The sequence below is a fragment of the Saimiri boliviensis genome, chromosome 3, assembly GCF_048565385.1.
Source record: "Saimiri boliviensis isolate mSaiBol1 chromosome 3, mSaiBol1.pri, whole genome shotgun sequence".
NCBI lineage: Eukaryota > Metazoa > Chordata > Mammalia > Primates > Cebidae > Saimiri > Saimiri boliviensis.
The window spans coordinates 102,730,589-102,874,767 of record NC_133451.1 but is presented as its reverse complement, the minus strand read 5'-3'; the positions used below and the strand labels follow the sequence as shown (position 1 = coordinate 102,874,767).

The 144,179-nt window shown below is 38.4% G+C and overlaps 1 protein-coding gene across 1 annotated transcript; it reads right to left on the bottom strand.

The window, feature by feature from the left end:
* Positions 1-25,366: 25,366 nt before the first annotated feature.
* Positions 25,367-116,673, bottom strand: ENPEP (glutamyl aminopeptidase). The gene is made up of 20 exons (XM_003929456.4): positions 115,732-116,673; positions 101,553-101,694; positions 99,418-99,549; positions 82,668-82,788; positions 79,462-79,616; positions 78,923-79,036; positions 75,772-75,906; positions 73,903-73,968; positions 69,419-69,484; positions 69,126-69,277; positions 57,151-57,230; positions 44,904-45,040; positions 44,718-44,773; positions 39,453-39,603; positions 38,373-38,446; positions 38,162-38,266; positions 37,908-38,078; positions 34,332-34,472; positions 30,702-30,780; positions 25,367-29,005 (listed from the first exon to the last, which is right to left on the bottom strand). Exons 1-20 carry the CDS (start codon positions 116,373-116,375, stop codon positions 28,853-28,855), a joined length of 2,874 nt encoding a protein of 957 aa, XP_003929505.1. The 5' UTR covers positions 116,376-116,673; the 3' UTR covers positions 25,367-28,852.
* Positions 116,674-144,179: the final 27,506 nt, after the last annotated feature.

Below are 144,179 nucleotides of genomic sequence, written 5' to 3'. Positions count from 1 at the left end.
GAGTAGCTGGGATTACAGGCACACGCCACTATGCCCAGCTAATCTTTTGTATTTTTAGTAGAGACGGGGTTTCACCATGTTGACCATGGTTGGTCTCGATCTCTCGACCTCGTGATCCACCCGCCTCGGCCTCCCAAAGTGCTGGGATTACAGGCTTGAGCCACCGCGCCCGGCCAGCATTTTTTTAAATTATACTTTAAGTTCTAGGGTACATGTGCAAAATGTGCAGGTTTGTTACATATGTATACATGTGTCATGGTGGTTTGTGGCATCCATCACCCTGTCGTCTGCATTAGATATTTCTCCTAATGCTATCCTTCCCATATCTCCCCACCCTCTGCTATCCCTTCCCTAGACCCCACACCCCAACAGACCCTGGTGTGTGATGTTCCCCTCCTTGTGTCCACGTGTTCTCACTGTTCAATACCCACTTATGAAGGAGAACATGTGGTGTTTGGTTCTCTGTTCTTGTGTCACTTTGCCAAGAATAATGGTTTCCAGCTTTATCCACATCCCTGCAAAGGACATGAACTCATCCTTTTTTACGGTTACATAGTATTCCGTGGTGTATATGTGCCACATTTTCTTTATCCAGTCTGTCACTGATGGGCATTTAGGTTGGTTCCAAGTCTTTGCTATTGTGAACAGTGCCGTAATAAACATATGTGTTCGTGTGCCTTTATAATAGAATTATTTACAATCCTTTGGGTATATACTCAGTAATGGGATTGCTGGGTCAAATGATATTTCTATTTCTAGATCCTTGAGAAATCACAATGCAAATAAAACCACATTGAGATACCATCTCATGCCAGTTAGAGTAGTGATCATTAAAAAATGAGGAGATAACAGATGCTAGAGAGGATGTAGAGAAATAGGAATGCTTTTACACTGTTGGTGGGAGTGTAAATTAGTTTAACCATTGTGGAAGACAGTGAATGAATTATTTCTAAAATAAAATATCATTTTTGAAAATTTAGAATCCTTAATATTTTTAGATTTTGCATTAATTCAGTAACTCAAATTTTACTTTATTTTCAAAGACCAAATCTATATCATTAAACATTAACATTTAACATGAAATCAAAACAATATAGTCATACTTGTAGCAATATTATTAATAGTATTAATTCCATATTAATTTTTGCTTAAAAACATTTTCCTGGCTAAAACTCAGAATATGAAACCTATCAAATAGGATGCAAATCTAAGTGAATTGTTGAGTTTGTCGTAAATAGCTAGGAATAGAAATGTATAACAGAAATGTGATTAGGCCTGAACATCTGTCACTTATGTAGTTAACTAGAGTAAGTATCTTTATTCATTTGGGTCTGGAGTTTATTTGCATTTATAACCAAATACTTGGAAACTAGCTATTATTGCTGCTATTGTTGTTGAACTTTTAATGAATCACATGCTGCGCCAATTTTAGTGGACAGTAATTTCTTCTCTAAAAGTACAAATGTGTGAAAATTAAAACAAAATGAAAATGCTGGCAGATGTTCAGCTGAAGTAACACTACCTTGGACCTATTCCATATTGTGTTTGTAAGCCCTGCTTTTCTCCTCAGATAGTTTAAGAAAACCTCTAAACAACTCGAAATGACAGTACGTCTTGACTGAGATCTCTCATGAATCCTGCACATTTTAATTCTCAAATTATGTTAAATGCCTAGATTCACTCTAGGATTACTAAACAGATAAAGCCAAGTAATACAATTTACTAAAAAGAATTGCTCCCTCTAGTGAAGCCATAATATTATTTCATTTCCTGGCACTCCTGTACTGAGTAATTTAATAAATGATATAAATGATGATGACTATTATGTTGATGATAGTGGTCTGGCCTACTTTTGTGATATTAAATTTTAATGTTTTCTGTGCTTGAAAACAGGAAAGTTAATAATGATTGATTATAGCTGCTTACTGGATATTTTAGAACATTACATTTAAAAACCCTGTGTTGAAAAAATAATATATTTCTAAAACTCTTGAGATTATTTCTGAACCACATTTGGTACCATGTGATTTTGAGGGCTATGACAAAGTTGACATTAGCAAAGTAAAGAGGAGAATTAATGTAATTGTCCTAATAATTAAGTGTTCTGGGGGAATTAAGTTTAACTGGAAATCTGATTTTAGCCATAAAGCCTATCTTTGCTCTGGTTACCACATACCTAAGAAAAATTAGACATTATCAATCTTCTTCCTCTCTACTCGTCTGAAAATATCATACAGATGTAAAATATTTGAAATTATTTGGACTTGTATTTTAATTTCCATTACATCACATTTTACAGATGTAAAATATTTGAAATTATTTGGACTTGTATTTTAATTTCCATTACATCACATTTTACAGATGTAAAATATTTGAAATTATTTGGACTTGTATTTTAATTTCCATTACATCACATTTTACAGATGTAAAATATTTGAAATTATTTGGACTTGTATTTAAATTTCCATTACATCACCTGAATATATCAAAATAGTGGGGCTCTTGTAAAAGTATTATTTAATTCTCAATTTGTTAATGCAGATCTGGTCTTAATTCATTTTAAATCACAGGCAAGAGAAATTAAAATGGAAAAGTTATCCAGGTGATTACATTTATACAAGTGATTAACTTAAATGTGACAATAATAATAGAGAAGAATAGAACAAAATCAGTGAGGGGTTTCACTTTTCCTTCCAAGTAGGATTGCATTTTCTATGGGAATTTGAATTACCTGGATAATTATTTCTGTACTCCACCATTCTGCCTGAATAGTCAAAGCTTTTTTACAATAATAATTTCATTCAATATAGCAGATGGCCCAGGTTGCCATTCCCATCAAGTTACTGTTTTTCTGTATCAATAATAATAGAGTAATTCCACCAAATTTTATGTAGTTTTCACCTTCCAAGTGCTTAGCAAATATTAATTCATCATTGTAGCATTCCTATGAGGAGGTAAGACCCTTTAATAAATAAAATATAATCTAGATTAATTTACTTGAAAGCACATGTGTAAGAGAAGCAGAGAAACTCTAAAAAAATTAAATGATTATATTAATGATATGAAAGAAGGCAATATTATTTTATGGTTCATTCTCCCTCCAAGTAATTCGAAGAAGAGCTCTTGGGAGTAAGAGGCCCGTCAAGGTTTAAAAGATTTTGTCTACAGCGTCGTCTTTCAAGTGAAGCAATATTTCTTCGGAGACGTGACCAAGTCCCAGGCCAAAAATAACGCTCGCCCCAGGGATCTGGCCCAGGGCCTTCCTGGGGGACCCTCCAAGAGCAGAAGCCTGGTGTTCCGCACTCTGGGCACGCGCAGAAGGCTCCGTGTGGCAGCACCCCCAGTTTCCTCCAGGCAGAAATCTCGGCCGGGGGAACCCAGTTAGATGCTGGTCAGGGCTTCCGGTTGCCTCCACACCTTCCCGGGGGCCTCTTCCTTTCCAAGGCCAAGCGCACCATTTCTTTTGAGTAGCCTGAGGCTTCGTCTTGGTCCTCCGCGCCTTTCCGCGCGCGCAGCTCTTGTCCTCCATGCTAGGCAGCGAGGCGCTCTGACCCTGCGGACGCCGGAAGCCCGGGAGCCCGCAGGAAGCTCGGGCCGGGAGCGCTGGTGGGCGGGGCTGCGGCCTTCCCGCCGGTTGGGCCGAGCGTTCGCCGGGCGCGCGAGCTGGACCGCCGAGAGAAGGGCAGAGAGGGTCATCCTCTGGGGCTGATGAGGGCCAGGGAGGGCATCCATACCCGGAGAAGGCAGGTGGGAATTTGGCCTCTTACTAGGCCGCGCTTTCCCCAGAAGCCTGGTTAGAAGTCCAGGGAAGGGCCCGGCGCCGTGGCTCACGCCTGTAATCCCAGCACTTTGGGAGGCCGAGGCAGGTGGATCACGAGGTCAGGAGATCGAGACCATCCTGGCTAACCCCGTCTCTACTTAAAACATACAAAAAAAATAGCCAGGCGTGGTGGCAAGGGCTTGTAATCCCAGCTACTCGGGAGGCTGAGGCAAGAGAATCCCTTGAACCCGGGAGGTGGAAGTTGCCGTGAACCGAGATCGCGCCACTGCACTGACTGTCTCAAAAAAAGAGTTCAGGTAAGCAGTGGTAGGTGAAGTTCCTCGGTCTCTCTGGTGGGGTGACTTCTATCCACTCTGAGCCACCTGTTTCTGTCCCAGCTTTCAGCGATTTCCCCCAGATCCCTGGCACTGTCCGTTGCGAAATTTTGAAAAGAGAGGAAAAAAAAAATGCCTGCCCCTGGGTGTTCCTGAAACTCTCTGATTGTTTCTGTGGATAGTGGACAGCTGCCATGACAGGGAATCCTCACACCGCATCACCGCGTGCTGAGTTTATCCCAAGATAACAGCGTCTTTGTAGCAAAAACTGATGAGGAAGAATATTTTATTTATTCATTTATTTTAAAATTAATAAATGATGAGAAACCAAAGGTTTGGATGATAGGGTTCAAAGGAAGGACAAACGCAGGTGTGTAAAACGAGACATTTGGCATATTTACTGTTGGAGAAAGGCGCTCTTTTTGGAAAGATAAAGTTCAGGGAAATTTGTTGTTTCTCAGGTATTTCTGGTTTTCTTCGGATATTTCTAGTTTTGATCACTCCTCATTTAAAGAGATAGAAAAGGTTAAGGGAGAACTGGACTTTAGTTGATCAAATCTGTCTTCTTTTTTTTTTTAAATTGTACTTTAGGTTCTGGAATACATGTGAAGAACATACAGGATTGTTGTATAGGTACATACATGGCGATGTGGTTTTCTGCCTCCATCCCCATCACCTATATCTGGCATTTCTCCACATGTTGTCCCTCCCCACCCTCCCCACCGCTGCATTGGCCTTCCCCTAGCCCCCCTCAAATGACCCCAGTGTGTGATGCTCCTCTCCCTGAGTCCACGTGTTCTCATTGTTCAACACCCGTCTATGAGTGAGAACGTGGTGCTTGGTTTTCTGTTCTTGTGTCAGTTTGCTGAAAATTGTGGTTTCCAGATTCATCCAAGTCCCTACAAAGGACACAAACTCATCGTTTTTTATGGCTGTGTAGTGTTCCATGGTGTATATGTGCCACATTTTCTTTGTCCAGTCTATCATTGATGGTCATTTGGGTTGGTTCCAGGACTTTGCTATTTTACACAGTGCTTCAATGAACATACATGTGCATGTGCCTTTATAATAGAACAATGTATAGCCCTTTGGGTATATACCCAGTAATGGGATTACTGGGTCAAATGGAATTTCTATTTCTAGATCCTTGAGGAATTGCCACACTGTCTTCCACAATGGTTGAACTAATTTACACCCCCACCAACAGTGTAAAAGTGTTCCTATTTCTCCACATCCTCTCCAGCATCTGTTGTCTCCAGATTTTTTAATGATGGCCATTCTAACTGGCATGAGATAATACCTCAGTGTGGTTTTGATTTGCTTTCTCTAAGGCTTTAGTCAATCCTTTGTTCCTCAAAATAAAATCCTCCCCACCACATCCCAACCCACCATGATACTATAATAGTCCAGCTAAACTATGTACAAAAAAGAATATAAATAAAATATAAGTATTTAGGACACTCAAAGTGAAATTAGTCATACTTGCTAAAGTTGATTGATTAGTAGATTTGGTTCTGAGCTTGCTTAGAGCAAGTAGTAAAATAAATAGGAGGTTTGGTTTCTGCAAGGCTACTTTATAAAATCCTTAATCTGCCACTAGAGGCTGCTCTCAATTCTTAATATGTCAGGATTTATCTAGTGAAAAGGTTTTCCCCCCACAGCCAGTAAGGAACTGGAGATTGCTTTGGAAGTTGAATTTCTTTGCTGTTATTTTATGTCTTTTTCCTACGAACAGTTCTTTTTTCCTCCCTCCCTCCCTTCCTTCCCTCTTTCTTGAGGGAGATGGGGTGGTGCTATATCACTTGTTTGATTTTGGCTTGCATCCAAATAGAAAATAAAGGCACTCTTAGTTTGGGCTTATGCTTTTGTATTTCAGCACAGTATATAGGCCTAGGGTGTTTTTGGTTGCTGTTACTAAATTTCCCTTTTTGCAATTTGAAAGAAAACCCATCTTTTGTTAAGGCACAGTTTATGACCAAAATGCATCGTCTCTATTGCTTTTCTTATTAACCATTATAGTGAATTAAATGATTGTTCTCTTTCCCATTCCCTTTTTAATAAAATAAGGGATATTCAGAAAGGACTTTTTAAATAGGCAGGATATAATGAGATCTAAAATAAGCAAATACAAGATAAGAACAAGGTGAAATTTTATGAAAAGCTCGAATAGTTTCTAGAGGCTTTATTTCTTATCAGAGATATATTGCATTAAAAAATATTTGAATTTCTGACAAGTGATACCCACCCCTTAAGTGTCAGAGTGGTGAAGTATTAATCTGCAACATGAGACTTCAAATAAACATTCAGCCTTCTACATAATATACAAGACCTGCTGTGATGGTTAATTATGTGTGTCAACTTGATTGGATTGAAGGATGCAAAGTATTGATCTTGGGTGTGTCTGTGAGGCTGTGGCCTAAGAAGATTAACGTTTGAGACAGTGGACTGGGAAAGGCAGACCCACCCTTAATCTGTGTGGGCATCATCTAATCAACTCCCAGTGCATCCTGAATATAAAGCAGGCAGAAAAATATGAAAAGGTTAGACTGGCTTAACCTCCTAACCTAATCTTTCTCCCATGCTGGATGCTTCCTGCCCTGCATCATTGGACTCCAAGTTCTTCAGCTTTGGGGCTTGAACTGGCTTCCTTGGCCTATTAAGGGACCTTGTGATTGTGTGAGTTAATACTACTTAATAACCATATATATATTCTATTAACTTTGTCCATCTAGAAAACCCTGAATAATACACCTGCCTTTTTTGACTCCTACATCTCATTGTAACTTGCAAAGGGGATGCATTCTAACATTTATTGAACTTCTGCTATGTGCCAATTACTCTGCTAGGTGAATCACCTGAGATCAGGAGTTTGAGACTAGCCTGACCAACCTGGTGAAACTCCATCTCTATTAAAAATACAAAAAATAAAAATAAAAATAAAATTATCCAGGTGTGGTGGTGGGCTTCTGTAATCCCAGCTACTCGGGAGACTGAACCAGGAGAATCACTTGAACCTATGAGGCAGAGGTTGCAACGATCCGAGATCGAGCCATTGCACTCGAGCATGGGCTACAAGAGTGAAACTCCGTCTCCAAAAAAAAAAAAAAAAAAAAAAGTAACTGGTTCAGAACGACAGCGACCAAGGAGTGAAGCTGAGAGCAGATCTGATTTGGTTGATTCCAAAGCTCACCCTCTTTTTAATTCACTACACTGGAAGTTTAGCAAGGACAAAAGTATTATTAAGGAATCATTCATACATTTGATAGTTATTGAATTTTATTTTTATTAGCTAAAGTCCATACCTTATTCAGATTACTTTGGGTTTTATCTAATATCTTTTCTCTGTTCAAGGATCCCAACCAGGATACTACATATTACATTTAATTGTTAGGTCTCCCTGGGTTCCTCTTGGTTGAAACAGTTTCTCAGACTTTCTTTTTTTTTTTTTTTTTTTAGTGATCTTGACAGTTTTGAGTAGTCAGATATTTTGTAGAATGTTCCTCAGTTGTGATTTGTCTAATGTTTTTCTCATGATTAGCCTAGGGTTATGGGTTTGTGGACGATAGCCACAGGAGTAAAGTGCCATCTTCATTATATCACATCAAGGGTACATGTCAATATGGTTTGCCACTGTTAATGTTGATCTGGAACCCCTGGCTGAGGTAGTGTTTCTCAGGTTCTCCCCTTCACGGTCATTTTTTATAGAAATTACATGTCCTTTTTTCGCCCAGGCTGGTCTTGAACTCCTGAGCTCAGATGATCCTCCCTCATTGGCCTCCCAAAGTGCTGGGAATTATAGGCATGAGCCACTGCACCTGGCCCAGATACCTTTTCCCCTTTTTATGCTCTATTTTCTGGAAGAAAGTCACTCTGCACGGTGTGCTTTTAAGGAAGGGGGAGCTTTCCCTCACTTCCTTGAGGCAGAAGCAACTACATCAATTATTTGGACTTCTGCATAGGAGATTGTGTCTCCCATTTATCAATTTATACATTTATTTATATCAATATGGACTCACAGATATTTATTTTATATTTTGGGTTGGAATTCAATACTATGTTATTTATTTTCTTGTTCCAACTGGTCCAGCTTTGGCCACTGGGGAGCTCTTTCGGTTGGCTTCTGTGTCCCTCTGACATCCTCCAGTTATGAGGGATTTTTTTGTTTGTTAAATTTTGCTTTGTTTGCTTTTTGAGCACTTCCTTGTTTTCTGACACTATAAGATGCTACTGGCTCATCTTGTATGTCTCCTGCCCCAGTCCTAGAATGAGCCATTTCTCCAAGGAGCCCTGATTTCTTTTATGGGAGAATGATGCTAAATGTGCTCCATACCACCTTGTTATTTATTCTAGTCTTTGTCAGCTGACAAAGCAAGGAAAAATGTGTATATAGTGACCCCTATATATACACATATCTATAAATATCTCCATATGTGACCATTGTCTCTACATTAAACTAAACATGAGTTAATACTGATACCTTTCTAATCGATTACCACATGGCTCATTCTAGCCTCCTTCCCTTGCTTATCTGTAACCTTCCAATCCAGTAACGTGAAACCTGGCTCCCGCCATTTTCCAACTATTTGCTTAATTGTTCCGTTCCACCATATGTGTATAGCAGTATCAGAATTCTTAACCAATAGTCCCATGGAAAATAGCAGTCAACTAAAGTACAGTACTTATATATAGTTTCTTTTGCCCTTCATCTTACAAATTTCATTCATTTTCATAGTTACAGAGGTCAGCACTTTTCCCCCAACCCCTTTAAGTGGAGTTGTAAATGTACTTGTAATACAGTTAGAGTTTTGGTTACTTTTTGTATTTGATCTGGGACTCCCCCGCCCGCCAAGCCCCTAAATAAATGTTTTTATTTGCACATGTTAAGGTTTATTCTTGTACTGTAAATTCTGTATGTTAATGCCAAGTATCCACCATCACAATGTCATCCAGAATAGTTTCATTGCTCTGAAATATCCCCTGTGCTGCACTTATTTGCCGCGCCCCGAGCCTCGAGCCCTTGGCAGCCATTGATCTTTTTACTGTCTCTATAGTTTTGCTTTCCAGAATTTTATGTAGTTGGGATTGAGGAAATGTGTTCTCTTTCTGGGTCCACAACGGGGCATAGTTTTAAGGGCAAGAACTTCCTAGTGCCATGCCCCCCTCCCATCTCTCTCCACCCGCCACCGGGAGATTTAGCGGTTTATGTTTGAATTTCTCCGGCGCAGGAAGAAACTAAGAGTCAGTCACTCCAGTGGGAAGTTCTAAGGAATTCCTTTCATCGGCCTGGGGAGATTTTCAATTTTGTTCTTCTACTTCTGTATTGTGTTGGCTATTCTAGGTATTTTACCTTTCATGTAGTGTTTGCATTAGTTTATTGATATCTATTAAACAGCACGCTGAGATTTTTACTGGGATTATGTTAAATCTATGAATCAGTTTAGGAAGAATTAACATCTAAACCATGTTGAATATTCCAATCCATAAGCATGGAATCTCTCTTCATTTATTTAGTTTCTTAAAATTTCTTTCATAAGAGTTTCGTAGTTTCAGTTATAGAATTTTTATTGTGTACTAGGTACAATGTAGATACAAGGATTCCAAAGGTGAGAAGAGTGCTGCCCGTAAGAAGCTGACGACTGGCCGGGCGCGGAGGCTCAAGCCTGTAATCCCAGCACTTTGGGAGGCCGAGGCGGGTGGATCACGAGGTCGAGAGATTGAGACCAACCTGGTCAACATGGTGAAACCCCGTCTCTACTAAAAATACAAAAAATTAGCTGGGCATGGTGGTGCGTGCCTATAATCCCAGCTACTCAGGAGGCTGAGGCAGGAGAATTGCCTGAACCCAGGAGGCGGAGGTTGCGGTGAGCCGAGATCGCGCCATTGCACTCCAGCCTGGGTAACAAGAGCGAGACTCCGTCTCAAAAAAAAAAAAAAAAAAAAAAAAAAAAAAAGAAAGAAGCTGACGATTTAGTAACGTGAAGATGGATAGTGGTAAGGAGATATGATAAGTGCTACAGGTTTGTGGGAAGAAAAGGTTGGAGTAGATAGTTCCATAGGGAGAGAAAGAAAGCACCATCAAAGAAATGACATAAGGATTTGCTAAATGATAACATTTGTAGGAGGCCCTCTGGGCAGGACCAGTATTTCGTCAGTTCATTTTTGGAACTTCGGGTGCAATGGCTTGGCAGTGAGGACTGAGGACGAAGGAGTGCAGGTCCTAGTAGATTGTGAGTGTCAAGCTGAATGCTTTGAAGTCTTTTCTTAACACAGGGTGAAAGGAAGGGACTATTAGAGCTGGAGAACGGCATGGCAAGGTTTTCATTTAAAAAGACCACTTTGCTTGTAGTATAGCAGGGTAGAGAAAGGTTATTGTAACAGGTTACATGAGAATTGGTAAGAATCAAGGGAGTGAATGTGGGAATAGAAACAAAGACATATTTGAGAGATAATTTCAGAAGCAAGATTGATAGATGGGTAGGATTTAGTGACTAATTAATTGGATACAGGGTAAGTGTGATTCAGAAGTTTCTCGAAAAGCGGTTATGCCTTTGGCCACGATCAGATATACAGGAAGATTAGATTAGCGAAGGTTGTGGATGACAAGTTTCATTTTGGACTGAAACTTGACAAAGTTTGGGATGCTTGGGAGTTATTCGATGGAAGGTTTTCATTTAGCTTTTAGAGGGATAGGTCTCTTTAGTGCCACCTTCTCAGAAAGGCCCTCGGGACAACCCTGTCTAAAATAGTGCTCATCACTCTATCCCCTAATTTTGCCCTTTTTGGGTAAATTACAGCTCATCACACTCTGATATTACGTATTTATTAGATTTTACCTCTCCCCCATTATGTCCATATGATCAGGGACATTGTCTATTTTGCCTACTGTGTGGAATAATGTGTAACTCACATAAGCACTCAATAGATACGTATTAGGTTAATAAATGAATATATATTTCTAGGTAAAGCATAAGCAAGATATTGGCCTTCAAATACAAGTTTTAGAGGCATCCCTATACAGATGCCAGTTAAAAAACATGCAGTCATGGAGCCCTAGGGAGAGCATGTGGTATAAAAACAGAAGGAGCCTGGGCACGGTGGCTCACGCCTATAATCCCAGCATTTTGAGAGGCCGAGGCAGCAGGATCACGAGGTCAGGAGATCAAGATAATCCTGGCTAACATGGTGAAATCCTGTATCTATTAAAAATACAAGAAAATAGCCAGGCATGGTGGCACACACCTGTAGTCCCAAACCAGAAAGAGCCCAGTAGCCATATGCAGAAGATTGAAGCTGTACCCCTTCCTTACAATGTACACAAAAATCAACTCAAGATGGATTAAAGACTTAAATGTAAAACCCAAAACTATAAAATCCCTTGTAGACAACCTAAGCAATATACCATCCAGGACATAGAAACAGGCAAAGACTTCATGACAAAGACACCAAAAGCAATCACAACAAAAGCAAAAATTGACAAATGGGATCTAATTAAACTTTAGAGTTTCACCAGGAGCAGTGGCTCACACCTGTAATCCCAGCACTTTGGGAGGCCGAGGCAGATGAATCACCTAGGTCAGGAGTTCGAACCAGCCTGGCCAACATGGCGAAACCCTGTCTCTACTAAAAATGCAAAAATTAGCCAGGCATGGTGGCACACACCTGTAGTCCCACCTGTTCAGGAGGCTGAGGCAGGAGAATCACTTGAACCCAGGAGGCAGAGGTTGCAGTGAGCTGAGACTGGATCACTAGGTTCCAGCCTGGGTGACAGAGTGATGCTCTGTCTCAAAAAAGAAGAAAAAGAAAAAAGGCAACTTAAGAGCTTCTGCACAGCAAAAGAAATGATGTAAACAGACAACTTACAGAATGAGAGAAAATTTGGGGAAACTATGCCTCTGACAAAGGTCAAATATCTAGCATCGATAAGAAAATTAAACAAATTTACAAGATAAAAACAAACAGCTCCATGAAAAAGTGAGCAAAGGACATGAACACACATTTCTCAAAAGAAGACACATATGAGGCCAACAAGTATGTGAAAAAAAAGCTTGGTATCAGTGATTGTTAGAGAAACACAAACCAAAACCACAGTGAGATACTATTTCACATCAGTCAGAATGGCAATTTAAACATAAAAAAAAAAAAAAGAACTCAGTTGCTGGTGAGGTCATGGAGAAAAGGGAACACTTATACACTGTTGCTGGGAGTGTAAATTAGTTCAACCATTGTGGAAAGTGGTATGGTTATTCCTCAAACATGTAAAACCAGAACTACCATTTGACCCAGCAATCCCATTACTGGGTATATAGTATAAATCATTCTACCATGAAGACACATGCATTCATATATTCATTGCAGCACTGTTCCCAATAGCAAAGACATGGAATCAACCTAAATGTTCATCAATGACAGACTGGATAAAGAAAATGTGGTTCATAATACACCATGGAATATTATGCAGCCATAAAAAAGAACAAGATCATGTCTCTTGCAGGAACACAGATGGAGCTGGAAGCAATTATCCTTAGCAAACTAACACAGGAACAGAAAACCAAATATCACATGTTCTCATTTATAAGTGGGAGCTAAATGATAAGAACTTATGAACACTAAGATGGAAACAACAGATACTTGGGGTCTATTTGATGGGGAGGGAGACAAGGGAGAAGAGCAGAAAAGATAACTATTGGGTACAGAGCTTAATACCTGGGTGATGTATTAATATGTACAACAAACCCCCATGACACGTGTTTATGTAACAAACCTTCACATGTACCCCCAAACCTAGAATAATTTTTTAAAAGCAGAAACAAATTAAAAAAAAAAAAAAAGGAGTACAGGATCATAGAAAGCATTAACTTTTAAGGGACAGATGGAGGAAGAGAATCTAGAAAAAGAGAATGAGAAAGACTGTTCAAAGATGTATGAGAAGGAGTCCTAAGGATGCCAGGGGGTAACATTTCAAGGAGGGTGTTAAGAGTTGAATTGTGTCCCCCAGAATTCAAGTACTGAAGTTGTAACTCTCAATACCTCAGAATGTGACCTTATTTGGAGGTGGGCTCCTTATAGGTGTAGGTGCAGTCAAGTTAAAGTGAGATCATTAGGGTGGGCTCTAATTCAGTGTGACTGATATCCTTATTAAAAGGGAAAATGTGGCTACAGAGATGCATATGCAGAGAGAAGGCTATGTGAACATGAAGATGGCCATCTACAAGCAAGGAGAGAGGTCTGGAACAGATCTTTCCCTCACAGTCCTCAGAAGGAACCAATGCCCCCACACTTCAATTTTGGACTTCAAGCCTCCACAACTGTAAGACAATTCATTTCTCTTATTTAAGCCACTAGGTTGTGATACTTTGTTACAGCAGCCCTAACAAACTAATAATCATCTTGGTTTTTTTACTTTACTGTTTTTTTTATTTTGTTTTTGTTTTTTTGTTTTTTGTTTTTTTGAGTCACAGTTTCAATCTTGTTGCCCAGGCTGGAGTGCAATGGCCCGATCTTGGCTCACTGCAACTTCTACCTCCCAGGTTCAAGCAATTCTCCTGCCTCAGCCTCCCAAGTAGCTGGGACTACAGGCATGCGCCACCATGCCCTGCTAATTTTTGTATTTTTTTTTAGTAGAGACGGGGTTTCACCATGTTGACCAGGATGGTCTCGATCTCTTGACCTCGTGATCCACCTGCCTCGGCCTCCCAAAGTGCTGGGATTACAGGCGTAAGCCACCGCCCATGGCCTTATTTCACTTTTTGTGAGAGACAGTCTTGCTTTGTCAATCAGGCTGGAGTGCAGTGGCGTGATCTTGGCTCACTTTAGCCTTGACCTCCTGGACTCAAGCAGTCCTCCTGCCTCAGCATCCCAAGTAGCTGGAACCACAGGCATGCACTAGGATACCTGGCTAGTTTTTTAAAATTTTGTAGAGTTAACATCTTGCCATGTTGCCCCAGCTGTTCTCAAATTCCTGGGCTCAGGCGATCCTCCCACCTTGGCCTTCCAAAATGCTAGAATTACAGGCTTGAGCTACCATGTCTGGCTCATCTAACTAATGATTGTTCTAGTTAGATAAGAAATGAAATAAACACCGATTGAATTAGTGACTAATAGGTCAAAGATACTTTAACCAGAACCATTTCAGATGCAGAAATCCTATTTTGGTGGATCAAGGAGTGCATAGTAGCAGACCAAATAAAGACCGTTCATAGGTATTACTTTAAATAATGACACATGGAAGGAAAGGTGGTTTGTTGAGGCTCTCATTACTTCAGAATTCCTGCTTAATTGTATTGATTCTCTGGCTTCTTCTGTCCATCTTGCTTTAAAAAAAAAAAATTAAATTAGCTTTTCTACTTTTTTTTTTTTTTTTTTTTTTTTTTTTTTAATGTAAGATCTTGCTCTGTCACCCAGGCTGCAGGAGTAGAGAGGTGTGATAGTGACTCACTGCAACATCTACCTTATGGGCTCAAGTGATCCTCCTGCCCTGGTCTTGCAAGTACCTGAAACTATAGGCATGCATCACCATGCATGGCCAACTTTAAAAATTGTTTTGTTTTTTTTTTTTGGCCGGGCGCGGTGGCTCAAGCCTGTAATCCCAGCACTTTGGGAGGCCGAGGAGGGTGGATCACGAGGTCGAGAGATCGAGACCATCCTGGTCAACGTGGTGAAACCCCGTCTCTACTAAAAATACAAAAAGTTAGCTGGGCATGGTGGCGCGTGCCTGTAGTCCCAGCTACTCAGGAGGCTGAGGCAGGAGAATTGCTTGAACCCAGGAGACGGAGGTTGCGGTGAGCTGAGATCGTGCCGTTGCACTCCAGCCTGAGTAACAAGAGCGACACTCTGTCTCAAAAAAAAAAAAAAAAAAAAAAAAAAAAATTTTTGTAGAGACAGAGTCTTGCTGTGTTGCACAGGCTTGTCTCAAACTCTTAGTGTCAAGTGATCCTCCTGCCTAAGCCTCCCAAAGTGCTGGAATTACAGATGTAAGCCACTGTGATGGGCCTACTCTTTCTAATTTTTTTTTTTTTTTTATCTTCAGCATTTTATTTCTCTGTTTCAGCATTTTTCCTGGTTCTTTAATTTCCTGTAGGATAAAAGCCTTGGGTTAGCTTTCAAGACTTCTCATATTCTGGGCCCTACTAAGTCAATTCAGATTTACCTTTCTGCATTGGGATCCTAGTTTCTCACCCTCTCTTACATAGATCAAATTTATTAAAAACTTCAGCCTTCTTTTCCTGCCTGATCCCTGCTCCTAAAAAGGAGGGAATAAGTGAGTGAGGAGCAGAGAAAGGCCAGGACTTTTGCTCTGTTTAAAGGTACCTCCACTTTAAAGGACACATCAGGAGTTAGCAATAAGTTCACACCTAACAGGAAAGATTTCTTCCTGAGAAGTTTCCTAGGGACTCATAGCACTTGGATCAGTATTCTGAAAACTTCAAGAAAGAATCTTTACCCTCCACTGTCTCTAAAATAGCCAAAAGATTAACCTAACTCTTGAGTTTACTTTGTGGAAATCTACACATTTGAATTAACAGTCATAATTTCTAGTTGTTGGTTGTTGTTGATTTGAAAAAGACTGGCAGTTAACAAAACAAGGCACAACTAAAATTATGGCCCTATGTGTGAGGTACCATATGAAATCAAAGCATCTGCATCAGATCTTGTCATACTTAAATCTTATTCCTTATTGCCTCAAAATAAAGAACCTCTTCCTCTCAATGCCAATGTAAAAAATAAAAAAATGTCCGTGTGAGAAAATTTAAACATGACAGTCAGAGCCAGGATTTAAAGTGGATTCCTGGACACAATTACTTGAAGCATGATTTTGGTGAATGACAATGATCAGATCAGATCTCAATTGAAAGCCGGGACTCTTAACTTCATAAATCAAGCCCACCTGCTCTAAATGTTATAGATCTCATGTTTCTCTGTTGTACTCTCATTTTGTGGCTGTACATTTGATTTAAGAGTTTAAGCTAAACTATGAAACTTTATGTAATGTCATTGATTAACCTTAGCTGGATCCAGAGTATAGTTTATCATTTTATATTTAAAAGGAAAAAAAAAAAGTATAGCCCTTTACTTACCCCAAATTATGGATCTCTTAATTTACCAGGCATTCAAGTTTTTTACTGATACGTAATATGTTACATATTTATGGGGTACATGGGATATTTTGTTACATGCATAGAATGTGTAATGATCAAGTCAGGGTATTTGGGGTGTCCATCACCTTGAATATTTATCATTTATCATGTGTTGGAACATTTCAAGTTCTCTCTTTTAACTATTTTGAAATATGCAATACATTGTTGCTAATTATAGTAACTCCACTCCACTACTGAACATTACAACTTATACCTTCTATCTATCTATATGTTTGTACCTATTGACCAACCTCTCTTTATACCTCTCCTACCCTGCTCTAATCCACATACCCTTCGCAGTCTCTGGTATCTATCATTCTACTCACTGAGATAGACTTCTTTAGCTACAACATATGAGTGAGCACAGGTGAAATTTATATTTCTGAACCTGCCTTATTTCTCTGCTGAACATAATTGACCTCCACTTCCATCCATTTTGTTGCAAATAAAAGGATCCATTCTTTTTTTTTTTTGGTTAAATAGTACTCCATTGTATATATATGCCATATGTTTTTATCCATTCATCTATTGATGGACACTTAGGTTGATTCCATGTCTTTGCTATTGTGAATAGTGGTGCAGTAAACCTGCAAGTGCAGGTGTCCCTTTCATATACTGATTTCTTTTCCTTTGAATAAATGCCCAGTATTGGGATTACTGGATCAAAGGGTAGTTCTATTTTTCGTTTTTTGATCAATCTCCATACTGTTTTCCATAGTGGCAGTACTAATTAACATTCCTTCCGACAGTGTATCAGAGTTCCCTTTTCTCCACATCCTTGCCAGCATCTGTTATCGTTTGGCTTTTTAATTATAGGCACTCTGAGATATGATGATATCTCATTGTGGGTTTTGGTTTTCATTTCCCTGATGATTCATGATGTTGAGCATTTTTTCATACACTTATTGACCATTTGTATGTTTTCTTTTGAAAAATGTTTATTCATGTCCTTTGCCCACTTTTTAATGGGATTATTTAGTTTTTTACTGTTGCAGTTGCTTGTATATTCTGGACATTTGTTCCCTGTTGGATGAATAGTTTGCGAATATTTTCTGCCATTCCCAGGTTGTCTCTTCACCTTGTTGTTCATTTATGAAGGATAACTTTGCTGGGTATTGTATACTTAGCCAGCAGTTTTTTCTTTCTACACTGAATATATCATCCCATTCTCTCCTAGCCTGTAAGGTTTCTGCTGAGAAATTTTCCATTAGTCTGATGGGGATTCCTTTATAAGTGACTGGATGCTTTCCTCTTGCTCTTTTTGGAATTTTCCCTTTGCCTATGACTTACGGCAGTCGCACTATAATGGCCTACAGAGAAAATCTTTTTGAATTGTATCTCTTTGAGGATCTTTGAGCCTCTTGTATCTGGATGTCTAAATCTCCTGCTAGACCTGAAAAGTTTTCATCTATTATTTTATTAAATGGGTTTTCTAATGCTTTTGTGTTTTTTTGTTTTTTTTTTTCCATCTGAAAATTCAAGTATGTGGTCACTTTATTGTGTCCTATATGTCACTTAGGCTTTGCTCATTTTCTTCTTCTTTCTTTCTATATTTTTGTCTGACTAGATTATTTCAAAAGACCTGCCTCCAATTTGTGAGAGTCTTTCTTCCTCTTGATCTAGTCTATTGTTAAAGCTCTGGAATGTGTTTTGTATTTCATTCCATTAATTCTTTGGTTTCATAATTTCTGTGTGGTTCTTTATTATGATCTCTCTCTCTCTCTCTCTCTCTCTCTCTCTCTCTCTTTGGTAAATTTCTCATTCTTATCCTAAATTGTTTTTCTGATTTTGTGAAAATCGTTTTTCAATATTCTCTTGTATCTCACTGAGATTTTTTGCTGAAATCTGTTGCTGGCTAATTATTTTGGGGGGATGTCTTTTTTTTGCTTTTTCATGTTTCCTGTGTCCATATTTTGATATTTGTGCATCTGATGTAAGAGTCACTTATTCCAATTATTTGAATTTGCTTTTCCAGGGAAGGACTTTTCTTTGAAGATGGATCTATGGCGTTGGTCGTGTAGCGTGCTTTGGCTTTGGTTCCGAGTACGTGCACTAGTGTAGTCTCCATATGATTTCTTTGGCTGTAAACAGTGTCATTGGTGTCTGTGATTTCCTCAGTGGCTTAGGGTGCAATTATTAGTGGAGGTAAGTTCTGCTGGGGAGTGGGACACCAGGTAGGCCAGTTTTTGGGTCCCAGTGGTGGCAGCAATGGGCTGAACATGTCTGTCTTTGGGTTTCAGTGTGGTGTGTGCTAGCACTGGTATTAGTGGATCCTAGCAAGCCAATTATTGGGCCTCCAAGTGGCTTGCTTAGACACCAGGAATGGCAGCACTGGGCCAGGCAGATGGGCAGGTTCTTGAGCCCCTGGGCAGTGGGCACAGTGTGAGTGATATCAGTAGCAGTGGTGAGACAATCCTCTTGGACTCCAGAGGTCTGCTCTGGTGTTGTTGATGGCTGTGACAGGCTGGGCAGATCAATTCCCCCATCTTGAAGCTTTCATCAGTTTACCAGGCATTTTGTCTAAATTTTTATAACTTTCTTCTTGATACACTTCAACTTCAAACTTTTCTGAAAAATTATTCTCTTCATAATCATGTTGTGCATAAATCTCTCACTAAAAGCATACATTCATTTGAGCTTTTATTGATCCTAAGACTTAAACCTTTAACTCTTTGTATAAGAACCAGTTATATCACTCAGGCATAATCATTGTTATAATTTTGACATAGATCCTTTCAATTGTAATACATGTTCAATTTATTTTCAAGTGTTAATTTCAAACATGTATTGATTAAAGTTATAGATTTTATGTTACTTTATCAAGAGTTCTTTTGTATTTTTTTTTCTCCAAGGGGAGATGGCTAAGGAGGAAGTTTGACAATATATTCTTAAAACCTTTTATAGACTAAAACAACTGGAGCCATGTTCTGCATCCTGTAATTTTGGGGAACTTAATACTTTTGCCTGTGTGTTAGAGTACATGCATGCAAAATTATTGATGTAAGAAAACCTTACCTTTGCACAATGGTTCAACTTTTGAAGTGGATTTTATTGAGATAGCTGCCTGTCAACTTTCATAAGAATATGTCAACATTTCCCCCAGTTCACCTGACTGTTATAGTAGTAATAGAGAACATCTGAACTCAAACTCACTTATTTTTCATGAAACTTACCAACATTCAATTGAGTATTTTAGAGAGATTTTTGGAAGAATATAGTTCATTTAATTTTTTAGATATTCTAAAATCTAACTTTAGACTTAGCCAGTTATCAAGTGAAGCTGTACTTAGACATTATTTTGGCTTTCTGTAGAATTGGCTTGAGAACAGACTATTGAATTTAGAAAGGTGACTTCAGCAAGCACAGTGTTAGTGGAAGAGTGGGGATGAATGTCTGATTAGAATGGGCAGAAGAGTGAAATTTTAGATGAGCAAAAACAACTACTGAGAGGAAATTTTCAGTGGAGAGAGACATGGAAAGAGAAACAGGGTTATGAGACTTTTTTTTTTTCATTTTAGGGTAATACTAGCATGTTTTTCTACTGATAGAAAGAATCTAGTATAGAAGGGAACATTGATAACATGAGAAAGAGAAGGTAGACTTTCTAGTGCAATGCTATGTGAACTTGAAGAAGGATGGAACCTGGCCACAGATGAACAATATTGTCTGTGCACTCAACAAGAATGTGTATTAAGCTGTGACTGGCTGCAAAGTTGTATACATGTCTGTTAGGAACATTCTCATTTATTAATTATCATTTTTATGTTGAAAAGAAAGTATTAGATTCAGAAAAATAAAGAGAGCAATGCTTTGGTTGAGAGGAATATTGGTTATATAAGTTATAGGTATAGAAAACAATAAAAGAGTTATGAGTATTCCCTAAAAACTAGGTTGCTCTAATCCCCCACTCTGGACCATATCCCATCTTAGAATATTACAAGATCATGTTCTTTTAATTAGACAAGTATGTACATTCCAGAAGAGGCTGAGGATTTAAGAATACAGAGTGAGGCTTTGCAGTTGACAGCCTTTTTCCATCTTGTAGAAAAGTAATACACTATAAAATTTTTAAAAATCTGCTTGTCACAAAAATTTAAAAGTTCCCTAAGCATTTAAAAATGCATAATTTAATATGACACATGATTAAATTAACAAACCAGTATCCTTTAAGCCATGCGTTTTATCCTGCTTCATTTTGTTTTTATTTTTTCTTTGTTTAGTTTAGCTTCTTTCCCAATTACTAGTCTCAGTTTATGGGTGAGAGGGGAGAGTTTGCATTGTATTTAACATGGACATAGAATTTCAATAATTGACTGCCTTTATTTTAATAATAATGCATATAACATTGGTCTCAGTTACTAGGACCACTGTTTAATTTTTAAAGTTTTAAATTTTCAAATGGAAAAATAAAATTCCTGTCATTATACCCTTTGGGAAGTAAATTATTGGAAAAAAAAATGAGATTCCTTTCATTTACATGCTGATATATGGTAATAATTATGACAATTTTATTATCTTCCTTTCCTTTTCAACTAAAGTATTGCCTCACTTGCATCTTTTCTTCCATCTTTCCTTCATTTTCCCTTCCTTCCTCTCTTCTTCCCTCTCTTCTGCCCTTCCTTTCCTTCCTCCCTCCCTCCCTTCCTTCCTTTCTTCCTTCCTTCCTTCATTTTTTTTCAATAATACTTACTAGTTCTTTCTGTTAGTCTTAAAAATTTATTTCCCCATAACATTCTCACCTAGCTTAAATTTTTCTTGGGGCTATGTAAAGAAATATTATATTGTGGGGGCTCTTTTCATGTAAACTAGCTCACACATTGATACTTACACATTTATTTCAAAGATCTAGGGGATGTCTATATACAGGTAGCTATTAAATACATTTAGGGTACCAAATAATGTTGTCAGGCCTCTGTATCCTTCCTCTCTTATCTCAGGTTTTTTCTGCTTAGTTTCTCTCCATGTAATAGTAAAATGACCAGCAACAACTCCAGGTATCTCCTAGATTAGTAACCCAAGCAGAAAGAGAAACTTCTCTGCCCTAATAGTTATGTGCCATAACCCTGGAATAAATACATTAATTTGCCCTGCTTGGATCAAGTGAATACTCCTGAACTTACTACTGTGATTACAGGATGGGATATTACGGTGTGAGGTAGGGAAAAATGAAGCTCTATGATTTTTAGTTCTACCAAGATCACATGGAATCCTGATAATGAAGAATGCAATATAAGAACAGATTTTATCTTTGAATAAAAATATAAAGATTTTTCAGAATCAATGCAAATTCTTAAATCTGAAAGTAGAAGCAATTTTAAGGAGACAAACTTCATTAGCTTCTTCACAGAAGGAAAATTTTCACTATCTGTTGCAGGGACTATAAGACTTCCTCCTGAGCCAGTGCTACTCTATGATTTATTTTAGTGAAGCTCCCAGGAGGAAAGATAAGTTTTTAAACAATAGCTTTACTGAAAGATAAACATGGTAGTTATATTCATATGGTGTAAAATTTGCCCTCTTTAAGTGTACAGTTCAGTGGGATGTGGTATATTTACGAGTTGTACAACCATCACAGTTATCTAATTTTAGAACATTTTTATCACCTCAGAAAAAAAAAAGTGTTAGCAGTCTCTCCCTCTATTCCTTTTCCAAGCCCCTGACACCCACTAATCTACTTTCTGTCTCTATAGATTTGCCTATTCAGGACATTTCATATAAATAGACTCATATAATATGTGGCCTTTTGTGAATAGCTTCTTTCACTTAGCATATTTTCGAGGTTCATTCCTGTTAAAGTAAGTGTCATTATGTCATTCTTTATGACTGAATAATATTCCATTTATGGCTATACCATCTTTGGTTTATTCATTCATCAGTTGATGGACATTTGGATTATTTTCATTTAACTTTTTGGTTAATTGATTAATGATTTTTGTAGACATTTATGTATATGTTTTTGTGTGGACATAGGCTAGCACTTTTCTTGGGTACATTCTTAGGAGTGGAATTGCTATACCATTTGGTAACTCTACATTTAACATGTGAGGAGGAACTGGGGAAGTCAATCTTGTTGGTTTTATCAATGGTGCATTTTAATAGATCTATGTTTCCTAACACAAAAGAGAAATACATTGCTCCAGCTCTTTCCCCTTTACCACAGGAAATAAACTGTTCCAAATGCTACATGTAATAATTTCTCTAATATTCTTAAAATTATCAGGGCTGAAGTGGACTCTCTGAGGGTCAGTCGAGCCCATCAGTCTGTGCCAAGCAAAAGATCCTGCTAGCAGTTTTTTATATGCTAAAGGCAACGGGCAAGAAAGGAACTTAGAGTTAAATGAAAATATAAACCAAAATAAAATCTGTAGTTCCATTTTTTTATAATTCAGGTGCCAGTTCAGGAACTCCTCAAGATATTCCAAGCAGAAATGGATTATTTCAGGAGATTAGGCCATTACATGTCATTAGAAGGACTTGAGGAATAGAAATTAGAGGACACATGCCAGCCTTCTGGGTTAAAGGAGGCATATCTCCGCCTTTCTGATCCAGACATTAAAAACTGCTAAGATCACGCAGAAATGAGGACACTATGAGAATATATTTGTGCTTCCCTGCACTGCAGAGTTTTAGTAAATAGACAAGGACAGAGTTTAGAGGCTGCCAATTCATGTCTACCCTCAACATTGTTTCCCCCTGCACTGTCATGGAAAGCAGAATAGCCTCTTCTCTCATTTCCTTCCAAATCTCATACAACTGCACATCATCAGTGGAACTTAAATCATGTGGAAGCGTGGGGAGTGTAGTCTTTAGCATCCCAGCCCTGCAATAAAGGAGGACAGGATATAGAAGGTGGGAGAAATGACGGCCCAGTGCCAGTAGACAATGTCTAGCAGATCTTTACATCTAAATTGTCATTAGGTCATAGACATTTTCTTTATGTATATGGCAAAGGTTAATATGTAAGGGCTCTCTTGCGGAATATCAGGTGAAAATATTGTCAACTGCTGAAGTTAGTCGACATTCTTCTTGCTCCATTTGTCTCATCCTATCCCATTAATCTCTTAACTTAGTTCTTCTTTCCAACTGTTTTGTAAATCCACTTACCAATGTAGGACAACCAGTACCTAAAATAGGGTTTATTATGTATCAGAAACTTTATAAATATTAGTTACTTGAATGAATGAATGAGTACTTTGTTCAGTTGTAATTATTAGTTTCATACGTCAACTCGACTGGGCCACAGTGTGCCCAGATAAAACATTATATCTGGGTCTAACTGTAAGGAAGTTTCTCGATGAGATCAGCATTTGAGTCAGGGGACTCAGTAAAGTAGATTGTACTCACCAGTATGGGTGGACACCATCCAACATCCAATCTTTTAGGGGACTGAATAGAACAAAAGGTGGAGGAAGGAGGAATTTGCCCATCCCTGTCCCCCTTTTTTTCTGTGTAACTGCTTAACTTGGGAGAGTTCATCTCATCTTTTCCTGCCTTTGAACTGGAATTTACACCACTGACTTCTCTGGTTCTCAGGCCTTCAGACTTAGGCTGAATTCCACCATTGGCTTTCTGAGATCTCCAGCTTGCAGATGGCAGATTGTGGGACTTCTCAGTCTCCATTTTCACATGAACCAATTCTTCATAATAAAATTCCTTTTTATGTCTTACACATCTCCTTTTGTATGTAAATAAAATAAATCTCCATTTACACATATAAATTATGTATAGATATAGCTGCTATTGGTTCTAGTTCTCTGGAGAACCCTGACTTATGCTAGCATTCTCTTTATTATTGCTCCTTTCCTTAACCATTTTTGGTCCCTTGATTTCTGTAACCTTAGGTAGGACTGCCTTAAGTCAGTAGCATTCTCTTATCATTAAGGTTGCCTAAATAATGCCTGCGGCTTCTATTGACAAGTTTAGGATTAGGGGTGATTCTTAACTAAAGCTATTTGGCCCCCCAAGAGGACATTTGGCAATGTCTGGAGACATTTTTGTTTGGAGGAGGTGTTACTGGCCACTACAGAATAAAGATCAAGGATGCTGCTAAATGTTTTATCATGTACAGAATAGCCTTAAAAAATTGTCAGGCCCCAAAAGTGAATTGTGTTCAGGTTGAGAAACTCCGGTTTAGAGTATGGAAAAAGAAGGAAAAAAAAGAACTTTGGGAGGCTGAGGCAGGAGATTGCTTGAGATCAGGAGTTTGAAACCAGTCTGGGTAACAAAGGGAGACCTTGTCTCTACAAAAAATTAGCCTGGCGTGGTGGCATATTCTTGTGGTCTCAGCTACTTGGGAGGCTGAGGCAGGAGGGTCTCTTAGGCCCAGGAGATCAAGACTGTGGTGAGCCATGATCTTGCCACTGCATTCCAACCTGAGCAACAGAACAAATTCTATCAAAAAAAGAGAATTGAATGCAAAAGGATGGAAGGAATAAAGATGATATCCAGCAGGGGTAAACAAACTTTCTGTAATGGGCCAGATGGTGAATATTTTAGCCCTTGTGGGCCATCAAATTTCTATTGCAATTACTCAGCACTGCTTTTGTAGCAGGAAAAGCAGCCATAATCAATACATAAATGAATGTTTATGGTGTGTTCCAATAAAACTTTATTTAAGGATGTTGACATTTATTTAAATTTTATATAATTTTTTTTTTTTTTTTTTTTTTTAAACAGAGTTTCACTCTTGTTGCCAAGGCTGGAATGTAATGACGTGATCTTGGCTCACTGCAATCTCCACCTCCCAGGTTCAAGTGATTCTCCTGCCTTAGCCTCCCAAGTAGCTGGGATTACAGGCATGAACCACCACACCTGGCTAATTTTATATTTTTTGTAGAGACGGTGTTTCTCCATGTTAGTCAGGCTGGTCTCGAACTCCTGACCTCAGGTTATCCACCCACCTCAGCCTCCCAAAGTGCTGGGATTACAGGCGGGAGCCACCATGCCCAGCCAAATTTTATATAATTTTTACATCATGAACTATTATTCTCCTTTTGATTTTTTAAAACTACCTAAAAATGTAAAACGATGTTTAGCTTTCTGGCCTTACAAAAACAGGCAGGCAAAAGTTTGCTAAACCCTGAAACAGAGGGAGGAGAAGGAGAAAGAACAGGAAATAAATGACTATGGCAAAGGAGTATATTAGTTTGATGTTTATATGAGGCTAGATTATGCTGAAGTAACAAACAATCTCAAAGTCTCAGTGATTTAAATAACAAAGGAGTATTTCTCATTCACAGTACATGTGTACTCTATGCTGGCTAAGTTCTATTCCATATTGTTTTCATCTTGGAATTCAGGCTCATAATGCAGCCTCTATCTGGGATACTGCTGCATCTAGGAACAGAAGAAACACAAACATGGCAAACCAAGTGCTGGTTCTGAACATTTCTGCCTGAAATTGGCATACATAATTTTCGCTCTGTCTCACTGGCCAAAGCAAGTCACATACCATGTGACTTGCTTTGGGGTAGAATACAATGGGGTAGAATATAGAATCTTCTTTTAGAGACAATTACTATTTATGAACTGTAACACAGGCTAACACATTGCCTAACCTTAATGCCTTCAGTTGCTTAGGTTTGGCTATTCCTGAACCAAAGTTTATTTTATTCTTCAAACTATTGTCTTAAATAGGGACTGGGAGATATAACAGTAACAATAATAAGAGCTCATGTTTATTGAGTGATTGTTATTTCCTATACATATGTCCTTTACATGCATTTTTGTATTTAATCTTCACAACCACAATTGAGGTGGCTGCTATTTTGATCCTGACTTTATAGATGAAACAGCAATGGAGAGGTTAAAGGCACTCAACTACCAGGTAGTTGATATTCAAACCCAGGTCACTCTGATTTCAAAAGCATATTTTTTACTCTAATACAGATTAAATATGGATTAGACTGATAAACTGCCTGGGTTCAAATATGGGCTAGTGCCAGATACAACTTTTATAGCCTCGTGCAAGTTCTGTAACTTCTCCATCTCAGTTTCTCCACTCTAAAATAAGAACAATAACAATATCTACTTTATAGAGGTTTTGTAAAAACTAAACATAAAAATTAATATATGTGGAGTGCTAGTGTTTATAACAATACTTGGCAAAAAAAAAAAGTTTGATGATGATGATTAGCTAGCCATGTTTTAGAAAGCTCCACTGGTAATTTCAATCTCCTCCTTTCTATTCCCTTCTCATCCTCCAATCCCCTTTCAGAATTACTGTTCTAGATTTTTGCCCGTACTCTGTATTTTCTATTTTTGAACTAACACTTCACCAACTTGGAGGGTAAACCATGGGAGTACCATTGCCTTCAACTCAAGTATACATCTCATCCCTGCTTCCCAAACCTTTCTTGCCCATCAGTTTTGCATCTATGTTTTATTATTTAAACTCCTAATGTATAATTATGTGGGTACATAGCAATGATCTAGAATATAGGAGTAGGCTGTCTAGAGGGGAGTCAGTGATACTGGCCTTGGTTTTTGCTACATAGCCTCACTTCCCATATTTTCCCATTAAGTCTTGAAATTAGATGGTTAAATTTTTTTCAGTTAAAATTAATTCTTTAAATTTACTGTGGCTTCATTTTGAAAACATCACATTAAATTTTTTGTCCCCTGTGAATACTGCACTAGACCAAGCAAGCAAAGTAGTAAACTATGCTAGGCATAGATCCATCTATTAGGCATCAGCCTTTTAAAAAATAGATATTGTTTGAGAAGGACCTGCTGGTCTAGTGGACTTATTATGAGAAAGTATAGATCGCTTTTTGCATGTGGAGTGACAAGAACTAAATGATTTGTCTTCAGTTTTAATGCTTAAAATAGAATAAAACAGAACAACAAAAGGCAAAGGCATGAAATAGAATGTCTTGTAAGCAAGTTGAAATCTGTTTTATATACCACCCCCTTAAACTAATATTTTTCTTTTAAAATGTCTTTGTTTCATAAAACAGAAGGATAAACCATCTGACTTCATTTAATATGTCCACTTGAAACAGTATATAGACTTCAAGTGCTAGTTCTGATTGTGGTCAGAATTTGAAGTTAAGTCTCAAGAGGATAGTGAGGTTTTCTGATAAGTTATGATGTTAATATCTTTTTGCTTCTAAAATAATTTAAAATAATATTTATTTTTTTTTGGTCTGGAAATTTCTTTTATATCTGCCACCTGCCACCCAGTCTACATTTGAATTTATTGGCTGTATGGATTTAGAAGTGATAATTATGAAACAGCAATAGGAAAGTTTATAAAGTTTCAGAGTACATGATTAGGACACATTACTGTATAAATAAAGTTAAAACTAAGATTTTGTTTCCATATGCTTTGATTCTTATCAAGCTGATTCTAAATTACCTTACATTTTTGAAAGTTCCAAATAAATTTAGATTTTCTAGATACAGCAGATTGAAACATGGTAATTTACTATATTTTCTGCCTATTGGACTTACATTATGGATCTATGAGGTATCATGTGCCATATTAAACATATTCTTGCTACCAGCTTCTATGAAATTGATGTATTTGATCAAGTCATGCATATAAATTTGATCAGTGCCATTCTGTATGGATTAGGATCTAAGGGTTTATACATAAAATTGATCTATAAGGAGACACATGCTCAGATATGCAGAGTCATGCTGGGGATGCCCACAGGTCTCCCCATTTTCACACTTAGAATGCTAGGTGAGGTCAAAGCTAAATTCTAATTCCATTTAGTTTTAAGAAATAATCTGCCTTCTCTCTTTCCTGAACAGTTTCCAATTATTTAGCTTTTTTCCTCTAAAATCCATGGAGCAGAGTTAAGCACTATATACCCTCTAATTTCATAGCATATTTGAAGGAGCTTTGTAAGGAATGGAGCAAGATAAAAGAGTACCAGGCATGAAAAATGCCAGATTCTTGAATCATATTTGTAATGTGTTCAATTATTTGGGGAACACTGCAGTCATTTTTATTCAAGAGTAAAGTGACACTGGAAAACAATACTTTTTCAAGGTAATCATTTAGATTTATTTTTAAAAGGAGAGGAGAGTTCTCTTGTTGATTTTATAAGAGCAAAGGCAACAGTCAGCCTTGCTTTTGGCTAATTCATGTGCTCCTCAAGTAAAACTTAAGCCCAGGTTATGTTGGTAGGATTTAAAGTAGTAAGACATATGTGAATAAAACGATATTAGGTCTTTGTAATTCTGAATAATAAAATAAAGATTAAGATGGTAATATTGGTCCCTCAAGTACTGGTATTTAAACTTTAAAAATCAATCAAGAGAGAAGATTAAGTGGTGTTTCTTTGGTACTAAAAATGTAAAGCTAAGACCAAATTGTTCTACTTCACAGATTTAAGATACAAAGAATGATATTTAAAGATATTAAAATGACTATTAAATTATCTTCAGTTTGTAAAGAAATCTCCTATGAAGTACACTTAGAAGAAATCCCTGAGTATATTAAATACTCTATTAGTATCTTTCTTCATAAACAAAGAGGAACAATTTAAAGGCTTTGCAAGACATATAAACACAGTGCTTAGTAAAAGCAATATCTGTTTATAAGGCTTCCTCCATCATGCTTGTAAGAGAAACAACAGATTCACAAAATTAAACTGTAACATTTGAACACATTAACTATTTGCAATTGAATCAAAAAACCAGTCTCTTATGGTGTTTCTATGTTGTTTTAGCCACTCGATGTTGTTTTTCACTGTTTCCAGCACTTGCTCCCTAGGTTTTTCTCCTGCTCCAGCTTGTGGATATTTTGCAAAAAAGCTCTCCATCTAAAAAAGAGAAGGGAGTAATTAAAATTATCATTTACAGCCAAATGAGTCTTCAAGAATTTCATTCACAAACTGGATTTGCTTCCTTCTTACCTAGAAATTCAGTATCACTGCATAACATCGAGCTACACCTCTTGGCACCCATCTCTCAGATTAGCAATTGTTACCTACAGCTTTTTGGAACCCCTCAGCATGTCAAGCCAAAATAGGCTCTGACATTTTAGGGAAGGATGGCAGCATGTCAATGCTAGCATGCCCTTTTCTGTTTCTGCTGCATTCTCTGTTTTCCATGGATACCCCAAGGTGTTCCCTGGAAAATCTGACCTATGAAGTGACGGTTTTGCTTAGCCTTTCACTCCAGGAGTCTGTAATGGACTTTCAGTTCACTTATTAAGAATTCATTTAAAAAAGAAAAAAAAAAAAAAAGCCTTTGTTAAAATTAGTGCTGTCCCACCTCTGACCTCCAAAACCCTACCCCAAACTCAGCATACTAGAATTATTTTCTATAAAATTAGAATAATTTGGTTTTTTTTAACATACAGAAAACTCTTAGCATTTCAATATCTAACATGCAGATATCAAAACTTCACACAATCTCTAACTTGTTCAACATTGATAGACATTTTTCCTCCTTTGGACTTGAGATATTTGAAACCTGACAGATTTGGGATTAGTTTTGAAATTGCAAAACTATGAATTGTGAATGGAATCAAATCTTGACCAACTTGTTCCAGAGTTACGTTTACAGGAAAGGCGCAACCTTCTGCCCATGCTTTTGTGAACTAAACTGTCTAGTGTGGCCTTCTCAATGTCCCGGCCTCAACTTTCTCAGCTTTCAAACTTTCTTAGAGGTCCTTTGAATTGTTTTGCATTTAGAAAAAAAAAATAGGTGTATATTTTACTAGAAACAAGAATTATTTCTCAATTTGCTATGTATACTTACCAAGATAAATAAAAACATGTTTTATACCTTAATATATACAATTTAAAAACACAAAACCAAAAATAATTCTTTCTTCCTCATTGTCTTCCATGATTTGAATTGAGAAAATATCATTTCTGTTTGGAAAAATAGTTTCATTCTATCCCATTACTGGATATATACCCAAAGGACTATAAATTATTCTACTATAAAGACATATGCAAATGTATGTTTATTGCAGCACTATTTACTATTTACAATAGCAAAGATGCCCATCAATGATAGACTGGATAAAGAAAATGTGGCACACATACACCATGGAATACTATGCAGCTGTAAGAAAGAATGAGTTCATGTCCTTTGCAGGGACATGGATGAAGCTGGAACCCATCATCCTCAGCAAATTTACACAGGAACAGAAAACCTAACACCACATGTTCTCACTCATAAGTGGGAGTTAAACAATGAGAACACATGGACGCAGGGAGGTGAACAACACACACTGGGGCTTGTCCAGGGGTAAGGGGGTAAAGGGGAGGGAGAGCATTAGGACAAATACCTAATGCATACAGGACTTAAAACCTAGATGACGGGTTGATAGGTGCAGCAAACCACCATGGCATATGTATACCTATGTAACAAACCTGCATGTTCTGCACATGTATCCCGGAACTTAAAGTAAAATTTGAAAAAAAAAAAACAAGTTTTATTCTGTTCCTTCTTGGACAAATGCAGAGGAATTTTGGACAAATGCAGAGGAATTTATCTTTATACCTGCCACAGTTGCATTTCAGTGTTGAATGGCTCTGCTATTGTGACAATTCGGCCAAGGTTTCGGTCATTGAGTGTATATCTGGAGAGAAATTTAGAGTAAAAGGAAGTGTAAGTGCTCAGAATGTTACATATTTTCTCTAAATTCAGATGTTACCTTTTTATTTCATAGTTTTTAAAAGTAATTTTCAAAGTACGGAAAACACAGTAAGAAAACCCATTTTACTTAAAATCATTCTATTCATGATAAATTCTTAGTAAATTCTGCACTTCTTTTTGTAGACAAATTGACACAACTTTCTCAAATGTGGAATACTGCTTGTTGTAGTCCCCAAATCTGTTCTTTTTGTGCACATATGAGCACCCAGCTAGAGACTGTGTTTCTTAGGCTCTCTCATAGCTAGGTGTCCACAGGTAACCCAATTCTTACCAACAGGACATAGCACAATGTTCAACTGCAGCCTCCTTCCTTAAATAAAGGAAAATTGCTTGCCTAAACTTGTTGGATTTTTACTCCTGTTCCCCCAAGCTAGAACATGGACATACCAATGATTTGGCTTCAGCCATGCAAATAGGATACTGGCCTGTCCCCACAAAGCAGAACCACACTAACAATTTGCACCACTCACTTCAGGAATCTAACTGTAGTGAAAAGTAATTGCCCACACAAGTCCTTACAGTAGCTGCCTTTCTATGTTTCCGTTACAGCAGAACACCTCTAGTATCATTATCCTAATGCTCTATTCATCTTCCTACTGGTACAGAAATTTAAATATAGGCTATTTATTCTTTTTTCAAAAAGTTTTATTAGTAGCTGGCATGTGGGGGTTATGACCTATATCAAGCTGCCTAAGCAAAGATCAGTTTCACAATAAGAAAATAGGAATTAAAAAAAGCAAATCACACTGAGTTGCTTCAATGAGATTCTATAGATTCAAAGAAAGTCTGCTAATTGCAGCTAATAAAACAATGTTTTTCAGTGACATAATTTCTGTAATTTTTCTTTCTGTTTTGTTGAAAGGACATCTTTAAAAACTAGCAGTGAAATATACTGAATGAAAACTGCAACTACTTGTTTAAATACCAGAAATGCCAAAACAAATTATGTACATCCCAGGAAACCGGTATCATGTAAAGTATAGAAAATAAGGGAAAATATACTGTATGTTTATTATATTGGTCATTTTTAAAAACTAAAATAAGGATTTGCTATATTTTAAATTATTTGAAAAAATTATATAAACATTGTCCTCTTGGATTTAATATTTATACAAGTATTATTGCGTTATCCAAAAGAAATAATTTTGATACACACAAAACTTTTTAAGTGCTTATTAAATTGTTTATGATGTAGTATTTGAAGGGTTTCAATTATGTCCTATTGACTTAACTTTTCATTTACCATCATGAACTAAAATCACACCACATTATTGATTTATTGGGTCAACTCAAATTCATGGTTTCATCTACGTGTTTATTGGAAGAAACAAAAGCAAAGAATAATTTCTGAAGTATCTTTGGAACTTTGTGGTTAAGTTTCAAATTGGCAAAGACATTAGTAGTGTGGCCATCAGTTGTCATAAAAATAACATGAGAAAAGTTTTATTTATTTAAATAGAAGCTTATTTATTTTAGGATGACAATAAATTATTCAGAAATGGAGATCATAAAACTACACATCCTGAAATTTGGAAAATGTTCAAGTGTTTGGAAATATTTGGATAAAGTTTGGCTCATTTTTGTTTCATTTTTTAAATATATTTTTTATAGAGAAATTCTGTTTATTCAAGCCAAGTATGATTAATATTGGCTGTTTGTGTGTGTTAGCCATGTGGTTATTATGTAATTTCATGTTTGGGGCCATTTGAAATAATATGAGAAATAGTTTATTAGACTATGAAGAAATACCAAAAGCCTTGGGCAAGAGTTTTGGAGTACTTCTGGAAATAGTTTATCTTTATTTTTTCCCTTGAAAAATAATCAGTTTATCAGATGTAATACATTTATTTTAAGGCCAGATGTATATGACCTTTATGACAAAGTAAAAACTATTTTTTTCTACTTAATTTTCTTGAAGTGTAACAACTAATTTTTAAAAATGAAAAAATCATTTTTTTTGAAATAAATCACAGCAGAGCTATTCAAATAAGCCTTAAGAAATATTTATTTAATAAACAATAAGTGAATGACCATTTTACTATGCAAAATAAAATATTATTTACTTATCTTTTCATAATAACTCAAAAGTAACTTTTGTGCTTTATCTATATAGGTTTCTTGCACCATACACCATAGAAAAGAGATAGTTTTATGATCTTTTCAATTAAAATAAAACATGCAGTAGGTATCACTAGCCATATTTCTTTCAAAATGGAGGGTATTAATTTGCATGATATAAATTGTTACATCTAGATAATAACATTTTTAATAGGTAGATTCATTCATTCTAAATTAAGCATTTCATTTAAACAATCATAAAAGATGAACAATGCATATGTGTGCATGCACACACACACACACACACACACACACACTCACATGCACACCAACCAACCTTCATAGAGATGGAATAGCAGTGACACTCAATAGTTACAAGAATAGAAAAGGTAAAAATTTATCACAAAGAGACAGAAGCAATGTAGTGTATTTTGGTTGGGAGTTAGAGATAGAATCTGGATCTCAAGAAAAAAAGAAATGTAAATGGACATAATAGCACTCTGGTAAGATGTAGGGTAGAAAAGAGAAAATAATTAGAAGTTATCATTGTAGTTGGTATTTCTCATAAGGCAGTCATTATCAATGAGGCAGAGCCGCTGGACTGACAGGAGAGATTAAGAGGAGATAACAGAGGCTATTTCCTAATGTAGGGATTACAGATGGCAAAGGTCTTTTCATCAATGTTTATATGTTTATTCGGGACATACATTTATTCTGTATTCTATTTTATACTCTTCCAAAGAACTGCCTTTGGATGGAAATTGAGCATTATATTTAGAAGATCATAACCAAGAGCAGCAATATTTCTTCTGCACAGGGCTGAAGAAATATGAAGTTTGGAAAAGCATCTCTTTCACTGATTTTGCTCTTCTCTTGCCCTTGCTATTTCCCATTTTTAAACTGCTGTTTGCCTACAAAATGTAATCCCCTTTTAAGAACCATTCAAAATACCTGAAGTTTCATTATCTGGTTAGGATAGGTGATAGTTATCACCCGTATAAGCCCAGTATGATATAGAACTCTAATTGGAACCCAGGTCCAATAATTTTTACCTAGTTTTCATCAAATATTAATTGAGAACTAAATATGTGCCTGGCATTATGCTAGGTACCAGCACAACAGGCAGAATTATATTAACTTGTTTTAACCAAACTAAAAATGATGCAATTTAGTGTTCCAAATCTCAGAATCCTATAGGTCAATTGAAACAGTAATTTCCAGGGGAAAAAAAAATTGTTCTTAAAATTAACTAGTACATTGCTTCCCTGGAAGGACAATACCATGAACCTTTACCTCTAATAATATACTATTTTAGATACTGTATACATGTCGGAGATGGTGGCCCAAAGAAAAATGAAGGAATCTGTAGATAGTATGAAACAAAGAGAAGAGCAGGCCATTATCTGATCATCCCACCTGTCAACTAGATAGTCCCAGTTGAGTTGTATCCAATTCCAGGCCATGTTCTTCCCATAGCTGTTATATGAGATATATCGAATGACTGTAAACACATCCTGAGTTTTAATAAGGTTTGTGTCCTTGAGCAAATCCAAATACCTAAGAGAAGCCAAACAGAAAAACAATTCAACATGAACTTTTAATGTTCACCCTTAGCTAAATTCCAATGTAAAATAGTTTTCAAGCCAGCAATTTAATTCTTGAGGTATCAACTGATAAAGTGAATTAAATATGACAAATGATGAAAGACAACTTAAACATTTCTGATATGTTTAACTGTTGTTAAAGAGCAACCTACGATTTTAAGGACCAGTAGAATGTAAACTATAAAAACATTTAAAAATTAAATTATTTTAGAAGTACCAAAACAATTTTAAAACACAGATTTTTAACCATTAATATTTTAAAACAGCATTTATTCAATAGAGTACACGTACCTATTATGCCACTGGATTTTTAAAAAGAAGCCAGTAAATTAAGAGAATGTATTTATGCTCTTATATTCTATAGGAAAGCAGTTAAAACTTGTTTGTTCTTCCCTAAATTGTAAGAAACAATCCTCTAATGTAGCCTATATGGTTATATTAGTTGGCAATAATTAAGAACACAAATAAGTACAAGATAAATTAAATGACTAAATGGATAGGTTTAATTTTATACCATGGCTATACCTAGAGTAGCATTTCTAGCCCAAGACCTTTTAAGTGTATATTGTATTGAAAAAGTGTTTCCACATAAGGTCAGCACATATTTTATTCACTGTGAAAAGGGAACCTCAAAACTGGATGTCTACCACTGATAGATTAGATATAGTTTCATGTTACTCAAGTCTTGCTGCCTCATGGCATCCTACCCATTGGCTCAATTAATGTATATCATTAGGAGACTATGAGAAATAACTACAACAAAGGAATCACTCTTCAACTTGAGTTGTGAGCCTTTGAGAATCAGGCTTTGTCAAAGAGAAAAGGTATTTCTAAATTATGTATGCTTTTATTAATATATCAAGACCCCTAGCATACTTGACACAGAAATTTACCCTAAATGGGACTGGAGAAAACTCAAGTTTAAACAAAGTCCATGCCACATGGGAAATTGGAAAACACAACCCCTTAAGAACAGGTCTATAGTTCAGCATGTACTTTTGTGCTATGACAAAATGGCATGGAAGCGTGATAGTACATCGTAGGCAAGATAAGGTGAATATACGAATGGGTTTAAGGTAATTATCCTGGTTCCTTTGACTTGTGGATCCTGTTTAGGGGGACCTATCAGCTTCTTCACTCAGCAGTAAGAGGTAGGGATGTTGGAAGGCCTGATGGGAAAACAAAAATACCATACATACAGCCCAGGTACTTCATGAACAGAAGCAAGGGATTGGGACCACAGCTTTCATCTCTGGATGACAGATAGTGCTCCAGAAGGTAAAATGTGATCAGTGAAAACTCAGTGGACTCCGGCCCAGACCAAAATATGTAAACACCTTAAGGCAAAAGCAGCAAAAACCAGAGGTCTCTTTGTCTGTCACCACAAAGGTGGCATGTCTCCCTATGCAGAAGGAACATGGAGAAGGGAAGGAACTCTAGAAGAGTGAACATTTACTCCAAGAGACTATTTAAATGACAACTCTAATTTAACAACGTATTTAAAAACTAGACTGGCAGACACAAATAGTCAACATCAGTTGTTCTCCCTCCCACTGGCTCATCACCCGACAGTGTGAGAACTCTTGGGAACAATCAGATAGAAAAGCAAGATCCTACATTTTCTTTGCACTTGCAGTATATGAGTAAATCTACTTATATGAAAATACAACATACCAATCACATGTTTCAAATAAGAAAAGAATTCCAAGGAAGCTCTTACTGCAGCCTGAACTTGCTGCAGAATCTTTTTCACTCTGGTCATTATTCGAAACTGGAAGACTTTGTAAATGGTTAAAGTAACACACTCAAATGTGAGATATGTGGCTTCCAAAATTTTTTAAAAAGCATACCAAGCCCACCAAAATAATCTTTTCCTGTGGCATGTCATTCAAAGTGCAACAACTTTCTTTTACTTTAGAGGGAATATTGTGATACGCTGTAAACTACTGAACTTCCAGAAACTGCACTCAAGTGATGGGATCCTGAATTTTTGTGCAATTTATCTTTCATCCCCTAGTTCACAAGGGTTTACAAAGGCATCTAAAAGTACCTGCTACTTTTCTTACCAGATACAATCAGCAAACTGCCATTAAAGTAATGAATCAGTGTGATGTTTTGTGAAATGTTAAAATGATCAAGTTCTTTTTTTTTTTTTTTTTCAATAGATATGAGGTCTCACTATGTTTCCCAGGTTGGTCTTGAACTCCTCCTGGGCTTAAGAAAACCTCCTGCCTCAGCCTCCCAAAGTGCTGGGATTATAGGCATGAGTCACTGTCCACAGCCAAGATGATCAAGTTCTTGATGAACTGTCATGGCAGAGAGCAGGAGAATTAATATATAGCCCTGAGGTAAGAGGCTGAAGGTACATTATTGGCTGTACCTGGTAAAAGCAAACTGTTTCTGGTTGCCCTTTTAAATTGATATTTCATTGTAATTTACTATTTACATTCTGCCTTTCCCATGAAGCTGTAAGTAACTCAAGGATAGATGTCCTTTTTATTTTTGTTTTATTCATTTTTATTCTCACAATCTATATAACTACACATAGAAAGGACATCATAAGTGTTGGTTAAATACGTGAAGTAAATAACTCAGACACTATAAGAAGCAAAAAATGAATTAAGGAAGAAGCTAGTTGATTTTGAGTATAGATGCAGAGAGGGAAACAAGTCACAGATGAGCTTCAAGTAGTCTTTGTGCCTTCTGAGTGGAGTGTCAATACATTTGTGGCAGACACTCCTCTTTCTCTACTCACAGAGCCCACTTTTGTTCTGATACCATTTGATATTCTTGATCTTAGATAAGGCAGACTTCTACCGCAGTCCCTGATAGCTCTAATTGGCTCAAATCAGCCAAAGGAATTCAAGTTCATGCTAGTCAGCAAATGGTCAAGTAGTAGACCCAGAGTGTGACCCAGAATGATGAAGGGAGATCCCATTCTGGACTATGAGGGGAACTGGAGACAACTATCCTGTTGTCTTGTGAGGAAAGACAGCCTGGTGAGGAAACTCTTTTGTTCCTGTCCTACCTCCATCACACATGTTTGTGAAAAAACAAAATGTTTCAAGGTCTGGAAGTCATGAGACATCCAACATGTCGAGCATGGAAAATCAAAACGAGAAAAGACTGCATCTTGGGTGAAAATGTTGAGCCACTGCACACAACTGGAAGCTACTTATGTCCAGAATGTTTTCATATGAGATTACTTATTGTTTTTTGCTTATTGTTAGGCCAGTCTTACATGGATATTTTGTTTCTTGCAGGGAAAATAGTTTTTAATGGATTTTTTTGGCAACAAAACATCATACTTTAATCAGAGTCTTAAAGAGATTGTGACACGTAAACTATTGAATACCGTTTATATACATGAAACAAAAGCCCAACTTACCTTGACAAGAGAGTAACATTCCTTACTGATGCTAATCCATAGAGCAGTTTTTCTTTTTCTTGAGCTAATGAAGTTTTCTGGTATTGCTCAAGAGTATAGTTCCATGAAGTCTCATTGCCAGAGTTCTGCATCCCATACCGATACACCAGAAGCCTGAGATTTACAGGAATCCTAGAAGAAGAAACAGTGTTTCAGAGATTTCAGCTACTCTTTTCTCAGTTGTGTCTTCTAAACATAACAATATGAGTAATCACCTTTCAGTCCCAGTTAGCCATCGCTCAAATAACAGGGAAGCATTGTCCAAGGCTTCTCTGTCTCCCATCTTGCACGCAAACCCTAACACAGAGGAACGGAGTAACCTTAAAAACAAACAAACACAAATCCAGGGCCTTAAGCACTTTTCAAAAGTCTTAAAACAAAAACAAATATTAAATGAATATTAGTGGCTAAAAGGTGAGAAATAACTTTGTGAGGTGGTCTCCAGTATCATTCCATCCCAGAGAATCTGCAATAGGCTTCACTTGAACTTGGAAGTATTCCTGGAATAAAAGCATTATGTACAATGAGTAATAATTTACTACGTATCAGTAGTATCCCAATTATTATACTCTGCAGCCCCTGTTATAATCTGTTTTCCTACTAGTTCAGAGTACTTTGCGCTTGCCCTTAGAAAAACTGTATTTAGTTCCTATCACATTGCAATTTTGCTTCAATCCTGAAAATATGAACCATCCTAGACCTTCCTGTAATGTTTTATAAAACTTTGGGTAAGGCCCTTTTAACTTCTGTTTCTTTTAACATATGCAATAAATAGGAAAACACTTGATATACTTCCTGCACTAAGAAGATTGTTTAAGTATATATGAAATAATAAAAATAACTGATATTTGTATACTGCTTTGGGTTTTACAAAGGACTTTCATATTATTTGATCCTCACTATGCCATTACCACAGATAGGCGACTGCTGACATTCCTAATATACAAAGGAAATTAAGACTCACAAATATTAAATCATTTGTTCAAGATCTTTCATTTTGTAAACAGAAGAACTAGAGATTTGAATCCAGAATTTGTTTAAAATTACAAGTGTCCTACTTATGTGCTACGGAATCACAAAGCAAAGAAACAGTATTTAGAATCACTACTTAGAATAAAATCTCAATGTGGAAAATACCAGCAGTAAGAATAAGAAGAAATAATGTTATATTTTAAAATAATCATTTCATCATAAAGTCCACTTAAAATAAGATCCAATTAGTATTTATTGTCTAAAATATTGTGTATTTTAAGTAAAATATTAATTGTTGTATTTCTTGTAATACTAAAATGCACCTAAATGGTATGTAAGCAGAACGACAAATTCTACCAAAAAAGGGTAGATGGCGTAGCTTTGCTTTGATTAGTCAAGTCATTGCACTTCCTTTGGATTCCACCTAGCAAGCAAACATGCTCTATGTCCCCAGGAGCTCCTTCTCTCAGAAAGTATCCTATTTTACTAATGCTAAACATTTACTTTCATAAGATACCATAGCATTAACATCACCTCAATCATAGGATATAGCTCTTTATCATCTTCAAACATGCTAATGATGTAGGTTACAGCTGAAATGACTCTCTGCCATGGTAAAAAGTCCTCTTCCCTTCTGAGATACTTGGTCAAGTTCAAAGGCACCTTATAATCTAGAAGTTGGGCTCTGAGAAAGACCAAAACAAACAAACAAACAAACAAACAGAACCACAGTTAATTAAAAACCACAGACTTTAGTTTCCATTTAGCTGAAAGTTTTGGCAATGAAAGCTTTCCATGTTAATGAAGATTCCTCCATTCAACAATCAGGAATTGCATTTATTGTTGAGGCCTAATCAAAAAGGTTTGTCCAACATTATATAGTAGTGCTTTCATACGTTCAAGAGTAAGAAGGAAGAGAGGCATTAAGATGTACATTTGGAAAAGTGCAATACCAAAATTTCAAATAAAACAAAGGCCATTTAGCTGAACGGTTAATATTGACAAATAGAAACTTTAAAATTTTAGGTTCCCAAGCTGATTATAATATATAAATTCACTATTATAAATATATTTTGTTAATATTATTTACATTTGCCTATGACGAAGAAACATGAATAACAGTACTCATGAATCCTGAATGCTTAAAACATTCAAATTGAACTTTTCTTTTCCTTTATAACATGTCATTTAAAAAGTAGATTTTTCTCTTCTAGAAAATTCAAAGATAATATTGACATTCTAAAGGTTAAAGAATCTACTTTCTTCTCCTTTCAAAAGAATTTTAGGGCCTTTGAAATCAGCTCAGCTTTCCCCACTTCCCTGTCCTGTTTCTTCTGTTTTTGTTTTTGTTTTTTTACTCCCTATCTCATGAAATTACTCTCAAGGAACCACTGGTACAAGAACCTCTATTTCTGACCCTGCTTCTAGGGAACTCAAGACTGCTAGCATTCTTACTCAACTTTGGGTTTCAAACTCCATTTGTTAAGTCCCAAGACAAACGGCAGTTCTGAAGTCCAGACTTGTCGAGAATTTTCTTTGTTTAAAAATCTTCTGTTTATATAGTGAGAGCCCAGCAGGAGGGACTTAGATCCTAGAAGTTTGCTATATTCTACAGGTAGAGAGGTTGGAAGCTATAACTTAAAGTTTCCACCAAATAAAATGGAGAATAAGACAAAGGTCATATGAGAGCATTGTCGCTCTTCTATCTTGGACTAAGGTACCTAGGAAGGTTGGGGGACTTTTATAGCAGAAGGTTTGCTTTTTGTTTTCCTGAGTGTAACTTCAAAAGACTGCATAGCTCTTCTTAAGAGAAGCCTGAGTTAACTAGGTAAGTATACTGTCTTGTCAAACATAGCTCTCTAGAGGGACAGTAAAAATGGTTGAGAGAGGTGCCTGGGTGAGTAAAACTTATCCCGTGTGCTGTGATTCTTCAGCAAGATCTTCAGGTGGTGTGAAGGGCATGAGAAGTTACCAGCTGTCTAGTCTCTGAATTGAACTTGCCAATTAAATTCAGATCTCTGGCTTAAAACAGTCATTTTGCAATTAACCAAATCACCTTTGCATTCTTTTCCCATTCCCCATCTTCTCACTTCCTTTAAGGGATAGTCCATGAGAGGATGGGAAAAGTTGCTTATAGAGTTCTATGTTGTTCTCTGGTCATCTCTGCAAACACTTAACAAAAATGTTTGTATCTGAGGTCCATGATCTTGGCTTGACTGCTGTTCACCTGCTGGTCCTTACTTGCTAAAGTGGCCCTTACCTTGGATATTCTTGGAGCCAGTGGTCCTTGAAACCTGGCTGAAATTCTGTTTAGATCATTAGCTTCAATGGTCCTTTCAGCTGTCCTCTTTGCCATGATTACCTTTCCTAGTGACTCCTGCCCCCATCCATGGCTTGTCGGCTAGCACTCTCAGCTTTCCCTTATCCCACCCCCCACTGGCTGTAGCAAGAAGTAGGCTGCAGGAAACAACATGAAGTAATTGCAAAGGGAAAACAAAAAAAACAGAAGAACTATTGTAACAAGCAGAGGGTGGAGTCGGGGGAATAATTATTTCTGTGTCTGTTTTGGCAAGACCCCAAGACAAAATCTCTTAGCCTACACTCCAAAGAAAGATGCAGGATCCTAAAGCAGGGTAACATGGTAAAGCACAGGACTGTGTGATTCTTGCCTGATAGCCCCCCACCAGCCTATAAAAGACGTTGGAGAAGAAGAAGGAGGGAAAGACATTTTAGTGGAGGGCTTTTGAAGAGTGCTGTCAGTATACTGAGTACACTGTAAATGCTCTCCCCTCCGAGGGCTAGGGGACAAGATGCTTTTCTGTCTAAGCCTCAGGAGTGAGGTTTCAGTGGGACCGATCACTCGAAGAGGTTTACCTGTGTCTCCTGGAACTTGGGGGTATGGTGGCCTGGTGTCTGACACCGTGAGAAATCTGAAGGATGAGAGACTGTTTGGCTCGTGTTCAGGCCTCAGAGTGAAGAGATGGGACTGCATGGGGTGGCCTGTTCTTTTAAACATTGTCAGGGTAAAGCATACATGACCACTTCCTGTGGACCAGAAGTGGGTCAGAAGTTTCCAACTGCCCACCTCAAGGAAACTGCAAGAGAAAGACCCTTCTCAATGGAATGGACATGGGTGACAAAAATGCCATGAAAACACAACACGAGGACAAGAATTAGCATTAAACATCAACAAAGTTCAGAGAGGATGGAAAGTAGATATCACATCAGGAACATTTTCCTTTCCTGAGAGGGAAAACGTTCCTCTCCTTGCTTTAACTTTGGAGAAACCAGAGGCAGGACAGTGACTGAGAAAAGTAGAAGTTCCAAGCAGAGAAATGAAGAGGAAATTCATCACCCCATTCCCCATTGCAGGTGACTGACCTGAACCTGGCCTAAGCTAGGGGCAGGAAAAAGCTTTAAACGAGGTAAAAAGCTTTGATAATTTTACTTGACTGAGCATGTTACGGAATTGAGAGGGTTTGGATGAACTAGTGGTAATAGGTAAATTTTTATTTCTTACCTTGACCAAAAGAGGCATATACCCAGCCAGGGCAGTAAGAGTACTACCTCTTCAGATCAATTTGGAAGAGACAGGGGAATAAAAATCACATTTATTTTCAGATGTATCATTTAGTCCTGATTGTTAAATATAATGGCTACTACACTCCTTTTAAATACCTCAGTAGACTTGTGTAAATTCTAATCCTGCCACAGTTGCTTACCTATTTAACTATGCATTTCTTTTCTCTTCCACCCCCTCCACCAAAGTTTCGTAGTGGTCTTAGCTGAAGTGATCTTTCAAGCCGTCCTCTTGGCTCTAACCAATGCTGGTTGAATCTGTTTATCTCTGAGTCCCATTTTCCTTATGTGCTGCAGAACATGATTGAGCCAGGTGATAGCTCAGGTATTTTCTAGCTCTCTTGTGTGATCCTACATGTTTCGAATTTCAAATTTGTTTCACCTTCTTCCTCTCCACAGCTTTTCACAGTTTTATGGGGCTGTGGCCAAGGAGATAAGCAAATGTGAGAAAGTCTTTCCAGTAGTGTAAGTTACTTGCTTTATACTCAGTTCCTCAGAGAGAGCTGTTCAACAGGCTTTCACTTAATCTTGGAACAGAAAGAACCATCTACATTGCGATGCAAATTAAACTGTAGAGATAGTGCAGTTCTTTGTAATTTCTAAGAGTGAAGAAGCTGAGCTTTGAAACAGGATATTTTTTTAAAAAAACTAAATGATTCTGTTTTAAAATACTTATTGATCATCTTCCTTCATCATTTAATTTCCCAGGTTCTATTCTACACAGTGCCTGGCATAGGTCCTCAATGTATATTTATCAAGTGAGTGAGTAGTATACTATAATATTGTGAAAATAACCTATTACATATCCAGGAGGTTAAACTTGGAGGTTCGCTGGAACATCACATTATCTATTAGCTACAAAAGGAGTATAGACTACATATTCAGAAGAGCTGATCTAAATGTGTCTTCACTACTAATTAATGGTGGATGCATTTTGGTCAGGTCGTATAATGTATTGAGTACTTTCTACATACCAGATAATCTTTTAAGTGTTTTATGTCCATTATCTCATTTATTTCTCACAAAAGTCTTATAAGGTCATCTCCACTTTGGTAACAAGAAAATTGAGCCAGAGAGAGGTTAAGAGACTCACTTAAGGTTATATGGAATTAAGATTTTAATGGGGTTCAAGAGCCTGCTTTTGATCACTATAATTCCTTCCTTGAAATATGTCAAGGTTTTCTGACTTGCAATATACTGCAATATACTTGCAATATCTGGGAACTCTATGTAAGTTTCCCCACACCTTTAGTACTATCATACTATTCTTCCAGCTCTCTAGTCGGTATTTATTATCAACTATTATTGGCCATGTACAGTCAGGAGCTGGGTTTGGGTGCCTATCCTCGTGGCACCTTCAGTTTGATGAGTGAGATGCATAATTAATAAAAATAGCAGTAAAATATCATGAGGAAATATAGGATCCATAAGAAGCATATTCAACGCAGAGAAAGAGACCATGAGAGGCTACTGAGGGAAGTGGCACCTCGTTCTTAGCACATTGCTCATATCTAGAATGAGGCCACTACAAAGCCAGAGAAATAAAATTGTCTGTGTCCCCAGCTTCTGCAAAGTGCCAGAAACCCAATAAATGCTTGTTTAATTACTGGTGTTAGACTACATGAATTAAAAAAATTAGAGGTACCATGGATGCTACTTGGTTCCCCAAACCTAGGCTGATTATCTTTTTCTAAAGAGCAGGTTATCTTCAGACGATGAGAAAAAGAGTTAAATTTTCCAAATTGTCCCTTAATTCTGATCAGTTCTAAAGCACCCTAGCTCATTCTTCTTACCCCAGTGACCTGAACAAGATTTGACAGTTCTAGGCTATAAAATCTTACACTGGACTTGGGCTCACAGAACTGAATTAATAAAACACATTGTTTGTCTTTTTATTAAATCAAATTATGAAGGTACACTTTGATCATTTGCAAATGTCATTCCTAATTAGCTTAAGGATCCTGATATAGACAAACCATATTCAAAGTCAATATGTTAGGTGAGTTTTTTGTATACATTAAGGGCTAATGTCAGTATTTTGACTATGAGGCTCATGTGAACTTTTGAAAAGAGAGTTAAGAAAAACAATAATGTTTTCAGTAGTGGCTTTGGGTATTTTAAGCTAAAGCTGATTAATACTTCAATGTTAAATTCATTTATAAGAAATTTATGACAAAACCCACAGTATTTTAAGTAATTTAGTCTCATTCCAAAACGCACCTTGCCAAGGCAAAAGCATCATCAATAAGACTTGCACGGTCAGCTGAAGAAAAATTCTGGGAAGAGGGAGAAAGAGAGATAAAAAACACAACTCTTAAGGCAAAGCATGATGAAAAAAATTAATATCAATAAGGTGCTCTTCTTAGAACAAAAATAAAACAATTTCCAAACATTGCCATCTCTTACCTTGTGGTTCAAGGAGAGCTCTGCAGCTATAGAGTCCCAAGTTGCTACTTCATAATTTACACGATAAAACCCAATATGATCTGGGTTTATTTTGAGAAAAGCATTTCCACTAGGATTAGAAGAGTTCAAAGTGATTCCTGTGGTAGTAAATAAACACTAATGAGCAACATGTTTGCATGTACTGTAAACACAGAGAAATTAGACCCAGAGGGCAAAAAGAAAATAAAAGAAAGGAAAAGAAAAGAAATGTTAGCTCAAGGAGGCAGGTTTGATTTGGATCCAAAGCCCAAAGCCTAATTTTTACTTAGTTGACTAACTTTAGAGTGTCACTATAATAAATGAGGTAAAAAAGAATAAGTAACACAAATAATTATACTGTAATTTATGATGGATAGTTTTTACTGGCAGAAGCTTCCCAAATGGGTGAAATAATTTTGTGCTGGTCAATCCATCAATAAAAGAAAACAATGCCTGAAGACAGAGAAGTCTGTGCCTTCAGGGTAGTCCATAGATCCCTCATCATAATGGATGTATTACACAAAGAGTATTCACTGGGGCAGCCCTGGGAGGGAATAAAGATGTAAACACTCAAAATAATACTTTGTTTATTAAAATCGACATTGAAGTTGATGGAAATGGCTACTGCTAAGCAGAATAATAAATTGATAATCAGCAACACTTTAAAAATGTTACTGCATCAAGAAGACCTGCAATAGAATTGAGATCCAAATGAAACATTCTTTATTTTGTAACCCACTTCATACTTGTTCTTCCATTTTTATTTATATTTGTAAAGTCTTCTACTTCCTATTTCAGTAGGTTACAACAATACTTTTCCATCAATGAATTTATCAAATCAGCATTCTTTCTAAAGCAGTATCCATATATATGCCAGGCTCTGTTGTATAGAATTTAGAAGCCTAATATTGAAGAAGCAGAGACTTATGGTTTAGGTATATGTACTTGAAATAATAGCTATGCTTTGATATAACCATGTTTGCTAGCATTGCTCCTATACTTCTCAGCTCATACACTCTTTTGTTTACATGGACGATATGCAATTTAAATAATGGTATAGAAACACAGTATAGTTGAGAAATTTCAAATATTTCAGTGTACCAACAATGTAGGTTGTGATACTAGAAAATAGAAAATGATGCTGGAAATAAAAGCCAGGGCTCCAGTATGAAGAGTCATATGCCATGTTAAGAATACATCTTCTGAGAGAAGAAAAGAGTTTTAAGCAGAAAAATAACATGCTCAAGTCTATTTCCTGGAAAATGATTTCAATAGTGGTATAGGAGATATTTTGGAGGTGATTCTAGAGATAAGACTAATTTAGTGCCCACTGTAGTCATGTAGGGCAATAGAAGACAAGGGCTTACACTACTGTGGAGATGATGAAACTAGAAAGAAGTTGATGTATTCAAGAGACATATCACAGACAAAATCAACGAAACCCTTTTTTTAACTTGATGTGGGCAGTCAGAGGAGGAGAAAATGGATTGCATGACTGGATGAATAATGGTGTTGCCAGTAAAGAATAGAGAAAGGTGAGTCAGTTTGGGAGGAAATATGATTTACATTTTGGAAGTGTTTGCAAGGTCTGGAAGATATCCAGGACACAGTTGTTTTTCCCAGTATGTGAGTAAGCCCTTCAACAAGACAGTAAGTTACTTTAGGAACCTTCAGAGTAGATATTGACAAATTATAAGCCCTTACCTCACTCACGTAAAATTTCTCTTTCTTTGTCATCTTCCCATGGACAAGTTGTTGAAAGGAAGCTAATCTTTTGGCATCTGCACACTTTGAATGTTTGTATCAGGAGGAGAGTTGCTTGCTAAGCATAAAGCCATATGTTACAGAAGAAAGAGCATGAACTTTCGATTCTGAAAGATCTAGGATAAAATCCTTGCTCTGTGACTTACTAGCTGTGTGACCTTGGCTAGATCACTTGACCCCTCTATGTCCCAGTTCACCACAAGGAAGACAGAAACAAAAATCCCTCACAGGGCTGTTGTGAAGATTAAATAAGATAACATAGGTAAAGTGTTGGCCACATAGTTATGTATTACGTACCCAACAGATGGTAGCTATCCCCATTATAATGAAAGGGAATATGCTGCCAGTACTATAAATAGTGAAGCAAATATAAATAACGTTAAGAAGTTCCTGGCAATCCATCTAAATACTGCCATATTTTAGTGTGCTTTGTATGTACCTAGTTAAGCCTGTCTAGAGTTACTGTGATTTTTCTCACTTTATAGATGAGGAAGCTGAGATCCAGGAAGTCAGTAGTTAAGGACTTTCCAAGTTCATGCTACTTTCAGAACAGTCGTCAACAGCAAAATACTGTTCGGTTCTTAGTTACATAACGAAGTGAGTAGAACTAAAATACTTTAGTAAGATTAAAATACAGGACAAACACACTGTTAGTGGTTTTTTTTTTTCTTTTGTTACTCCATTTACTGTTAATTTTTTTCAGATTATAACAATGGCATGTATTCTTTATGGAGCATTTGGAAAATACAGAAAAGTGTAAAGAAGAATATAAAAATTACCCACCATAGTTAACATGTTTTTACATGCTGTGTGTGTTGGGAGGTGTGTGTGTTTGTCGTCTATATTCACACATGTACGAACATACAACAAACATAATGGGGCCCTACTCTTTTTATGATTAGTAATCCTTTTTCATTTGAAATTACATTTTAAACACCTTGCAATTTCATTTTATATATTTGGAATGTAAGTTTAATGGACATATGCTGTATCAACTTAAAAATTGTTTTATTCTGTTTCTTATTAGCTCTATGCCAAAAAGTATTGAATGAGTTATTTCTCGGTAGGAGCTTTTTCTAGAAAATTCTCACTTTTTTCTTGTATTATTTGCCTAGACCTTTTCAAAATTTCATATGGAGCCTCTTTAATTTCAACCCTGATAGATTTCAACAACAGAGCACAGGTAACAGTTCTTTAATGTTACTAATATAAATAATTATAACAAATTTTAGACAAGTAGACAGCTTAGGATAGCCTGAGATTCCTAGAGAAAAAAACATTTTTCTTTGGTAATATAGATGTTGTGTTGCACTAATCCTTTAATTGAATTACTTTGTAATGTAAAATGACAGAGTTTACATCTTATTAAATTTTATGTATCACTTAATAGTAAAACAGCTGAGGCTGGGCACAGTAGCTCACACCTGTAATCCAAGCACTTCAGGAGGCTAAGATGGGAAGATTGCTTGAGACCAGTTTGAGACCAATCTGGTCAACATAGTGAGGCCCCCATGTCTAGTTAGTTAAGAAAATAAAAACACAGCTGAAAGATACAAGAGTAGTACTTTTTAACTAATGACATACAAAGTATACTTGAAGAGCTCAAAATTTCAAGTAGAATGCATTATTAGACTTTAGTGTCATAGAAGAAAATTTCAATTTCTGAAACTGAAGCTAACATGATCCATTATAAAATGGATTGGTTATCCATTTGTGGTAATGCTTTCAACAAATTACTTATTCAAGAAAGTATTAGTGATTGTTTTAGTAATAATTACAGGGTCTATTCTAAATCTCAGCAAGTGGCCTAGTAAATTTTCCTGTAAAGAAAGGTATACAAGCATACCTTATTTCATTGCACTGGAGAGAATTCACTTTATTGTGCTTTGCAGGTACTGCACTTTTTTTACTAATTGAAGGTTTGTAGCAAAGCCAATCAATCAGTGCTATTTTTCCAACATCGTGTGCTCACTTCATGTCTCTAGTTTACAGTTCAGTAATTTTTGCAATATTTCAAGCTTTTTCATTATTATTATATCTGTTACGGTGATCTGTGATCAGTGATTTTTGATGTTACTATTGTAATTGTTTTGGGGAGCCATGAACCACACCCATGTAAGGGGAGAACTTAATTGGTAAGTGTTGTGTGTGTTCTAACCGCTCCACCAGCTGGCCATTCCTCTCTCTCTCTCTATCTCTCTCTCTCTCTCTCTCTCTCTCTCTCTCTCCCCTTCTCTCTCCCTCTCTCTTTTTCTCTCTCTTTCTCCCCCCCACCCTTGGGCCTCCCTATTCTTTTAGACACAATTTAATATTAGGCCAATCAATAACCCTACAATGGCCCTAAGTGTTCAGATGAAAATAACAGTTGAACCTCTCTCACTTTAGAATTGATTAAGCTTAGTGAGAAAAGGGTAACAAAAGTTGAAACAGGCTGAAAGCCAGGCCTCTTGCACTACACAGTTAGCCAAGTTCTAAACATAAAGAAAAAGTCCTTGAAGGAAATTAAGTGGTACTCCAGTGAACACACAAATGATAAGAAAGAGGACGTTCTAGCTGTCCAGAGAGATGATCAAACTAACCAAAACATTTCCTTAATATAAAGCGTAATCCAGAGAAAGGCCCTAAATCTTCAACTCTTTGAAGGCTGAGAGAAGTAAGGAAGCTACAGAAGAAAACTTGGAAGCTAGCAAACGTTGGTTCTTGAGGTTTAAGGAAAGAAGCCATCTCTAAATATAAAAGTTCAAAGTGAAGCAGAAAGTACTGAAATAGAATAGAAGTTGCAGCAAGTTAATAAGAAGATCTTTAAGATCATTTACGAAGGCAGCTACACTAAAAGCATTTTCAGTGTAGATGAAACAGCTTTATAGTAGAAGAAAATGCCATCAAGGACTTTCACAGCTAGAGAGAAGTCAATGTCTGGCTTTAAGCTTCAAAGGACGGGTTGTTAGGTGTGGATGCAGCTGGCAACTTTAAGTGAAAGCCAGTGCTCATTTACCATTCTAAAAATCCTAAGACCCTTAAGAATTATGCTAAGTCTACTCTTCCTGTGCTCTATAAATGGAATAACAAAGCCTGGATGACAGCACATCTGTTTATAGCATGGTTTACTGAATATTTTATGCCCATTGTTGAGACCTATTGCTCATTAAAAAAAAGATTCCTTTCAAAATAGTACTGCTTATTGACAATGTGCCTGGTCATTTAAGAGGTCTTATGGAAATGTACAAGGAGATTAATGTTTTCACAGCATCTAACACAATATCTATTCTGAAGCCTATGGATCCAGGAGTGACTTTGACTTTCAAAGACTCATTGTTTAAGAAATACATTTTGTAAGGCAATAACTGCCATAGATAGTGATTCCTCTGATGGATCTGGACAAGGTACATTGAAAACCTTCTAGAAAGGATTCACCATTCTAGAAGCCATTAAGAACATTCATGATTTATAAGAGGAGGTCAAAATATCAACATTAACAGGAGTTTGGAAGAAATTGATTGTAACCCTCATAAATGACTTTGAGTTGTTCAGGACCTATAGGGAGGACATAACTGCAGATGTGGTAAAAATAGCAAGAGAACTAGAACTAGAAGTGAACCCCGAAGATGTGACTGAATTGCTGCTATCTCATGATAAAACTTGAATAGGTGAGGAGTTGCTTCTTATGGAGGAGCAAAGAAAGTGTTTTCTTGGGATCGAATCTACTCCTGGTAAAGATGCTCTGAACATCTTGAAATGACAACAAAGGATTAAAAATATTCCATCCATTTAATTAAGAAAGTACCACTAGGGTTTGGGAGATGTTCTAGTGTGGGTAAAATTCTATCAAATCATATCGCATGCTGCAAAGAAACCTTTTGTGAAAGGAAGAGTAAATTAATGCAGCAAACTTATTTTAAGAAATTGCCACAGCCACCCAAGTCCACCACCCTAATTAGCTAGTAGCCATCAACACTGAAGCAAGACCATCTACCAGTAAAGAAGATTACAACTGGCTGAAGACTCAGATGATTGTTAGCATTTTTAGCAATAAATTATTTTAATTAACAATGTACTTTTTATACAAATGCAATTGTACACTTAGGAGGCTACAGTATAGTATAAAGTAACTTGTATATGCACTGGGAAACCAAAAAAAATTCATGTGACTCACTTAATTGTGATATTTGCTTTATTGCAGTGGCTTGGCACCAAACCTGCAGTATCTCTCAGGTCTGCCTGTGGTTTTAATGTGTAATAAGCAATGAACAGGAAATGGGAAAAATGCAACCCAATTATTGTGAGGAAAGATTATAATTAGCAATAATTTTGGTGTTTGGAAAAAAATAACTGCAAAGGAGAATTGTGTAGTGAAGATCTCTCAGTGTGTCTCCAGTGTGCCCAGGGAAGTAGGTACCAAATTGAGCTGAAACATGTGTTTTAGACTATTTTGACAGGTCTGGTCCTACAGAAAACAGTGTATATGACAGAGATCTGTTAGTTGTTTAGGAAATGGTTCTTTTTTCTTCCTGGGTACAAAGCTGGACTCCATCTATTAGCCTTCCTTGCAGGACATGACTGAGAACTGGCTATGAAATATGGACAGAAGGCCACACACAGTGGCTTATGCCTGTAATCCCAGCATTTTGGGAGGCCGAGGCAGGCAGATCACCTTAGGTCAGGAGTTCAAGACCAGCCTGGCCAACATGGTAAAATCCCGTCTCTACTAATAATACAAAAATTAGCCAGGCATGGTGGCACGCACCTGTAATCCCAGCTACTAGGGAGGCTAAGGCAGAAGAATTGCTTGAACTCGGAGGCAGAAGTTGCAGTGAGCCAAGATCGCACGACTGCCCTCTGGCCTGGGCAACAGAGCGAGAGTCTGTCTCAAAAAAAGAAAAAAGGAAAAGAAAAAAATGTGGGCAGAAGTAATAGATGCAGGGGATGGTAGAGCCACAGGAAAGAAGAAGACAAGATTTCTAAGTTATTATTTGGTGGAGAGCCACCTAGGAGAAACGGCAGTCAGGAATAGTTCCTTTAGACTGTTGCATGAACAAGAAACTTCTATTGCACCAGGCCACTGTTGATTGTCTCTAAAGTGTAATAATTAGATTCACCTGGCTAATGCAACATATCACACTATCACAATTTAATGACATCTATAAAATAATTAATCTACCTAACCTTCCCTTAATTCTTACTAGTAACTTTCTTCCTGGAAGGTAGTACCTAATTAGCTGACATGAGTATTCTGATTCACTATCTAGTATATTTTAACTGTAAATTAACAAATTAGCATTCTTAGTTAATCTCCTATATGTTTGGTTTAGATGAGTAAATCTTCCAAGACTTGGTTGACCAGGGCTGAACTAACAAATTGAGTTTCTAAACCAGCAAAACTGAGCCCATAATCATCCAATCAAAGCTTGCACATTCTAGGAGGTTTAGCTTGAAAAAATGAACAAAGTGCCACCCTCTTTGTCATCGAATACAAAAATATATGCCCATCATTATTTTGGTATTAAATATTTGGATATAACTATCATAGATGTTTAGTAAATCCTATTTCTATGATAAAAACTGACTGGACAGTCTGGATAGTCCAAACGAGGCATCCCCAAACTTTTCACACAGGGGGCCAGTTCACTGTCCCTCGGACCGTTGGAGGGCCACCACATACTGTGCTCCTCTCACTGACCACCAATGAAAGAGGTGCCCCTTCCCGAAGTGTGGCGGGGGGCCAGATAAATGGCCTCAGGGGGCCGCATGCAGCCCATGAGCCATAGTTTGGGGACGCCTGGTCCAAACCATCCATAGGACACCCTCAAATCTGAAAGTAAAAGTTGCAGAAACAGCTATCACAGAGTCTACACCCGTTCCCAGACCTTAGACCTCTCCCAGATCCTATGAACTTAGAAATGTCTCTTTTAAAATATTATGTTTTAGCCAGATTGGTTACCTGATACCATATGACAACCTTCAATCGTTTTAAATGTTAGAAAGCAGTAAATTAAATGCAAAAAGGTGCCTGTAATCCCAGAACTTTGGGAGGCCAAGGTGGGCGGATCACGAGATCAGGAGTTCGAGACCAGCCTGGCCAATATGGTGAAACCCTGTGTTTACTAAAAATGCAAAAATTAGCTGGGCATTGTGGCGCATGCCTGAGGTCCCAGCTACTCAGGAGGCTGAGGCAGAAGAATCACTTGAACCCAGGAGGTGGAGGTTGCAGTGAGCCGAGGTTGCACCACTGCACTCCAGCCTGGGTGACAGAGCAAGACTCCATCTCAAAAAAAAAAAAAAAAGAAAAGGTAGTATGCTGCTAAATGTAGATGCACTGACAATAGCCAAAATAGCAGCTGATACTAAAAGATAGAGACATAACTAAAATATATGCAGTTAACCTCTAAAAGTACAGCAGTTTGGGGCAAACAACCTTCATGAAACGAGGACTTTCTGAACTCAGGATATTCGTAGCACCTTGTTGATAATAGAGTAGACAGGGCACAAGAAATATGTTTAGTTTGTGTCATCAAGAAGCTTATAACCTAGTTGAGAATAAGAAGAGAGAGCATATGAAGCTTAATAAGAGCATATGAAGATTTTGTTTAAAATACAAAATAATAACTAGGAATAACGACTGATGAAACTGACAGCATAATATATACTACAGATAATGACAGGAGAGATTATTCAGGGTATTTGGAGTAGCCAGAAAAGGTTTTGTGATAGAGCTTCTCTTCTTTTGTTAGAAATTATGAATTTACTTATTGTTTTAATGCCTAAAATAGCACATACAATAGAAATGTAAATAAAAGACCTTGGGGAGAGTCCCACTATTGCCTGAAGAATTTCTAACTCATGAATCATCAAAGAAACCAAGAGGAGGGAGGTAGGACTGGTAACATGAGCTGGTTGCCCATTTAGTACACTCAGGACATGTTCGTCATCCATGCTCTGAGTTGAGAGCTGAAGATGTCCTCAAACAGGAAACAGGAACTTATTGCATCGCCTAAAAATGGAGCAGGCACTTTGAAGTAGAAAAAGACCTCTAGTTTGCTTCTGGCTCAGTGACCAGTCATGATTCTGAAGTTTCAGATAAAGGCATATATGTCATCAAAGCTCTGTGACTATCAGCCTCTTCATTTATTTGTTTAGTCACTCTTAACAATTATTAGATGACTGCTATGAGATCTAGAACAATAACGACAATGAATAAGTTCCATTTCCTCAAAGAATATTCTGTGGGGAGGGGAGACACAGATACACAGATAGGTCAATAGTTAGAACAAAAATGTGTGAAATGTTGGCTGGGTGTGGTGGCTCTTCCCTGTAAGCCCAGCACTTTGGGAGGCCAAGGCAGGCAGATCACAAGGTCAGGAGTTCAAGACCAGCCTGGCCAACATGGTGAAACTTGTCTCTACTAAAAGTACAAAAATTAGCCGAGCATGGTGGCAGGCACCTGTAATCCCAGCTACTTGGGAGGCTGAGGCAGGAGAATCGCTTGAAACCAGAAGGCAGAGATTACAGTGAGCTGAGATTGCACCAGTGCACTTCAGCCTGGACAACAAGAGCAAAACTCTGTCTCAAAAAAAAAAAAAAAAAAAAAACTGTGTGAAATATATTAACAAAGGGATATGAAGGAGTATGAGAACTCCCTGCTCTTTCACTTTCACAGTCATGCATTCTGTTCAGAGCACAGGACCCCGCTACATCCAGTCAATTCTATCACCTGTTTAAACTCTACCTTTAGCCTCTGAACTCTCAGCCCAGATATTTTTTAGAATTGCTTCCTGAACCCCAAACCTAGGCTGATGATTTTATGAGTGCTTTTGGTGATCTGCATTGCCACACAGGCACTTAGGACACAGCATTATATCTGCCATCAAACCCATCCCTAGACAATCGTCTACACAAGGGTTACGATTGCATTTTTTTTTTTTTTTTTTTTTTTTGCCCAGCACTATCTCCATTCTTACCTCTATGTCTGGCTTGTAAGCAATACGTGCTTGAAAGAATTAATTTAATAAGTAAGAATTAAATTCATTATTCCAAACATTCTAAGAAGTACATAACACATAGTAGAACAATGTCTATTGTGAACTCTTGAAATGTATTTTACAAAGTACTCGAGTAAGCTTTAGTTATCTGAAAAATTCACTTGTATGGAAACTTCATTCCATGAAAGTGCTGGGTGAATTGTATTAGGGTAGATGAATTATTCATGCTTTCAAACATGTAAACAGTAAATCAAACAGCTGCCGAGACATTCTTCCAATTCTCAATTAACCATGGTGACCAATGAGGAAAATACTTAGTAATAGTTAAATCAAATCCACTGAAAACCTTCCACTGGAATTCTAACCTTATTGTGCCTTTTATCAGTGCCATTACACATTGTTAAAAACATCTTTTTTTTTTTTCTGTCTTCTCTATTTTTCTTTGGCAAATATACTTATGAATAAGAAAATGGTCGGAAGACCACAAAAAATAGAGGTTGGTACTCATACATAGCATGAAATACCAAGACCAAGTGGCATTGATCTGGGAATTCTGGAAAAATTGAGAATTTTTTTTGACCACAATGTTACAATAATTATTAAAATAAATAAGCAAGAGAAAGTTTAATCGCAATCCCTGTGCAGAAGGGCTTCAGAAGGAGTTTTACCTCTATAATAACAAAGCTGGTAGTTTGTAGTAATAATAAAAAAAATCACAAAAACAGTTAACAATTAACGTTTTCATTTCTTTTTTTTTTTTTTTTTTTTTTTTTGAGACAGAGTTTTGCTCTTGTTGCCCAGGCTGGAGAGCAATGGTGTGATACCGGCTCACTGCAACCTCCACCTCCTGGGTTCAGGCAATTCTCCTGCCTCAGCTTCCTGAGTAGCTGGGATTACAGGCATGCGCCACCATGCCCAGCTAATTTTTTGTATTTTTAGTAGAGACGGGGTTTCACCATGTTGACCAGGATGGTCTCGATCTCTTGACCTCGTCATCCACCCACCTCGGCCTCCCAAAGTGCTGGGATTACATGCGTGAGCCACTGGGCCTGGCCAATTAACATTTTCTTAAAAGGCCCGAAGGTTGAAAAAACCTGCTGGATTCACAGAAAAACTTATACACAAATGTTTACAGCAGCATTTTTCATAATAGACAAAAGGTAGAAATGATCCAAATATCTATCAGCTGATAAATGGATAAACAAATGGTGGTATATCCATATCATGGGATATGATTTGGCAATAGAAAAGAATGAAGTACTGATACATGCTATATCATAGATGAGCCTTGAAAACATTATGCTAATTGAAAAGTCCCCAAAATTACTGCATATACACTTTTATTTATGTGAAATGACCAGAAGAGGTAAACCTATAGAGGTAGGGAACACATTAGTGGTTTCTTAGGGCTGGATGTATGGGAGGCTGCAGGCATGATAGCTGAAGGGTATGGGGTTTCTAAAACTGACTGTGGTGATGGTTGCACATATCTGTGAATATACTAAAAACCATTGGACTGTGCACTTTAAATGGGTGAATTTTATGGTATGGGAATTACGTCTCAGTAAAGCTATTCTTGAAAGGCAATCTACTGTAAAGAGAGTAAAAATTTATTGGCCAGGAGAAATCAAACCTCATTAATATTTTAAAATATTTTATAGGAGCAACTAGGCAAATGTAAATAAAGAATGAGTAATCTACTTTTATTCTCAAGAAGACACAAGTGAAAAGTCCATACCAATTGCTAGTCTGAAACCAAGTCCTCATGAAATGGGGCAAAGATGAGTCTGGTTTGTCTTAGAAAGAAATAGTTTTTAAACACCAAAACAAGTACAATGAAAAAAATATGTAAAAAAGAAAGATTCTTCTGGGATTGCTGCTAAAACTTGCCTTATCTATTATTTTTTCCTCAATCTGGATAAGGTCTACTTGTTTTTATATAACTCTGACATTTTTCAAGTAAGGAAAAAATAAATAAATGGAGATAGAACACAAATATATTTCAAAAAATGGTCTAATTTAATGGGAGCATTAAAAAAAACCCTCAGGCTTATCACATAACAGTGTAAGAAATTCAATGGCTTACTTATCTGATATCAAGAAAAAAAAAGGAAGGAAGGAAGGGAGGGAGGGAAGAAGAAAGGGATGGAAGGAGAAAGGAGGGAGGGAGGAAGGGAGAGAGGGAGGGAGGGAGGGAGGGAGGGAGGGAGGGAGGAAACTTACATATTGATCTTCCAATGATTGGGCAAGTGACTCTTCTTTGGATATGGGTATTTATTATTGTGTCAATCATGATAAATCATTAAAAAGAATATCTCAAGGTAGAAAAGTTGTCATTGTAGATGAAGATTTGGAATCATGAATTATTTAAGTGATCACTTAGCTGGAGTTTACAAAAGTTCCAGCTTTACTGTTGCATCTTTGTACTTATATTAGTTTAATGTGGTACATAAATTCAAAGAATAAATAAATTAATTAATAATATTTACCTTCTTTTTCTGACCTATTAAATAACACACTGCTTGATATATTATCTTCAGTCCATTTAACTGGAATATTCCATGTATAACTAAAATTTTTTAAAAAGAAAAATTTTATTACTAAAAGATAAAATTTTGAGTAAAAATTACTAAAAAGCAATAGACAAATATATTTTCCTTTTAAGTGATTATCTAATGCATACTATACAATTAATGTAGTTAATAACTTCTCAATTTCTATAAATCTATAAAATTTAGAAATTGCATCAAAAATTAGCTAAGCATGAAAAACATTATTTCAATAAAAGGTTTTGGCATTTTAGAATAAAGACATTGCATAAATTGCACAAATATAACACATCTTATTATAATATTGAACATTCACACACAATTGCACACAGTCTAAAATGTTACCATTTTCATCAAAGAACACAAAACATTTTTAGAAATTAAAAGACAATCTGTAAACTCTGTGAAGGAAATAACACATTTTAGAAATTATGTTGAAATTCTACCACCACCACCATCCCCTAAAGCTTCTCACAGTCCCCTCTAAATATCCCCTATTTAGAACTAGAACTGGTGTGCTCACGGGAAGAATCATCAGGTAAGCATGTTTCAGGAGTTTTCAGTGCTTCTCTTTAGCTACTTAGTATTTTCTTGCAGAGTGGGAGTTAACTTTGTATTTTGATATATACACTTAACAGTTTCCTCTTGAAATCTCATAAAAGAGGTATTAAAATATCTTTTTGATGGTTTGTTCTTATATCAACTCATATCAGAAAATGCAGATCTGGAGACAGGGTGAATCTATATACCATTGACTGGTTTAGATTTCAGCTCAAAGTTGGCTTATCTGTCAACATTCAATTCCATAACAGAGAATCAGGGTTAACATTTCTCTTTTTCAAGATATAACAAAATTTATGTCATTCAAGGGGAATATATTTTTGCTGTATATATGAAAGAAATAATCCCTTGTTTTGTAATTATTAAAGTGTTTTACAGGATTGAGTTTTTTTATTACCTCATTTGGAGCATTTTATTGCAGTGGAATGTTTTTGGCTATACATTTCATAAAACCAACACATAAATTGCTTCTTGGGTCCTGTAGTGGACACTGTCAGTGCTTCCCCCTTATCTCCTTGGATCCCTTTGTCTTTTTTTATTTTTAGTTTTATTTTTTTGAGACAGAGTTTTGTTCGTATTTCCCAGCCTGGAGTGCAAAGGCATTGATTTGGCTCACTGCAACCTCTGCCTGCTGAGTTCAAGTGATTCTCCTGCCTCAGCCTCCCAAGTAGCAGGGATTACAGGTACCTGCCACCACACCCAGCCAATTTTTTTTTTGCATTTTTTTTTTTTTTTTTTTTGAGACGGAGTTTCGCTCTTGTTACCCAGGCTGGAGTGCAATGGCGCGATCTCGGCTCGCCGCAACCTCCGCCTCCTGGGTTCAGGCAATTCTTCTGCCTCAGCCTCCGGAGTAGCTGGGATTACAGGCACGCGCCACCATGCTCAGCTAATTTTTTGCACCATTAGTAGAGACGGGGTTTCACCATGTTGACCAGGATGGTCTCGATCTCTTGACCTCGTGATCCACCCTCCTGGGCCTCCCAAAGTGCTGGGATTACAGGCTTGAGCCACCGCGCCCGGCCTTTTTTGCATTTTTAGTAGAGATGGCATTTCACCATGTTGGCCAGGCTGGTCTTGAACTCCTGACCTCAGGTGATCTACCCACTTTGGCCTCCCATAGTGCTAGGATTACAGGCATGAGCCACTACACCTGGCCCCCTTTGTCATTTTTGTATACCCTGGAGCCCAGTGTGCTTTCTCTGCCAACAACCAATCTCTCTGACGGAGGACTGCCTTTCAGCTGCCTGAGCAAGGAAAGCCAGAAGTTCCTGGGAATTTACAACCTTCTGGATGTGGCCCTTAGCAATGACTGACATGTGTGAGAATGTTTCCTGCCCCATCAATCAGCACTCTGAAGTATGATCTGCACTGGCTCCAGGACTTTCCTGCAGGACTGAGTCAAAGTTACCCTCTTCAGGACCTGCTTCATACAGCACCTTTGCTGGGTTTCCTTTCCTTCTCTATCCCACTGCCTTCCCCCCAACCACCACCACCACCACACACACACATACACACACACACACACACACACACTGATCTTTCCTGGAAATGACCTAACAAGCCACTTTCACACACATGATCATCTCAGGGTCTGCTTTTAGGGACACCAAACTAAGCCTTTGCAGCTTCTCAGAAGACAGACAGAGAACATTCCTAAACTGCCACATCTTACTTATTTATCTCACTTTCACTGCTCTGCTGAATTGGTGTTGCCTGTAAACTAACATTTTATGCTTCCTCTTCTTTCCCCGATGCCAATCTGACTGAAACAACAGAGCAGGCAGAGTCTGGATGACCTAGGTGTACAGTGAAGATTTCCTGTTTTTACTATCCTCTCTAAAACATGGCCTCTGGGACTACATCGGGCCTAAAAAGGGCAGAAGATATTCTCCTAAGATCATGTACAAAAATACTGCTCTGAGGTCTTTAAGAGTATCATAAGATAAAAATGATTGAAAGTTGAGACTATATAATTTTATAGTTTTAGAATCACAAAATCTAATGTAATTTAAGCTGAGTAAACTGATGGATTTGAAAGTATAAAATGTGAAGAAATGGAAATTACATAAGTGAAATGATTGAGTTTTCTATATATTATCTAAAAATCAAGAGCATGAGAATTCTTTTTTATAGATATAATTCACTATCCAAACCAGGTAAGAGGTTCTAGCAGTATGAAATATGGCCAATCTAATTTTCTCTATGGAAACTGACTCTGATTGCCCCAGGGTGACACACTTACTCCCATTCCCTCTGCCTGTTTACATAGAGTGACTATCAAAGGCACATATGCTTTCCTGAGAAAGACATCTTGGAATGAAGATGTGAAGCTGGCTCATTTCTAATGATGGTTGAGGACATGGTGTTAATAATTTATACATGGGTGAGCCACCTGAATTATAAAAAGTTTCTAGTAAGTAACAATTCTCTAATCTTGGATCATTAAATGTGAGAAAATATTTAGAGAAGACCATTGAACTCGCAGTACAACTTAACTGGCCACACTGTCTACCAAACAGGAACACATCTGAACAGAAAGTAGATGGATGTTAGGGTTGGAGAAAAAGCTAATTCCTTTCTGGGTGCATGAGGCATTTATTATGATCAAATTTTTCTTTTAAATAAAGAAAAATCCTTTTACTATAATGTCTCTTTCTTATTTGTTCAGGAGCTACTGTTGATTTTTAACAAGATCTCTCAACGGAGAACACATTTCCTAAGTTCCTTTTCCTATGGATATGTAATTTAAAAAAAATAAAAATAGAACAAACATACTGATTTTATGATAAGCAATCACAAAAAATCATGCAACTATGAATATAAATAAAAAGAAAATAGTGTCTGAAGGTGGAAACTGAAAACAAATATGAAATAAAGTATAAATGTTAATATAGTTCTATGTTCTAAGTATTGGTGAATAAAATTTTAAAATTTATTGCTACAAAAAGTGATTTTTATACCCTGATGATATATTTAGTTCACTTGGCAGTAAAATTGTTTTGTTTGTGTGGAGAGAAATTCGTAACCAAGCAGCGGTTTTTAAAAATTCAACCCCATTAATTTAAAAAACCTCTTGGTTTAAATTGTTGACTGTCTTAGGCTTAACAGATTAATGGATACATATGAGAGGAAATAACAGTTACTGGGAAATTTTCCCAGTGGAAATTTATTTCTCAAGAGAGAAATACATTTTAAATTTTGATATCCAGAGGCTCCAGCAGTATTAAATAGTTAATCTAATTTGCAAGAACACAAAGCAGTAACTATGAAGGAAACACTTTATCGTTGTTAACAGAACAATCACAAAGATTATTCTATGATTTTTGTAGTTGAATTATCACTGAAAACAAGTCAGATATATGTTACAATTCATGTATCATGAAGAGGAAAAAGTGAAAAACAAAGGTTTTCTCCACCATCATCTAATCTTTCCTTTCTAAAATAAAGGTGGTAAGAAGTACACTTACCTTTATACTTCAGGGAATATATAGACACTCCCTGAAGTGACCTCATATTGGTCTAGGTCAGGCGTCCCCAAACTTTTTACACAGGGGGCCAGTTCACTGTCCCTCAGACCGTTGGAGGGTCGCCACATACTGTGCTCCTCTCACTGACCACCAGTGAAAGAGGTGCCCCTTCCTGAAGTGCTGCGGGGTGGGGGTGGGTGGGGCTGGATAAATGGCCTCAGGGGGCTGCATGCGGCCCGCGGGCGGGCTGTAGTTTGCGGACGCCTGGTCTAGGTAGTCAAACTTTCCTTTGTTCTGGTGTGATCTACTGATTTTCAGAACTTGCATAACAACAGGATACTCAGTTTCTCTGAATGTCACTTAAGTGTGGGAGGCTGGGTGCCTGAGGTTTCCAGCAAGAGGGGCCAGAAATGGGCCTCAACAAAGTAAGCACAACGGCTTTCTCAAGACTTCTCCAGTTCAGGTGTCAACTGGCATCTTGGAAGCAGCTGATTTTTAATAATTCTGAGAGTTCATCATTCTCTGATGCCTTGGAAAGTCAAGTGCTTCTGCAATTTTCGTTTTTGGAAACATCTGAGTGTGCTGTAGTGTGACTTAATTTTTCAAGCTCCGAACTGTAAGCCAGAAAACAGCCTCTGTTACCCACGTTATACAGCACACCTCATGAAATGAGACCATAAAGATCTTTCTATTCTGAATAAATACAGCTACAATCACTATGATACAAGATGAGAACAATATTCTAAGGAGATTGCTCTCTGCCAATTCACCTGATTGAATTCCTTGCACATTGTTCTTTAATTAGGAATTTTAGCCCAACAAAATCTTCAGAACATCTGCCATGCTCTCCAGCCCACAGCCACTCTCTTACTCCAGGCTTATCGTTTCCATCAACTCTTATGTGGGCTGCTCATTGCAATATTGTCCTAACTGGTCTCCCTGCCTCCACTGTTCCCCCAGTGCCTATGATCCATGATCAATTCTCCACAGTGCAGCCAGAGAAGAACTTTGAAAAATGGAAGTGTGGCTGGGTGTGATGGCTTATGCCTGTAATCCCAGGACTTTAGGAGGCTGAAACAGGTGGACCATGAAGTCAGGAGTTCAAGACCAGCCTGACCAACATGGTGAAACCCCATTTCTACTAAAAATGCAAAAATTAGCTGGGCGTGGTGCTCACGCCTGTAATCCCAGCTACTCAGGAGGCTGAGACAGGAGAATTGCATGACCCTGGGAGGCAGAGGTTGCAGTGAGCAGAGATTGTGCTACTGTACTCCAGCCTGGGCAACAGAGCGAGACTCTGCCTCAAAAAAAAAAAAAAAAAGAAAGAAAGAAAGGAAAGAAAAGAAAAATATAAATGTGATCCTGCCAATTCTCTTCTTAAAATTCTTAAATTTCCATACTATTTTCCAAAATCTTTAATATGGTCTGCATACCTGGTCCCTGTCTTCCTCTTCATCTACACCTCACACTGCTTTTCTTAGTCACTCTCTGCTATCCCATTTCCTGGAACCAGACTGCCTGGGTTCACATCAAGGCTCCATTATTTACACTGTGTGACCTTGAAAAATTGCTTCATCAGTTTTGCCACAAATTCCTCATCTACTATAAAATAAATACATCTGAAGTGCTTAAAATAGTGTTAAGTGTTATATATCATGTGTCCACGATATTGGGGCTTTCGTATATGTTGTAGTTTCCGTTATTTTGGGTTTTTTGGTTTTTGTGAGACACAGTCTTACTCTGTCGCCCAGGCTGGAGTGCAATGGCATGATCTCGGCTCCCTGCAGCCTCCACCTCCCTGGTTCAAGTGAGTCTCCTACCTCAGCCGCCCAAGTAGCTGGGATTACAGGCATGCACTATCACACCTAGCTAATTTTGTATTTTCAGTAGAGACACGAGTTTCACCATGTTGGCCAGGCTGGTCTCAAACTCTTGACCTTAAGTGATCCACCCACCTCAGACTCCCAAAATGCTGGGATTGCAGGTATGAGCCACCAAGCCCAGCCATAGTTTCTGTTTTGAACATACTGGGCAGTCACTTCCCCACACCAATTTGCTTACCTCAACTATCACATCCTCAGAAAAAAAAGTCTTCTGGGACCCTCCCTCCCCTACTTCACCTCCTGCTTCCCTCTCCCAATTAATTGAGGCTCAGCAAATCAGTGGATTCAAACAATAAGAGAGAATAATTACTATGAAACTTTCCAAATGGAAACTTGCTTGACAAGGGACATATTTTTAGATTTAATGTCTGAATATTCTAGCAGTATTAAAATTCGTCAATCTGATTTGCTAGAACATAAAACAGTAACTACAAAGGAATCAGTTTAGAGTTATTAAATACTTCCTAAAACATCTTTCTTTGTTATTCTAATTGCCACAGGGTAATTGATCTTACAATAATTTACATATATGACTATAAAATAATGTCAATGAAGTCATAAAGAAAGAAAAAGAAGACAAAAGGTCTCTTCAGTGAGGATCAGGCAGTGGAGATTGGAGGGCAGCTGGGTGGGAATGGGTGAAAGATCCTCTCTACTTCAACCAAGCATTCAAATGTTGAAAGGGGGCAATAAAAACTAGGCATGGGTGAAATAGGCACACCGTCCAGGGAACTTGTGATGCACTATGTTGCCAGGATCTACTCTAGGAGGGGCTCAGCTGGGTAACCCGGGCTAGGAAGATGTCCCCAGAGTGGTCCATCCCAGCTCCTGGGGCCAGGCCCAGGGCAGGGGGTTCCTGAGATTCTGAATTTGTTTCCTACCAATGGGAGCTGCTGGCACCCAAGAAATATATACAAAAATAACGATTTAGTTATGCAGAAATGTTGACAGTATTAAGATTTTTGTACAAGTTGTATTCATGCAGATGTGATAAGTTTTGAAATCCTCAGCTGTGCTGTGCATGTTTTGTCAGCTTTTACAATATATCAAACATTTTTTAAAAGTCAAGGTCAGGTGAGGTGGTTCACACCTGTAATCCTAACACTTTGGGAGACCAAGGCAGGAGGATCTCTTGAGCTCAGGAGGTTGAGTCCAGACTGAACAACCTTTTCTCTAATAAAACTTTTTTTAAAAATTAGCTGGGCATGGGGTTAAGCACCTGTAGTCGCAGTTACTTGGGAGACTGAGGTGGGAAGATCACTTGAGCTCAGGAGATTGAGGCTGCAGTGAGCTATGATTACACCACTGCACGCCAGCCTGTGTGATACAGCAAGACCCTGTCTCAGAAAATAAATAAAATAAATAAGTTTGGCAAATTAGGGAAAATGACATGGTGGAATTGTTTTAATTGAAGTACTTAGAAAATCTTAACTCAGCAGCCATATTTAAATGTCTAGAAAAATCCTGTTAAGGGTTTGATTTTTAACATATTGAAAATGTGCAAGAAATTGGATATACTAAATTTGAGTTTTAATTTGTTGGATTCATAAAACACATAAAAAATTTTAATTAGATTTATAAATCTGCTTCTTTCGGTGTTTAGATGTTTGTATTTTGAATTCAGTAAAATTTAAGCTAGTGGTGTTTAGAAGAATTTGATTACATTTATAAGTTTCTTGTAAGTAATATATCCTTAAGAGGACTTGATTAAGTTTGTAAGTGCTGTCTAAATGCTCAGGAGAATTTAATGTCTGAAATTTGTAGATAAATTCATCATTAATCAAAAACTTAAAAAGCTAGTGTTGAAAAACCATCTCCTTCCCTACCCTTCCCACAGGCCAACCCCGCTCAGAAGCACCCTATTAAGTGATCTGGTTTTGGTGCTTTTGTAGTCTAATCATACTTTAAATGCCTCTGTTGTTTTATTTAGACAATATTTATTGACTTGCCCATTGAAAGAGGGTGATTGAGTTTATAGATATTACTTTCTCTTCCATTTCTCTTTTAAGCATAAAACATAATAAAATTATTTTTCAATTTTCTATAGTTTGTGATTGCACCTCTAAATAATATACTCACACTACCATTTCTTGCTTCATAAATTTTAGTCTTAATTACTCTCCTTACTTAAGTGAGGATATCTACTGGAGTACTGGTAAATGTTTAACATCCAGTTCCCAGATGGGCAAAATATAGTATTTGCTTATTTTCATGTAATACTCCCATCACGAGCATTTTCAAGCTACCAGCATGTCACTTACAAGAAAACGTTACTAAGTTGGGAAGACAGCCATTTCTGCACAACACTGAATTAGCACTCCAAGACTTTCTTCCTGCCTTTTCTGCCTCTTCCAGGTCCTCTCTTCTGTCAGGGTTTTTTTCTTATTACAATATCAAGACTTTATATTTGCAATTTATTCTGCCATCATAACAAAAATGTTTATATTTTCCATTGACTGGTTATAAAGTTAAAAGTCAATACACAATATTTATGAAATTATAGTATGTATATGGTATATAGTGTTGGTCAAGACGTGAGGGGAGTTCTATTTCTTACTCTGTGGTCCAATGTCATGGCCCCTGAGCCGCTTAAGTAAAATTTCTCCAACATTAGAGTCTTTTCTTATGCTGTATCAATGGCATAAAACCATTCTATCTGCTTCATATTTTTGTTATTTTTTTTAATATAAAGAAGAGAGGTTTGATTTACTCACAGTTTTGTATGACTGGGGAGGCCTTAGAAAACTTACAATCATGGCAGAAGGAGAAGAGACACATCTTATATGGCGGTGGGTGAGAGAGAGCAGGGAAAATGGCCTTATGAAACTGTCAGATCTTGTGAGAACTCTGCTTAATATTTTTGGATCATAATTTTTATATAGACTTTGATTTGGGCTTTTCTAATTTTCTTTTTTATAATTGACCAAACAGAAGGGCTTTCACCAAATCCTCAAGTTGTTTCATCTTCCAAACCACACTGCCTACTGGAGAGAAGTTCTCTTTTTCCTGGAGAACACTTACCTCAGCCCCAGTCATCCTCTTACGGGTTCCCGTAGCACCCTGAGCATTTCCTTTCATGGATTTCCTAGACTGGATGTACCGTTTCCTGGATCTCATGTCCCATCTCTTTCATTATTTTAATTTAGTTATATCCTGCCTTCTTTTCTTTCTGTCTCTTTGTCCTCCAACCCCTCTTAAAGTGCAGCCTTAAGTAACTTTCTAAGAAGTATTACGTGGAAATCATTTTCTGAGGCTGCATTTCTGAAAATATCTTTACTGTACTTTCACACTTGGTTGTATTTTACTGGGTATAGAACTAGAGGTTGAAAATATTTTTGGCTTTAATGCTTTGGAAGCATTGCCTCGTTTGCTTCTTGCATTCAGGGTTGATGTGGAGAAGTCTAGCACCACACTAACTTATGTCTTTGTTTTCTAAAATTTTGTGAGGGTGTATCTATGTATGTTTTTGGTTTTTGGTTTTTCCTTTTTGTACTGTGTACTAAGTGGGGTCTGTTCATCAGAATCCTTGTCTCTTCTATTATTTATTTGATATAATTTGTCTTCAAGTTTCTCTGTCTTCCTTTTAAAGAATGCCTATTGGCTGGGTGCAGTGGCTCTTGCCTATAATCCCAGCATTTTGGAAGCCCGAGGCAGGTGGATCATGAGGTCAGGAGATCAAGACTATTCTAGTCAAAATGGTGAAACTCCGTCTCTACTAAAAAAATACAAAAGTTCACTAGGCATGGGGCTGCATGCCTGTAGTCCCAGCTACTTGAGAGGCTAAGGCAGGAGAATCACTTGAACCTGGAAAGCAGAGGTTGCAGTGAGCCGAGATCATGCCACTGCACTCCAGCCTGGTGACAGAGGAGATTCCATCTCAAAAAAAAAAAAAAGAATGCCTATCTAGGCCAGGCGTGGTGGCTCACACCTGTAATCCCAGCACTTTGGGAGGCTGAGGCGGATGGATCACCTGAGGTCAAGAGTTCAAGATCAGCCTGGTCAATATGGTGAAACCCTGTCTTTACTAAAAATACAAAACTGAGCTGGGTGTGGTGGCATGCATCTGTAACCCCAGCTACTCAGGAGGCTAAGGCAGGAGAATCACTTGAACCCAGGAGGCAGAGGTTGCAGTAGACTGACATCATGCCACTGCACTCCATGCCACTGCACTCCAGCCTGGGTGACAGAGTAAGACTCCATCTCAAAAACCAGACCAAAAAAGACACCTATCTGTTGGGTGCTAGACTCTCCATATTTGTCTCTTCTTTCATATTTGCCAGCTTTATGCGTGTTTGCCCTATGTTTTTGGAGAATTTGCCAAATATATTTTTAGTTGATCTAGTAATTCTTTTGACAATCAGAAATTTAAGCTTTCTGAGTTCTTTTGTGTTCTCAATTTGTCCTTTCTAAGACATTCTGCTCCTAGTTAATGGGTGTAATAATTCTTCATCTCTGAATATATCTCATACATGGATCTTATAGAGTCAGGGTTTGTTTGCTTGTTTGTTCACATGAAATTTTAACCTTTTATGCTTCCAGATTTTTTTCATCTATCTTGTGATCTTTGTCATTCATATTTGGGAATGAATTCAATTGATTATTGATGGCTGGTATATATTCTCTTTATTACTAAGAAGGGAGATACATATGTGTGTGTATATATATATGTGTGTGTGTGTGTATATATGTGTGTGTGTATATATATGTGTGCATATATATGTGTGTGTATATATATACACACATATGTGTGTATATATATACACATATGTGTGTGTATATATATGTGTGTGTATATATACATATACACACATATGTGTGTATATATGTATGTATATATGTGTATGTGTATATATGTGTGTGCATATATATACACAAACACATATGTGTATATATGTATATATATACACACACATATATACACACATACATATATACACACACATATATATAATTTATTTATTTTATTCTATTTTATTATTTTTAGGGATGAGCTCTTGCTCTGCCACCTAGGCTGGAGTGCGGTGGTGCGATCATGGCTCACTGCAGCCTCAAACTCCTGACTTGAGATGACTCAGGTCATCTTCATACCTCAGTCTCCTGACTAGCTAGGACTACATGCATGAACTACCATACTCCAGTGCCTTTTAAAAATGTTTTTGTAGAGACGGAGTCTTGCTATGTTGCCCGGGCTAAACGGAGTTGTATTTTTGAAATTGGTTTCTCTGCTGTGCAGAAGGTCTGACTGGGAGCTCTGCGTATGTATGAGGGGTACTGTCAGCTCTAGCTCACCCATCCTCCAAAGGCCATAATGAGGAACGCTTTACTCTGGGAGTCTCAACCAAATGGAAATCCTTAGCTCTCCTCTACGGTTCTAGTCAATTTCTTTGGGAAACAAGCCCACTGTATTTTTGCCTGGGGTCATTGCCAGATTTCTGAGAGCCGTACAGAGAAAGAAATGGTAGGGACAGAGAGGAAGTAGGCGTGCGGGGTGGTGCACCTGGCACAATTGTCCTGAGTCTAGACTTTCAGTTCAGTGCCCTGTTTTCAGCCTCACTTCTCACTCTTTTCGCTTCAGTCTTCATGTTGACACTGAACCTACAATCCGTCTAGGGATTGGGAAGTTCCCTTATTATAATCTCGTTGTGTTTTCCTCAGTCTGTATTTCTGCTTCTGCTTTTCTTCTTCCAGAATTCTGTGACGCACACTCCCCCTCCCCTTTATATTATTTACTCTTGTAGGTTTGTTTCTTTCAGTACTTCCATTCCTCTCTTCAGCATCTGTGAAGAGCAGGACATGGATGTGTGCGCTCTGCCCACCATTTCAAACCTGGAGATCACTCGGCTATTTCTGAATCCCTTGTTACCCTAACGGCAGTGTGCCTTCATACTTATGTATCACTCATCCATCATGTACTCATGAACAGGATACAAACGAAAGACCAGTATTTCTGCCAAATTTCTGCTTTTTTTTTTTTTTTTTTTTCAAACGCATTATAGAGCCTTACCCCAGATCTGAAGGAGGCTGAGAAGGGTTCGCTCTTGAATCCAACAGAAAGCGTTTCTGTGTAATATTCTTAACACCATTCACATTAAGCACAGGATAACCCATCTGTCTGGTCCAGGTGTCCATTACCTCTTTCACTGGTAGCCCACTTGCCTAAGATTCGAAATGAAATGGAGATTAATTAATTAACAAGTACAAGAAAATAAAAGAATAGAATAGTAAGATTAGAAAATAATTGGTAAGCCGTTTGTAAATCAGACAAAGAACTATTTGGTGATATATACTCTTGCTTACCTCTTCTAGTGCTGCCCAAAAATCAGCAGTTTTTGCATTCTTGAATTCGTATTTTTCCAAGTACATCTGTGTGTAAAAGATAAGTATGTTAGAAGTCAATGTTTGCTTTTCTCATACTTTCACAAGATGAACCAGACCCCTACCACTCAATTCTACCTCCAGTGCACAAAACCAGCCATAGACAGAATGTACATGAATGAGCATGGCTGTCTCATTGATATTCGAATTCCATATAATGTTTATGTATCATAAAATATTCTTCTTCTTTTGATTTTTTGACTATTTAACAATATGGAAACCATATTTAGTCTATAGGTCTTAAAAATATAGAGAGAGATGGTGGGCTAAATTTGACCTGCAGACAGTAGCCTGCTGACCTCTGCTCTAAGGAAGTAAGTATACAACCTTTTGAATAATAATAATGATGATGGTGGTGGTGGATGAATTGAGAACCTTATTCACTGTAAGATGTAAGTCTTCACTCTTCAAATATTTTAAAGTACAAGTCTTCTAGATTGAAGCCTCTCCCCTTTGGCAATTTTCTTTACAAAACCTCTTTCTATATATGAGTTTTTAAATACAGTGTGATTTATCCCCAGAAAAAAAAATCCCAGTCTTTTAATCCCGTAACTGGGAACCACTTGGGGTTTGCCAGTAAACTTTCCAAAGTTCCTGCTGTATGACTCCTCTGTTGCTTTCTAGAATTGTCCTGAATGAAAGTGGAGGTCTTTGATAGAAATGGAACCATCTTCAGTGTTCTTAATGTTAACTTTGCACATATCGTTTTCACTCTGAGTTGCTATAATTTTCAGCGGGTGCTGTACCTAGATCATGTTATCTTCTAAATTCCTCTTCTTTTCAGGCATAGAGGTAAAACAGTATTAGTAGGACTCCAAGAAGCCTGGAAGAGGGGTGAAGCCACTTTAGAATGCTGCCTCCATATTGGTTCTTTTGGTTAATTCACTTCTTGGCACTACCACCAGAGGGCAGGCAAAGGAAGCAGAGAAGCAGCAAACTATCATTTTTGGGTATTCATTACAGAGAATTGCACGAATCATTCATCATATCTTAACAAAATAATTGAATATTTTGTACATCAAATGTCTAATATTTTTTAAGTAATAAAAATTGAATACTTGGTATAGTAATAATTATAACCATAGCTATATTTTAATGGCAATTTCTATTGAATAGGATCTTTTAAAATTAATTTAGGGAAGTTTGAGTACTCACAATGTCTTGAGCTTAGGAACATGTAATTATGGAACTAGAAGGGACTTCAAATACTATTTCATAGAGCTCCCACATTTTGAGATGAAGGGAACTGCTCCCCCTAACTACCTGGGTCCCTTCAGAGGTAGAGAGATTTGCCTGAGATTACAATGAGGAGAATTCTGAATCCTGGGTCAGTGTGTGTGGTTTTCATCACTGTTGTTATTGTTACTGTTTTTGAAATTGCAGTCTCTTGCTTCTCATGAACCAGAGGCTGAATGGACATTTATGTAATCAGCATATTAAGAGGTACTAATTTTATATTGTCTAGATTAGTGCTTCTGAAGCACTAATTCTATATGAAGATACTTCCCTCTTCACCTTGAATAATCATGTAGTTATTCAAGTCAAAATTACATGAAGACTTAGGTCATAGTTCATCATCAGTTGGAGTCAGTGAGCACAAAAGGAAAGGAACAATGTTTCGGCTACTTGTGTCCCAGGAAGGGACAAGATGTTTTCCAGCTGAGCCATTCCTATCTTATCAACAATATCACTGGTACTAGAAGAAAAAGAAAGGAAGGATGTATTTCTCAGTTTCTATTTCATGACCACATATTGTTATGAATGACCCTTTTTCTATTATATCTCTTATAAACAAGTATACCCTTAAAGATTTTCCAGTTGATAATTTTGCTCTTATTTCCCCCATCCTGCACCTATTTTGCTGTGTGAGGTTGGGTCTGGGGCAAGGTGATGAGCATGAAAGAGAATAGACAACTGGCTACTTCCAGATTTAGTGCCACACCAGGTTAGCTAAGAGAGCGTCACTTCGGGCAGAAAGTTAGTATTTGCAACTGAAAGGTTTATTGGATGTGGCCTATATCGATTATATACTACTTTCAGATATTAGCTAGTGTTCGAAGATTGAAGGAAAAGAATGTTTGGGTATTTTTGTGTAAATTCATTCCATAGCACTATAATGGTATGAAATATTAATATCAATTCTTCCCAGTTCAGTTTTTAGCACCATCTGTGATCATAGTTAGGGTGAAAGAAGACTTTTAACTTGAGAATTACTAGTTTTAGACGAAACTGGTTTTTAAAAAATTATAACATGGATACTGGGTTAAAGGAAATGTAACAGTTTTATTGAATTATTAGGATAACTATTCACTTTGAAAGACTCTTTTGGTACTTTCATATAAAAGTTAATATGAAAGATTATTTAATTTGAAGTCAGCTCCAAAGATGCGAAAAGTATGTTATTTATTAATTACCATTTAATTTAGAACCAAACTGCACAAATCAAATTTTAACTTAATTTTTGTAAATTAATTCTCTTTATTTCTATGTTCTGTATAATTTATTATAGACTATTCTCTCATTTATTTGTTTAATGAACATTTTCAGGATGACTTAATATGTGTAATGAAACTAGGCCCTGCAGTATAGGCAAAGATATAGAACACAGAATTCCTGATTAAAGATGCTTGCAATGGGCTGGGTGCAGTGGCTCATGTCTGTAAATCCCAGCACTTTGGGAGGCCGAGGCGAGTGGATTGCTTGAGCTCATGAGTTCAAGACCAGCCTGGGCAACATGGCGACACCCCACCTCTACTAAAAATACAAAAATTAACTGGGCATGGTGGTGTCTGTTATCTCAGCTACTTGGAAGACTGAGACATGAGAATCGCTTGAACCCAGTAGCCAGAGGTTGCACTGAGCCAAGATCATGCCACTGCACTCCAGCCTGGGCAACAAAGCAAGATTCTGTCTTAATAATAATAATGCTTACAATGAGAGAAGACAGGATAAAATTGAAGTTTGAAGCCTATGGAAAAGTTACAAGATGTTCTCATGTATGCATAAGCACAAGCATATAGATTTTCTCTTCACACCTAATATCTCTACAAAATATTTTACTAATAGACAAAGGGTTAAAATATACTAATATACTTCCCAAATATTTCTCACTGTAATAATCACCTAGATGTTTTACTATTGGATAGAAGGGGGCCGTTTTCTTTTAGAGTAGTGTAGAGAGGGTTAAGTGCCACATAAGAAGGCTAGGTGGGAGTGACATCTATGGGAATGGTGAACTCCCGAGGAATCACGTCCAGAAGAAGTACTTTCCGTGGCAGCCAGCAGGGGGCATTTCTCTGACCTGTTTTCTGCTCTCTGGGATGGAGACCATCAGCACTGCTCCGCCTGACTACCTAGGTCATCACAGTAGGCAGGATGGAGGTGGAAGGGAAAGAGTAGGAAGAGAACTTCACTTCTAGGCTGGAATGGGGTCAACCTGCAGAGAGGGAAGTTATAGGACACATTGCAGCTACTTCAATAAAATTAAATATAAAAACAAACCTGGGACAACTGCCATGTCTGTGAGAAGAACGAAAATGAAACAGAAACATCTCTTGGAGTAATATGCTTAAGTGGGATGTGTGAAATGCTTCAGAAAGTTTATTGTCATTTCTGTTACCAAAAGGAAGTATGCCTCTTTATTCATTGACTCCATTGTAATAAGCATATCAATGTTGATGTTTTCTAATCTAGTAACAAGGGAAAAGTCTTATACTCAGTATAAGGATGACCTTTATAGATAGATTTTAATGTTTATATCGTGTTGCTATGGAAATAATTGCATTCCCTAAAATCCATATAAGCCCTAACCCCCAATATGATAGTATTTAGAAACGAAGCCTTTGGGAGGTATCACATTTAGATGAGATCATGAGGCTGGTACCTTTATGATGGAACCAGTAAAGAGACACCAGAGTGTGCTGTGCTGTCTCTCTCTCTCTCTCTTTCTCTCTCTCTCTCTCTCTCTTTCTTTCTTTTTCTCCTATGTGAGCACACAGTGAGAAGTCAGCCAGCTGCAAGCCAGGAAGAGAGCCTTCACCAGAAACTAAATTGATCAGAACCTTGGACTTTCCAGCCTCCATAACTGTGAGAAACTGCATTTCTGTCCTTTAAGCCATCCAGTCTATGGTATTTCCTTATGGCAGCCCAAGCTGACTAATGCACACGTAAGGAGTATCAAAAATAACTAAGTAATCTGTTTCAACTTCTCCATAAGACTTCTGCTAAATGATCATTACAGATACCATGTAGGTACTCAATTGGATGTAAAATCACCTTTTTATCTTTTGCTATATTATCTATGCCTGACTAAAGGGATTAAAATGGAAATTATCCATATTTTAGGATTCACCAGCCATGTATCAGTGTAGTTTACTTTTGGTATCACTAAAAGTAATAAATCATACCTGACATCCTTTTTGAAAATTCTCTGGTTGTATCCAGTCTTCAAGCATTCTCAAAATGGAAGCTCCCTACAATGGGGAAAAAATGACAAATGAAACTAATAAAGGCCATGTACGGAACAACTATCAATTACTACTATTGCAACTAGTGTTTCATGATCATATTTGTGAGATTAGTTCCTCAAAATGATTCCACCAAATTATATGGCTCTGTGATTTTAGGATGAAAATCCACTTAGCACAGCCTTTGTATCTATGCTTCAAAAATAACTAAAAGGTAAAGAGAAATTTCTAAAACGGCCATCATTTCAGGGACTTCAGATTCAAATAATTATTGCACTTCCCCAAATAAACCAGCAGATGGGGCTTTCTTAATGAAAGAGAAATAGTCTAAAAAACCAGGTTCTTTGATGAATGAGGAAAGTAGCTTCAGGGTAAAATTCTGTCAACTTATTAAACATGTTTTCATACTTGAAAATAAGAATTAGCTTTAGCAGAAGGAAGTGCATAGACAAGGAATTATCTAATCAAATAGCTTAATATACATGGATACATCGTTTAGGCATACAATCTCTTCAAAGTGGTCTTATTTGCTTTTCTTTCATCTGAAGAATGATGACCTTGGCTCTGTACTTTTTTTTAATGTGTTATAAGATTAGTACTGAAATGCATAATTTATAATATTTTAAATCAATTTTCAAGTAACTGAATGAAGAAAACACTGCCCCCCACTTGTTAGTAAATAATTTACTGTAAATTATTAAGCATTATAAATTAATTTTGTACCTATTTAGAAAGCTAAAGTCCTAGAAACATTTGTGTATCTTGGATATAATATCTTCAGCCCGAGAAGTATCTAAGACTAAGGGGAAAAATGATTCAATAAATTTACATTTTTCCCATGTGAATAATTAGAATAGGCTATAAGTGGACTTGAAATTTTCATTTTAATATAAATATAAAAAGAATCATAATGTAAAAGAAAAAATGAATTCAAGAAGCATGAACATACACTATGGGAATCATATGAGAAGGAAGGTCAAAAAATACGATGCTACAAATTTCAAATACTAATACATGGAAGTTGTTTTCACTCAAGTATTCATTTTAATAGTTATAATATTTTTGACTCAAATAAAACTTTAGGTATCACTCAGGATAACAAAATGTATTCGCTTGCAGTAGCTTTAAGCACCTCAGTGTAGTGGGAAACCATGAGAAGCTGAGGTAGAAAATGACTAAAATGAAAGTTTAAATTATGTTACATACAGATATGGGATATATTTGAAGGAGAGACTGTATGAAATATTGGACAGAATGTGTCACATAAATCTTGGAGTTATAGATTTTCAGCAACTTTTCATAAAATGTTAATGGAGAAAAAAGCCTCACCTACAATATGCTAACAAAGTCATCTTTACATCTTCTAAAAAGGAATACAAATATTTCCTTCTGAGTGGGATGTAAATGTTTGTTGCAAGCACTAAAAGGTTATACTAGAAAGGCTGTGCACATATGTGGCAATTCTTGTTGACCACATAGAAGAAAATGATTTATTGTCTTTTAAAAAATCAAACAATTTGAAATGTGATGCTTAAAGTCTAAATATTCAACTATCAGAATGAAAACAATTATAAACAAATGTGTAAAGAGAAATTCTCAAAAATCTCTTTTAAAATCCTGTGACAAGACCAGCACTAAATTCCACCAAAAAGCATAAACTATCGAATATTCAGCACTCAGAATAAGTTCTACACTGTTTTTCCGAAGCTCCACTGGCACAGTGTGGTCATTCTTACCTTTCTTAGGCACCTACTAAAAGAAAAGTCACCAAACAGGAAGACGTTCAAAACAATGCTCTATTTCCCCCACCTTGCTGTAGGATATTCCATCAAAAACAGATGTTATTTCAGCAGGGGTTGTCACAGTGACAACAATTGGATGTGAAGACATCAAAGAATCATCCTCTTGTACAGGTAATACATCTTCAAGTAACATTTGGTCACGCTGAAATGACAGAATGAGCCAAAGAAACACAATATTTCCTTTATACTAGTTCATACGTTAAAATACTGTATATAAGAAAAATCAGAGGAAAATAAACATGAGTCAAATTACTTAAACATTAGGTCCTCAAATTAATCATATTTTGCACTGATTGATCTATACTGATTTCATCTCCTTCTACTTATATCTCCTTTTAATTTTTCCCCAGATGACAGGCCAAGAAGACATCAACTTCTGTGAATTCTGCTTCTGCTACTTCTGTGTGACTTTGGACATGTGCCAAACTTTTCAAGCTCCATTTCTATACCTGTGCAATGGGGATGACGACATCACCCCACAGATTTGGTCTGAGAATTAAGTAAGGCAGCATGTCATTTTGCCAAATATTGATGTTCAGTTTTTTTTTTTTTTAATATCAACTTGTTATTGAAATTTGGTTGATTCATCATTAAAGAAAGAAAATATTAGCTTATCCTTCAGTTCTAATCACCTCTCGCTTCCCTCTTAGGCTTTGTTAGGAATAGAGTGGTTGACAATCCTAGCAGTATTGTCATACTTCCTGGTTCAAAGCTCAGTCTTTCTACATTCTAGATATGTAAGTTTTAGCAAGTTTTCTTGCCCATTAAATAGAAGTAATGATGGTCTCTACTTTTTGGAACTGTGCACAGGATTCAATGATAAAATTTATGGTTAGTACTTGGCATAGTAGCTGGCACAGAATGAGAACCTAACCCATGAGCTGCTATAGTTATTTGGATTCTTAAGCACTAAGTGTCTGAAATCTAACTCTGGTAAATTTAAAAAATTAAAAAATTTCATTGGCTCTACTTAATTAAAAATATTTCCAAAAGAGGAGTATGCTATATTAGCTTACATTTTCCAATTCTGCAGATTGCATTTATAACAGGAAAGGTACTACCGTTAAATGACGACTGCCAATCAAGATAATTTTGACTTGGATTTTGATTTTTGTTGACTTAGATTTTGATTTTTGTTGACTTAGGAAGTTTAGGTATGGTGAGTAGAAAGAATCTTTTTCTCAGTTTCAGGAAAGTTGACTATACCAACTGTGTGTGTGATTTTGGATTTTGCTACTAGCTATCTCTGTGATGTTGGAAAGTTATATTATTTTCCAGGCCTTCTGATTTTTCACCATTGAAAGGAGGGTCCGTGATTGTAGTATTTACTGAGCTCACTTATAAAATATCTTTATTTATCTGACCCTTCTATATACAAGTGCTTAAATTGAGAACTCCTTAAGAGGAAGAAATGTGTTTTATTCGTTATTTGTTTTGGGGTCCTCCATAATGTTTGATGAATGAAGAATGACTGAATGGGCTGGGTGCGGTGGCTCACACCTATAATCCTAGCATTTTGGGAGGCCAAGGAGGACAGATCACTTGAGGTCAGGAGTTCTAGATCAGCCTGGTCAACATGGAGAAACCTCATTTCTACTAAAAATATAAAAATTAGCCAGGAGTGGTGGCAAGGGCTTGTAGTCCCAGCTACTCAGGAGGAGGCAGGACAACTGCTTGAACCCAGGAGGTGGAGGTTGCGAGGTTGCATTGACCCAAGATCTCACTCCAGCCTGGATAATAGAACAAGACTTCAACTCAAAAAAAAAAAAAAAAAGGAATAAATTAATAGATGAAGGAATGAATTAATTGTGTTGAACCATGTGATTAAATTTCATTTAAGAAGTGTACAGCAAATTCTTCTGGAATTTAGCCACTGCTTTTAAAACACTGAACTTGGAATATTAGACAATATTAAAATGTTATAATTTCTTATATCAGTTTGGTATAAGGGTTTCAGTTTACTTTAAGGGAGAAAATAAAGGATGACATAATTTTCCATTTATACAGCTTATTTTCAGTAAATTATAAAATCAGCAATTTTCCATGTAAATGAGTGGCTTTCAATGGGAGGAGAATTTTGTTACCCACGGGACATCTGGAAATATGTGGAGACATTTTTTGTCACAGCGGATGCTTGCAGATTACTGGCATTTAGTTAATAGGAGTTGGGGATGCTAACTATCCTATAATGCATAGGACAGTCCCCCACAAAAAAGAATTATCCAGTCCAAAATGTCAATCGTTCCATAGTGGAAGAAACCCAGATGTAGATAAAATCTTTAAAGAATTAATTGTTGTAAATTCGCTTTTTCACTTTGTAAAGTAGGCTAGGGAAACTGTTAAGGGCTTCAAGTATTTAATGTTTTTATTCTGTCCAGTAGAGGGCAGTATTTTGCATAGTACAAAACCTCTTGTAATTAGACACATCCACATATTTGCACATTCATATATGCAATCAGATAAGAATACTCCCACGAATACCTAGCTTTCCTGGGGGGAAAAAAAATTAGGGTTCATAAAAGTTTCTATTCCAGGCGTCTGAGGGACACACTGCACGTTAATAGTCATTACATGCACATTTGGGAGCTTTTAAGCTTATAGGATAGAGAATAACGTTCTATTTCACAGAGGAGAAAATGGACTCTGAGTTATGATGTAACTTGCTCAAGATTATATTTCCTGTCATGCATCTAAGAAATGATGTGTTTAGGACTTGAACTTGAATCTAACTACTAAGTTTATGTTGTCTCTTCATCACACTATTTCTGCAATCTCTCTGAAAAAAGGTAAGTCATTCACAAATGAGACTCTGACATTTTTTTCAAAGGGTTAGTACTATAGATACTTTCTTGAACACAGAGTTAACATTTTCTATGCCACCTATTTTTTTTTTTTTCTGCGTTGATAATGTGCTTTTCAGTGACTCTATCAAGGATATCCCCAAATTTTGATGATCAGCTACCCTTCTAGGGACTGGGCAAAGGCTCTAAGCAAGGTGTAGTCAGTGGAAGTCAGCTGGCCTCACCCTATCCTCACAGTGGAATTCCCAGTTCACCACTGTACTTGCCACCTGACTCAGGACGGTTATCATAATTCACAGGCTTCCATCTGCTTTGCATGAGGAAAAGAGATTTGGAGTTTATATGCTGAGGGCTCACCATTTGCCAGTCTGTTTCTGCATGGTTTACTCCCAGAAACTCAAAGAATGAAGCAAATCCTTCATTTAGCCACAAGTCTTCCCACCAGTCCATGGTCACAATATTTCCAAACCACTGAAATTATAAGCAATAAAGAGGTAATTACATTCTTATGGTTATGGTAGCTAGGCCTAGAAAATGTCAAAACATTTATTTGTCCTTGCTAATATTGTCACTGTGACAGAAGTGGCAGGCATTGTACTTAACATTTATTTCCTGCTTTATTCTGATTAAGTGATATTAAATTTTCCTTAATTTTTTGCCCTTATTTAGTTATTACTGGGGATATATAAATTTATTCTCATGTGTATTTCCTAAAGGCAAAACAATGTTTCAAAATCTCTTTATGACTAAATGTTTATTAGTACTAAGAAAGATTTTCACGCAAGTTTTTCTGAGTTGGCTATTTTTTATTTGCTAAGTTATAAATAATTTGAATTATTCCTGTGGTCTCAAGCCTCTTTGAAAAAACAAGCTGATTCAGTGCTAAGATTCGATACCTGATGCACAAGTTCATGGGCAACCACAGCGGCCACCCTCTGTTGGTTTGATGAGGCTGATTCCTCAGGGTCATAAAGCAGGTTCGTTTCTCTGTAAGTGATGAGTCCCCAGTTCTCCATAGCACCAGTGCCGAAATCTGGAATAGCTATTTTATCTGTAGGAAAAGAAAGAGTCCCGTGAGAAATACATTCTTTCCATTGTTCATAGCATTTCTTAACAAATTAAGCTATTTGGATGAATTTAAAAAAAAAAAAAAATTTCTTAAAGAAAATTGTAATCATGTGTGCAAACATTTCTGTTCTAATGCACTCAAAATTGCCAGGGAGCATTCCTGTTGGCTCCAGATATGAAAGTTTTGTTTCGGTTTTAAAGAAAAACACTAATGGCAATGCTGCTATAATTTTATGTCTTTTGTTTCTGTATTTCATTTTTATTAGCTATATCTGTTTTAGGGGATAAGCTGTGAGGAAAAAGAGAATGAAGTTTTCAAATTAGTATTTAGAAGTTTCGAGCTCCTAAGTGTACAGATTTCCATCCAAAGATACAGAATATTCGAGAATATAAAACTCCATTTTTCTCTAATTCTATAAAAATTAATGTCAACTTGATTCCTTACCAATCTAATAGCTTACCATTGCTTATATGCATTAAATCAGTTGGAGAAACATGGAGTTGACTATATTCTCTCTAAATTCCCTTCCAGTTTTAAAATGTTGGATAGGAGTTTCTGTGATCTTACATATAATATCTGACAGAAGGAGGCAGTGTTGATCAGGTGTATGTTAAATCCCAAGACAGAAAATGCTCAGTTGATTAGTGGCCAAAATACAGTTTCCCCAGTTAATGAACTGTAAATGAAATGTAATTTCTTTATTATTATGTATAATTTAAATGAGGCATAGAAATGAAAATAAATTGATTTTTTACTTAACGTATAAGAGAGGGCCCTTTCTTTTTTGTTAAAATAAATATTCTTAATGCTTTTTATAAAAGAATGAAGAGGGATGTGTCTTAAATAGAGGTCAAGATTGCACTCGTTTAGCTGGGCATGGTGGTGCGTGCCTGTAATCCCAGCTACTCAGGAGGCTGAGGCAGGAGAATTGCCTGAACCCAGGAGGCGGAGGTTGCGGTGAGCCAAGATCGCGCCATTACACTCCAGCCTGGGTAACAAGAGCGAAACTCCGTCTCAAAAAAAAAAAAAAAAAAGATTGCACTCGTAGTTTCCTCTTCATGCTATCTTCATTTTACGTTTGGTTATTTTATCACAAGACTGTCATTTAAAAGGTAGAGAAGTATCTCGCCCAAGGGCCAATATTTTTCATAATATGGTGGAGTGCAGACTGCATGTAATCCTTGAACAAAAGGAATTTTTTGCAATCTCATTTTTTTGGGTCAGCATTGGCCTTATAATTAACTCTTGTACATTTAACTCTTTGGAGTCTAATAAATACAGAAGTCACTTCTAAGGAGTCTAAGACATAATTAATTCTGAGAGGTTGAAAATGCACATAAAACAGGATAAAGGAGTTGGGGAGAAGGAGAAACAGAGGAGAAGACAGCAATAAATTTGTGAGATTCCCACTTCTCCAGTTATGCGGGGTGTTACAGCTGAGATCAAAGGCAAAAGATCATTAAGTTCATTTGCATAATATTTCATTAAATATTATTCTGATTTTTAAAAAATTGAGATAAGGTCTCCTTCTGCCACCCAGACTGCAGTGACACAATCATGGCACACTGCAACCTCAGCCTCCTGGGGTCAAGCGATCCTCCCACCTCAGCCTCCTGAGTAGCTGAGATTACAAGTTTGTGCAAAAACACTTGGCTAATTTTTTTATTTTTTGTAGCGACAGGGTTTCGTCATGTTGCCTGGTCTCGAGCCTCTGGGCTCAAGTGATCTGCCCACCTCGGCCTCCCAAAATTTTGGGATTACAAGCATGAGCCACCACACCTGGCCCAATATTCTGATTCTGATGAAAACTTTTTTCTTTTTCTAGCTCCTTCACTAACATTTGTTAAGCAATCAAAAAAAGGAACTGTATCCATTGAAGAGATATGCAGCATCTACAAGCTCGTGCAGAGCCATAGCCATTCCCATGCAGAGAATTTGGCATTCCCCTTGTTTGCACTGATAATTTATTAAAGGCAGAAACAGAAACAGGAAGGCCAACTGTTGGTTAATTTGTTTTCTTACTGCCTTCATTTCATCCCTACAAACATCTATATGGGTTTTATATTTAAAGTCATTGCTAGTAACTCTCAAGCTTATTAATAAAGCATTTCTGCTGTTGATAGAAATGTCATATACGGCCGGGCACGGTGGCTCAAGCCTGTAATCCCAGCACTTTGGGAGGCTGAGGCAGGTGGATCACAAGGTCAAGAGATCGAGACCATCCTGGTCAACATGGTGAAACCCCGTCTCTACTAAAAATACAAAAATTAGCTGGGCATGGTGGTATGTGCCTGTAGTTCCAGCTACTGAGGAGGCTCAGGCAGGAGAATTGCCTGAACCCAGGAGGCAGAGGTTGCGGTGAGCCGAGATCGCACCATTGCACTCCAACCTGGGTAACAAGAGCGAACTCCGTCTCAGAAAAAAAAAAAAAAAAAAAAATGAAATGTCATATGACCAACATTTTGGTTGTAGCCCCACTTTAACTTTAAAAATAATGCATGTCTCCCTCTGTATTAGAAAAATATTGCAAGAGCACCAGTATTTCATTAAACTGCTAGGGAATCTAGAATTGGCTTTGTACAACAATGGAAAGACTCAAAGCACATGGGACTCTTAAAATATCATCTATCCCTATTATTTTTTTAACTCATTGATGATAGGGAGGCAGAACAAGTACTGGGATGGATACTGATTTTGAAATCAACTGATCTAGGTTGCTTTTTGTGGCTCTATCACTACCAAGCTCTGCAATTTTGTGCACATACTTTCATCTTTAGTTGGAAACACAAGACTATATATTTATCAGATAAGAACAGAGTACAGGCCAGGCATGGTTGCTCATGCCTGTAATCCTAGCAGTTTTGGAGGCTGAGGCAGGTGACTTACTTGAGCCCAAGATATTGTAGGCATAAAATAAAAGGACTTAAGGATGACTGTTAACTAATGGTGACATAATTAGAAGAAATGAATTAACTTAGAAAATATTAACAAAGATAATATTAAAAATAAGACAATTTTTAAAATGATTCTCACCTAATTTAGGAAGAGAATAATTCATACCGAAGTATTTTTCAAAATAATCAAACACACTTTTAGTTATGTTTGCGGCATATTCTGCTGTGTGCTTTTGCTCCGGCTGGACATAAATTGTGAGCTATTAAACAAAACACAAAAAATTCAGCGAAAATTATTCTTCATTCAACAAAATACCAAAACCGTGATGCATGACATACTTGAAAGAAACTGGGCTTTAGAGCCAGATACGTCTAATTCAAATTTAAATTCTGCCTCACACGAGCTGTGTTGTCTCACGTAAATCACTTCACATCTCTAAGACTCTGGAGGAATTTTATGTAAAATATTAATAAAACTTCACAACTCACTGAGTGACTTTAATGACTAGAAATAATGTAAGACACAATGGTTGGCACAGTGTCCCAGACATTTGAAAAATGTTATTTTTTTTTCTACTTAGAACATGTATTATATTCTTAAAATCCATGAATTTATCCATTCATCCATCCATATACCCACCTATCAATTTCTCTCTCTCTCTCTCTCTCTCTCTCTCTCTCTCTCTCTCTCTCTCTTTCTCTCTGTGTGTAATTTGTCCTTGAGGAACTGAATTCCTGGGATTTCTCTCATCTAAAGAGCCCCTGAATGCATGTTTTCCACTTCCGCTATTTTATCCAGTTATTTCAAAATAACCCTTCTGATATTTCAACTATTTCGCTCCAGAGCCTAAAATATAATGCAAACTTTTCCTGAGAGGAATTCATCTTGATAACCTACATCAGTTCTCTAAATCACTACTTTGTGTCCTTATGACATAATTTATAAATCAAACCAAGTACATATTTTTGTTCCCAATTCTAAGCATGTCTGACTTTAGAATAATTTTTCAAGAATCCTCTTCAACATAGTGTTGTGAAAGTGGATGTGGTCTCTGGACAAGAATATCACAGGTGTTTAGGCATTTCTCAATATGTGAAAGAGGAAGCAGTGCCTCAGACAACTAGTGTCTGCTCAAAGTTTGTGAGAAATTCAAGTAAAATATAACTGCTAAACCTACGACCTGATTCAAAACCCTCAAGGAAAGAAAAAGATGTAGTCATATAGTAAGTTCAAGACCACTTACCTAATTAGAACAGCTGACTCAGGGTTTAAACAAGAAAAAAAGGAATATTGCCTACACTCTTTATTATTCATAATGCATTGATCATTTAGGCACATATCCTGAACCACCTTTTCCTAGAATCAAAGAGCACTGGAATGATTCACTAATGTAAAGATCACATTCTGAAAGGGCATCCCTTAAATTACCAGTGCTGGCTCACTGTTCTCACAGCCATTGGGTAACTGGCATTCTTGCCTTATTTGCGTAACTAAAGATGTGTTCATCTTCACCTCCGAAGACAGCACGACTCAGTCAACTATCTCAATATTCTTAGAAATTTTTTTTTCTTAGAAGTGATGATACATTTACTCTAACAGTTGTTAAGCAATCGAAGTGAAACTGTTTGGATTACCCTCCTGTCCTCTTTGTGAACAATGACAGCCATCTTCCAAGAAGTTGAGTGAAACTAAGGCTTCAGTTTTTGGCCATTGAACAGAGTAAAGGGAATTGACCATCTAAAATAAAAGTCACCACATTCATACAGGATTGCCATGTCATAAGCCGAGAGTCTCAGAATGTTTCCTCTGAGAACTAATTGGTGTGTCAAAACTCCCAGATTTTCTAGCACATCTGTTCTCTACCATTAAAAATTTCAGGAAGGGCAGTCCCCTTGACCCACTCCACTGTTGTCTACACTCTCAGAGCTTTGGTGCTGCACATAATATTTCGGGAGAGAAAGAGAATTGTGAAAGAAGAAGAAAGATCATGTTGAGGTCTCCCACCGTAGGTGGAGCAACAGGAAGGAGAAAGACTCATTGTGCCCTCTCTGCTAATATTTTCTCATTTCCCATGTTGGTAAATAAACTCCCTTTAAGCAGTATGCTTCTGAGACCATGCAATTCCTTTTTCTTTCTCCGTATTTCTGTTGGTGACAGTAGAAGGCAATGTGTTTAAAAAAGATTGATGTTAATGTAAATTCAATCAAAATAAAAGCAGTTCCTTCCTCTTTTGTTTCTGAGAAACTCAAGTCCCTAGAAATATAGTCTGTCTTTGCCGCCTGGTCAGTCTGCAGATCATCTGTGATCTATGACGCTTCAGAATCAGGGCCGGCTCTTCACCAAGCAGGGACCCCCAGCTCAGACCAGCAGTGAAGTGGCCCCATCCCCTGGCTGAACGTTCCCAGTGGCAGCAGCTTTGCATTTCTCTAAGGTGGAGCTCCAGAGGCAATCGAAAGCCCCTCTGCCACAGCTGCTGCAATGGTGCTGCCCTTGCTGCCCTTGCTGCCCTTGCTGCCCTTGGACTAGGGAAGCAGCAAAGACTCTGAGTGCTTTAACTATACCTCCAGCAAGCTGCAGCCACCCTAAGGAGAAGTAGCCAGTTTGTCCCTGCCACAGCCCCTGCTACCCCTGCTCATCACCACGCAGGTTCTTGGCTTGGGTTCACAATACAAACACCTAACCCTGGGCTGATTGCACCGATTGGTAGTGGCTCTGCATTTCTCTGGGGTGGAGTTCCAAGAGACCAGTGAACAGCGCCCTGCCACAGCCACCACCAAGTTCCCTTCCCCTGCTGCCTCTAAGCTGCAGAAGGAACATAAAGCCTGAGCTTGCTCCGAGGCTATGGTGAGCAGCCCAGGAGTGCCAAGCTGAGATCTGCAGCCAGCACTCAATGAGAGAGGAGCCCACAGTTTCCGAGCACTGAGAGGGAGCACAGCTGCAATCATGAGGAAATACAGAGGAGCCATGTGGCTGAGCAAGAGCCTAACTACTGGCTATTATGCTTAAGCACCATGTACTGCTGAAGCCCAAACCTTCAACACCAAAAACACTTTGCTAATATAACCCCCCTGTGAACCCAGAGACATGCATTCAGCCACAAATAATGACCCAGAACAAACACTTGGTCCTCTGCAAACATCCAGGAAAGAAATCAACTGACTGTACTCAAATTACACCACAGTTGAGGGAACATCAACCCACACAGATGAGAAAGAATCAATGCAGGATCTCTGGCCACTCGGAAAGCCAGACTGGCTTCTTTCTTCCAAATAACCACACTAGTTCCGCAGCAAGGGTTCTCAACCAGGCCGAAATTACTGAAATGACAGCAACAAAACTCAGAATATGGATAGGAAGGAAGATCATTGAGACTCAGGAGAAAACTGAATCCCACCCCAAGGACTCTAAGGTTTACAATAAAACAATACAGGAACTTCAAGACAGAATGACAATTAAAAGAAAATAACCAAAGTGACTTGACAGAGCTGAAAAACACACCACAGGAATTTCAACATGCAATCACAATTATTAACAGCAGAATAGGCCAAGCTGAAGAAAGAATCTCAGAGCTCAAAAACTGGCTCCCCAAACTAACTCAGTCAAACAAAAATAAAGGAAACATCATAGAAACAAAGAATTAATATTGTTAAAATGGCCATACTGCCCAAAGCAATTTACAGATTCAACGCTGTTCCTATCGAACAATCAGTGATATTCTTGACAGAATTAGAGGAAACTATTTTAAAATTCATACGGCACCAAAAATGAAATAGCCAAGGTAATCTTATGCAAAGAGAAAAAGCTGGAGGAATCACGTTACCTGACTTTAAACTATACTACAAACCTACTTGTAGCATAGTTTAATGATGCTGGGATAACTGACTAGCCATATGCAGAAGATTGAAACTGGGCCCCTTCCTTACACCAGGTACAAAGTCAACTCAAGGCAGATTCAAGACTTAAGTGTAAAATCTAAAACTAAAAAAACCCTGAGGGGCCAGGTGCGGTGGCTCAAGCCTGTAATCCCAGCACTTTGGGAGGCCGAGGCGGGTGGATCACAAGGTCAAGAGATCGAGACCATCCTGGTCAACATGGTGAAACCCCATCTCTACTAAAAATACAAAAAAAAAATTAGCTGGGCATGGTGGCGCGTGCCTGTAATCCCAGCTACTCAGGAGGCTGAGGCAGGAGATTTGCCTGAACCCAGGAGGCGGAGGTTGCGGTGAGCCGAGATCGTGCCATTGCACTCCAGCCTGCGTAACAAGAGTGAAACTCCGTCTCAAAAAAAAAAAAAAAAAAAAAAACCTGGAAGATACCCTAGGAAATACCATTCTAGACGTAGGATCTGGCAAAGATTTCATGACGAAGATACCAAAAGAAACTGCAACAAAACTGTAAGTGGACAAATGGACTTAAAACTAAAGAACTTCTGCACAGCAAAAGCAACTAACAACAGAGTGAACAGACAACCTACAGAATGAGAGAAAATATTTGCAAACTATGCATTCAACTAAGGTAAAATATCCAGAATCTACAAAGAACTTAAATCAGCAAGCAAAACCATTCAACCCTATTAAAAAATGGACAAAGAACTTGAACAGACACTTTTCAAAAAACGCTTTTCATATATGGCCCACAAGCATATGAAAAAATGCTCAATATTGCTAATCATTAGAGAACTGCAAATGAAATCCACGGTGAGATACTATCTCACCCAGTCAGGGCTATTATTAAAAGGTCAAAAATAACATGCTGGCAAGCTTGTAGCGGAGAGGGAACACTTAGACACTGTTGGTGGGAATGCAAATTAGTCCAGTCATTGTGGAAAGCAGTTTGGCGATTTCTCAAAAAACTAAAGCAGAATTATCAATCGGTCCAACCATCTCATTACAGAATATGTAACCAAAAGAATATAAATTGTTCTGCCATAAAGACACATCCCACCATATGTTCATCACAGCACTATTCATAGTAGCAAAGACATGGATGGAATCAACCTAAATGCTCGTCAACAGTAGACTGGATAAGTAATATGTGGTGTAAATACATCATGGAATACTTCACGGCCATAAAACATTAGATCATGTCCTTTGCAGCAGCATGGATAAAGCTGGAGGCTTTTATCCTAAGAGAACAAGCATAGCAACAAAGAACCAATTACCAAATCTCACTGATAAGGGGGACCTAAACATTGAGTACTTATGGATGCAAAGAAGGAAGCAATAGGCATCAGGGCCTACTTGAGGGTAAAGAGAGGGAAGAGGATAAGAACGGAAAAACTACCAATCAAGCACTAAGCTTATTACCTGAGAGGTGAAATAATCTGTATATCAAACCCTCATGAAATGCAATTTGCTGTACAGCAAACACACACATATACCCCTGAACCTAAAATAAAAGTTAAAAAAAAAAAAAGAAATATTTTATGTAAACATAAGGTTACCTTAAAAAAATCAGGTCATACATTTTACTCTATGACTGCTACTTTCATCAACAGAGCCAAATAATCAGAGAATATATAGCTATAGCCCATTAATTTTGTAACATAATTAGCCAAAGCATAACTGTGCCTTAACTACCATATATCACAAACATTTTCATATTAAAGATCGTAGCAACATCCCAACATTTTCTGTCATTTAAAGCTCCAACATGGTTGCTGTAATCTGTGTAAGAACAGAACATCTGTGATGCCTGGATTTGGTGACTTTGAAAAGCAATCTTCCCATGTGCTGATGCCTTCACTCATCTCACCACGCTTTCTCTGCTCTCTGACCCCACCTTTAATGTACTCTCCATCTGCATCTCCTTTTCCTCTGAGCTTTGGCAGAGATGGCTGACTCTCCTCTAGCATCTGCTAACCCTCAGCACTTCTGTCCATGATAATGTTCAGTAAATTACCCCTGACTTGTCGTCATTATTTAATAATTGCTGTTTTTTCTAGTGTATGTGCTTGCTTCACTGAGATGATTTTTTTTTTTTTTTTTTTTTTTTTTTGAGACATTCTTGCTCTGTCACCAGGCTGGAGTGCAGTGGCACAGTCTTGGCTCACTGTAACCTCCACCTTCTAGGTTTAAGTGATTCTTCCACCTCAGCCTCCCAAGTAGCTGGGACCACAGGTGCATGCCACCACGCCTGGCTAATTTTTTTGTATTTTTAGTAGAGACTGGGTTTCACTGTGTTGGCCAGGATCATCTTGATCTCTTGACCTTGTAATCTGCCTGCCTCAGTCTCCCAAAGTACTGGGATTACAGGCATGAGCCATGGCACCCGGCCTACAGAGATAGTTTTTTAAGTGTGTGACTGGCCATACTGAAATAACATGGAGTGAAGAGGGATGCATACATGTATTTTCTTTCCTCTTTATCTTTTAAAAGAGTCATATATACCTTTTTAAATTTAAGGACCCTATTAAAGGTTAAATATGAGGTTTGTGTGTCAACTTTATCACTTAATATGTAAACATTATATATAAAAATAAATATGAAATTTGTAAGGCTTCAAGAACCCAACTTTTATGCATATATTTACTTTTTGAAGACAGTGACTGCCCTAAGCAAATTAAATTACCTGGTATATCAGTGTTGGATACCATTAGTCACCTTTCAAAGCACTGAACCTATGGAGCTAATGTCAGTGGAAAAAGTTGGGGCTTTCTCCAGGCTGTATTCAGCTTATTATTCTTTTGGGAGGTGTGACACATCTGCTTTATCATTGTTGTCACTTTCACTTATCCTATTGGAGTCTACTGTAATGGAGGCTCTTGGAGTTCTTAATGTTATCCCCTTTCATTCCAGCATCTCGAACCATTTGAGAGCTGGAACTTAAGTCCATGAGAATTGAATCCCGGTTGATTACTATTACTTCCTTTGTATCTCCCTTTGCAAGACTTGACTTCGCTTGAGAATCATGACTAAATGCACTAGATCGACCTTTCCTGAACAAGCTAATGAGGCTGTGCACCATCTTTATCTTCAATGATTATATATGTCCCTGCAAACAAACCCAAGTACAAAGCTCAGCCATAGGCATATTACGATTACTTTCTAGTCTTATTACTGAGAACTTAATTTTTTTCAAGTGATAAACACTTCCCATGCAGCATCTCTTTTACTCCACACATCAATTCTATGAATCCAGAATTATTAATAATAACAGAAAAAAAGTATTCTGCATCACTGATGATTACCCCAATCCTTTCACTGGTCCAGTTTCCACAACCGCTTATCCACAATAATAAAATCCAGTGAGTTCTAAAAAGCAAAAGCTTTTTATAGGTTTAAGCAAACTAATTTGGCAGTATTGTATGGCCTGAACTATTAAGAGGTTTTCAAAAATCTTTATTTTTCTCACTATAAAAAAATAGTGTTATCACTGATTCTGTCTCACTGATTATAAGGTGCTGCCCCAAATCCTGCTGTAGTTAATAACACACAGTATTCAAACCACATTGCCTTTCACAAATCTGAAAATTTCTGAATTCCAACAAACAGCTGGCCATGAGGGTTTGAGATAAGGATTGTTGACCTCTATTTATAATTTTAGAGTTTGAGCCGGGCGCTGTGGCTCAAGCCTGTAATGCCAGCACTTTGGGAGGCCGAGGCGGGTGGATCACAAGGTCAAGAGATCGAGACCATTCTGGTCAACATGGTGAAACCCCGTCTCGACTAAAAATACAAAAAATTAGCTGGGCATGGTGGCGCGTGCCTGTAATCCCAGCTACTCAGGAGGCTGAGGCAGGAGAATTGCCTGAACCCAGGAGACTGAGGTTGCAGTGAGCCGAGGTCGCGCCATTGCACTCCAGCCTGGGTAACAGGAGCGAAACTCCGTCTCAAAAAAAAAAAAAAAAAAAAAAAAGCCGGGCACGGTGGCTCAAGCCTGTAATCCCAGCACTTTGGGAGGCTGAGGCGGGTGGATCACGAGGTCAAGAGATCGAGACCATCCTGGTCAACATGGTGAAACCCCGTCTCTACTAAAGATACAAAAAAAAATTAGCTGGGCATGGTGGCACGTGCCTGTAATCCCAGCTACTCAGGAGGCTGAGGCAGGAGAATGGCCTGAACCCAGGAGGCGGAGGTTGCGGTGAGCCGAGATCGCGCCATTGCACTCCAGCCTGGGTAACAAGAGCGAAACTCCTTCTCAAAAAATAATAATAATAATAATAATTTTAGAGTTTGAAGGTAATTTAAAATCAACTTCCTCATTGTAGACATGAGAAAAATGAAGTCTAAGGCAGAACTGACGCTGGAATTCAGGACAAAGTTTGTTTTCACTATGCCATGCTGCCTATTTTCTCCAGTTGTAAGACTGAATCCTGAATTCCCCTAGCTGCAAAATAGAGATAGCAACAGCACTTACGTCATAGGATTATTGTGAGGATTAAGTAAGAAAACACATAAGCAATGTATGACATGTAATCGTTCTATGTGTCCCATCAAAAGCATTAGTCTCATTCAAGATAATGTGCTGAATTATTAACCTCTGTAATTTTCTTTGTGCATACTTCCTTATATGTGATTGATACTCATGCTGTGATGTCCACATTGCCATTAGGAACACTAGAAAAATGCAGGGGGGAAAAAAAAAATTACAGTTTTCACTTTCAAAATAGGCTCTTGATGCCCACACAACAAATGTAAAAGCCCAAACTTTTTGGATTACAAGAGGCTGGTTTCAAAAGGCTTTTAGCAATCAAAACAGAAGGCCAGGAAAAAAGCAAACTACAGGGTTTTTCACTGTAATAATAGATTGAAAAGAGAATAAAGAGATGTCCAGGCTTCTCTGTCTCAAAAAACTAGATTTACCTAAGCCAGGGAAGAAGGAAGGTTGAAGGGACAAGACCTTAAACAGATCCTGAAAGAGCATGAGGGTGCTGAGATGAGAGCATGGAACTTAAAAAGGCCATGTGAACAGAAAAGAATCAGCTTAAACAGACTACCTGTTACCAACGCGACCGTCACCTGGGTCAGAAGCCAGGCGGGGCCCTGCAGTTTCCACCTGGAAGTGCTTCAGGTCAGCCGTGCCCTGGGGCCACATCCTTACTGTTCTTGTCTATTGACAGAGGCGACCACACATTCAGGTTTGCCCAGGAATGTCCTTGAAATGTAAATGGTCACTCTACTTATTGACAGTAGACTGACTTCTCACAGCTGATCATCCTGAAGAAGTAGCATCATTTATCTCTTGAGGTTTTGCAAGGTCTCATCTGAGCTGCTCCAGAGAGCCGCACCGTTTTAAATAACGAGGACTCTTAAAGGATCCCCAAAACACAAGGTGAGATACTTGGCCCTCAGGGCTAGTAACACCAAGAAAGACCTGAAAACACACTTGGGTGGCAGCAGGCAGTGGTGGCTATATCTGTTGCACATCTCAATTGAAGTAAAGATATCAGCATATTTCACTCCCTTCAGGGTTTAGCATCCTCCTGTGCAAAGAGTAGGTGCTCAATAAAGACATAAAATAATTGCCGGGCGCGGTGGCTCACGCCTGTAATCCCAGCACTTTGGGAGGCCGAGGTGGGTGGATCACGAGGTCAACAGATCGAGACCATCCTGGTCAACGTGATGAAACCCCGTCTCTACTAAAAATGCAAAACATTAGCTGGGCATGGTGGCGCGTGCCTGTAATCCCAGCTACTCAGGAGGCTGAGGCAGAAGAATTGCCTGAACCCAGGAGGCGGAGGTTGCGGTGAGCCGAGATCGCGCCATTGCACTCCAGCCTGGGTAACAAGAGCGAAACTCCGTCTCAAAAAAAAAAAAAAAAAAAAAAAAGGCCGGGCGCGGTGGCTCAAGCCTGTAATCCCAGCACTTTGGGAGGCCGAGGCGGGTGGATCATGAGGTCAAGAGATCGAGACCATCCTGGTCAACATGGTGAAACCCCGTCTCTACTAAAAATACAAAACATTAGCTGGGCATGGTGGCGCGTGCCTGTAATCCCAGCTACTCAGGAGGCTGAGGCAGGAGAATTGCCTGAACCCAGGAGGCGGAGGTTGCGGTGAGCCGAGATGGCGCCATTGCACTCCAGCCTGGGGAACAAGAGCGAAACTCGGTCTCAAAAAAAAAAAGACATAAAATAATCAGTTTGAAGGAACTTTTTCATTATCAGTACTGAGGTAGCCAGGATGAGACAGAGAAAATAAATCTATATAGTTTTTAAATCTATAAATGTGTATTTAAGGTACATAGCTGGTATTACTGAACATGCCATAAATGTGTTAAACTTTATAAAGTTTATGTTCTTCTAAATATCCTTCCAGCAGTAGGTAGAAAGTTAGCAGAGGAGGGTAGTTAGTAGAAAGGAATAGTGATACATCAGTTTTTTTTACTTTTTAAGTTTTGCCTTATCAATGTGATATATTCTTTCTAAATTTTAGTTTGCTCCTTCCTTGTAGATAAATTAGTATGAACATGCAAAACCTTGGCTTGAAGTTTAGGTGACAAAACACTTTTTATCTGCTGCGGCTATGCTGGTTCAAAACATGTTCGGAACTCTGAGTTCAGAACCCAGCTGCTATGAAGTTCTGTTTGAGAAGAAGCCCAGCATGGCCATTAGGTAATACAAAGCATTCATTGGCAGCTTACTTTCCATTTAAATTAAAATTTAAGTTGTCTGAGGCTTGTTCATGATTACTGTAGTATAATTTTTAAGAAATAAAAAAATGAACATTAAAAAAATCTAACTTACCTCATAAAATTTTACATTATTTTTGTTTCTATTTTTGTCAATTTAAATAAAAAATAAGAATCATTAGCAATCCTCCATGGCTTACTAAATTAATCAAATTCCTTCAAGGATGATTACTAATCTTCAATTTAAAGTAAACTTTCCAGTAAAGAAATTAATTTTTTTTTTTTTTTTTGAGACAGAGTTTTTTTGCTCTTATTACCCAGGTTGGAGTTCAATGGCACGATCTCAGCTTACCGCAACCTCTGCCTCCTGGGTTCAGGCAATTCTCCTGCCTCAGCCTCCTGAGTAGCTGGGATTACAGGCACGAGCCACCATGCCCAGCTAATTTTTTGTATTTTTAGTAGAGACGGGGTTTCACCATGTTGACCAGGATGGTCTCGATCTCTCGACCTCGTGATCCACCCGCCTCGGCCTCCCAAAGTGCTGGGATTACAGGCTTGAGCCACCGTGCCCGGTTATATTGATTTCTTAGATTTGACGAATGTTTAATAAATGTTTGATATTAACATTAAGGGAAGGTTAAATGGAGACTCTGTTGTGTCTTTGCAACTCTCCGTAAATCTAAAGTTATTTCAAAATAAGAAGTTTAAAAATATATCTGAGCGGCCGGACGCTCAGATTTGTACGTATATTTGTACGTATATTTGTACGTATATTTGTATGTATATTTGTACGTATATTTGTACATATATTTGTACATGAGCATTAAAGCAATGAAACTTAATAAGACTATTTCTGTGAAGAGAAATACATAAATCAAAGTCTATAGCACAAAACCTAAAACTGTTATAAAGATAGTCTGTGTTAAAAAAAAAAAAAAAAAAAAGAGAGAGAGAGAGAGAGAATGTCTGTGTTTAAAAATCCACGGCACATATACATACATACTCTCTGCCCTCAGCCAATCTTTCTAATCCAGGCAAACAATGGACTAAGACAGAAGCAAGTAAGAAGACACAGACAGTAGGAAGAGCCCATTCACAGATATGATCCTAGATGCAATTATTTAGCAATCATCCCGTAAGACTTTTTAGAAGAAATTACAACATAATTCCTTCTACTGAGTTATTAGAATTAATACGGTCATAGTATAAACCTAATTAAATAGATAAGATCTTACACCAGCATTCTGTTAGTGAATAATTCTTCCCAACTTCCTCTTCTGTTCAGGAAAGCCAAGGAAAATTTGACTAGAGTTGAAATAATCTCCAACAAAGTAATTTCTTCTTTTTGCACATACTTCTTTATAAAATACAGAGGCCAAATGCCCCCAAAGAAATTCAAGGCCTCCTAAGATTTTGTTTCTCAGGAAGAGAATCAGGATAACATATTTTATTTTATTTTATTTTATTTTATTTTATTTTATTTTATTTTATTTTATTTTTGAAACTGAGTCTTGCTCTATTACCCAGCCTGGAGTGCAGTGGTGCCAACTCTGCTCACTGCGACTTCCGGCTCCTGGATTCAAGCGATTCTCCTGCCTCAGCCTTCCGAGTAGCTGGTATAACAGGCGTGTGCCGTCACACCCAGATGACTTTTGTATTTTTTGAAGAGACAGGGTTTCGGCATTTTGGCCAGGCTGATCTCAAATTCCTGACCTCGAGTGATCCGCGTGCCTCAGCCTCCCAAAGTGCTGGGATTACAGGAGTAAGCCACTGTGCCCGGCCACCATTACTATTTAACTTGTCCTGAATTTGATTCCTTAAAGACTCACGAAAAGCTAAAGCATTCTGGCAAAGTTGCTGTAGGTCAAATGCACCACAGAAGGCATCACAAATCTAATAACTTCAAATAATTTTATATATACTACTGTGGGTGATTTTCCTTTTCCTTACCTTGTGTTTTCCTTACAGATTGTCAATAATGTACATGAATTAAACTTATAATTTTTAAAACTAAAAAATATATTTATAATACATTGCTCTTGATTTGAAAATGAATTGCAATATATTCTAACGGGGAATTTCATGACATGCTTATTGGGGATATTGTTTACTGTCTGATGACTCCTGCAGGAACAACAGGATTACATTTTTTTAAAAACAATAACCATTTATTCACATAACCAAAAAGTCATATAATCTCTCTATACTAGGCACAGTTCAGGGTGTGTTCACTTGTTTGTTTTTCGGTGGTGAAATTCAGTGATTTCATTTACTTTAAAACCCTGGCCAGGCACAGCGGCTCACGCCTGTAATTCCAGCACTATGGGAGGCTGAGGTGGGCCGATCACTTGAGTTCAAAAGTTCAAGACCAACCTGGCCAACATGATGAAACCCCATCTTTAAAAATAAAAATAATGAAAAAAGAAAAAAACCCTAATCAATCAACTTAAACCTGAAGAAGGCCTCAGAAGTAGATTTCTTGCAGAGTTGTGAAAAAATCCTTCTATCAGTGGCTGGCCTTAATTATTGCTAAACAATTCTAAGTAATTCTTCATGTTACTCTGTTTAGGATTGGTTCAAAATGCAATGCAATTAATTAAAAAAGAAGACACGAAGAGTGAAAAGTCTTCTGAGCTACCTTCAAAACCAATTTAATTCTTCTCATGAGCAACAAGGATATTTTAAACATAATGAATGATTCAACTACTAAAGTCTGCTATACTCTCTCCAACTAAACAATTAAGCAAGTAAGCATTGATTCTGTGTTTATTTATATAAAAGACCTACTGTCAGAGAGGTGAATATACCCAACCAAATTTAAGCAGGGCTTAGATTGCATAGTGTAATCTGATTATGAATAGCAGGTGGTTAATGTACCAGAATAATACTGTCAAAAGCAGAGTGGATAAGAATAGTCACCTAATAATGATGTACATAACAACTACATGACTTCATTTTTTATTTTTGTTTTTTTAATTAAAAAGTAATAAAAGGACTTTGGGCCCAGGTGGTACAGTAAAGGGATACTTTGATGTACTCCCACTAATCCTTCTAATACACAGAAATTATTGCTAAAATATAAAAATGGGAACAAGACATAAGGATAGGAAGCTATTAATATATTAAGCTCCAGTTTTAGAAGGAATCAGAAACAGGTTCCCGGGGATGAGACCCAAGCCATGCTTTGAAAATCATGTTGTAAAACTGACTGCTATTTCTGATTGTTTTCTCATCACTTTTTGGTTTTTCTTTTATGATGATCATGTGCTTGAATCTTTGAATATATTAATTAAAGGCTGTGTGTGTGAATGTTTAATTCTGTTATGACTTTTGTGGAATTCTCTTTTGTTTCTCCACTTATCACTATTTACTCCCACTGTGTTTCTATTTGTCTTGTATTTTTTCTTTTATGTTACTGATTTTCCTCATATACCTGGTTGTTTTAGCTTATCTGTTCAGGTCTAAGAATGTAGGACTCTGAGGCGGGTGTGAGTTTCTTCTGATGTTACGTTTCGATAGATTTAAGTAGGTTGATTTTTCTGTAACTCTCTGGAGTGGGAAATCATAGCAGGAGCAGTTTATACTTGGGTGGGTGTCAACAATTTGATTTCAACTTACAGTGAGTGGGTAGGGAGCCAGCAGGGAAACCTCCCAAATACCAGAGGAGGAGCTCACCGTGGAGCATTAGCGTTCACACTAGATGCCTTAAATTTCTCCCATAAGGTTCTGTTCAACTTTTAAAGGAAATGGCCCCACAGTTTTTTCAGGAGGGGAAACTCTGGCTGCCTAGCTTCTACGGAAGGGTTGGAGTCAGGGGAAAATGGCACATGTCACTTTCTCGGAATTTTTCTGGCTCAGAGCCTCTGAGAAGTTTCAAAAGGTAGTTGGGCTTCTGTTGATCTCATCAAACAGATGATTGAAAAGTAATCTATTAAAACAACATTATATTTGTTTCCTTCCCAAATGATGGAACACCTCACTTATTTAAGACAGAGTGTTATGCTCTCAGTCTTCATAGAAGAACCACTTAAGAAATAATTACCACCTACAGGACATTTTGGGATCTTCTGTAAAACTGTATTTTTTCATTATGTCACTTCAAATCCTTTATATAAAATCCATCCTAAGAACCCAGCTAACTAACTGGCACAGGCTCTAATGATTCACCTTGCTAGTAAAATATAACATGACAAGTAAGAGTCTTTGGTCAGAGGACCAGGTGTTAGAGTCATATGGGGAATTCAAGCTCACTGTCACTATTAGAAAATAACTCCAAGTACTATGTCCTCTGCTGATTGTTTCAGTGCGTTGTTCTCACCTATGAGACTCTGTCACCTTTAGTAGTATTGCTTAGCCTTTCTGTTTTCTCTTGGTATTTCTACCTCAAATAGAAAAACTTTCCCAGAATGTAATAATAATTTTTAAAAATTGGTGTGGAAATCATGTGCACATGATGAAAGACAGCCATGCAATTGAATTGTCAACGATGAAGAAAGCACCTTCAGACAAAAATTGCATGTTTGCTACGAGACTGAACTTAAAAAAAAACAAGCTGGACTAATGTTCTCACCTCCATATTAAGCAAGAGGAATGCCATCAACTGAACTCAGAGCAATCCAGAAAAAACAACTTCCTCTTTCCGATGCCATTTCCTTTTCATACCTAATATTATCGATCAGCCACTGGTAGTTCCCTTTACCATGACTGAAGTTTGCATCACAACAACATATGTGGCCAGGGAAAGTTACACTGTGGATGAGCCATCATGATATGCAGCCCTTTGTAAAGGTCTGTGGACATCCCCTACTTGCTATAAATTGGATACAGTATAGGCAGCATGCTGGCAACCCAGGTTGAAAACAACTAAATATCAATTCCTCCTACACCAAAGCAAAGGCGGATTTTCCTGGGAGTTCATTTCACATGGAAATAGAGGAACTCATCCCCTCTCCTCCAATGACTGATGAAGAGATAAAGGTATTTTCAGAATATCACATTTCAGAAGGCTAAGCAAGATACAGTATTTGGAAGGAGTTTGGAATTTAAGTCTCTACTACTTGCCCCTGAGTGATCTTGAAGAAATAACCTCAATTCAATTAAGTTCAATTAAACTTCAAGTTTTCTCATCTCTAAAATGATGGGGATGATTTCCTCCCTATAAAATTATATTGTAAAGATGATGAGGCTTTTTATATATAAAATATGTGGCTCAGAAGTGTATTAACTTGCTTAATAGACAGTCTAAACAAATGTTCAGAACATGAGCGAAATAGAGGCCTTAAAAAAAATAATAATAATAATTAGGTAAAAGTATGTGATTCTTCTAAAGAAAATGATTGGACCAGGTGCAGTGGTTCACACCTGTAATCCCAGCACTTTGGGAGGTCAAGGCCGGTGGATTACCTGAGGTCAGGAGTTCGAAACCAGGTTGACCAATATGGTGAAACCCCATCTCTACTAAAAGTTAGCCGGGCATGGTGGCAGGCACCCATACTCCCAGCTACTCAGGAGGCTGAGGCAAGAGAATCACTTGAACCCGGGAGGTGGAGGTTGCAGTGAGCTGAGATCGCACCACTGCACTCCAGCCTGAGCAACAGAGCGAGACTCCATGTCCGAAAAAGAAAGGAAAGAAGAAAGGAAGAAAGAAAGGAAGGACAGAAGGAAGAACGTGATTAAACTAGTAGTCTTGATAGTTTAAAAAGTGTAACTATATTTTATTATACTTTTAAAAAATACTTTTGGATACTTTGTGCCATTTTCCCTTACGCCATTTTTCTCTATCATTCTACTGTATTATCAAGTTCACAGACCCTGGTGACTAATGTTGGAAAAAAAACTATATATGGCCCCATTCCTGTATATATGGTTACATATAGGAAAGGGGCCATAAACTTCTCAGTGCCTACTCACTCGAAGGATGTTCTTTTACCTCAGGTTTCCTCTTTCTTCTCTAGTCTGTATCTGGGAGAGGTACACACATACTCAACAATTTGATTACATTGAGCATTCCCAAACATTTTAATATATTGGTGCCGGCATACTTAGGAGGTAGCTTTTGACTTATAGCAAATTTGCGTCTTGAAATAATTGAAGGCCATAAATATCTATGTCTGTCGTGTTGGTTTATTTTTCACCTGTGCCCTTTCAGCCTACAAGAAAACAAGTTGATAAAAACCTAATATTTTTCTATATTGTTCTATTGTATTATCAAGCTCACAGACCCTGGTGACTAATGTTGTTGGCAAAAAAAACACTACTCAACAAAAGGATAAAATTAATTACAAATGCATAGGTGGAAATTTTTAAAATATGAGACTCACAGGCTTTCCACTATTCGATATTCTCTTTACAGGGTGAAACTGATGTACGGCAAAGCACACCAGGTACGTGCTCATGGGGACAGACTTCTCAAAAGTTGTTCGATTCCATTTATCATCCACTGACTCTTCTTTCTATTGGAAAGAAAAGATAAACTTTTATCTATCGAAAGATCAATCATATATATATATATGTACATATATATGTACATATATATATATACATATATATGTACATATATATGTACATATATATATATACAAGACAAACAAATAAATGGTTGCCCCAAAGATTGCTGCCTAGTCAGAAGTCCTTTGTCAAAGCTTCAAGGTAAAATTGTTTGTGGTGATGTTGAAAAGACTACAGGAAAATTTACTTTGTTTTTAGAACTGCAAAAGACTGAACTATATACTGTAGTAGGTTTTCCAGGGAGAAATACAATTTTGACTGGACTACCAGTTGAATAGTTTATCTGTCTACACTAAAGACATCATGCTGACCATAATATTTGAGAGTGCTGTGATCTCCTAATGAAAAGCAAGCTTGTGCTCAGGTATTCGCTGATTCAGGGCAATTGCAGTATCTCATGCAGCAGAACGTTGGCTTCTCTTTTCTATCTTTGGTTGTCTACGACAAAGACCAAAGGTATGGTCACCAAAGTCAGTACCTTGGTCTCCGTGGACAGAGAGAAGGATTAGCATTGTTTGACACAACTACTGACCTTTCTGGCATCTTTGGTCCATGCCAGCTCTGCTGTCCTCACTGTGGATCACCAATCCTAAGACTTCAACCATGAATACCTGCCCAACTCCTGCTTCCATTATTTAAACATTTCCACATCTCCCGCAGCCACTCTCTTTGGGAAGGTTTAAAAAGAGATTAAGTGAGGGAGGCTGGACTAGAATGGGTGCTGCCGACAGTTCAGGCATGTGTGTGCATGCACATGTAATCATGATGGGGCTCCAGGCTACATTACTCGACCATAAAAACCTAATAGTGTTAGTTTGGATCTCCTAAGAACTCAGAATATTCTCCTTCTTCCAAGACCACTCTATGGATCTAGTAGAAGGTTGACGTGGAACTCTGCAAAATGAAAGGCCATAAGGAAAGATCTTGAGCAGAAATTGGTGAATTTGCCTTTTCCCACCGCCCCACCTTCATCTAGATTGGTGCGTCACACTTTAAGTTTATCCTTTCCTCTTTCTTCTCTGATCAAACCTTAGAAGAAAACAAGTTGATAATTAATTCTCACTGAGGCATGGATGGCCGCTAAGATTACATTTTGATCCTCTTAAGCATTTTGCTTTATTTTGTTGTTGCTTTTGCAAGGAATATTTTATCATTTAAAAAGATGAATTTTAATGATAATATTTCACACACTGGATCAAAAAGATGAGACACATAATTTGGGGCTGCTGTCCTTCTATTATACCTAAAGATGAGCCTGACCCTTTTACACGTCATGTAGAAAGTATATAAACCTCAACTTTGAGATAATGACACTTGGTAACAACATTATCCATTATGGAGATAAGGCGCAATAACAGAGAAAAGTGTTTTATGTTAATGAATAATTCATACAGGCAGAAATTATCATAACCTGTAATTGTTTTAGCCAGACATATAACAAGCACTTCCCATTCACCAAAAGAATCTATAGGCAAAGTGTTCCCTGGAGTTTGCTTCCACAACCCAGTATTTAAGTGATGATTGTTTTATATAGTAGATCTATCTTTAAAAATAAAGAAAGAAAAACTGGGTTTATAGTCTTGAAAACTAAATAGTGAGTAGCCGTCAAATATTTTCAAGTCTGTAATTCCATTAGTTTGCTATTACTATAATTTTTCACGACTCAGGGATTCTGTCAGCTAAGCAGAGTCCAAGCTGGTGTATGTGTTTATTGCACTGTCTCTTGGGTAGAAACACCAACGTGTCTTTCCTACTGAACTGTGATACCTGAAAGACTTCTGGGCCTCAAAGAAAAAGATTGCCAACATGTATTTCAGTTGACTAAATAAACTATTACTGCACATTTAGTTTTAGAATTCAATGGGTTCCCTTTCACAGAAAATCAGGTAATTGAACTAATATTGTCGACAGACTCTCTGCATAAACAAAACATTTAAAAGATACTTACCGCCACTGGCATATTTGAAAGTGCTCCATATTCTTTGAGATGGGTGATAGATATTGTATAAGTTGCCTTTTTGTTGGGCTCATCAAAACAAGGGAAGGATTTTCTGGCATCTGTTGGTTCATGATCGGTGGCTGCTATGCTCCTTAGAAACAAACACAAAAGCAAAAACAAAATGCATGCTACCACTTCTGACAACCCCTATGTTATTCCTCAGGAAAAAAAAAAAAAAAATCAACTATGCAATTATAACTATCACATTTCTAAAATTGAGGTTCCATCTAGAAAACTATCAAATATTTGTCAAAGGCTTTCCTGGAATTTTTAAGGTTAACGCATTGTTTAAAAATCCTGAGACAGATTACTTCAGATATTTCATGCGAATATGTAGTTGTCAAAAACCGCAATTACTTTTGCACCAAACTGACAGCTATTTTGGTGCCATGACTAACAACAAATCCAGTTATGAGTTAGTACTCTCTCCACCAGAAACCCATTGAGCAACAAGTAGATAAACACAAAGCCAAACTTAAAGGCTTGTTTCTAACTGGCCTTACGGGAAGTGAGCAGCTGTCTTCTGTCACAGAGTGGAGTTTCTTCCAGAGTCCCCAGTCCCTGTCCCTAATGGCACATTCTTTCTTATTTATGTTACACCAGGGACAAAAGCCCCAGTTTCATTTCCATGTGAAGGCAGTGCTGATTAATCTCCTAGGTGAAGTAACCTTTGGTCTAGTTTAAAGCTCACTCTTGAAAAAAGACAGCAGCATTTTTGTTTTTAATGGCTCTAACTAGGCATATGCTTGTGCAAACTAAAATGTTAATGTTTAGTATTTTCATAATTTCAAGGTGAAAACAGTATTTTCTGAGCAATTTCTCAAAAAATCAATAAGCATACACTTTTTACATGTAAACATAGTAAGAGAGTATTGTATATTTGCTCATTAGAAAATGAAGCAAAGTCAAAAGTATTAAAGTAAGAAATGAGCCGGGCGCGGTGGCTCAAGCCTGTAATCCCAGCACTTTGGGAGGCCGAGGCGGGTGGATCACGAGGTCGAGAGATCGAGACCATCCTGGTCAACATGGTGAAACCCCGTCTCTACTAAAAATACAGAAAACTAGCTGGGCGTGGTGGCGCGTGCCTGTAATCCCAGCTACTTAGGAGGCTGGCCGAGATCGCGCCATTGCACTCCAGCCTAGGTAACAAGAGCAAAAGTCCGTCTCAAAAAAAAAAAAAAAAAAAAAAAAAAAAAACTTAAAAGAAATGATAATTTATATTCATTAATAATTTGTGTAAGGAAAAATTTTGTCCTTCAGGAGTCTCAAAACTTAGAGATATCATAAAGAATATCAGGCTAAATTATTACATCATCCATTCATCCAACAAATATTTATTGAACCCCTTTCACACACGCACAGACACGCACACATGTGCACACACACACACGCGCACACACACACAAACACCTATACATGCATGCACACATTTGCAGACACTTTTCTAGCTGTTGTGGAAACAACAAATCTGTATGAAACTGCCTTTGCAAAATTATAACAGGAAATTACGACAGTGAAAAAAGTCAGACCTAACTGACTCCATCTTGCGTTTAACCTTTAAGCTGTACTTGTTCATTCCTGAGCGTAAGCCGAACTAATTTTGGGAAGGAATTCAGTTCATGGTTTGACTCTGAAACAAAATTGATAATAGACCCTTCCTGAAAAGACCCCCTCTTGCCTGGAGATCAGTCTGCCTTTGCAGGGCTAACAAATTAGCCACAAGATTAGAAATTACTTTAAGGGTTAAAAATTAGAAATTACTTTAAGTTTACGGGTCATGCAGCCTCTGGCTGCAAGAGTCTCAACCTCCTCAAATTGCTCATGGAGGTAACATTACTACTGTAAAACCTAAGATCAGTGCTGGAGATACTTTGCAGACTCTGCACTTGATGGATTAGCGGACACCACCCAGACCAGTAATCTGGCTCAACCAGTTCTGCCATCCCACCCAGGAACAGAAAACAGAAAGAACAACTCACTTCAACCCTCTGGGACTCCATTTCCAACCTGACCAATCAGCACTCCCCACTTCCCAAGCTCCTACCTGCCAAATTGTCTTAAAAACTTTGATCCCCAAATGCTCAGAGAGACAGATTTGAGTAATAATAAAACTCTGGTCTCCTACACAGCCGGCTTTGTGTGAATTATTCTTTCTCTGTTGCAATTCCCTTATCTTGATAAATCAGCTCTGTCTAGGCAACGGGCAAAGTGAACTCATTGGGGGGTTACTTAATAGAGAAGATTCCAGATGACTGCCAGGGTGTTAGACAAGAGACACACAAATAAATAAATAATTTAGGAGAGTGATGAGAGCTAAATAGAAAATAAACAGTGGAAGTGACAGAGGATGACTAGGAAAAGTAGTAAGCAACATTAGGTAGAGTAGTCACAGTCTTTTGGAATAAGTGGTGGCTTGCCACAATCGGAATAATGAGAAAAAGCCAGGCAAGTGGAGAGTCAGGAAACTATGTTCAAGTAGAAGGAACCGTAAACCCAAAGTCTATAAGGTGAAAAAGAACCTGATGTGGTTGAAGAATTTAAAGGTGACCAGTGTGGCTAAAGAACACTGAACCAGAGGGACTGGAGCCAGAGATGAGTTTGACATGAGGTCAGCAGAGGCCAAAGCAGGAAAATATCAGAGGCCATGAGAAGAGCCTGCATTTTATTTTGGTTCAAGGATTTATTACAGTCAAAGATTTGACTGCCTTTGGGCAAATAAACATCAAAATAAACAATGGGGGCCTCACAGGAAATACAACATACCCACAACCATCTGATCTTCGACAAACCTGACAAAAACAAGCAATGGGGAAAGGACTCCCTGTTTAATAAATGGTGTTGGGAAAACTGGCTAGCCATGTGCAGAAAGCAGAAACAGGACCCCTTCCTGACACCTTACACCAAAATTAACTCCAGATGGATTAAAGACTTAAACATCAGACCTAATACCATAAAAACCTTAGAAGAAAATCTAGGCAAAACCATTCAGGACATAGGTGTAGGCAAGGACTTCATGACCAAAACGCCAAAAGCAATGGCAACAAAAGCCAAAATAGACAAATGAGACCTAATCAAACTCCACAGCTTCTGCACGGCAAAAGAAACAGTCAGTAGAGTGAATCGGCAACCAACAGAATGGGAAAAAAATTTTGCAGCCTACCCATCTGACAAGGGGCTGATATCCAGAATTTACAAAGAACTAAAGCAGATCTACAAGAAAAAAACAAACAAGCCCATTCAAAAATGGGCGAAGGATATGAACAGATACTTTAAAAAAGAAGACATACAGGAGGCCAACAAACATATGAAAAAATGCTCATCATCACTGGTCATCAGAGAAATGCAAATCAAAACCACATTGAGATACCATCTCACACCAGTTAGAATGGCGATCATTAAAAAATCGGGAAACAACAGATGCTGGAGAGGATGTGGAGAAATAGGAACACTTTTACACTGTTGGTGGGAATGTAAATTAATTCAACCATTGTGGAAGACAGTGTGGCGATTCCTCAGGGACCTAAAAATAGAAATCCCATTTGACCCAGCAATCCCATTACTGGGTATATATCCAAAGGATTATAAATCATTCTACTATAAGGACACGTGCACACGAATGTTCATTGCAGCACTGTTTACAATAGCAAAGACCTGGAACCAACCCAAATGCCCAACGATGATAGACTGGATAGGGAAAATGTGGTACATATACACCATGCAATATTATGCAGCCATCAAAAACGATGAGTTCACGTCCTTTGTAGGGACATGGATGAACCTGGAAACCATCATTCTCAGCAAACTGACACAAGAGCCAAAAATCAAACACCGTATATTCTCACTCATAGGCCGGTGTTGAACAATGAGAACACATGGACACAGGGAGGGGAGCACTACACACTGGGGTCCGTTGGGGGGAAATGGGGGCGGGGCGGGGGGGTGGGGAGGTGGGAAGAGATAGCATGGGGAGAAATGACAGATACAGGTGAGGGGACGGAAGGCAGCAAACCACACTGCCAAGTGTGTACCTATGCAACAATCTTGCATGTTCATCACATGTACCCCAAAACCTAAAATGCAATTAAAAAAATAAAAAAATAAAAAATCATCAGTGGGTGCCAAAACAAGGGGGTTAAAGTTTGGTGAGGAAGGAATATTTGCAAGGTTTCAAAAAAAATCTCCCTGAAAGTTACCTAAAGAGAAACATTGTAACTTTATAATGGAGACACCTGTTGGACACTACCTTAAGCAAGCTATCAAAGGAAGCATCACTAATCATAGTTCAAACCAGCACAATGTGTCTCTAATGTGATTTCCTGAGAGAGACACATCACATCTGTGATAGTCCTCACAAAAATAAAAAAGAAAAAATGCTTAACTTGCATTTTTAAATCATGAGGAAAATCAGACAAGCTAAAACTGAGGGACATTCTCAAAATAGCTGGCCTGTATTCTTCAAAAATATTAATGTTAGAAAGGCAAAGAAGGACTAAGGGACTGGTGTCGGTTTAAAGGACTTTGAAGGGGCATGATACTAAATACAATGCACCACTCCAGACTGGGTACTGGACTGGGAAAAAAAATTGCTTTAAAAGACATCATTAAGGCCAGGTGCAGTGGCTCATGCTTGTAATCCTAGCACTTTGGGAGGCCGAGGCAGGCGGATCACAAGGTCAGGAGTTCAAGACAAGTCTGGCCAAGATGGTGAAACCTCATCTCTACTAAAAGTACAAATTTAGCTAGGCATGGTGGCACGTGCCTGTAGTCCCAGCTACTCGAACTGGCTGAGGCAGGAGAATCGCTTGAACCTGGGAGGCAGAGGTTGCAGTGAGCCAAGATCAGGTCACTGCATTCCAGCCTGGGTGACAGAGTGAGACTCCGTCTCAAAAAAAAAAAAAAGGCATCATTAGGTTAGTTGATAAAATTCTATTATGGACTTTGAATTAGATAATTGTATCAATGTTAAATTTCTTGATTTAGATAACTGTACTATGGTTATTTTAGAGAATGCCCCGGTACTTAAGAAATATGCTCTGATGTTAAGGGGTGAAGGGAGAGGATGTTTCCATGTGTTCTGGAAAGAAAGGAGGTACAGGCTAAAATGTAAACAATCGGTGAATCTAGGTTAAGTATTTCTAGGAATTCCTAGTATGATTCTTGTAACTTTCCTGTAAGTTTGAAATTGTGTCACAATAAAGTTACCCACGAAAACCCTTAATTAAGAATTCATTCTGTAATAAAACAATCAATAATTAGTTTTGTGACATTAACAGTTTAGTCAATTGAAGTTTCTAAACATCTTGCAGATTGTAGTTAATTGCAAATATAGCAGACTCTAAAGAAGCCTGTACACTTTCCCAGAGTATGAAAGTTTTATAATAAGATCCACTAAGCTCTAACCGCATGTTTAATCAGCTGCCTTTTTCTTTTGAATTATTCTGGATTCTGATTTCTTCCAGAGGCAGAGGAAAAGGAAAAGTCACTCCCCGCAAGAATGTCTCAGCTGAGTCACACCTCAGAAATAGGCCAGCTAACTAATTTGAGAACATGAGTGTGTGTGAATGTGTGTGCATGCGTGCGCGCACACACACATCATCGTGAGTGGGAGATGAGAGGAAGGAGGGAGTGGAATTACGCTTTTCTAAGCTGCAGCCATGAGGTATGTTTTCAAATACTCTATTTTACTCTTGGCTGGATGCTAGTATATATATATATATATATATATATATATATATATATATATATATATTCCTAAGAACCTAGGATAGAAAAGAATTTTCAATCCGTTTCTCAACTTCCTTCTTTAAAAGACATTCTGCTTGATTGTAGGAAAAAAATCTTCCTTCCTAAATTAGCATCTTCCTGAGCTTGCCAATGGACATGGAACAGAACGGTGTGGGAGATTTCTCTGCACAGTGTGTTTGGTCCGGCTCGGTGGTCCTCTCAGCAAATGTCAATCACAGCAAGTCTAACTCAATCACAGTGACCCAGATGTAGATACAGTGACATTCATCAACCAGAAGAGCTATATAATTTTTTTTAAGTGTGAAGATAATATGATTTTATGGGGAAAACTCTTTTCTAAGGGCAAAATTTCTTACATTCTAATCCTACTTCAGTCACTTAAGTGTGCTCTTGGCCAAGTCACAAAACCTCAGACTTTTAGTGTCCTCATCTGTAAAACCTGGTTATCAGAGCATGTATGGTATCTTCACAGCCTTATGGGAGAGTGAGAAGGGGTAGATTACATGCGGTAATCGATTTGAAACTCCCTTAAAATTTACATAATGGGGTTAAGATATACCTGATTCTACATCTTATAAATCTAGAATGCTAACTGTGCTTATAAATCTAGAATGCTAAATTCCATCAGTCAGCCCTAAACTTTTCTAAGCATTTGCAAAGTTGAAAACAAGGAATAAGAGCTAGCTAACAATACAAAACAATTCTAGATTACAACTTCTTTGGGAAGATTTTGTTCAGTGATTAAAATCAGCTGACTTGTGTTGCAAATTAAGAAAAAAGGCTGACTAACAGCACAATATGTTCAGGAGTGCCTTGTGGTATGTCCTGAATAATTATGACGCCAGGCAAATGTGTTGGAGTAAACCACTTTCCCACAAGGGCCTCCCTGTGTCACATTAATAGGTCACTTACTAGACCTAGCACAATAAAATGATAGTTTATGCAATTTAGTCATTTCCAAAAGGGAAGAGCGTTTCTCGAGGGTCTCTGAGTGCATCAGATCAAGGTGACTTTAGAGAAAACTGAGGGAGAAGGGGCGATGACGCAACTTATGGCTTGGATCACTCTGAATCAACTCTGAAAGCAAAAACCAAAATATGTACCTAATTATCTCATAAATCATCTGGTATGCTGTTTTCAGTGAAGACTCGCAGGCTATGTTGGTCAATTTTATAAGCTGAACCAGCAAAACAAACAGCAAGTTTTGGATGAAATCATTGAACACTTCTGATTCAGGAGAGGTAGTCACAATTGCTAGGGGTCTATATAGACTAAAGGGTTCCAGAACTATGCAGGGGAGCTGAGTGGTGCAAGACAACTCCTCTAGATTGTTCAGACCGCTAAGTATTTTTTTCTAATAGAGTTGAGGTCAGTCACAGCAGACCTCTACGTATTTTTATGGTGGTTTGAATAAATTTCTTTTCCTTTTTTTTTTTTCTCCCAAAATAAAAGAAATTTACAGAAATTTACACTTAGCCTCCTGCAACAAGTAAACAAGACCAAAAAGAAATATATATATATATTGAGATGGAGTCTTGCTCTGTCACCCAGGCTGGAGTGCAGTGGCACGATCTCGACTTACTGCAACTTCTGCCTCCCGGGCTTAAGTGATTTTCCTGCCTCAGCCCCTCCAGTAGCTAAGATTACAGCTGCCTGGCACCACACCTGGCTGATTTTTGTATTTTCAGTAGAGACAGTGTTCCACCATGTTGGCGAGGCTGGTCTTGAACTCCAGAACTCAGGTGATTCACCTGCCTCAACCTCTCAAAATTCTGGGATTACAGGCATGAGCCACCTTGCCCGACCAAACATCTATTCTTTATTGACATTTTTATTGACAATGGGATAATAGCGCAGCATACCAATCTAAGAATATAATGAACAAGCTGACATACAACAACAATTTCAAGATCAAAACTACATGTGCTTGAGCATACATACACATCCAAGCACATAAGAATACATTACATGAGGCTGGGCACAGTGGCTCAAGCCTGTAATCTCAGCACTTTGGGAGTCTGAGGTTGGTGAATCACAAGGTAAAGACCAGCCTGGCCAACATGGTGAAAATTTGTCTCTTAAAAATACAAAAATTAGCTGGGTGTGGTGGTGAGCACCTGTAATCCCAGCCATTCGGGAGGCTGAGTCAGGAGAATTGCTTGAACCTGGGAGGCAAAGGTTGCAGTCAGCTGAGATCACACCACTGCACTCCAGCCTGGGTAACAGAGGGAGACTCCGTCTCAAAAAACAAACAAAATACATTACGCACAAACACAATGATGATCATACACACATATAATGACAATAATCTCACCAACATTTCCACTCAACTCTAAAATCTTTAATTACAAGCTCTAACCTTGTGCTTCAGACTTACTTACACAAGTATCTACTAGTCACCTCCTTCTAGATATCTGACAAGCCATCAACACATCTGACACTGAACTTATGACCTTCCCTTCTAAACTGGCTACTTCCCATCTATTTCCAGTATCAATTGATGTGAAGGCTAGCTGGGGCCTCCTAGACTCATAAGTTTAACTCACCCTTCCTCATAGTCAATCCATCTGCAAATCTTGACTGCTTTACCTCCAAACTATTTTCTCCATTGTGCCCTCTCTTCTCTATCCTGAAATCACTTTTCCTATCTGATCCTTACCTTCACTTTCCTGGATTGCTGCAATATCTTTCATATACCCAAAGGTATAGTTGAGTTAACTCTTCCTTTCACCATCCATATCCAAAAAGTCACCGGGTAATTTCTCCTTCATAATGCCTATCATGGCTATTTTTCCTTCTCCTCCATATGGGTTTTTCTCAAGGATATCTAGCTAGCCTCTTCCTATAAACTTCCCCTACAAACTAATTTTCTTGTCCCCACTATGCTTTTCTGAGTCAGCGCCTTTCCTTTTTGCCTGCATTTACTTTCTCACTTGTCTCTGCTGCTGAAATCCCACCATAACATCAAAATTAAGCTTAAATCCTGCTAGTGCTATGAAGAACACCTTGAAAGCTCAAATTAGAAACGATCTCTTTAAAATTCCAGTTGTACTTCCTGTCAATTCCACTGTTTCTCTGCCTTGAAACTATGAAGATTGCATTCCTAAGTACAAATATATATAATATAAACTCTTCCCTTCCACAGGTGGGGAGAAAAGAAACCAAGGGAAAGTTTTCACGCTAAGTGGAAATGTAGAGATGTTACTGGTGGAAGTTAGGCTCGTTCATGGGAAAGGAGCTGTGATAATGCAGTGTGTCCCAGCATTTGTCAGAAGATACTAGTCATGTGAGAGCTTATGTGAAAATATTTCCATATATTCCATATTTATGTGAAAATATTTCCATATATTCCATTTACTGTGTGCCAAACAGTAAACAAGAGACATATATCCCTACTCCTAAGAACTCCACAGAAGAATCCACAGTCACAGATAATTGGGAAACTACATAATGGACATTATCATATAAAAACCTCTGAAAACCCTATAAATGCCAGCTACTCAGAAAGCTGAGGTGGGAGGATCACTTGAACTCATGAACTCATGAGTTCGAGCTGGGAGTTCTACCCCAACCTGGACACCCCAACCTGGACCCCATCTCTTTTTTTTTTTTTTTTTTTTTTTTTTTAGAGACAGGCTCTCGCTATGTTGCCCAGGCTGGAGTGCAGTGGCTATTCACAGGCACGATCCCACTGCTGATCAGCACGGGAGTTTTGAGCTTCTCCGTTTCCGATCTGGGCCGGTTCACCCCTCCTTAGGCAACCTGGTGGTCCCCCACGCCCGGGAGGTCACCATATTGATGCAGAACTTAGTGCGGACACCAGATGGGCATAGCGCACTACAGCCCAGAATTCCTGGGCTCAAGCGATCCTGCAGCCTCAGCCTCCGGAGCAGTTGGGACTACAGGCACGCGCCACTGCGCCTGGCGACCCCATCTCTTTAAAAAAAAAAAAAAAAAAAAAAAGTCTCCGAAAAGTTCCGTAATTTATAAAAACAAATCACTTTGCATTTAGTATTATTGCACAAACTGATTTAACCACAGAATCTGTCCCCTGCTATTCCTCTGAGGAGCATTTCTTGAACCCGGGAGGCAAAGGTTCAAGCAATCTAGTTGCATAACTAAGACCCCATGCAACTAGAATTCTTCAGCACATACTTTGGGAAATGCTAAGTAAGCAGAATTCAAACGCTGGCAAGGAAAAGCCAAATCTTGGAGAGAAGAAAACATACTTTGGACTTTGAGTAGAAGGAAAAGTCTTTGGGGAAGGAAACAACTGGAAATCCTAGGTAACATGGTGAGAAAATGGGAAGGAGGAGGGTGTGGTCAGAGAAATATTCCAAAGGTTCCAATCCTTCCAAGTGATTTTCCTCAGACTCTAAAGGATAGACCAGAGAGTAGGAAGAGGTAGATCAACACAGGAAAAGTGACTCCGCAGTTCTCAAACTTTCTCCCTCAAGCCCCGCTACAACTCTGTCCCCAGCAAGACAGTGTTGGATTCCAGATTGGTTCCTGTCTCTTTTCTCATGTCTCAATCTTGACAGAAAGCAACTTGGGTAGCTGTGAAGTTTGTGAAGCTCAAAGTCCTGATAGTATTTGCAGACATTAAGTAACTTTGGTGACTACTCAGTGCACTCCTGTTTAGTCTGCATCGTGGCTGTCACATTAATATCCCTAACTGCTAACACTCAATCTTGGAGTTACATTTTATGTTAAGGTCAGAAACTGTAATTTTGACTCCGTACTTCAAATATATTACTATGATGACGTTTAAAATGAGGCAGACTTCACATATGACGAAGCTCTCTCTGTAATATGAAAGAACAGCGCTGCCCCCAGTGAACCCCTGGCAGCCCTTATATGGAGCCTCCTAGAGGCTGCATTGCCAAAATGTTACTCATAGGCTTGGGGGAGGGGGGGGGGAAGCAGGATGCACTTTTCTCATATGCAATATTTCAGACAAGGAAAACAAAAAGTATTCCATTTAGCCTAAATGAGGTTACTGAGCTGACGCCAGATCTGTTCCAAAACCATGTGTGTGCAGTACAGAACTGGCAGCATCCTGTGTAATGTGAGAGCTTCAACTGCTCTCAACCAAGCACACAAACTTGGGAACACCAGTCCTCAGTGAGAACCGAACTGAGCATCAGCCTTCCCCACTGATCTGGCTGCCATCTCATATTCTCCAATCAAAATTCAAGTCAACCAAGCTTCAGAAGGGCACCTCTCTGGTATATATTTTATGGTAAAATTAACTGGTACATTAAAAATATAACTCAAAGAGTGAGAGTGAGTATTTGTGTATATAATGCTTTTTTAGACTCTTATAAAGTACGTAATAGAAATTTGCTAATGGAAACTACATAGTTCCAAATTTTTCGCCTTCCTATTAGGTATGAAATTTTATTTCACTTATTTTATAAATATTTTGATGGTTGTACTCAGATAAAGATTCTCTTGCCTTTATAACCTAAGAAGCAGTTTTAAAGTTTTAACAATAATATTTTAAAAGGCTTGACTCACTTTCACTTTAATCAATTTTTAGAATCTCTTTAAGGTGGATATTCTTCAGAATATTGCCCTTCCCTCTATCGTTGGTAAAATCACTTTTAAAAAATCATTGTGTTTTTAGTAAGGCTCAAAGAAATAGGCATTTTCATACATTGTTGGTGGAAATGGAGTTTGGGACATATTTTTTGGAGACACACACGCATATACATGTTCATGCATATATGTTATATATGTATATGCATGTACACATACACAGACATACATGCATTTATAGATAGGTAGTTGGTCCATATCCTAGGAATTTTCTTAAAGAAGTATTAGAAAATGTTCACACATAGTTATCTACAAGGATAGTCAGCATAAAGATGTGTCTTCTTCTAGATCCTTATGGGTGAAAAACTAGGAGCAACTTAAATTCCCACATGTAATGGAAAAGTGAATTGATGACATTATAGTCATACAATGGCCTACAAAGTATTTATCTAATCATTCATGGAAGAACACCAAATGACATATTAAAGCATTGATGCTACATTGAAAAAGCATGTTACACAATTCTATGTATAATTATGCCACAGCTATTTCAATCCAAAAAAGTACTAGAAGAATTTCTGCCTAAATGTTAACAATAGCTATACTTGGGTAATGAATGTGTGAATAAATTTTTACTTTTTCTTATGATTTTTCTCTCTTTTTCTGAGTTTTCTTCAATAAATGTATATTATTAGCCGGGCGTGGTGGCTCACACCTGTAATCCTAGCACTTTGGGAGGCTGAGGTGGGTGGAACACCTGAGGTCAGGAGTTCAAAACCAGCCTGGCCATCATGGTGATACCGTATCTTTAAAAAAAGAAAAAACATGAAAAAATTCAAAAATAAAATAAAATAAAATAAATGTATATTATTTATGTAGTCAATAAACAAAATGACTATTACAGTATCTTGGTATATTTGTACACTTTAACCCAGCAGTTCTGTTTTTAGGAATATATCCTAACCTAAGGAAATAAAGAGATGTACACACAAAGAGGTATTTCTAACTATGTTCTTTGGTGATTTGTTTATAATGATAAAATACTAGAAGGACTCAAATGCTCAGCAATAGAATTTGTTTTTAAAAATTGCAATGTATTCAAACGATGCAATATTTCACATCTTTAAAGTCAGATTCTTGGTTGTGCGCAGTGCCTCATGCCTATAATCTCAGCACTTTGGAAAGTGGAGGCAGGAGGACGGCTTGAGCCCAGGAGGTCAAGACCAGCCTGGGCAACATAGCAAGACCCTGTCTCAATAAAAAAAACAAAAAACAGATTCTTGAAAACATGTAAGAATAAGGGGAACTTCTCAAGACATATTAAGTAGAAAGGTATGTAGATAGATAGACAGACATAAAGCAATGAAAGGTTTGATTGCCTAGAAAAACATTAGAATATACATTAATATGCTAGCAGGGATTACCGCTCGGCAGTGAAATTGTTTACAGATTCTTTTAATTTTTATGTTTTTAATTATTTAATTTTTATGAACAGAAAAATATGTAAATGGTAAGAGTGTTTTATTGCTAGCAAAATTAAGATACAGGATTAATATAAGCATGACCCCTCCAGATATTTTCTTTAAACTACCACTCCTACTCAATTTATCAGTGTACCACACAGGAATACAGCAATATTTAAGAATTTTGTTTTAGTCCATGGGTCTGACAAACAGAAAGAATTTTGACCAAAAAATTTGCTTGCTCTGTAAGATGCTTAAAACAACAAACAAAAGGGATATTTGTGGGTGGACTGGCCCAAGACTCACATCTCTAAAGTATGACGAAGCTTTCTTAATCATTTACCTCTAGAGAATCTAAGTCAGCAAACGTGAAAGCAATCCAGAGACAACACAAGGTGTAGTGTAGCCTTCCTCCCTGATGCAAGGGCTACATTCACAGTGTGAAGGAAGGTTTTTGGAGTTCAGTGAGAGAGCTATGCCTTTAGCATAGCTCTGGTAGCAGCCAGTGATCAATACAAAGGCTAGATAGATAGGTGGATAAGTAGAATTAGTATCTATCGATCTAAATAGGTAGACATAGATATAGGTAACATGTAAACATCTCTGCTTGGAGGGCTAAGGGAAGAACAAACATTCATATGTATTTAATTACTCAATATATCATTTATGTTGCAAAAGGCTTAGCATTATGATTGCATATTGCATGATGAGCAACAAGCTCCAAAATGTATGTATGTGCTGCCACTGGTGTGTGAACTCAATGAGTATTTCCTGAAAGTCTGTGTGTAAAACATGGTTCCAGCCACAGGAGACAAAAAAGACAGCATCCTGCGTTCCTTTCCAGATGAAGACACAAAGACAATTCTGAGGATCACATGTAATGTTTCGATGTCTCTCTTTTCCAAAAAAGAGACATTGAGCCAAAAAAAAAAAATTGGACAAAATAATAACTGAAATGTATCATTTTTCACTCAAATTTGGTGTAATATCACTCTAAAAGTTCAGCTTGAAAATACTGCTATGTAGCCTAGGAATCTCACTAGTGAAATTTACCAAAGGCAGTTTTAAAACCTGAGATAATTCATGGAAATCTTCGAGATAGGGTGCAGTATATTATGATTTCTCCTGATGGAATAAAAGACTTACTGTGAGTTTTGACTCCACGAAGCTGGTTCACTACTTTCAAGTTCTAGGACAGGGTTTGGAGATACAACAGGGCAACAATTTTGGCTTCCCAGATGGACAACCAGAATTGAAACCAAGGACCAGTCAAGATCAGACCAACAAAATAATTAAAAGCGGAGAGTGAAAAAGGAAGGAAAAGAAACGGAATGCAGATATGTGAGCATAAGGGAGGTAAAGCAAAAATTAATATTTACTTGATTTGTCCGTTCTCCGTGTAGGTGGTTCTGTAAAACCCCACGAGGGAGCCGTTCAGCCAGCCGGCGAACTCCATGGTCAGGAGATAGAGGCCATCTCCACCGCTGGGGGTAAGCTCTTCCTCTGCCTCGAGCACCACGTACTCCTGCGGTTTGTACTCAAAACACCTCCGGACTTGCACCTGGTCCCCCGATGGCCTCTTCAGCACAGGGAGCTGGGTGATCCTGGTCTCCCGGAGGTGCAGCCACAGGTGGCGGGTGGGCGCGCTCAGGTTGATGGAGATGCTCACGGTGCCGGTGTAGGTGTCCTGCTCCAGCAGGGGTTTCACGTGCAAGTCGTAGTGGACAGGGTTGATGAAGTCTGGCAGCCGGAAGTTTTTCCACTGTCCGCTCTCATCCTCACTGGCAGGGCAGATGCCCTGGTCCTGGGCAGGCGGCCCCGAGGGGCTGGCCGTGGAAGAAGGCTGCTGGGAAGGAGCCGGCGCAGTACCCGCCCCGCCGTCCCCGGTGCAGCCACACGATCTGGTCAAGCCCACGGCAAGTCCCACTATTAATCCTACACCCACCACCACCGCACAGAGAATGGCCACATGTTTCGTTCGAATGCAGTATCTCTTAGAGCCCTCTCCCTCCGCAAAGTTCATTTTTGCTTCCGAAGTCAAGTGTTACACATAAAAAGATGTTAAATTTAACTAACTAACGTCAGCAGACTTCCTTTTTAAATTGGAAGGAATCCCCTGGTTTGGCAGCCTGTTTTCGCTTTCTCCACACCTCTCTCTGGCGTCTTGCGTCTTTGCTCTCCCTTTTCACGTTCCCACCAGCCACTCGGGATGAATGCGGAAACAAGGGGGGTGGAACGAGGACTCCGTAAGAGGAGCCGAGTGGGAGGAAGAGGACTGCAGAGAAGACTGTCACAGCTCCCCTTATAAACGACGCATCTCCACCCCTACCCCTCCTGCACTGCAGCGGGTTAAATATAAAACAGGGCTTCGCTTATCAGCCAACGGGAGATGAGCCCCTGCCAAAGCTCGGTCAGCAGCTTTCAGGGAGGGACCGTTTGGGTGAGGTGTGCTTACGATAGAGAATCTCAACCTTTGCCACTCAGTCTGTGGCTTCTTCCTGTTGTGTTCACAATCTCTCCCTCCTAACTAAAGGGCTTCTTGAATTTCAGCTATTTTATCAGACAGCTTGCCAAAGAAGCTAAATGTTTTCTTTTAATTCCTCCCCCTGCCGCCCCTCATATTATGTAAACATTCAAATTCTGTCCTTTGGAGAAGTCATGTCCTGGAATTGGGTACTCGGTGATTCAAGGACCACCTAGGTACTCAGTAAATATTTGTCGAATTCGATTGGGAAAGCATAGCCAGGTAACCCCTAAATCAGTTCAGCTGGTGCTGGATGAGAGAAGGGGAACTGAAAGAAATTAGACAAAGCAGTAGTGGAGCTGGAAAGCTTAAGGAGGGAGAGAGAGAGAGAGAGAGAGAGAGAGAGAGAGAGAAAAGTCTGAAAGGACAGAGGGACAAGGAAGATGCCCTGCTTGCCTCTGCAGTGTGCCTCCAAGTGAGATTGACTTCCTTAGACTTTGATGTGGTAGAGCACATTTAAAGTAGATTCCAGATGTGAAAATTGACCTGTGGGGAAATCCATCATCCATGCAAATCTATCGTTTTGTTTCTGAATGACAAGTTCAGGAAGAAAAATTGCCAAGAACTTCATATTTATGGGCAGCTTAGCTATGGACTGACATTTACAGAGGTTAAGTTGCTGCTCGAAGTCACACAGCTGGCAAATTAGCAGAACTGAGATTTGAGTTCAGGTTGTCTGAGTCTGAAGTCCATATATCTGGCCAGGTGTAGTGGCTCACCCCTGTAATCTAAACACTTTGGGAGGCCAAGGTGGGTGGATCACCTGAGGTCGGGAGTTTAAGACCATCTTGACCAGCATGGTGAAACCTCATCTCTACTAAAAATACAAAAATTAGCTGGATATAGTGGCACACGTCTGTAGTCTCAGCTACTCAGGAGGCTGAGGCAGGAGAATCACTCGAACCTGGGAAGCAGAGGTTGCAGTGAGCGGAGATTGTGCCATTGCACTCCAGCCTGGGTGACAGAGCGAGACTCCGTCTCAAAAAATAAATAAATAAATAAATTTTAGGGAAAGTAAAGTCCATGTATCTAACTACTGCATTCCACTACTTCCATGCTCTGAAGAGGATAAATATTCAAGGGTAAAGTAACTATGAAAAACTTAGTATTTTCCCAAATGCAATCCATGGATATTAATAGATATACTTGCCAAGTAACCAATGCTGGATTAAAGTGAAAAATCTTCTTTTACTACTCTCTGTTCTTGCAGAGCCTCCAGATGGTGACATACATCATGAGCCTCCCAGAGAGGAAACGGGATGGAGTACTTTCCCCATTTAGTTGACAAGAGAGCTTTTTCTGGTGAGGTAACTTTTGAGTGCCTTATGTTCCATAGAGCACACTCTGAGAATTGTTGTTTTACACTGTTCTAAATTACAAACAAAACAAACAAACAAAACTTTAAAAGCAAACAGGTCCATTTTACTCTGTAACATTTCTGTTGTTTTCTCATAAAATAGTAGTAACAAAAAAAGAATTAAAGGAAGAGGAATATGTTTTTCTAAATTGTAGGTCCATCTTGTATTTATAATTTTTACATTCTGAAGCAATCCTAAATTTCTTGAGATCATAATATGTTTAAGTTCAGCACATTAACTTCCTGAATTTTAGCCCTTAATGCCCCACTTTTATTGAAAAGATCATCTGACATTTCAATAAATGTTTGATGGGTCAAATATTTTGATATGTTTCTTAGAAATGAAAGGCAAAATGTGGCTCAAAAGTACCTCAACATAATGAAAGGAAAAGCAAAAAGTATTTGGAAGAATGTACATAAAATTATGTTAAATCTTAGATGTGGCAAACATATGAAATCTTTTAAACTTGCCCTTGTGGCAAACATATATGAAGTTTCTTAAACCTGGCCTTATCTAGAAAGATAACAATCTTGTCATCAGATCTTGTGTACAGAGAAGAATAACAGACCTTTGAGTTGGGTATACTTAAGGAAGATTGAAAATGGCCACCTGCTATAAAATATCTCTACGACTCTGCCTGAAATTCTACCACAAAGAATATACTATTTAAATGCAATTTTTTTGCCAGAAGAAATAAAATACTCTAAATGTACATATGGTGTGTTGTGGGTCAAGATGGCCAGGGGGAGACCTATGTTAATTCTAGCTAAATAATTATAAGCTTGTTTGGCTCAGAGTACACTGAAGTTTATACACCAAACTAAACCGTGTTATTCGTGCAGTTAATTAAAAATCAAGCAGCAACAGGAGACCTAAGGTAAAGACCATCCGAGAGCGCAGTAACACCGGGGAACACCGACGGGTGGTTGCAGAGCAGGCAATGTTACTATGGTCCCACGAATGCCTTCTCAACATGGAGACTGCAGGAGGGCCTCGGAAAGAGGGCTAATGCAAAGATCTCAGAGAAGTGAAGCGACCTCTGCTCACAAGATCCGGGAGGGTCTTTGCAGATGGGAGCTGGCAAGGAGGAGAACAGCCTTGCAGGGCAGAGATCACGGAACACCTCAGGCTCTGCCTAGATTCTGGAATGTGGAGTGATTTTAATTGCTCTGTGTCCTCGATGCTCCGGAGATAAAAGCCCCTTGATTCACTGGGTGTGGTCAAACGCAGTGGTTCCTCATCCGCTATATTTCTGATGCAGCTGCAACCTGATAACAATCGGTGGTAAACTCAGAGCACTAGTTTAGCATGTCTTAGAAGGATCTCACGTGCTCTCCACCTGACTATCTTACCTACTCCTTCACCTTCCCTTTCCATGCCCATAAGTCAATGAGATTGTGCACATAATAAAAGCCCAAAGCTCGGGGCTAGTGCGTTTTCCATGCTTGCACTGGTCCCCTGGACCCATGCTGTAACTTCTACTCTTGTGTCTCTATCTTTATTTCCTTTTCTCAATACCTCATCACTGCCAGGACTAAGGGCAACCACAGACAGAGATGGGCTGGTTCTCAACATCTGGCGCCCGACAAATGGGGTCTGACACCCTACGAACAATAGTGTGTGTGTGTGTGTGTGTGTGTGTGTGTGTAAGTTTTGAGTCCATGGCCCAGTTTTAGCCACAGTATCTTATTAAGTGTGTGAGCTTACTGCATCCAATGAATGGCACCATATATCGTGAGGATCAGGATATTAGGGTTACCTAATACAGCCAGAGGAGCAGAGGTAGAAGAGCCAGCATGTGCACCATCACAGGCATCCTTCTAGCTTAAATAGTTGATATTGGGTAATCTTATGTTGAATGAATCTACATTGGATACAAGTAATTTCAAAAGGCTACTGCTGGTCAATTTCCACTTATTAGGTCCAAGCCAGTGGAGTCAAAGAACAACAGTTTACTGTAGGTTCTATATCACAATCGTATCCCTTTTGACACATATATTATCATCTACTTTGAGTACCAAAATTCCAGTATCTGTTCCCTATTTAACATTCATTAGATAACTGTTCCCTATTTAACACTCAATAAATGTTTACGGATTGCTTAGTGAATAAACAAATGAACAAATAAATGAACAAGGAGAGGGAGGAAAACCAATAATCCAGAATGGGAAGGGTTAATCGGCATGCTGTGTCAGGAATGTTGAGAGAAACTCAGTTCAAATTCCGGGAAAGACTGGAAAGACATTCCCTGGGGGTGAGGACCTGGAAATCACATCTGATCTTGAGTAGGTGAGGAAATTCTTGGCATATCCCTTCACATAGCAGGTAGACTGATGCAAGAGACCCACTGTCACATCGAGGGCCAAATATGCGCCTCTCTTTTTCACTTAGAGCTTGAGTTTAAAGCTTTTCTGTTAGCTACCAAGAATTACACATCCCACAGAGGTATTGGGCTTTCCGTGTATGTGAGATGCTGTCTTAGTCTGTTTTGTGTTGCTATAACGAAGTAGCTGAGGCTGGGTAATTTATAGAGAAAAGAGGATTACTTAGCTTACATTTCTGTAGGCTAGGAAGTACAAGAAGCATGGCACCAGCCTCTGCTTGGCTTCTGGTGAGGGCTTTCACACCATCACAACATTAGGGAAGGGCAAAGGGGAAGTGGACGTGTGGAAAGTGGCAAACCCCAAGGTGCATCCTGGCTTTATGACAGCCCACTCATGGGAGCTAATTCATTCTCACAAGAACTAACCCAGTCTTGCCAGAGCAAGAATTCGTTTACTGTCGTAGAATGCAGAAGGGCACGAAGCCACGCATGACGGTAAAGAGCTGTCATGACCTAAACACCTCCCATTAGGCCCCACCTCCCAACACTACCACTGGGATCCAATTTCAATGTGAGTTTTCCTTGGAACAAACAAGCCGTATCCAAAGCATAGCAGATGCTGCTGGCTCACCTGGGCACTAGGAGCATCCCAGGAAATGTTGCCAACGAACACTACAGTGTGATTATTTGGCTGGCTCTTTACTCCAATCAGTAATCTGAGCTGAACACTATGGTTGAGGGAGTCAGGAGTTCAAGACTAGCCTAGTCAACACGGTGAAACCCTGTTTCTACAAAAATACAAAAATTAGCCAGACACAATAGTAGATGCCTGTAATCCCAGCTACTCAGGAGGCTGGGGCAGGAGAATCCAGCTGAACCGAGAAGTGGAGGTGGCAGTGAGCCAAAATCGTGCCATTGCACTCCAGCCTGGGCAACAAAGCAAGACTGCCTCTAAAAAAAAAAAAAAAAAAAAAAAAGTTGGGGGGCAAGCTAGATTCACAATGGAGGAAATAGATTCTGCAAATTGGGCCAGGCGTGGTGGCTCAAGCCTGTAATCCCAGCACTTTGGGAGGCCGAGGCGGGTGGATCACGAGGTCAAGTGATCAAGACCATCCTGGTCAACATGGTGAAACCCCGTCTCTACTAAAAAAAATACAAAACATTAGCTGGGCATGGTGGCACGTGCCTGTAATCCCAGCTACTCAGGAAGCTGAGGCAGGAGAATTGCCTGAGCCCAGGAGGCGGAGGTTGCAGTGAGCCGAGATCCTGCCATTGCACTCCAGCCTGGGTAACAAGAGCGAAACTCCGTCTCAAAAAAAAAAAAAAAAAGAAAAGAAAGAAAGAAAAAAAAAGAATCTTCAAATTGGACTATATATACAGGGAACAAGGAGGACCTGAACCAGTTTCTTTCCATCTTGCAACAGGGCCACTGTTATTAACCACGTAAATTCTGTAAACAATGTTGGTCAATTCAGACATTTCCAAATTTTAAAGGTTTAGTGAGAGTTGTGAGAGTTTAAAAAGGTGAGGGTCATCCAAGTCATGGCACCAAAAAAAAAAAAAGAAGAGGGTCATTGTAACTAACTTGGCGCTAACTGTGAGGTCTAAATCCATGTTGGCGATGTTCTTTGTGATGCTGGTAAATTTGCCTGTATTTCCAATGTCTGTGCCCTATTTGTCATTTTTCATTTGGCCTCAACAACTGTTTTAAAAGTTTCAATTGGTTTTAAGGCTAAGTGGACTAGATTAACTTTTTCCAAGAGGTGAAAACTGACGCAGATGTCAGGAGGAGTTTTAAGACAGAAAATGTTCAGCGTGCCACATCTAATTTTTGTTGGTGGGAAAATGATGAATTTGTCCAATTCCTGGCACAATAGGGAGATGGCGGAAAAATCAGGAAAAGAAGAAGAAAGAGGCAAGAGGCAAAGGAAAGGGAGAGGTAAAATAAGGAGGATTTTCAAAATAGATGAGAAGAAAAATAAACCTCCAAAACACATCCAAACAAAATTTAATAAAAAATAAAAATCAGGCTGGGCACAGTGGCTCACACTTGTAATCCCAGCACTTTGGGAGGCCAAGGCAGGTGGATTATTTGAGACCAGGAGTTCAAGACCAGCCTGGTCTACATGGTGAAACCCCATCTCTACTAAAAATATAAAAATTAACTGGGAGTGATGGCACACAACTGTAATCCAGCCACTTGGGAGGCTGAGGCATGAGAATCACTTGAGCCTGGGAGGCAGAGGTTGCAGTGAGCTGAGATCACACCACTACACTCCAGCCTGGACAACAGAGCAAGACTGCCTTGAAAAAATTTAATAAAAAATAAAAGTCAGTGAAACAGGAGGTTTCTATCTTCTCCATTCCTTGTTGTTTACAGGCTGATTTGAGAATTCTCTGCAGTTTTCTGGGATAGCCAGACTGATGCTCATGTCTCTCACCACTAATCCCTGAATGCCAGCCGATGTCAGTTCATAAGCAACAATTATGCTCCTGTTAGCCATTTGGATCACTCTAGACAGAGTACAGAGTAAGTTCACCTCACTGCCCACCTACCCAGGGAAAAGTGTTTCTCAGCCACCTTTCATTCATTCATTCATTCAATAACTTAGCAAATATTTGTTGACTCAATAAATATTTACCTTTCAACAAATATTTATGAAAGAATGTTAAAATAAACTTTTAAACGTAAGCATTAAAAGAAATAATAGTGAATATTCTTAATATTCTTAAAGGCATATATGTAAAGCCCTGCCTTATTCTCAGCATGTAGAGATTTTGGAAATACTTAGAAAAGCAAACAAAATAAAACGAAATGATTTATGATTCCTATAATTTTTAACTGCTTTTGTTTTGAGTTCCCTAATGTGCAATAATGCATTAGGAGAAAGTGGTTGGATATTAAAACAGCAGGAGAAAAATAATAGTGATAATGTAGTCTAGATTTCTGTTGTTCTAAGAATTTTGAAATTATCTTTATATGTATTTTTTCAATGCACTAAATAATAGATCTGTATTTTTAAGAGTTTTAAAACTTCCTGAAATGTTTAATTTGCTCAACATTTCCTTCCAGCCTTTGTGGTATCAGAATTCTGGGCAATATTTTCTTCTCTTCCATCTGCAGAAGTCTGCAAAAATAATGTTGGTATAGGGAAACTATTTCATCTGATGTTCTTTTACTCCATAAAGAGTCCAAGTGAATTATACTAGTAATGATTACTTTGGATCATGTTCTTCACAAAAATTCTAACAGACCCATTTCTTTACCTTAGGTAATATTAATTATTTATGTCAGAGGAAAGGCCTGCAATTTTACCATTTTTATTTATTAGCACTAGCTGTTTGAATTTTCTTTATTGCCACATTAATTTTAAGCAAATAAAATTGTCTTCAATTTTTGTTTTTCTTGGAAGTAAAGACTTTAACTACATTAAGATGATCAAAGTCATCTGTGTGGGTAATAGAAACATTATTTCTCTTGTTGCTGTTCTCTTTATTTAGCATCTCTTCTATTTTTAGTTTATGACTTTTTTAGAATGCTTTTGTCTTAAGCTAAAAAAAAAAATGCATCCCCCCCAACCCCCACTGAAAGATATCCACATGATAATCCCTGGAACTTGTGCATGTTACATAATATAGTTTTTTTTTTAAGTGTCTTTGCAGATATGATTAAGTTTAGGATCTTGGGATAAGAGATTATCCTGGACTATTAGAGTCAGTCCTAAATATACAATCTCATGTGTCATTATAAAAGGGAGGCAGAGAGATTTTACACACAGACAGAGGTGATGTGAAGACAGAGCAGAGAGAGATTTGAAGGTGCGGTTGACGGTGGTGGTCTTTAAGATAGGAGTGATATAGCCACAAGTCAAGGAATGCTGGAAGTCACCAGAAGAGCCAAGCAACAGATTCTCCCCTACAGCTTCTGGATTAAGATGACCCCGCTGTCCTTGATTTTGGTCCAATAATATTCATTTTGGACTTCTGGCCTCCAAAAATGTGAAAGAATAAATTTCTGTTATTTTAAGACAAGTTTGTAGTAATTTGTTACAGCAGCCACAGAAAGAGAATACAGCAGATTTTAGGTAGTCACTCAAAAAACATTCACATGTATTGAAAATCACAATGTGCCAGACATTTCAAATGTTGGAAAAGCACTAAATAAAAACACAAGTTAAAAGATAGTCTCAGGACAGAACCTTTTTTTTACGTAGAGGGAGGATCACAGTGAGATAAAATATTAGCTTTCCAAATAAGAACACACTTTCTTTTGCCCGGCGCGGTGGCTCATGCCTGTAATCCCAGCACTTTGGGAGGCTGAGGTGGGCGGAGTTCGAGACCAGCCTGACAAACATGGTGAAACCCTGTCTTTAAAAAAATAAAATAAAATAAAATAAAATAATTTTAAAAAGGAAGAAAAAAACACACTTTCTTTTTTCATTCACTTCTGATTTTCTAGAGATACATTGAGAAGTTGATTTTTGTTCTTTGGGACATATTTTGCTCAAGGTCTCAAAGATTTTTGTATGTTTATTTTCCAATTGTCTTCATGGCATAATGTTTGTTAACAGTGTTAATAAATTATTTGTTCAGTTAACAGGCTGTATGTAGTTCTGTATAAGCAACATGACTCCCACTGATTTTGTTTGAATCTTCTATTAAATTTGTGTCTGGGAAATTTTATGCTCACCTCTGATTCTAAAGCTTTATTTATAGATGCTTTTTTTTAAGGCCAATGATATTACAAATCCAGGGCAAAATAACACTATTTCTTGTGGATACAGTAATCTCCTTCTATCTTCTGAATGCTTTGCCTCATTTATTTCTACTCTTATCAATGATGGCTAGTCTGGTGAATTATTTGACTTCTGTATTTTAGATACTTTCCTTTGGTTTATTTTATTTTTTTTTCTTTTTTTCTTTTTTTTTTTTTTTTTTTTGAGACGGAGTTTCGCTCTTGTTACCCAGGCTGGAGTGCAATGGCGCGATCTCGGCTCACCGCAACCTCCGCCTCCTGGGTTCAAGCAATTCTCCTGCCTCAGCCTCCTGAGTAGCTGGGATTACAGGCACGTGCCGCCATGCCCAGCTAATTTTTTGTATTTTTAGTAGAGATGGGGTTTCACCTTGTTGACCAGGATGGTCTCAATCTCTCGACCTTGTGATCCACCCGCCTTGGCCTCCCAAAGTGCTGGGATTACAGGCTTGAGCCACCGCGCCCGGCTCTTTTTTTTTTTTTTTTTTTTTTTAAGACAGGGTTTCACCATGCTGTTCAGGCTGGTCTTGAACTCCCGACCTCAGATGATCCGCCCACCTTGGCCTCCAAAGTGCTTGGATTACAGGTATGAGCCACCGCGCCTGGCCTAGATACTTTCCTTTGATATCTCACTTTCCATTCAGCTTTTAAAGGATTTTCACGTGACTCTTTTATTTTTGATTTATCATTTGTATCTGGGCTTAAGACATTGATGTTCACATATTGTAAGGGTCTTAGCTTTACTGCTTATATCTCTTTACTCAGGATTCAGATATGTCTCCATGTGTGAAATCACCAGCTACAGCCCATCATGGATGGGTTGGAGCACATGAAAACTTCAGATATTAATACCTTTGAGAAGGAATTTATTTTGGAATAATCAGGGATTCTTTTAGTCCCAAATAACGAAAAACTTAAGTTAATTGTGGCTTAATCTATAAAAACACCTAATTATCTCTCATCATAAAAAGTCTGGGGCCAAGTGCGGTGCCTCAAGCCTGTAATCCCAGTTCTTTGGGAGGACGAGGCAAGCGGATTGCTTGAGCCCTGGAGTTTGAGACCAGCCTGTGCAGCATAGTTAGACCCTGTCTCTATAGAAAATACAAACATTAGCTGGGTGTGATGGTGCATGCCTGTAGTCCCAGCTACTCAGGAGGCTGAGGCAGGAGAGTCAGTTAGGCCTGGAAGGCCAAGCTGCAGTGAGCTGTGATTACCTCACTGCACTCCAGCCTGGGCAACAGAGTGAGACCCTGTCTCAAAAACAAAAAAAAGAAAGAAAAAGAGTCTGGAGGTAGAGACTATTAACATGGCACTCAGTGATGCTATCAAGAAACTAAGCTCTCCCTTTCTTTTCATTCCAACATCTCCGCTGTGTGGACTCAAGCTGACTGCCACAGCCTCAACTATCACAATGACATTGAAAAGCAAGAAGTGGAGAGAGGGAAAAAGAATAGAAGATTTTCTCTTAAGCGGTTATTTTCTTTTATCAGTGAAGAAAAGGTTTTGCAGAGGCCTTTGGCAGGCTTCCCAATATGACCGTGTCCAGGCCTGGATCACAAGTTCCTTCTGCAGTTTCAACCACGTTCTGCTGAGAGGAATGTAATAGGAGCAACTAAATGGCCTTTGGGTAGACAGTAAGGCTGCTGCCGCACTTTGAGGAGCACAAACGGCCTGAATACAAGAAACTCGTGGCAGAGGGAAAGACAGGCCCGAGGAGAGCAGGAAGTTCGCACTTCCCATCACTACCTGCCGCCCTTCTCCCCTCCTGCACCTTAACTGGCTGGGGTTTTCTTTTCTTTTTTCTTTTCTGTCTCTTCACTTTTTCCTAAAATCATCTTTCACGTTGCCATTGCACTATGCAAACATCTTCAGTGAGTCCCACTCAGTGATAAGACAGGTTCTTAGCATGGGACTCAAAACCCCACTTTCTCTCCAAAGGGTTCCTAGCCTCTCAAAATCCCTTTTCAAATTTACCTCCAAGTTAAATCGGTCTATTTATGTCTTAAATTACACATTGCTATCCCCATGCTCCTGCCCGGGTTTCTTTTCCTCTCCCTCTTTTCTAATACATTCTCAGGACCCAGCTTACCTCTCTTCCCTAGCAAACCTTCATTGATCCAGGCAGACCACAACGATCGATCCTTCTCTAGTCTCTTGTAAATATTTATAGTTGGTATCATTCACTTGCCAGCTATCTTCAGACCAACCCCAATCTGGCAAATTATGCTGTGTATTAATGAGTCTAACGCTCAGACAAACAGTATCAACATATCTGAGAGAACACAATAAAAATTGATTTCTCACTCAGGCCACATTCAAGGTGGATATTCTTTGTTGGAGAACTCTACTGGAAAACATTTTTCCAAGCAGTGACTCAGAGATTTATGCTCCTTTCATCTTGTGGTGCTTCCCTCTTCATATCGCCTCTAAGGATGCCACAGAAAAGGGCGTGAAGAGCTTCCATTGGATCGCTCATCACCTCGGCCTAAAGTCATGCACATTTCTTTCACTCACACTCATTGTCCAGTATGAATCATGAGACTACTCTTATTTTTGTTTATTTTTTCTGAGCAGGAGTCTCACTCTGTCACCCACGCTGGAGTGTAGTGGTGAGATCTTGGCTCACTGCAACCTATATCCTCCAGGTTAAAGAGATCCTCCTGTCCTGGCCTCCTGGTCTCCTGAGTAGCTGGGGATTACAGGCTGCACCACCACACCCAGCTAATTTTTTTTTTTTTTTCCTTTGAGAATAAGTCTTGCTCTGTCACCCAGGCTGGAGTACTATGGCATGATCTCTGCTCACTGCAACCTCATTCTCCCTGGTTCAAGCAATTCTCCTGCCTCAGCCTCCCAAGTAGCTCGGATTACAGGCACACACCACCATGCCCAGCTAATTTTTGTATTTTTAGTAGAGACGGGATTCCACCATGGTGGACTGACTGGTCTCATACTCCTGGCCTCAAGTGATGTGCCCGCCTTGGCCTCTCAAAGTGCTGGGATTACAGGCGTGAGCCACCGCGCCCTGTCCATGTGGCTACTCTTAATAGCAAGGGTACTGGGATACACAGGAATCAGCAACGCTACCCTTTGAGAGAGGAGCAGGTGTCTTTGGTGATCACCTAGGCTCTCTGTCCCATACTGGCCTCCCCTCATTTTAGGACTTACTTTGTTGGTACAGTGCAGTGACTCAGATGGACAGGCCATAAGAAGAAAAATGTTTCACTGTTGCTGCTAAAATTTGTACAGAAGCAAAAATCTCTTCTCTCTTCACACTTCTAGAAAAACTATCCAGCTATATGCTCATCATTTATGTTTATTTCTCATCATGGCTGTTTTGAATATTTATTTATTTATTTATTTATTTATTTATTTTTTTTTTTTTTCAGACGGAGTTTTGCTCTTGTTACCCAGGCTGGAGTGCAATGGCGCGATCTCAGCTCACCGCAACCTCCGCCTCCTGGGTTCAGGCAATTCTCCTGCCTCAGCCTCCTGAGTAGCTGGGATTACAGGCACACGCCACCATGCCCAGCTAATGTTTTGTATTTTTAGTGGAGACGGGGTTTCACCATGTTGACCAGGATGGTCTCGATCTCTCGACCTCGTGATCCACCCGCCTCGGCCTCCCAAAGTGCTGGGATTACAGGCTTGAGCCACCGCGCCCGGCCCTGAATATTTATTTTAACTTGATTTTTTTTTCCTGAGCAGACTGGTTTACTGTGAGAGGGTCACATGCTAAGTGATTTGCCCTAGATCCCTTGATTCTAGAGCTGGCTCAGGTACCACAACTCCTTATTTTATTTTCCAAAAGATAATTTTATTTGCACTTCAGAATACCATAGAAACAGATAGGAGTTAAGGTAATTATATTCAGGTAGAAGAAAAGAGGAAGGAAACCGAATGAAATAGAATCAACCTTCATGGCACATACTTGGTCCCAGATGTCTTCTATTTGCTGTCTTTTTAGTGCATCCAGTAAAGTTATGAGTTTGTTATTATGAGACTCAGCTGCCACTTACCATAGCAGCCTGCCTCCAAATCTAATAGAAGGAATTTAGAACTGTTTACGGCCTAGTCCAAGCCTCTCCATGAATAATTTTGTATTTTAACTACATTACGGGCTATCCAAGCCTTTGCAGATAGTGTAGACAACAAATCACATCCGTAATACAGTCTCTAAAGAAAACCGTACTGCGAGATCCAACATATATAGGTATCTGGATGTCAAGCCTATCAACACACTGAGAGAATCCCCACCACAACGTGTGCCAACTGGGGTGGACATTGCATTACATTTTGTCCTCTAGTGTCCTGTGGGTGTCTCTAACTGCTTGGGGTGTTCAGAAAGTAGTCTTGTAATTTACATGGTATAAATACTGCTTCGCTTATACGTTAAATGATGACAAATGTTAGAATATGGAAAGAATAACAAAAACAAGGTGGCCAAGTGTGATGCACTAATGCTGTTTAATGCAAACTGAATGTAATTCTATTTCTTAAATAAATCATAGATTTAATAAGTCATCAAGTCTTCACATATTTTAGATGATTTTAATTATGTGATTATTTTAATGGTCTATCTTGTTTTCTGGATGATTTATCTTTTATGTATTTTAAATACAGCACTATAGATATAAAGTAACTTTACCCACATCCACATCCAGGAAGGTGGCCACTTCATTTTCTGTGGTGATTCTGGCTATGAGGTCAAGTTCTGAACCAATCCTGTGATTTCAATCTTAATACTTCATCCTTCTATTCTGCATCTTTCTGAAGACAGGTATTGCTCATTTCCCCCAATTGCTTATAAAGTAATTTGCATAATGACTGTGTATCATTTAGTATAGAATTATTTGCTTTGTTGCTTTTCTTTAGCAACTCAGACTCAATACTGCTGACTCTAAAACAACCATGCCTGTACATAGCATGAAGATACATGGACATTGGCCGGGCACGGTGGCTCACACCTATAATCCCAGTACTTTGGGAGGCTGAGACAGGTGGATCACAAGGTCAGGAGTTCGAGACCAGCCTGGCCAAGATGTTGAGACCCCATCTCTACTAAAAATACAAAAATTAGCTGGGTGCGGTGGCACACACCCGTAATCCCAGCTACTCAGGGGGCTGAGGCAGGAGAATCATTTGAACCTGGGAGGCGGAGGTTGCAGTGAGCTGAGATCATGCCATTGCACTCCAGCCTGGGTGACAGAGTGAGACTCCATCTCAAAAAAAAAAAAAAAAAAAAGATACATGGACATTTGTCTAACAATTTGTTTAATTTGACTCATGTAGACATTCACCTTTGAGAATCAAAGACCAAATTACATTTGAGGTTCAAGGTAGCTTTTGGCTTATTGGCAGTTGACTGGCTAATTGCTCATGAAACATATTTCCCATCCTCCTGGACTCACAGTTGAACAGAATTTCTCCGCCATCTTTACTGTGGAGATGTGACTGTTTTGGCTAATGGGATATGGAGAGAAGTGGTATATTCTCTTCCAGACCTGGTGTCTAAAAACCACCTGTGTAATCCTATGCTCTCTTCCTTTGGCTCCAGGTGATGCTGCCACCCAGGGATATCTTAAGTGCCATATGTGGAAGATGGAAGAGTCACAAGACGGAAGGAGCCTGAGCTTCCAAATGAGCACATCCTCCTTTCCAGCTCAACACCACCAACTGATCCTTATGTGAACAATAAACAAAAGTCTGTTGTATTATGCTACCAAGAGCTGAAGGAAACATCTGCAAGCTTGACTTTAACAAATACCCTGCACCATAGATATTAGTTTTATTTCATCTCTGAATTGTTACTTTAGGTCACTGTTTGTCAATCAAGAGTAATTTGGGGCCAGGCGTGGTGGCTCACACCTGTAAACCCAGCACTTTGGGAGGTCAAGGTGGGCGGATCACCTGACATCAGGGGTTTGAGAACAGCCTTACTAATACAGTAAAACTCTGTGTCTGCTAAAAATACAAAATTAGCCAGGCATGGTGGCACATGCCTGTAATCCCAGCTACTCAGGAGGCTGAGGCAGAAGAATCGCTTGAACCTGGGAGGTGGAGGTTACAGTGAGCCTAGATCATGCCATTGCACTCCAGCTTGGGCAACAAGAGTGAAACTTCATTTCAGAAAAAAAACAAGAGTAATTTTGCTATTTTCCCAGAGGACATTTGGCAGTACCTGGAGATTTTTGATTGTTACAACTGGGGAGGGTGTGGATTGGGGTAGAGGTCCTGGATGCTGCTAAACATCCTACAATGCATGGAAAGCCTCCCCACGCATCATTTAGTCCAGATGTCAGTGGGGATGAGGTTGAGAAATTCTGCTTTAGCTATATCTATTTGGCACAAATACATGTAATTAAATATTTGGTGGCCAGGTGTAATGGCTCAGGCCTGTAATCCCAGCACATTGAGAAGCTGAGGCAGGTGGATCGCTTGAGGTCAGGAGTTTGAAACCAGCCTTGCCAACATGGTGAAACCCCCTATTTACTAAAAATACAAAAATCGTCGGGTGTGGTGGCCCACACTTTAATCCCAGCTACTTGGGAGACTGAGGCATCGATTGAACCCAGGAAGTAAAGGTTGCAGTGAACAGAGATCGTATCACTGCAAACCAGCCTGGGTGACAGAGGGAGACAGCGTCTCAAATATAAATAAATAAATAAATAAATAAACAAACAAACGTTTGGTTACCTTCATTATGTACCTTATTTAGTAATCCTACAATCCTGTCTGCTTAGTTTAGGTTCTTGTTGTTGTGGTGGTATGATGCCAGTAGCTTAGGTTACCAGTTGTCATTTATGCAAAGCTCAGTGATCCCTAGATTTTCTTTCCATTTTCACAGCCATCCTTGCTTGTCTCCCCTTTCGCCATACTATTTTCTACACAATAGATTTGTTGCTGTATCTCCAGAAATCCTCATAATACCTGACATAAAGTCGGTATGTAATAAATGTTACTGCATGAAATTGAACTAATATAAATGAAAACATGGAGAAAAAAATGAATGAACCATTCCCCCGCCCTCATCTTCCTCTCCCTTGGCTTCAATGGCATGACACTGATCAGTCTCTTCTCACCCCATGATGTCTTCTCCAAAGTCTTCGCCTCTTCCCTCTAAATGTACTTCCTCCGCAAGTCAGATATTTTGTCTTCTTCCTCTCACACCTTCTGATAAGTCAATCTTATGACTTCAACCATCAAGTCTACGCAAAGATTTCATCAGGGGTCTGAACTTTCTCCTGAGAGTCAAGGTCAAAACTATGCCTACCTGTGTCCACTTATGTATTCCACCAACAAGTCAGTTGGTTTAAAGTTAAATAGTATATCACTCCCCAGAGAAACACTGTAGCTCCACACTCCTTGCCATGTTTCATTTTTCCATCAGTATTACAATCATTCTTCCTTGGTATCAACCAAGACCGTCCCTCTCTCTCACAGACTGCTAAGTGTATTACAGGTGCTTCTCAGTTTGTAGCTTCTCTTTTTCATCTCTTGGCATTTTGTATAGGTTATTTTGTATAGCTTTAATTTCCCATTTTCTGGTCTGAATTTTAAAAACCCAGAGCAGCACCAATTAATAGGAGACAGTGTGAGTCATATGTGTAACTATAAACTTTTTTTTTTTTTTTTTGAGATGGAGCCTTGCTCTGTTGCCCAGGTAAGAGTGCAGAGCAGTGGTGCGATCTTGGCTCACTGCAACCTCCACCTCCTGGGTTCAAGCAATTCTTCTGCCTCAGTCCTGAGTAGCAGGGACTCCAGGCACGTGCCACCACACTCGGCTAATTTTTGTATTTTTAGTAGGGACGGGATTTCAGCATTTTGGCCAGGCTAGTCTCTAACTCCTGACTTTGTGATCTGCCTGCCTTGGCTTCCCAAAGTGCTGAGATTACAGGTGTGAGCCACCACACCTGGCCATATGTAACTGTAAACTTCTCAGCAGCCAGATTAAAAATTGAAAAAAGAAAAAGGTGAAAATAATTTTAATATTATAGTTTATTTAACCCAATTTATCTAATATGTCTGAAATATAATTTCATGTGCTAAAAATAAAATATATACTTAATATAAACATTAATAATGTATTTTATATTTGTTGGATAATATCAAAACCTAGCACCTTTTATTCTTACACTACATCTCACTTTGGACTAACCATTTCAAGTGCTCAATACTCACATGTGGCCAGTGGCTGCCCTAGTAGACAGCACAGCTTTAAAGCATTTTTTTTTCTTTTTTTTTTTTTGAGACGGAGTTTCACTCTTATTACCCAGGCAGGAGTGCAATGGCGCGATCTCGGCTCACCGCAACCTCCACCTCCTGGGTTCAAGCAATTTTCCTGCCTTAGCCTCCTGAGTAGCTGGGACTATAGGTGTGTGCCACCATGCCCAGCTATTTTTTTTGTATTTTTAGTAGAGACAGGGTTTCACCATGTTGATCAGGATGGTCTCGATCTATTGATCTCGTGATCCACCTGCCTCGACCTCCCAAAGTGCTGGGATTACAGGCTTGAGCCACCGCCCCCAGCCAGCTTTAGAGCTTTAAGACTATCTTATGCTTGTTTGTGTTCATGATATTTTGTACAATGTGCAGCACAAAGATGTGTTTGGCCAAAGAAACCCACCTTGCTGTCATGGAATTGATATCTCTTTATTGCAAAGTACTGCAGAACTTACGTTGTACACCATCTTAACTTATTTGCTATTTCAAATTGTTTTCTACTTTCTTGAAATAATATGTGCCGTTTCCCCTGAAGCAATATTTTGCCATTAGAGTCATTTATTTTTTGTTTGTTTGTTTGTTTGTTTGTTTTGTTGTTGTTGTTGTTGTTGTTTTGAGATAGAGTTTCGCTCTTGTTACCCAGGCTGGAGTGCAATGGTGCAATCTCGGCTCACTGCAACCTCCACCTCCTGGGTTCAGGCAATTCTCCTGCCTCAGCCTCCTGAGTAGCTGGGATTACAGGCACGCGCCACCATGCCCAGCTAATGTTTTGTATTTTTAGTAGAGACGGGGTTTCACCATGTTGACCAGGATGATCTCGATCTCTTGACCTCGTGATCCACCCGCCTCGGCCTCCCAAAAAGTGCTGGGATTACAAGCTTGAGCCACCGCGCCCGGCTATTATGTTTTCTAATCCCTTTTTCATACTATATTGCATGGCACCAAATTCATAGAAGACATCATCTGGATGGGACAAGTAGATAAAATAATGGCCAGATCCAACTTAAGTTGAAAAAAAGTTTATTTCCAGTTTTAATTACAAATGTAAGAGATTAACTATGCTCATATAATAGCATTTAGCCAGCTTTTCTCGATATTAATGGATTTTCATTATGATGCTGTATTTAACTGTTTTAATTACTAATCAGTACATACTTAAGTGGGAAAAAAATGCAAATAATTTAATATACATATACGTAAAGTGAAAAAAAGCAAGCAACAAAATGATATGAGCTATATAAAGCTATGATTGCAAATATATATACATAGAAAAAAGACAGAAAATCAAAGAATGAAATGTTAAATATTGGTTTCCGTGGTCAGTATATACAATTACGGAAAAATTATTTTGCAGTTCTTTGTTTGTTTATTTGTTTTGAGACAAAGTCTCGCTCTGTAGCCCAGGCTGGAGTGCAGTGGAACGATTTCAGTTCGCTGTAACCTCTGCCTCCTGGGTCCCGGTTCAAGCAATTCTCCTGCTTCAGTCTTCCAAGTAGCTGGGATTACAGGATTACATGCGTGTGCCTCATGCCTAGCTAATTTTTGTATTTTTAGTAGAGGTGAGGTTTCACCATGTTAGCCAGGATGGTCTTAAACTCCTGACCTTGTGATCTGCCCACCTCGTCCTCCCAAAGTGCTGGGATTACAGGCATGAGCCATTGCACTAGGCCTCTTTTGCGGTTTTATGTTATTGTTTTTATTTTATTTTGGAGTAGAGTATTTTTCCGAAGATATGTTTCCTTAGTATTTTGAAAAAAATAAACATACACAGACACATACACAGGTATACACATTCATGATCAGTATGCCTAGCCAAAGTCCTTCTGGAAAACAATAGTTGTGTATTAGCATCTGTTACTTCTTTGTACTGTAATAGTAGCCATCCTCCAAGTATTGATCCATTCAGCTTAATAAACTAAGAAGAGAGTGTATGGAATGATGATGGGAATGGATTTACAAATTCCCTTTGGATTTGGATTTTGTAAATCCATTCCCATCATCATTCCATACTTCTAGTTTATTAGAGTAGGTTTAATAGCTTATCTAGGCTCCCCTGTTTTGCATTTCCCATACATTGTATTTTTGGTTGTTGACCTTTTCGTTGTGCTGGGATTTACATTTCATGGATTATACACTCCCCTTTGGTCATCTTTTCCACTTCCCACACACACTTGCCCACCTCAAGCCTCCTTTTAGGGTGTTATTACATATTACTCCTTCCCTTGGAGACTGTTTTACAATGTGGATTACAGGATGGTCAAATAACGAATATACCTTGATAAGCCCTTATTGAAGATATGTGACATTCGAGTACACATGCAGATAAAGCATATGTTTCAGATTTTAAACCTGATTTTACTCTTTATTAATGAAAAGCTTTAGGAAAATTTTCTATATAAAGTTTACTTTTTCTCATAAAAAAGAGAAAAGTAAATTTAATATAGAAAAGTGCAGTGTCTACAGCAACCATAGTAATCTTCTAAAAACATAAATCACAATACTCCCATGCTTAAAATTCTCTATAGCTTCCCAGTGAAACTGGAACAACATTGAAACACTTTTCTGTGGCCAAAAGTACCTACAAGATCTCTTTTCTTTTTATCCCCTAAGCTATATGCGCTTGAGCCTTCTTTCTGTTCCATGAACCCTCTGGAGTCTCATTTCCAAACTATTCTGCTTGCCAAAACACATTTCTTCAACATCTTTACAAGCCTGTCTTCTTACCATTCATGCCTCATCTCAAATGTCATTTCCCAAGACAGGACCATCTTCTCCCTCCTCCTCAGTCCTTTCTGTTGCATTCAGAGCCTTTTCCCATATGAAGTTACTTTACTTGTTTGTTAATGTGCATTCTCTGTGTCCTCAACTACAATGTAAGCTACAGCAAGCGGGGACTTTTTCTTGTATCCTCATTGCCTAGAAATGTTCTAGGTATAGATAACAGGTACATAACAAATAAATCGTTTTGAGATTTAATAAAGATAAACTTGAGGAGTGCACAGTACTGCACCCTGTTTGCTCCTAAAAAGGCTCCATGGTTTGACGTTCAGGAAACACGTTCTCCTTCTGTGAGAAGAGAGAATCCTTCCTCCCAGTTTCTTCCATTTCTCTGTCACCATTCTCAAACTCTTAGAGTCTTTTCAGGCCACTACCAAAATGCCAGTGGCCTGATTTCACCCCCACCCTTCAACATTAAAGTTCCTGGAGAGATTCCCATTCGTTCGTGTAATGGAAAATCAGCCTAATCAATGAAACTTCATGTTGTCCTTTGATCTACAAAGGTGAAACTGTAGTGCATAAACAGCGTTTGTGCTTTTAGTGGCATTATCTCTTATGTGGCCAAGTTCGTATCATGCCTTCTTACCACACCCATGCCCTAATCTGCAATCAGAATGTTCATCTGCAAGGGTAGATAGTGTCTGTTTTAGAACTTAGGTCAGAATGGGAATTATGAGCATGGTTTCATTAGCATCATGACCTAATCCATTTTTCTAATTCTTCCTAAAATTGTATTTAACCATAACTGCCTACACCTGCAACTGACGTAAAAATAAAGACAAATTCATCTTTCATAAGAATATGAAAATTTAGGACTGCAAAGCAATTTAGATATAATTGCAGATAACAGATAACACAACTAAAACCCAGGGTGTGGCTAAGGAACCTTCCAAAGGTCACTAAGACAGGCAAAGGCAACACCAACTTTAGACACCCAGTCCAGGGTTCTTTCGACTACATTTAATAAAACTGGATGTTTATTAGTGATAAGCTTACCTATTTCTACGATATTAATATTTCTCTGTCACAGCACCTGCCACATAGAAAGCTATCAGTAATATTGGCAATAAGTAAATCAACAATTAACATAATGTTTTGAGAAAGATTTTTAAGTTTAGGGATTTGGCTTCAGTTTGGAATGGTGATTATAAGGTCTTGGTATTTTTCACTTATCTCTGTCTTTTGAAGATGTAAAACTCAAGCATAAGTATCACACAGAGTGACTTCAGCAGCATTAACTTACATGGTTCTCTGTCTCTCATATGCTTCATTCCACGGTCACCTCTGCTTGGCGAACACAGCCTGGGATGCGAATCCATCTTGGTATTCACAGTACAATGTATATAATTCCACTACTGATGTGAATGGTGCAGTAATGTTATTTTACTTATGGATTGGTACTTATTTTTAAAAGGGAAATACATTAGGGTGAAATTTCTGGATTTAATTATCAATCCATAGTCTTCAGGTAGAAATACTTTCAAAATTTATGATAAGTATTAACATAATAAAAATGAAGATTTGACATTATATCTGAAAAATGTAATTTTCAGATATAATATTTTTCACCCAATGATTGCATGAAGTCCTCTCTTCAAGTAATCATAGTACTTGAAAATTTACATGGTAAATTCACAGCATGAGAGAAAATTTTAATTCAACATTATAAGTCAGATGCAATAGGAAGTGGAGAATAAACTAAACAAGACTTTCTGAGGGCTGGGCACGATGGCTCACGTCTGTAATCCCAGCAGTTTGGGAGGCTGAGGCAAGCACATCACTTGAGGTCAGGAGTACCAACCAGCCTGTTCACCATGGTGAAACCCTGTCTCTACTAAATAAAAAAAAATTAGCCAAGCACTGTGGCGCATGCCTGTAATCCCAGCTACTCCGGAGACTGAGGTGGGAGAATCGCTTGAATACAGGAGGAGGAGGTTGTAGCAGGAGGTTGCAGTGAGCCGAGATCATGCCACTGGACTTCAGCCTGGACAACGAGAGTGAAACTCCACCTCAGAGTGAAAAAAAGAAAGACTTTCTGAAATTTCACCCTTTGAAGAGTAATTATAATGGCAACTGTACTTTTTTAATACAATAAAATGTCAAACTTTATCTGAGATGTTTTAAAACTCATGCTTTATATTTTGAGTGACACAATCAAGTCAAGCCAGGAAATAATCTCATAATCCATGGGCACGTTTTACCTTCACTTATAAACCATGCAATGGAGGGCTCATCTATTAAGTTCTCATTGTAGTGACTATTTATCCCTACTCTTACCTCACCGAGGGTATGTACCTTTGTCTAACTTGCCTTGATTTATCTTTGCTCTGAAGGAGGGCACAAAGCCTTGTACTTTCCTTCCTAATGGGTTTAATTATCTTAATTTTTCCAGTTCTGGGTGTTCCCTTTCACTAGCTCTTTTTAACATTTCTTTTCAACGTTTTTTTGCTATAGCAGAACGTTATTGTTCCTCTGTGGTCTTGGGGAGGTCAACAGCATACTCTTTCTGCTTCATCAGCAAGCACTTCTACATTCAGCAGTTTTCTTAGCATCAATCTATAAGATACTTCTACAGGCAGTAGAAAAGTGATGCTACCAATCTTGCATGGACATACATCCAGTATTGCAGAGACCTTGACTCTTGCCCATTAGTCATATTCACTGAATCAGGTAACAATCAGAAGGATGGGTGATTTCTCACACTGTTATGTACTCAGTGAACCGGTGCTCGTGGTGCCCATCTTATGAACAATGTGTCTCCCTCCATACCTTTGTGAGATAAGAGTTTAGAAGTGGTTTTGTGGCACTATCCTGGCTGAGAACCCAGGAGCAGTTGGGAGTCCACTGTCTCTAAAGTGTCACATTTGGGAGTTTCTACTGTGGGCAATGCTAAATTTTATATTCATTGCCAATTTACCTTTCTCGAAACTTTCCTTTTCCTTTAAAGATGATGCTGTGAAACAAAAGTTATTTGGAAATAAGTCACAGCAAATCTTGTGGCGGAAAAAATTTAGAATTGGTCATTGAAATCTCATCAAGTAGAGCACAAGTCCACAAGTTCCATGAGGCCATGGGGTCTTTCTTTAAGCCATCCCACCCTAGTGGCTGCACATTTCTCTCATTCCTCTGAACTTAAAAATATTGTGAGCCAGGTGCAGTGGCTCATGCCTGTAATCCCAGCACTTTGGGAGGCTGAGGCAGGTGGATTGCCTGAAGTCAGGAGTTTGAGACCAGCCTGGTCAACATAGTGAAACCCTGTCTCTACTAAAAATACAAAAAATTAGCTGGGCGTGGTGGCATGTGCCTGTAATCCCAGCTACTAGGGAGGTTGAGGCAGAAGAATTGCTTGAACCTAGGAGGGGCAGAGGTTGCAGTGAGCTGAGATTGCACCACTGTACTCCAGCCCTCCAACCAGGGCAACGAGAGTGAAACACTGTCTCAAAAAAAAAAAAAAAAAATTATGATTTTTCTCTACCATTTATTTGATTACCCTATGACATTTCTCCAATTGGCACTTTACATTATCTACCTCTCCTCTTCTCTTACAATACTTTTGATAAATGTGTGACTTATTTTCCCGTTAGATCATAGGCACTTCCATTTCAGACACTTCTATATTCCTTGAAGCATCTTAAGCTGTCATTTTTGCAAAGTTATTTTTAAAATTAAATGATGGGTGGGGCTCAGTGGCTCATGCCTGTATTCCTAGTACTTTGGGAGACTGGAAGGATCTCTTGAACCCAAGAGTTCAAGGCCAGCCTGGACAACATAATGAGACCCTGTCTCTATTTTCTTTTAAAATAAAGAAAAATAAAATTATTTTTAAAAATTAAAAGATGAATTTATTTACATGTGAGCCAATGTAGATTCTTTAAAAATATGATCTCTGCTTTGGAGACGTTCTGTAAAAACTCAGATCGGGAGTAGGAGTTTCTTAGATCAGTCAATTCTCACACATAGAAAGGAGAGTAAGTTCTCTGTCTTCCTCTAATGGTCCCCATAACCCTACTCTGGAGAATCACTCAGGCTTCATGTAGGCATGTGCGGGCTGCTTTGTATCCACTTGACATATGGATAATGCACTAAATCTGGTAAATGTTGACATAGCATCTTTGGGGTGTAATTGTTGACTTTATCCCTCTCTTGCCCTATTCCAAACTGGTTTCCCTTTGGTACTCCATCCCACATCTATAAGTAAGCAGCTAAACTATGAAAAATTCCAGAACAGAGGAACATGCTATTTTAAATACATAAATACATAAATCTACCAGGTATTCTCCTTCACAAGGGTTGAGTTGAGAGGGAGCGGGTAGAATTTTAATTCCTGATGCCATGCCCACTGTGATGAATGGAGAATTTCCTTGTACTATCTAGGTTTCAGCTGCAATAACAGTTAGAAGCAGTGTAGCATGTTCTGGACCCCAACTCCTCATAGCATTTATAGATTGCCCCTTTAAAGAGGGGGCAACCTGAGTTCCCGTAGCAAGCCGAAAGAAAACATGGCCAGTCTGTGTAACAAATAAGCATTCTAGGGGACTCCGGGGCATACCAAGGGAAAGAAAACCTAGAGAGGAAGATGATCTGATCTTCCTGTTTATATAGGCATGAGTCATACTTTGGCTTGTTCTCAGGGGCCAGCTATCATGTGCCAAATCGAAGCTTAGACACTCCAGCTACGTAGGGGAAGTTGTAGGTGTGTTTCTTATCTTTTTGTCTGCTAAGCTGTTTCTAGAGGTAAGTAACAAAACAAACCAAATAGTTATAAGATAAAGAGTTTCGGAAATTCTTCCCAATTTAACCTTCTCCTGTGGATTCTAAACTTGATCTCTTTGCATTTTGCTGTGTTGTGGAGGGAGTTATTGTGATGAATATGTAATTCTTACTCTACAACCTCTTATCTACTCATTGATTTTTATCTACTACTCCTACTATTCTAAATGTGAAAGCTAATTCAAATATGGATGTATTATGTGCCAAGTACTATTCTTTTTTTTTTTTTTTTTTTTTTTTGAGACGGAGTTTCGCTCTTGTTACCCAGGCTGGAGTGCAACGGCACGATCTCGGCTCACCGCAACCTCCGCCTCCTGGGTTCAGGCAATTCTCCTGCCTCAGCCTCCTGAGTAGCTGGGATTACAGGCACGTGCCGCCATGCCCAGCTAATTTTTTGTATTTTTAGTAGAGACAGGGTTTCACCATGTTGACCAGGATGGTCTTGATCTCTCGACCTCGTGATCCACCCGCCTCGGCCTCCCAAAGTGCTGGGATTACAGGCTTGAGCCACCGCGCCCGGCCTGCCAAGTACTATTCTACACATTGTTTAACTCATTAAATCCAGCTCACTTAAGAAGTCTTAAATCTAGCCCTCTCTGTTCATAAAGAACCACGATTAGAATGTGAAACATTTGCTGTGGGGACCATCCAGGGGTGTAGTTAGAAATAAATGGTGTTTGGGCCAGTCGTAGTGGCTCAAGCCTGTAATCCCAGCACTTTGGGAGGCCAAGGTGGGCGGATCACAAGGTCTGGAGTTCAAGACTAGCCTGGCCAACATGGTGAAACTCTGTCTCTACTAAAAATACAAAAATAGTTGGGCATGGTGGCACATGCCTGTAATACCAGCTACTCAGGAGGCTAGGCAGGAGATTTGACATTATATCTGAACCGAGACCAGAGGCAGAGGTTGCAGTGGATCAACACTGCATTCCAGCCTGGGCTACAGCCTGTGGAAGGAAGGAAAGAAGGAAGGAAGGAAGGAAGGACGGAGGGAGGGAAGGAAGGAAGAGTGTTTATACAAAAGTCAACTTGATGTGGAATTAAAATTACTGACAGATTTCACATGATGAAACTGTATTTGAATTGTCTTTTGCAAAAACCTTATTATTTTGACACACAGACATGCTTACACTTAAATGCTGTGATTTACAGCCTGTTACACAAAGATAGTTGTAACCATATGTGAAGCTGTGTACATAAGTTCTACAAAGATGTTTTCCTCTAAAGTGTACATGAAAGAAATGAGACTAAGAGGGAGCAGTGGCAGGAGGAGATGGCACGAATTTGAACAAAGCTGTCCATGTATGCAAATCTCAGGAGAATTCCAACAGTTTGTTATATCCAAGTAAATCTCTTTCCCGATTTACAGTCTCTTCTGCTTCATTATGAAAGGAATTTTTCCAACCACTTTGTAACTTAAAAAATAAATCCCAGCTGGTGCGGTGGCTCATGCCTGTAATCCCAGCACTTTGGGAGGCTGAGGCAGGCGGATCATCTGAGGTCAGGAGTTCAAAACCAACATGACCAATATGGTGAAACTCCATCTTAATAAATAAATAAATAAATAAATAAATCCCATGCTTCCTAATTATGATTTATACAACTATATTAAATATAGATAGTCCTATATTTCCAAAGTGAAAATGCCAACCATAACTTCTTTTTATCTATTTTTTTAAGAAATATCATTCTCAATGTTTCCATTATACTCAAAGAATAGATTTCTATGTGAATAATCCCAAGAGCATGAGAACTAAAAGCATAATAATTTTAAAAAGCCACCACTGGAATGTGTAAATATACTAATGTTTAGGAACTATTAGGTTCTAGTTCCTTGTGAGTTTTGTTTTTAGAAGAAATACTTTTTCAGTGGATGTTCTTGAATAATTATACTTTAAAAATCAAAGGAGTTTTATCATCATCAAACACTACACAATTGGGAGTAGTATTTAAAATATTTTAATTAAAAAAATCAAATTCCTAGGTAATTATTTTGTTTACTTACTGCTAGCATTTCAATATGTTGAAAATTAGGCATTACAGCGTTTCAGATTTATTTTTATTATTATTATTTATTCCCCGCCCATCACCACCCCACCAACATTTCAGATTTAAGGGAAAACTAAATATTCAATTCTTCATGCTTATTGTCCTCAAGAGGGCTCAACCCTATTACAGAAATTACTTAATGGGTAAGAAATAAATCAAGATAGGAGGAATATTTACTCCTTTAGGCCACTAATCAAGACTCGACTTTAATGTACTAAGTAAAATTTTCTTTGCCTAAAAAGTGCATGTAACAATAGGAAAAATAAAAAGCTAACTTTGCCCCAAGAAATAGCTTATTCACTCATAAAAACATTTCCAAGAAAAGAAAACATAAACAAGAAACACAATAATGCTTGTTAGTCATCTTCCCTTTCTAATGTTAAGACAGACTGTTCCAAGAGAGTATGCCTTAATCTCTAGGCAAAACAACACATTGAAAATCACACTGATGCAGCAAATTACACTAAATAGGTGGTTTCCCAAAATGAATTAGCCCAAGTTTTACTACCAAAAAACATTTTTTAGCATATCAAGGTAAAAAGTCAGTCTAACGTTTTTCTTGAAAGTTATACTTTTCCCTGTGTATGAAAACATTTATCAGAACAAGAGACATCAGAAAAAAATGCTTTTTTTTTTATCTGTTGCTACTTGTACAATATGAATAATAATGTTAGTTACATGGGAATTCAATGCCAATGTCTTGGCCCAGACATGTTTATTAAGCAGGGCCAAACGCTGCTTCTGAAGGTGATATTATTGTGGGGATTGCAGCTTAAATTTAATAGAACTTAATAGAGACTCTCAACTTTGTCTCAGTGTGTCTAGATTGAGGAGAGGTGGTACAGATCCTCCAAGAGTCTGTTTACATCAGGACTGAATTGCCCCTTAAAGAAACATTCATCCTAAGGGAATAAAGTAAGCCTTCAAGTGTGGTCGACACCAGTACTCAGCATCAGAAGGAGGCGGAAGACTTCTGAAGACAGCAGTGTCTGTCTCGTAGCTCAGCTTGCCCACTTTGACTTTTGCCTATGCCTGTGGGTGCAAGAGAGACA

Bases quoted from the DNA above. Each gene is read 5' to 3' on its own strand.
- ENPEP (XM_003929456.4), bottom strand. From the start codon at position 116,375: ATGAACTTTGCGGAGGGAGAGGGCTCTAAGAGATACTGCATTCGAACG. The intron at 45,041-57,150 runs GTAAATATTATT...TTACTACCACAG, and splicing joins TAATAGGTCAGAAAAAGAAG to GAATCACTTTGAACTCTTCT. The intron at 39,604-44,717 runs GTGCGTTTTGGA...GGTCTTTCTCAG, and splicing joins GATGCTTTTGCCTTGGCAAG to AGCCCAACTTCTAGATTATA.